At 43.4% G+C, this 143,812-nt stretch overlaps 1 protein-coding gene across 1 annotated transcript; it reads right to left on the reverse strand.

Moving 5' to 3' along the window:
* Positions 1-14,659: 14,659 nt before the first annotated feature.
* Positions 14,660-114,553, reverse strand: RDX (radixin). Its single transcript, XM_038413896.2, has 14 exons — positions 114,260-114,553; positions 96,577-96,652; positions 71,944-72,027; positions 65,089-65,184; positions 50,236-50,510; positions 44,063-44,146; positions 43,460-43,606; positions 40,676-40,772; positions 39,368-39,531; positions 27,550-27,680; positions 20,789-20,949; positions 18,781-18,873; positions 18,118-18,369; positions 14,660-17,058 (listed from the first exon to the last, which is right to left on the reverse strand). The coding sequence occupies exons 2-14, from the start codon at positions 96,586-96,588 to the stop codon at positions 16,894-16,896; spliced, it is 1,761 nt and encodes a 586-aa protein (XP_038269824.1). The 5' UTR covers positions 96,589-96,652; positions 114,260-114,553; the 3' UTR covers positions 14,660-16,893.
* Between the last annotated feature and the right edge of the window lie 29,259 nt (positions 114,554-143,812).

Consider the following 143,812-nt stretch of genomic DNA (forward strand, 5'->3'; position numbering starts at 1 on the left):
GTATAGGGCTCCTCTTCCCTTTTTCGAGATGAGAAGTACAGACAGTAGAGTCCCCTGCCAACTAAGAAGTTGAGCAGCGGTTCTATTGCGCCCTTCGCAAGGAAGGCATTCACCTCATGTTGTAGGAGGTTGTGATGGGAGAGTCCCCCAATAAGCATCCAGGGGGTGGGGTCCCCAGTTTGGAGGGAAGGTGAGAAATTGACAGAGTAACCATGCTGTTTGATCTCCAGGACCCAACGGTCCATGGTGATCTTGCCCTAGTTGTGGGCAAATGGGGCAAGATGGTCCTCAAAGGTGACAGGGTGGCCAGGGATGACGACGTGTTCGGAGGCTTGCAGCTTTTGACTTGCACATCAAAACTGGGCCTTGGGTTACTGCCAGGCCAAGGAGGAAGAGGTGGCTGTGGCAGGGGCCAAAAGGGGCCCACTGAGACTGATAACGCTTCTGTGGTGGTTCCTGGTATTGGTGATAGGCGACCTGATATGGTGCATATGACCAGGGATGGAAGGATTGCTGCTGTTTCCAATGGGGCACCGGGGTGTATATTCCAAGAGACTGAAGCATCACCCTCAAGTCCTTAAGGGAGTGAAGGGACTGGTTCGTCTTCACTGAGAAGAACTTGTCCTCGACAGAGGGGAGGTCCCGGATAGGGTGTGGACCTCCCGCGGTAAGCTGAAGGACTGCAGCCACGAACACCTGGCACATGATGACACGTTGTGGCAAGGGAGCCAGAAGTCATGTCTGCAGCATCAACAGCAGCTTGGAGGCTCAACTTGGCCACCAGGTGGCCTTCCTCCACAAGGGCTTGGAAACATAGCCGTTTGTCCTGTGGCAGTTTGCCCAGTAACTCTGCTAGCTTGGCACAGTTGTTGAAGTCATACTTTGCCAGCAGAACCTGGTAGTTGGCAATCTGAAACTGCAGCGCTGCAGAGGAATAGACCTTATGGCCCAGGAGGTCTAGGCGTTTGGCCACCCGATCCAGAGGGGTAGAGCTGTGTGGGTGTTGTCGCACCCGCAGGGTTGCCAGGATCACCACCAAGAAAGTGAGGGGAGGAGGGAGCAGGTGGGAGAAGAGAAAATCTACCCTCTTTGAGGGGAACAATATCGGCATTCTGCCCTTTTGGGCATGGGGGCACAGGAGGCCAGCGTGTGGCAAACTGCTTGCACAGGCTGCAGAATAGCATTGTTAATGGGTAGCGTAATGTGAGATGGCCCAAGGGGCTAGAGGATATTCAACAACTGGTGGTGTTGGTCCTGTTCCGCCTCCAGGGGTACGACCAAGTCAATACCAACCCTCTGCAGCAGCACCTGGTATTGCTTCTGATTATCCGGAGGCAAGAGGGCAGGCGGGACTCAGGTGTCATCCAGAGAAGAGGCAGCAGCCATAGGGACTGGTGGAATCATCAGTACCAGCTCTGCTTCAGGGTCGGAGCTCGACAATTCTGGTGCAGGGGCCAGGACAGAAGGGTGTAAGGCCTGAGAAGGCAGGTATGACCGGAGGTAAAGGTCCCAGGTCAGCCAGTGCAGCCAGGGGCTCAGGGCCCTGGGGATATGGTGGGCCTGAAGGGTACCGGTACCAAGGTGGTGGTGCGGGGCTATTCCCTGATGAGTCCAATGTCCATGCAGGGGAGCCAGAGATTTGCCTGGAAATGATAGAGAAGAATGATTCCGTCTCTGAGAAGGCATCAAAGTCTGAGGTCCAGTAGCAAGAGAGCCATTGGCGCGGGTGGTCTGCAACTGAGAGCCAGGAAAAACGGTGCACCAGGAGAAGCAGTGTGTCCACTGGAATGGGGGGTTCTGGTAATGCGACCATGGAGAAGGCGGGTAGGGTAGGTCTCGGTGTGCTGAAGGAAGGAGGAGTCAACGCGTGCAGGGGAAGTCTCTCGGACAGCTGGGGGAACACGGTGGTGTCTGTTTGCCGAGTGTGGAGGCGCTGGCTGCACTGATGGCGCATGCCCTGAGGCAGTCCCAAAGGGAGGCTGGTGTGTTGGGCGATGGTATCGTCACATCTCTCTTCCTCTTAGGGTTACCCTCAGAGTAGGGTTACCCTCAGAGTAGGGAAGCTTAGGCAGCCGCGCAGCAGGTCCGCACATGATGTCTCGCCTGACCTGGTGTGGCTTAGGAACGGAACGTTGCACTTGGCAGCAGTTGCTACTGTCCTCATGAAAATGTTTGCGGCTCCCATGTTTGGGCTTGTCCTGCACTGGGGGTACCACCAGATCTGGGGCATTGGATGTGCTAGGCGGGGTACTCACCGCCTGTGAAGGGTGATGGTCCTGGGTTGGACTGTACATGCAGCCAGAAAGCCCACTCCATGAGAAATTTACAGAGGTGGAGCAGACAAGACTTGCAGGTCTGCGGTGGGAAGGATCTACAAATCTCGCAGTGAGATATGCTTCCCCAAGGGAGTAAAGGCAACATTGGTGCTTGTTGCTCACTGATAATGAGCGAGGGCACAACACACAGGTTTTGAACCCCGGATTGTGTGGCATAGTTCCCTGGAGAGCTTGGGGGGGCGGGCCCCGAGCGGGGTGAGCGGAGACTAACTACAAGAAAACAAGAACAATGAACTATGTAGAATGGACGAGAACGCTCTTGCAGCCAAGCTACAAGCATGGAGGAATGAGGGTTCTGACACATACCACGTGACGGTAAGAGGGAACTGTGTCGTCCTGCACAGGCTCATACAACCTCACCTGGAACACAAGGCAACAAATGATGCATGTGCAGGTCAGCAGACACGGCTACAGAAATCTTCTGGCTCTAGTGCTTGGCGTGCGGTTAAGAGAAGATTCCTCACAGTTGTAGGTTCACTGTACAGGTTTCAAAATGAACCAGAATAAGATAGCTAGAAGGACTCTTTTCCCCACACTAGACACCATGTTTTAAAATAGAGAATGGCCTGGAGGGGCTACTTGATGATTCCTCAAAGTTATCTGCACTGATTCAAGATTGGACCTCCTTTCTCTCTCTGGTCTGTATTGACACTTCATAGTCCTACCCAAGTGAGGGAAATTGTGCAGTTCTCAAAAGGTGCAGTTTTCTCTCTGATCCTGCCTTGCTCCAGCTCTCAGGGCCATCTCTAGACATTGTGGTACCCTATGCAGCCCTCCCGCGGCGGGGGGGCGGAGGAGGTGGCTGGCCCCAGGCCTCTGCAGGGGCAGGGGGGCTGCGCCCAAGGATTATGGGGTGCAGAAGGCTTGGGGAAGGGGTTGGGAAGGGGCGTTCCTACCCCGGGCCCCGCCTCCTCCCCTGGGCATGCTGCATTTCCCCCCCCGTCCATTGCTTCCTGCGGCTCCCCTGCAACCCCCCACCCTAGCTCATCTCTGCTCCACCTGCTCCCCTGAACACGCCACTGCTCCGCTTCTCCCCCCTCCCTCTCAGGCGAGGGAGAGGCAGCGCGTTCAGGGGAGCAGGCGGAGCGGAGGGGAGCGAGGGGGGGAGCACAGGAAGTAATGGGGTGAGGGGGTAGAGGAACGGCTCTCGCCCCAGCTCGCCTCCGCTCAACCACCGCCACCTCCCCGGAGCGCGCCGCCACTCGGCTTCTCGTCCCTCCCTGGCTTGCCGCGCCAAACAGCTGTTTGGTGCGCTGCAAGCCTGGGAGGGAGGGAAGGAGCGGGGAGAAGGAGGGGGGGCGGCGGCGGCACACTCAGGGGAGCAGGTGGAGAGAAGGGGAGCTGGGGTGGCGGGGGCACATTTCTAGGGGCGGCATGGCCAGTGGAATGCTGCCCCTTAAAATGTGCTGCCCCAAGTACCTGCTTATTTTGCTGGTGCCTAGAGCCGGCCCTGGTCAGGGGACAGGGGGTGGTTGGATGGGGCGGAGGTTTGAGCGGGGGGGGCAGTCAGGACACAGGGAACAGGGGGCAGTTGGATAGGGCAGAGGTTCTGGAGGGGGCAGGGGATGGGGAATGGGGGGATTAGAGGGGGTGGGGTCCTGGGGGCAGTTAGGGACGGGGGTCTTGGGAGGGGGTGGTCAGGGACGAGGAGCAGGGGGTGTTGATGGGTTGCGGGTTCTGAGGGGGACTGTTAGGGGGCAGGAAGGGGGAGGGGGCGGGGGGCCAGGCTGTTTGGGGAGGTACAGACTTCTCTACCTGGCCCCCCCATACAGTTTCGCACCCTGATGTGGCCCTCGGGACAAAAAGTTTGCCCACCCCTGTAGTAGGGGAAAGTCAGCTTCAACCTGGACTCATCTAAAACTTTTTCTGGAATCACTGTCATCATGTTGTTGGAGATCAATTATTAATTACAAATGTCATTTAAATGCATCTTTTTAAAAAACTAAGTTTAGCACCTAGGGTGCAGTTTAAACAGATCATTTTTCCCTGGATGTTTTGCACTAAGCTTCACAACTTGCATTGCTGGACAGAATCTTTTCACTAGTTTTGCCTCTGATGGATCCATAAGTCCCTTGGAACAGTCAATACTACTGACATGTTGTCACCAGGCCTTGGTGGGTCACAGCTGAGGATGACATATCCTGAATATGCTGAGACTGCTGAGAAATAGGACAGACTCACCCCAAACCGGTGGTTATTCTATCAAAAGATTATACCAAAACAGTAACAAAACTGAACTTCTCTCTCACCACACTGGTTAACAAGAAGTCAAAATGCAGTCTCCTTAGGCATTCCAGCCCTTGGCTCACCATGCAGACACTAGACTTCATGATGAATGGTTACTGAAAAATAATTTAATCAAATATAGGGTCTTTCTAATCCCAAGGGATAAGACAGCTATGTTCCGTAACTGGTGTTCTTTGAGATGTGTTGCTCATGTCAATTCCATTGTAGGTGAGCGTGCTCACCACATGCACCGATGCCGGAAGTTTTTCCCTGAGTGCTATCTGTAGGGGACTGGCTCTGGCACTCTCCAAAGTGGTGCACGTATGCACCAGTATGAGGGGCGCCGCCGGCTCCTCCCTCCCTCAGTTTCTTCTTGCTGGAAACTCCGACAGTGGGGAAGGAGGGCTGGTCATGGAATGGGCATGAGCACCACATCTTCAAGAACAGTTACATAAGATAATTGTCTTTTCTTCTTCGAGTGCTTGCTTATGTCTATTCCATTGTAGGTGACTTCCAAGCAGTACCGGAGGCAGGTAGGAGTTCACGGATGTATTGATTGCAACACAGCTCTTCCGAACCCAGCGTCATCTCTGGCCTGCTGAGTCATGGCAGAATGAGACATGAACGTGTGCACCGAGGACCACGTTGCAGCCCTGCATATGTCCTGAACAGGGACTTGTGCCAGGAAAGCAGCAGAAGACGCCTGCGCCCTTGACAAATGAGCCTTCACTATCGGAGGAGACAGAGTGTGCACTATCTTGTAACAAGTACGGATGCAGGCAGTGATCCAGGTTGAAATCCTCTGTGAGGACCACTGGCGAGGCCCTTCCTCCTGTCAGCTATCGCAACAAAGAGCTGAGTCAACCTGCGGAAGGGCTTGGTGTGCTTTAAGTAGCAAGCCAGTGCATGTCTGACATCTAGCATATGCAAACACCTCTCCTTGCTGGTTGCATGAGGCTTTGGATAGAACACCGGAAGGAAAATTCCTGGTTGATATGGAAGTGCAATACCACCTTTGACAGAAAGGTCAGGTGGGGCTGCAGCTGCACTTTGTCCTTATAGAACACGGTGTATGGGGGTTCCGAAGTAAGAGCTCTAATCTCAGAGACTCATCACGCTGAGGTAATAGCTACAAGGAATGCAACCCTCCACAACAGGTTGGGGTTGGAATAGATGACCTCCTGGCTAATACTAACACTAATATCAACACTAATCCTCTATGATTCTATGATAGGTGGGAAAGGGAACAAGAAGCCAAGGGCTCAAAGGGCAGACCTGTGAGCCTGGAGAGGATTAGGTTGAGGTCCCACTGGGAGACCGGGTCCCAGACTGGCAGAAAGAGTCTTTCAAGAGCCTTTCAGGAACTTAATCGTCATGTCACGTGAGACTACTGATCTACCCCGGATGCGAGGATGGAAGGCTGACATAGCCGCCCGGTGAATCTTGACCAAAGAGAAGGTGAGACCCTGGTGTTTTAAGTGAAGCGGTAATCCAGAATGGATTGCAGAGACGACTGGGTTGGGGAGATACTCCGCTCCACAGCCCAGCAGGAGAAATGCTTTCACTTTGCCAGTTAAGTTGCTCAGGTGGAGGACTTCCCGCTCTCCAAGAAAACCTGCTGCACCTGACTATAGCAGGCTTGTTCCTCTGGATTCAACCATGCAGCATCCAAGATGTGAGATGGAGTGAGGTGAAGTTCAGGTGCAGCAGACGACCATGATCCCGTAAGAGCAGGTCTGGACAGCTGGGAAATGCCCATGAGTCTACCACGGCCAGGTCCATGAGCACGCCGAACCAATGCTGGCAAGGCCATGTTGGGGCAATCATAATGATCTGTGCCTTGTTCCTCTTGATTTTTAAGAAGACTTTGCCGATGAATGGGATCAATGGGAAGGCATACATCAGATCTCCTGACCAAGGCAGGACAAAGGCATCAGCAAATGAGCCTCTGTTGAGTCTTGCAGGGAGCAGAACTGATGACACTTTCTGTTCTGTCTGGTGGTGAACAGGTCCACTTGGGAAGTTCCCCACTTCTGGAAGAGCGTCCTGACCATCTCCGAGTGAAGGGACCACTTGTGGTGAGTGAATAAGGACCTGCTGAGGCAATCTTCTAGTGTGTTCTGGATGCCAAGGAGGTGTGAGGCTTCCAGGTGGATCGCATGTCGGATGCAGCAGTCCCACAAGTGAAGGGCTTCCTGGCACAGAGCTGAAGAATGAGCTCCCCCCAACCTGTTGACATAGAATATGGAGGCCGTGGTGTCTGTCAACACCTGCACTACCCAACTGGATAGGTGGGGAAGGAACACCGCGCAAGGTAGATGGATGGCTCTGAGCTCCCTGACATTTATATGACGCGTGAGCTCCTCTCTCAATCATATCCCTTGTGTTCGCAGTGTACTGAGAAGTGCTCCCCATCCAAGGTTGGACGTATCCAATATCAGGGAGATTACGGGTCACAGGCTCACAAATGGCACTCCTTCCAACACCAACCTCTGGTTGGTCCACCATTGTAGGGAAGTAAGTACCCGTGGCGGGATCATGAGGAACTTGTCCAGGTGATGTCTGGCCAGGGAGTAGACTGATGCCAGCCACATCTGGAGGGGATGTAGTTTTAGTCTCACGTGCCGAACAACGTATGTGCTTGCGGCCAGGGGCCCCAATAGCCTGAGGTATACCCAGGCAGTAGGGAGCGGGTGGTAGTGACGCTGACAATCAGATCTGACATTGCCCTGAACCTGAGCTCTGGCAGGAAGGTTCTAGCTCGGGTAGAGTCGAGGACCGCCCTGATAAACTTGATCCTTTGAACAGGAACCAATGTTGATTTTTGTTAGTTTATCAACAGGCCCAGAGCTTGACAGTTTGCACTGTCACGATGCTGCACTGGACCTGTACTCTGGAGCAGCCCTTTGTGAGCCAGTCATTGAGGTATGGGTCAATCTGGATTTGCCAACATCTAAGATAGGCTGCCACTATTGACATGCACTTTGTAAATACCCTTGGTGCCATTGCTGTTTAGCTGGTACCGGGGATGGGGATCAGTGACAGTTGGAGGATGATGCCAGTGGCACACTCCACATGGAGGTTGAGGCGCTTGGAACAGTCTGATCTCGTCACCTCCAAGGCCGGTGTGAGGGCCAACTCCACAAGGAACGCTCAAAGACAAATGTCCTGTTCCTTTTTGGTCTGCGGCCTGAAGCTCTTGCAAATGTGACACTTGTCACTCACGTGGGTTTTCCCTAAACACTTCAGGCAGCTTTTATGGGGTTCACTGACTGACACAGGTTTTTTGCAGCAGTCACAAGGCTTGAAGCCCCAGGACCGGGGCATACCCCGCCCCTAGGCTGAGTCCTGTATGGGACTAACTAATTACTTCTAACTTAACACTAAGGGAACTATTAACTATACAACTTTTAACAACTAAATACAATGAATTTGCTACTAGGCACAGTTGAGATAGGAAAGCTTGCTGAGTCAAGATGTTCCAGCACCATCACTGGTGATAAAAAGGAACTGAGGGTGGAGCCGGCAGTGCCCTTTACACTGGTGCATACGTGCACCAGAGGGAACCAAAGCTCATCCCCTCGGATACCACGGAGGGAAAAACTTCCAGCAATTGCACACACCTACAATGGAATAGACATGAGCAAGCATTTGAACAACCACCTACACTTAGCCAGGTCCATATATAACTCTCATCTTACCCAACAATCACGCTGATGCCAATCCTTTAGTAACTAAAAACTAAAGGTTTAATAATAAAAGGAGACAGGAAGAGAGTTATAAATGGTTAATAGATCATATACATACAAGTGATTGCAAAGTCCTTATATCACATTTGAAGCAGTGATGGAATAAACTGCTAGCTTGCAAAAGCTTCTCTGGAATTACACAAACAGGTTGGGGGTCATCAGTTCTTGTTTAGAGCTTCCTTGTAAGAAATCCAGCCTAGAGAAATGAAGCAGGAAATGAAAACAAAATGGAGATATCTCATGTGCCTTTTTATATCCTCCTCCATGTGCATAGAATTTTACTGTTCCAAACAAAGCTCACAGCCCCAGTGTCTGGAAAACTCCTGGCCCAAGATGGAGTCCAGGGTCACATGACCATATCACATGTCCTTACATAGTTTACTGAACCACAGGGGGTGGCCAGTGGCCCCTTGGGAGTCTGAGGCATCCATAGGAAGAGCTATCTGGGTGGAATGAATTTCTTCTATAGCCCATTGTGAGAGCTAAGTGTCCTTGATGGGCCATCGATACATAGCTGCCTGTCCTTAATGTAAATACCAACTGGTGGGTGTTACCCAGGAATACAGCATATGTGTAGGATGCCAGCACATAGCCAATATTCTTAACTTCAGATACAAAGATATACATACATATAAACAAGATAATCACACTTAGCAAATCAGAACTTTTCCATTCTCTTCCCATGCCACTATGGTATAACTCGTGCCTCACCATCAAGGCCAACTCCATGCTTAAAATAATTTTGATAGAAAAAGGATTAACAAAAATTAAAGATATAATACAAAATGATAGAATCGCCTGCTTCAGTTACACATGTAACAAATATCCACTATCTCACAGTTTCCTTTCTTTTAGCAGCTTCGTTCAAGGATTCATGCAAGGATAAGGGACAATTGGTCTGTTTCAACTCCTTCATCTCAATATGGAAAGAAAGGCACTTTAAAAATGATTTATAAGTGGCTTAATGCTGTGCATTATCCTCTCAATCTCAGTGAAAAATGAGGGGAAAAAAAAAAGCCTTACTATAACAACAGAAACCTGGGAGGATATCTGGCTTAATGTGAATGATACTTTAAGTTCTTTATCCTTGCAATTCTTCCAGAACAAGATATTAAAAAGGTACTACTGGATTCCAGAATGTTTAAGGGTAGACTGACAACAGAGTTAATGGCGGAAATGCAAACAGCCACATGCCAACTTTTCACATATCTTTTATGTCTGTCCAAAAAACCCAAAACCAAAAACCAAACCAAAACACCCCCCACCAACCATATGCTCTGGAACACCGTATTCTGTGCTCTCTCAAACACTAAGTGTTGCTAACTTTCCCTCTGAAGCTTGTGTATTTTAAGAGTGCTGGATTAGTTGGTATTACCAGTTAACATTAAGAAATAGATTGCAGTAACTATTTCAGTGGCTATAAGATTTATTTTGAGAAAATGGATATCTGCATTTCCTCCCTCATACACAAAGAGCTCTCTGTACTAAATATTGCATTTTGTCCAGAATTCACAAATAATTAATATTGAATTTTGTAAAATCATGACTAGTATGGAAAAAGTGCAGAAGTGTTGTTTACCCTTTCACACAATACAAAAACCAGGGGTCACCGGATGAAATTAATGGTCAACAGGTTTAATACAAACAAGAGGAAGTACTTTTTCACACAATGCACACTAACATGTTGAACTTATTGCCATGGGATGTTGTGAGGGCCATAAGAATATTTGGATTAAAAAAAGAACTGCGTAAGTTCGTAGAGGATAGGTCCATCAATGGCTATTATTCAAGTAAGCAAGGGACACAAGCCCATGCTGAGGGCAACTCTAAACCTCTGACTACCAGAAGATGGGAGTGGAAAAGAGGGGTGGATCACTCCATAATTGCCCTGTTGCACTGCCCCTGAAGCGCTGTTATGGGCAAGATGGACCATGGTCTGACCCAATATGGCCGCTCTTCTGTTCTTAACAAGAAGGAAGAAATGAAACAATGGAAGGAAGCATAAAGGTCAAGAACACAGGAAGTAGCAGACTTGGTCTCAGATCTCGCAAAGAGTTCTGCATCCATGCATTGCTGTACCTGCTTGAGTCACATCTATGTCAATGGTGCTGCATGTAGGTGCAAGGGTCTGCCTGGCTAGAGCTCATGAAGGATTAGGACCCTGGGTAGCTCAGAGCACAGTCTGAAATAGAATAGGCTGGAATAGTTTGAGAAGTTATGAAAAACACCCTGAGCTACAGCACATCAGGAGCTCAATAATAAAGAAGAGAGGACCATGTATTTGGATGCACTTTATGGAGGGAATACTAAAATGTTAGTTGAATTTTACCGTTATTTGCAACAGAGAAGGAACACTTTCATAAATGAAAACAAATTTGTTCATTATATCCAAAATGCATTAAGAAGCATCCTAGTATCTGTTGAAAAGTGGGCTGTAGGCTTTCATAGAGCCTAGCGTCTGAAAGGTCAGATCCCAATGAGAGCTGAGGTATAACTGGAAAAGCATGTTTAAAAGAAAAGGCAAAATGGTTATCCTACCTGTAAATTTCAAGTCTTCACATCTGAGCCACCCATTCAGAAAACAGGGATTGTTCCATACTCTTTGCTGACTCTCACACACAATGACCAGTCTGTGCTAGGAGTTTTTGCACTAACCAGGTCTCCTCTGTTGATGTACATTTCCATCTCCACTTGTTTCTTCTCTAGTATCTAAACACTATTCCTATGCACAAAAATACTCAGACACATGTTATTTAATAAAGCTAATATAAACTCCACAAGGGATTCTCTGGATTAGTGGATAAAATTCCCTGTTAACTATTCCCGTTTTTCCTAATTTCTGTCTATCTTTAGAATGTGAGCAACTTGGGTATAAACTATATCTTCCTATCTGGAAAGTGCCTAGCACATTGTAGGTGCTACATAAACAAATAAGCCTAATTATTGGATCGGACTCTCATTGCCAATAAACTACACATTTGTTTCTTCACTACTACCTACATAACACCTGTGCTTGGGCTTTAATACTAAAAAAGAAAGGGGAGCGAAGAAGCTGAAAAGAAGTCCTAAACATAGTTCTTTTGAATTACTCCACCTATAGGGTGACCAGATGTCCCGATTTTATAGGGACAGTCCCGATTTTTGGGTAGTCTTCTTATATAGGCTCCTATTATCTCTCATCCTCTGTCCCGATTTTTCTCATTTGTTGTCTGGTCACCCTATCCACCCATGATGTATTCCTTAAACATAGCCAGATCAAGAGGCAAATCAGTCAATAGAGATCACCAATTATCTGACAAATTTCTTCAGCTGAGCCACAATTCCTCTCACAAAGAAGTCCAGCCTAAATATATCATTGGAAAAATAAAACTGGGCAAATTGTTTTGTTGGTTCCTCTGGAAATTCAAATTAACAGTGGAAATTAAACTATGAACTGTAAATCAGTGTTTTATTATTCATTATTAATCATGATTCATGTTATAAGCTGATCCACAACTAGTGTCAGGAAGAAATATTTCTCTCCCCTTCCCTATAGTTTATATGCATTATGGGGGTTTTACTTCCCTGAGGCATCAGTTATAGAATATCAGAGTTGGAAGGGACCTCAGGAGGTCATCTAGTCCAATCCCCTGCTCAAAGCAGGACCAATCCCCAACTAAATCATCCCAGCCAGGGCTTTGTCAAGCCTGATCTTAAAAACTTCTAAGGAAGGAGATTCCACTACCTCCCTAGGTAACGCATTCCAGTGTTTCACCACCCTCCTAATGAAAAAGTTTTTCCTAATATCCAACCTAAACCTCCCCCACTGCAACTTGAGACCATTACTCCTTGTTCTGTCATCTGCTACCACTGAGAACAGTCTAGATCCATCCTCTTTGGAACTCCCTTTCAGGTAGTTCAAGCAGCTATCAAATCCCCCCTCGTTCTTCTCTTCCGCAGACTAAACAATCCCAGTTCCCTCAGCCTCTCCTCATAAGTCATGTGTTCCAGTCTCCTAGTTATTGGTTACTGTTGAATATAAGATACTCGCCTTAGATACCATGATTAGAGATGCCACAAAAGCACTTAGACTATAGGTCTCATTCATCATGAAAAGTCCCATGTTTCTAAAAGATGTTTGTAAAGATATTCAACTATATGGATTGGGCTATTTCCATTTACTTCAAGGATCCTTTGATCAGGCCTCTTGTAAGGAAGCTTTAATTTTTCTATCACATTTTAAAGAGATACTGTCCCAAGGATAGATTACTTCTTTATGAAGGCTAGAAACAGCTTTAGGGGCTAAGGCTCAGTTTTGTCTTTTGGTGAAGTCCTCCATAAATTAAATATGAACAAAACTGCTTTAGCATTTAGAAGAGACTAGGAATTTAGCTTCTCCAAATTTGAATAGATGTGGAAAAATGTTCCTAGTGTTTTTCCTTTAGAAAACAGGTTTTGCTGATGATTTTGTTGATTTTAAGTCCAATACTTTAAATATGATTTTTAAAAAATACAGGAGTTTCTCCTTAGAAGCTTTCAATTACTTTGAGACAAAACATTCAGAATCAGGAAACAGTTTTCTTTCTTTCTTTCATGGATGGGTTTGAGCAAATTTTAAATGACTCTGGAGACCATACTTTGAGAACAAGGAGAAACCAGCTTTTAAGCTGCTGTTTCAAGGTATTATCCCTATTCAGAAAAGCACCTAAGCACTTTCCTGAAACGGGAACTTACTTCAGCACAATGCTTAAGTAATTTTGCGAACTGGGGCCTAAACATGCAGAGACATGAGCTATAGAATTATATGGTCTTGGATTTCTGCCGTAATTCCATTTTGGATAAAATGAACAAAAATACATGAATGTGTATCTGGAGAACCTGTCAACAAAAGAAAATTTATGTTTTGGAAATATAACTATGAAGGGGAGAATACTTCTGAATAAGCTGCATTTCCCTCTCCACCCAACTGGGAATCTATTAAGTCCCTATTAAGTAAATTAACTCAGTGCACTGCACAGGTGCCGACTCTGTGGGTGCTCCAGGGGTTGGAGCACCACAGGAAAAAAAAAAAGATTGTTAGAGAGCACCCACCAGCAGCCCTCCTCTCAGCACCTCCCCCTGCCCACAGTGCCTTCTGCCGGCCCCGCTGATCAGCGCCTCCCAACCGCCGCGGATCAGCTGTTCCGCAGCATTCAGGAGGCACTGGGGGGAGAGGGGAGGAGTGAGGGCAAGGCACTCGCGGGAGGGAGCAGAGCAGCAGTGGGAAGAGGCAGGGCAGGGGACTGGAGGGGCCTTGCGGGAATAGATGGAGTGGAGGCGGGGACTGGGGCGGACCTGGAGGGGAGCATTCCCCGGCACATTAGAAAGTCGGTGCATATAATGAACAGAGAGTATGGGAATGTTTCTAGCCTCCTTTTCGCTCCTCCCCATGAAAGAAAAATATCTTCAAAGCATTTGCCTCCCAATTCAACCAAAATATTCTCTGAAGTTGGCATACTATGCGGGAGCACTCTAACAATGGGGCATTTGGAATCCAACATTTCATCAGAAAGGGCTCTAGTTAGGGGAAAGGACAAAATCAATCTACATGTATGGTAGAAAAACAAAAGCATATATGGTGTATTATATGTCCTTTCGTTTATTTTAACAGCTTTGACGTATCTAACAGAATGGAGGGCTCTATGTTCGAACCCATGCAAGGCCAAAGAGAAATGTGAGACTGAACTGTATGTCAACTGAGAGGAAGCCCGATTTATGTGCAAATTCTTTAGCAGATTACTTTGTCTAGCCATTTTTGTGAAAGAAGCCAAAAGCAGTGCATGTGCTCCACATTAGTGAAGAGGATGGTAGAAAAGGCAAGCTTGCTTATAAATAAAAAGCATCTTTAGGCATCTCTGTATTTGAAAGAACTATCCAGATAATATATGCCATGTTAATAAATAAATAACATTAAGAATAATAAAAATGTTAAAGACAAGCCAGTGACCAATTAAACTAAACTTTACTTTGCCTGAGGCTAAATACAGTTCAGGCAGTGATTGAAAGTTCTTACATTACCCTGCAGCTCTTATGTGGCCAAATTTGATCTTCTTGTCTCAAAAGATACAATTTACTCTAATGATTCATATCCTCTTTTGAATCAGCAATCACCAGTTTTTCCTCCCAGTTGTAGGCAGTAATTTCTGAAGCAGACTACTATTCTTTGGGGTTTTAATTTAAAACCATTTTTATTTTACTTTGACCACAATGTGAAATTTTAAGACTGATGATGATCCAGAAGTTATTCACTGCTATGAAAAAAAGCTATTGCAATGAGTTTAACAGATTTGCCAGGATAAAGTACCTTAAATAACAACAGTGGACCTCAAAGAAATTAACTGTATCTCTTTATTGTTAACCAATTCATGTTATCCAAAATAGTAGATGTAACTGTAGCTTAATTGTACAACACAAAACATGATGCTAAGGGGAAAACATGTTGAAATTTACTTCACCAAGTACTCATTAAATGCATTCGTAATAGCTCTGCATCATCAATAAGTGTTCCCAACTATTGGTAATAACCACTCTGGTTCATTGTGAAAATCTACATTTCAAATTGTTATTCCTGGTTATTTAGAAAAATTCACACAGCTTTATAAATGGATTAGATCCATTTTAATTCTAATCTATATATTGTAGATTTATGAACAGCAAATTTAACTGGTATTTTTCAACATTGATAAACTGATGTAGTAATGTTAGTGCACACATTTCAGGAAAAAAACATAAAAACCCACTATTAGCGCAGTATTTCACCTGCTACGGCAAATGGTTCTAACACTCTGGAAATTCAAATGCTCATGCAGGAAGCCTGAGATACACAAACTGTTCTTTCAATGCACTGCAAGTAGAAACACTAAACTTCCACCAACCCGTGTTTTGAAGTATGGGCACAACATTTGCACACCAGTCTTTTCAAAGTTAACCAGCTATTTTTAGCCCCACAACCCAAAATATATTAAATCAACTTTATACCCTTTTCCATGATATCATCCCAAAGTGTGTCTTTAACTCAGCAAAATCAAAAAAGCTCAGTTGAACTGTTCATAAATAACTTGAACCTATTGTGTCTGAAAAAATGTTTAATAAAATGGCATATTTTAATAGATAAGTGTAAATTTATGAGGGCATAATACCAAATGGAAGATTGCTGAACCATCCTCAGAGAAAGCAGGGCTTTTTCCAGCTAGACACTAACCAGGGTACTATAAAGTGAAGAATAATTGCAGTTGATGTTAGTTGTAAAATAGTTTCTTAATTCATAAATTCCTTAAAGGAAAGACTCACTTTCTATGAACTATTTGACCCTCTAAAATTAAAAAAGTTCTCTTGTTTAAATCTCCTTTTCCAGACTTTGAGACAATTGAGCAACAATGATCAGACATCAGATACAATAACAATTACACACTGGCATCATTGAGAAATGAAGCTACAAGCCTCTTTTTTTCCAATTATGGGTATTTTCATTTGGTACAGAGAAACCCATAAACACAAACACATTCCACACCCCTCCTGTAGGATAGTATACCAGTGACAGGTTACAGTTTTAATGTATATCATATCATTTTATAATTTAACTCAACAAAAAGGCAGTTAAGCAGTATTTAGCACTATAAATCCTTCTAGAAGTAAAACAAAATCTTAAAAGTAAAGATTCCTATCTTTCTATAGTATCATCATAAGATGAAAGTCAATTTGCACACTCAAGTTTACATGGTGTTTAAAGGACCAGTCATCATGTATATAGTAGTGAGGTAGGATACTGTCCCCTCCCTGGGACTGATGTTTTCATATGCTCCCTTGCCAGAAAGGTCCAGGTTTTTCTTATTGCAATTAAAATAATAATAAAAAAACAGGATACAAGATTCTTGTATTTTGTTTTTCTTTTCTTTGCTATATTAGAATATTTCTACACATCTAAAGTGAAAAAGCAATACTTATTTAGGCCAATCGCAGACAACTGCTGCCTACAGGTAGTGTTCCATTTTAAAATCTCTGCTGGAACCTACTACCTGCCATCTAGACCTTTGTGAACAGGTAGGCAAAGAAAACCATCAATGATGACAGGACATGAAACACCCAGAGAATTCAGCTCTGTGAAAAAATGATAAAGTCAGCAATATCAAACTCCTAAGGAGATGTGGCTACATGGGAAAATGTAATTTCATACTGCATGACACTGAAATAGTATCCATTAGTTTTAGGTTCAGATCTAATCTCCTTTGTGTTTTGGTAATACATACACACTTGACAGTCATGATAATAGTAAGTGCCAGTCTTCAAGAGAACAAGCTGCACAAACTATGAAAATGGAAAATAAAATGTAAGACAATGGAAACCTTCTGCCCCCACCATTCCTCTCTCCTTCCCCAAAAAAGCCAAAGATGACAGACTGCCTTATTGTTGAATGGGTTCCCCTAAATTTGTCTTTTTACCACCACAGTCAAACTGGTATAAGTGCTTTGGCAAAGTGGGGTACAATCTTCAAATCTGCAAAAGCCTGCTTTTTTCTCTGTTGGTGGTTCAGCTTTACGAAGAACATATATGCAAAATAACAGCTCTCACATTGCCTCAAATTCATCAATACGCTGCTTTGTATTCCCTTGTCGGATCTGTCGAAGAGTCTTGTACTTGTCACGACCTGCTTTAACATTCTCAGCATGGAGGACATCATTTTGTGTTTTCTTGGTTTCATCTCTGGCTTGGGCCAACTCAGAACTTAGTGTCTGTGAGAATAAAATATTTGAGTTTCAGCATTTTCACTCCTCGGCACCAAGATTTAAGATTTCCTGACAACATATGATCTACAGTCTTGGACAGGGATTTGCTAAATGCCAACTATAGGAATGCTTCCTGCTATGCTCAAGAAAGAAGTGAAAATACCTGACTGTGCTGAAGCTGTTAGATACATCATGCAGACTGAGAGGATAACAAACCTGGAGGCAAAGGGTCTTCACATTCTAGTGTCCAGGAGGAAAATTCTAATAAGAGCAAGGGAACATAGTCTGGTAGGAGAAGATAGGGCTTGACTTTACTCTAGTTTCTACTTAACTGAAAGGTTGCAGCTATTTACTTCTCTGCTTGAGTACCATGACCAGCACAGCAGGAGGATATTTACACAATTCAGAAAATACTGTTTGTTGGTAAAATACTGACACTGAGAAAAAATAGGAGCTCACGTTCGTTTTAGTATCTTCATAGAAAAATGGTACCTTTATGTTGTATTAGTAAATTGTCCAATGACAGATTACTTTTTAAAAAAAGGACAGAAAAAAATGAAACATTATCTTCTAGAGTCTAACTGTTTGAATGGAGATAAAATTCTCTCCTAACAGGTTTATGTTTTTACTTTGCTTTTTACATTTCTAGATACTGTGAGTTGCTGCTGAGAAACGCAAATAATACTCACTGAACAAAACACCAGTTAGTATGGTACAACAATTTTTGGTTCAGAAATTAAAGGATTAAGTTTTAAAGATTATAGTGTACTACAGGGGAATTTACATTTTTAATATTTGATTGTAAATATTTGTAGTAGTGCAGCATCACATTTATATGTACACTTTTTAAACTACACACAGAGTATGTTATTCTACTCCAAGTCTTATTTTACTCAGTTTTGTTCAGTTTAGTTACAAATCTAGTAAGTGATAAAATATGCGAAGGAAACTACACATTACAGTTTCACTTAAATGTGCTGCTTAAATATACAAGATTTTCAGCAATTAAGGAATAAAAAACTAAAGGCTTAATTATACCATTAATGCAACCACAACCTTCATTACCTGGAGCTGTTTCTTAACACGTTCATTTTTCTGTGTCTCTGTTACCCGTTCTTCCTCACTTCTGTGGTTCATGACACCATCAGAAGACAGTTCTGCACTAGCTTCAGCATTGTTCTCATCATGTTCATCATGCTCATTCTCTGTTGGAGGAATAACTGGTGGTGGAGGAGGTGGTGGTGGTGGTGGAGGAGCAGACATTACTGTCTTCAGTTCTTCTTTGGTCTTTTCCAAATCCTCTTGGGCTGCAAAAGCCTAAATAATAATACTAGTACTTAGCATTTATATAGTTTCACCTTCAAAGTGATCTAAAAATAATCCAAGAATTAAAAAGAAAATAGTTTAAATGTCTACATATATGGTAACCACTCCTTCTGTACACTAGCAGAGTCATTTATAGACTGAAACCTGCGAGGATATAAGCCAGAGTGGAAAGGAGTTCTGATGAGAGTATTTTTCTCCACATTGATTTATCACTCAGTATTCTGAAATTAAATAGTTATTTTGTATGGTTTGAAGAAATTGGAGGACTAGGTCTTTTGGGGTGGGATTTTCAAAGGAGCCAAAGGCAGACATGTACTCAACCTCACTAAATTTCAATGGGAATTGTGCACCAAACTCCCTCCTTCGAAAATCCCAACTTAATACACAATAAGAGGCTATTACTTTGTGCTGCCATTCTGAGGCTTCCTCTTCCTTCTTCTTCTTGGCCTCCTCTAGAAGTGCAATCTTGGCAGTGAATTCAGCAAGTTCTGCTGCCTAAAAACAAGAGAATTAAACAAGTAGAAAGGTTAATTTGCTACCCCATTTTTGGCTTTGCAGTAGAAGGGGCAAAGCCTTTGCTATGCTTTGGGCTAGAAGAATTAACTAACCAGGAGCTCAATCACTAAAAGTATTATTTTAAAAGGTACAAAAAATATAAATGAGCTAGGAGAAATTCTATGCTGCACCTCACAGGAAGCATTGCCTAGTGAGGAGGGCTTTAAGTCACCTTCCTACATCCCAGATTCTGAGCTGGCTGGGGGCTGATACAGCTCCAGGAGTGAATTAGAACAGCCCCAGAAGCTCTTAACATTTACAGCAGCCTTACCTGGGCTACCTACATGCTGGCACCACAGCCCAAAATCTCAGGGCTTGTCTTCACTACTGGGGTAAGATGACCTAAATTACGCTACTCCAGCTACATGAATAACAAAAACTGAAGTCGATGTAGCTTAGATCGATTTACCGCAGTGTTTTCACTGTGTTGCATCGATGGGAGACACTCGCCCGTTGATTTACCTTAATCCTCTCAGGGAGTTCAGTCCCGGGGTTGACCGGAGCGCTCTCTGCCATTGATTTAGCGGGTCTTCACTAGACCAACTAAATTGACCCCCTGCTGCATCGATTGCAGCAGCGCTGATCTCATAGAAGATTAGGGTTGGAAGGGACCTCAGGAGGTCATCTAGTCGAACGCCCTGCTCAAAGCAGGACCAACCCCAGCTAAATCAAATCTAAATCTCCCGATAGTGAAGACCAGCCCTCAGTGCTATGGTAACTCTCCTTCTCATTCTCAGCCCTGTCTATTACAGATGGGGACTGCAGGGGGTCAGGGTAGGGCTACTCCTACACTGGAGGAATTCTCCCTGGATAACTATGGTGCCTTTATAATATAGTGTGTACAGGCCAGGGCCTGGAATCAACCTACTACATTTTCCTACTTTCTATCCTAAGTGATGGAAAAGGGAAAAAACTTACATAGTTGTAGTCAAAAATAATATTTTCTTAAGCTTAAATTTTTTCCATTTATCAGAAAGATCAGCCTCTCAATGGGATGAAAATGACTGGCTATCTTACAGTGAAAGAAACTAAGGGAAGCCATTCTGGTTCTCAACCAGATGACCCTGAAATATTAGGCGGGGTGTGTTACAGAGTGGCTATATAGGATGTATCTGTGAGGGAAGCAAACTATGGCTTCCCTGTGTCCGCCTCCAAATCTTATTTTCTGCTGTGGGTAGCAATACAGTGGGAGATAGCCATATTCTGGCAACTTCTCAACAATGATCTCTATGATAGCAGAGTATGCTGATGTATGCCACCTATACAGGTAATTTTAGTTATTATGAAACAATACTTCTACATTCTGGGTGGGATTTTCAAAAGCGCTCAGCATTGGTCAACTTTCCTCTCAAAGTAGTCAGCAGGAATTTTATGATTGATTTCACTGGAAGCAGAATTAGGTAACACTGAATTTTCCTGAAAGCTCACCCTGAAATTTTAATGTACAATCTCTTTAAATAATACAAGTATATTAGTGTAATATGGTCCCATAGTGAGCAATCGAGCACAGCATGTTACCAGACACTAAAGGACTGCAATGGCTCCTGGAGTTGACTGTGGGAAAACCTACAAAGAATGTCACTACATGCTATGAGTAACATTTCAGTATAAATTCCATGTACTTGTTGGCATTTTAAATTTATTATTAATAATGAACAGGTCAAACTATTGTTATTGCCACTTATGTAAAAGGTATCAATCTGCTTATCAAAGCTGGAATCTAATGGTCAAGGTACCTATGTTCCATCATGGAAGAGTATCTGTTTCTTTCAACAAAAAAGTAATTAATGTCAAACCCCAAAAGGCTGTATTTTCAACTTATTGAAATAACTGTAGCTTGATTTCAACTGCTTACTAGCTGCTCCTGATTCTTCATCTGATCAGCAGCCTGTTTGGCTAGAGCAGCTTTAGCCTCTTCTGCAGCTCGACGGTCTTTTTCCAGGCGCTCTGCTTCCTCTTTTGCTCGCTTTCGTTCTTGATCCAGTTCTAGAGCTTTTCTTGTCTGTTCTTCCAGCTCTGTCCAAAGGAAGGTTCACAAAATACACTGTTCGTTGGTTTTTGTACTGACAAATATAAATGTATCAAATTTTATATTCTCTATTAAGTCATTAAATTATCCAAACTGTAAGTTATTTAAAAAGTTGGCCAAGATTTTAGGGTGACTAAAGTTAGGCTCCTAAAGTCCATATTTAAGCACCTAAATAAGTGGTCTGATTAAAGCCAATGGGAGTTGCTGAGCATTCAGCACTTTTGACATTCAGAACACATTTTTAAGGTGCCTAAAGTTAGGCTCCTATTTTTTTTAAATCTTGGCCATTATCTTTAACTGTTCTTCATATAGGACTTGATTTTCAGAAGCCCTGGCAGTTTACAACACAATTTGCAGAGAATAAGAGGTGGGGTGGCTCAGCACCTCTGAAAATGCTTTATCTCCTTATTAACAAAATAAGGCTTAAAGATACTTTCATCTCTTTGGAAAGGAAAGGCGTATATGTTAAATATTTTGCCATGGCATTTCACATACCCATTTTAATACAAAAGATAAGCGAAACGCCATTATATCCCACTAAAATGGGTAGCAACCATTCCTCACCCACAACAGAGGAATCTGCTGGCCATTTTAAGTAAGCATCTCTACTGCTAGAAGATAAGAGCGCTAAGGTTCAGAGAGCTAGTCCCTGGAAAACAGTATTTTAACAGAATTTATGCCACAAAGTGCGTATTCAGGTAATTATACTCTTTCATTACCATGGTATGAGTGTCTGGGTTTAATCTGGGTATCTGCAATTAGTTTTGCCTTTTCCTTTAGGTTACATTTGCGAATTTCTCTTTTTTCTATTACGTTGAACTTTCAAGAAAAGTAATACAATCTTACATTTTAAGTATGACTAAATGAAGTCAAATTGTATAGTCTCTCTAAATGTGACTAGTGTCAGCTTTTCTAACAATGTAAAAAGATATTTTATGAACCTTAGATCCAAAAAACTTTGATATTGCTTCTCTGCAAGAAATTAAATTTACTATCCAGAGAAGCCAAATACCTTCTATTTCAAAAGGGTGTGGATAGGAAAATTTTAATAAAAAAAGCTATATTGTTTTAAAAGTCATTTAACTGCCAGTTTATCAAAATATTGTAAGCGGGAGGGCAGAATTGTGATAGACATGAAATACAAAGGAATTGATAACTGAATCTGCCAATCCCTTTAATTCAGCAGAATATTTTAAACGCTCATCTACGAAAGAACATCATGTCATGCCATGTTTTGTAGTAAAAGTTAAAAATGTTTTATACTTTATCCATTTTTGGATAAGTCAGTCCCCATTTGCCTTCAGCTCCCTCAGGATAGACAGGCAGTTATGAAACCAACAAACCATTATTTTGTGTGGAGGGCAGTGAACATACTGAGAGAAATCTCAAGAAATCTTGGATCTCCAATATTGAAAAGGGCAGGAATTTACACAAACAGAAAGTGTGCCTAATCTTTTTACTTAAAGGGAACTGAAAATGCATGTGTAAATATTAGCTCATTGTACTGAGGGAATAATTCCAAATGTGGCAATGCTCTCTCAGGAGGGCGTGTGTCCACTTTTCTAAAGTTATTATTAAATTGATAGGTTTCAGAGTAGCAGCCGTGTTAGTCTGTATTCGCAAAAAGAAAAGGAGTACCGGTGGCACCTTAGAGACTAACAAATTTATTAGAGCATAAGCTTTCGTGAGCTACAGCTCACGAAAGCTTATGCTCTAATAAATTTGTTAGTCTCTAAGGTGCCACCGGTACTCCTTTTCTTTTTATTAAATTGATAGAGATCTCAATGCCCACTTTAATATTAGACAATAGAACAGATTCTTAGATTGTGAGAAAAACGACAAGAAGCAAAACTTTAAGGTACACATTTTAAAATTCCATAACATTTATTGGACACCTTCTTGTCTTAGCTGGCAAGGTGCAATACTGACAATTATTGGAAGTGCGGTGGAGCTGGCGGTAATGTCTTTTGTGGTTTGGTTTACCAAAAATGTTATAAATGTATAATGTTATAAAATGTTGTAATTCTTGACGTCTGATTTGTGCCCATTCATAGAACCACTAACCCAGGAACCTATCCTTGCAACAAAGCCCGTTGCCAACTCTGTCCACATATCTATTCAGGGGATACCATCATAGGGCCTAATCACATCAGCCACACTATCAGAGGCTCGTTCACCTGCGCATCTACCAATGTGATATATGCCATCATGTGCCAGCAATGCCCCTCTGCCATGTACATTGGCCAAACTGGACAGTCTCTACGTAAAAGAATGAATGGACACAAATCAGACGTCAAGAATTATAACATTCAAAAACCAGTTGGAGAACACTTCAATCTCTCTGGTCACTCGATCACAGACCTAAGAGTGGCTATACTTCAACAAAAAAGCTTCAAAAACAGACTCCAACGAGAGACTGCTGAATTGGAATTAATTTGCAAACTGGATACAATTAACTTAGGCTTGAATAGAGACTGGGAATGGATGAGTCATTACACAAAGTAAAACTATTTCCCCATGGTATTTCTCCCTCCCACCCCACCCCCCACTGTTCCTCTGATATTCTTGTTAACTGCTGGAATTAGCCTAACTTGCTTGTCACCATGAAAGGTTTTCCTCCTTTTCCCCCCCCTGCTGCTGGTGATGGCTTATCTTAAGTGATCACTCTCCTTACAGTGTGTATGATAAAACCATTGTTTCATGTTCTCTGTGTGTGTGTATATAAATCTCTCCTCTGCTTTTTCCACCAAATGCATCTGATGAAGTGAGCTGTAGCTCACGAAAGCTTATGCTCTAATAAATTTGTTAGTCTCTAAGGTGCCACGGGTACTCCTTTTCTTTTTGCGAATACAGACTAACACGGCTGCTACTCTGAAACCTGTATTGTTTCAGAAGGCTGTTGGAACTTGTAATGACTTGCTGGCAGTGGGGAAGTTTGAAGTGAGGACATACTTTTTTTATTTGTATAGTTTCTCTTTCACTTTTCTTTTGCTAACTGCTTAATCAGTTTCTCCTTTCTATTTTATTTCCTTTATGGTAGATTTCTATAGATAAATATTTAGTACTATTTTTATTATTTGACCTACCTAAATGAAATTTTTAGTTCCAAATAATTTAAGGATTATGAAGAATCAATGCTTTAAAAGAAAACTGGGAATAACAGCCACTGGGAATAATATTAGAATAGAAGCAAGACGCAGTTTGGCGCAATGGTTCCAGGGTAAAAATTTATTTCTAGCAGATTATATAATTTTTAAAAATCTACTACAGTACAAAGCTAAGTGCTTTTATACTATTTAATTCCAATTAAAATTATGTTTTAATTTTACAGTGTTTCAACAGTCCTTTTCAGTCACATAACTCACCTCTAAAACTTAATGTTCCTATGCCCTAATACACACTCTTGTGTGCACTCCTTGTAGTAAAATCATTCAGTAAACGATCACAAAATTAGAAGGTGGGCCAGCAGCACTGCCTATTATTAAGGTGCTTGATGCTTCCCATTACAAGATCCTGTTGTTAAAGTTATACGCAACTGACAAATTTTAACTGTTTCAGCAAAACTTTCCATGCCTAGTATCTGCCTTAAGGCTGAAGTCTTTGGAGAGTTAGAGCCAAAATGGTTCAGCCATTTCTGAGAATGATGTTAGTGAACTTCTGTAAGAGACATTCTAGAGTCCCCATGACTTGGAGAGGGGATTTGAAGTTTGCCACGGGGCTAGCTGTTTCATCAGGGATGTGTTTTTTTGCCATCCTGATGAAGTTTCACCCAAATTTGGCCAACGTTATCAGTAGACAATTATTACAGCTTCACAACTAAATTCTCCAAAGATTCCAACCACACCGTTCATGTTCCAGTCTAGGGATGCAAGGGCAAAGCAGACTCTCCCTGCAACTGCTGCTTTTGGCTGCTTTGGGCCAATTTGGAACTGAAAGCAGGGAGACTGTATTCCCTGAACTCACAATGCTCCCTTAGCTGGGCTCAGGCACCATGATGGAGGAGGCTGTGCAAACTGAATCCAGAAGGGACAAGGATCAGAGCTGGTATAGGAAAGAAGAGAGAAAATGAGACTGGGACTTTGGAGATTGGGTGGGGAGAGACTTGGACTGGCTAGGCTAAAAGACTGGCAGCCAGAGTGAGGGAGCTGGGACTAGTTGGGCAAAAGAGTTGGAACTGGGGGCAAGGAGGAAGGGGGTGCAGAGGACACTAGGGGCCAGATCTGCCAAGGAGACAGAATATAGGGGGAGAACTGGGACTAGGTGGGCACAGAGACACGGAGCTGAGGACGAGGAGGCTGAGATTGTTGAGAAAACTCAGACAGCGAGACTGGGGACTAGCACAGGGAGAAATAAACCAAAGAGGGATGACTGGAAGCAGGAAAGAGGGGAAGATTACACACAGATCAGATTGAGAGAGACTGGGAGTGGCAAGCCCAGTGGGGTAGACTAGAACTGACTGGGCAAAGAGACTGGGATAAGGAAGAGGGGTGCGGAATAGACAGAACTGGGACAAGGACAGGTTGTAAGGGACAAGGTGGAAGAGGCAGGCTTTGAGGGAACTGGGGCAGAAGAATCTGTGACACTGGAGCACAGTCTCCTCCAGAACCTAGAATGAAACCCAAGATTTCTGAATCTCACCATTCCTCTGCTGTCAGCAATACCTATGAAACCCACTGGCAGTGTTTCTCATCCATCTTGAACACTGGTTATGTAGAGGATGATAGCCTATTACTATCAGTTACCGCTTTAGCTCAAGTGGCTGAGCTCTGTGTGGTGGTTCTAAAGGTTCTAACCCTGCAGATCAACCAGCTGGGTGTACATGATACATTTGTTTTTTCAATTTGCTTTTTTAAAAACCTAGGTATAATTACACACAAAATCCTACATTAAAGGAACATTAAGGTTGTAAATTTGAGCACTCAAAAATGAAGAAATGCCAGAATTAAGGTTGTCTGTGTAATTGTAATTCAGATCCCTGGTATGTAATGCACTATGATACAGTCTTTAATTATATGATCACAGGATCTTGTCTTATTCAGTGCAGAGGATGGATGGGTAAATCAGGGTAATGTAATGAAGGAGACTGTTGTCTAGGCCTCAGATGGTGCAGAATCTGAAAGTTATGTAGTGAATCAGGTAGGGGATTGCAGGAAGAGAAAAGATGGTGTCATAGTTAAGGTAGTTGAATGCTATCCTGGAAAACTGGATTCTATCTTTGCTTCTGCCACAGAGTCCCAGTGTGGTACTGGACAAGTCACTTAAACTAAACATGTCACATGTGATGGTAATTGTGTTCCTCATTTTCTGGGTGCCCCAACTGAGATGTGAGGGGTATGATTTGCAAAAGTACTGAGTACTCTCAGCTGAAACGGAAATCAATATTTGCTGCGCTTTCAGCATATAAAGGTAATGGTAAGTACTCTGAAAAATCAGGTCCTAGGCGTCTGAAATTGGACACCCCAATTTAGTACGTACATTTGACCTTAACTTTCTCTCTGCCTCAGTTTCCCACCTGTAAAATTGAGATAATACCATCCCTTAACAGGTCTTGTGGAGATTAATGTTTGTGAAGTGCACACATACAATAGTGGTGAGCATCACAGAAAAGCCTATGAAAAAATTAATAAATCTGTCTTCAGAGCAGGGTTTGAATCATGTGCAGAAAATAAGGCTAAGGGCCACACACTTTTATCCATGAGAATAAAACAAAATATTGAAAAATGGCTCATTCAGTGAGATAAGGCTTCATCCAGGCTGGTAGGGTTTATTCTTCTCAGACTTGAGACTAGGTCAGGATAAAACCTTAAAGATGCTGGCCTAGGAAAGACTGAGTGGGCTGAGCAGCTTGTAAACTGCAGCCCAGAGAAGACAGTGACAGAGACACTAAGAAAGAGACACAAACTGCAGCAAGTAGGCTGCCTCTCCCAGCTTAGAGATGGAGTAGCTGGGTAGAATAGAGCTTATTAAAGTTTTCAAGGAAAGGTTATAGTGTTTAGGAAAGGGGAAACTTGTGTACAGAACTTTGTTTTTTCCCTTTGCTCTGCATGTTAGGTACCTTTGTGTGCATAAATAATGCTTTGTTTCATTACGCTATTTTTGAGTCACTTTAATCAGCTGCTGTCATAGGCTCTCAGAGAAAAAGAGCTAATGTGGTTAGTATACAGGGGACTGCAGCCCAGAGATCCAGACTAAAAGTGGTAGGACTGCATGGCTGCACCTAGATGGGGTGAAAGTAGCGAAACCTATCTGCAAAGGGGTGTCCTTGAGAGGAATTAAAAGGATTCTGAAGTGCATGACACAAAGCTTCTACAAATTTGTAGCTAAGAACACAGAGAATTATACATCATTTTAAATGAAATTATACATTGTTTTAAACAATTCAGTGGTAGACAATTAAAGTAGCATATAATTCAACTTCTAAAAAAATGCTGCAGTGTTTGAACTACAAGTGTCAGTGAATGTTAAAATCAAAATGTCATATTAAGTTTTGTAATTTTTATAAACAATCCTAAATTGTGGAACTAAAACTATTCATCACTTCTGCAAGGATTGAAATAAAAGGGATTACATGATGAATGAGAGTTTACCTTTTTGGGCCTTCATTGTCTGTTCTTCAATTTGTCTTAAGCGCTCCATTAATTCTTCTTTTTCACGTTCTATTCTTTCCTTTTCCTTTTCTGCTATTTCCCTTTTTTTCTTCTCATTTTCTAATTGTGCTCTAAAAACAAAAATGAAATATATTACACAGTTGTGCATGAGTGCAAAAGGACTAAATTCTGCTTTCATTTACACCAGTTAAACTCAATTGAAGTCAAGGAATTTATTCTCAGTTCACGAAGATGTGTAAGCAAGAGCAGAATTTAGTACTAAGTGTTTCAGATTCAGTTTATCCTACAAACAAGTGTCAATAACTCAGTTATACCATTATTGCAATCTGGAATGTAGAAAGACTCTTAACACAACAGAGCTACAGAACCTGGGTCAAGGCTTGACCAAGTTACATCCAAGGGTTTAGTTCTGATATGGCCAAGGTTACGGTTTAATCTTTGCTGAAAATCACAACTGTGATTTTTAAAAGGTCAGAGAAAAGCCACGTTGTAACTGGGTTGAACTTGTATTGTCAAGGGCCCTTAGAGAGACAAGTTTTAAAGAATTAAGCAAAAGAGAACAAAGATATTTAGCAACAGAAATAGCTTTGAGAAATTATTGAGCTTTTCACAAAGACAATGTTTGCATTTTGAAAAGAGAAGCTTACTCTCCCTGTGCAAAAAGAAAAGGAGTACTTGTGGCACCTTAGAGACTAACAAATTTATTAGAGCATAATATATTTCGTGAGCTACAGCTCACTTCATCGGATGCAGTAACTGTGGTTCTTCAAGATGTGCGCCTCTCTGGGAGTGCCACCCTAAGTGCGCTTGTGCCCATGCACCTCAGATTGGAGATTTTAGGTAGCAGTGTCTGTTTGGCCCACGCGCGCATCCCCCACAGCCTCATGCCCTGCACCCTCATGCCACGTACCGATGCTATATAGAGCTGTGCACGCAAACCACCCTCAGTTCCTTCTCTACCGCAGAAGTCACTGAAAAGAACTCTGAAGCAGATGGGAGGAGGGTGGGTAATGGAGCACCACCAGGGACATACATCTCGAAGAACCACAGTTACAGCATAAGGTGAGTAGCCTTCTCTTCTTCAGGTAGTGTCCCTATGGGTGCTCAACTCTAGAGGACTATCAAGCAATATCCTCTACAAAGGGGTAGGGTTCACAGTTGAGTCTAGGATTGGAGAGAGAACAGTAGGGCCAAATACGGCATCAGAAACTGAGGAATGAGTGATTACATAGTGTTCAACAAATGTATGAATAGCTCTCCATGTCACGGCTCTACATATTTCTGCAATGGGAATGTTCTTGTTCAATGAGTTCATACCCTAGAGGAAGGTTGAAAATCATGAGATTGATAGCAGTAGGTAATGCAGACAGATATCCATCTACAGAGCCTTTGCTTGGAAATTGGAAATCCCCTACTTCTGTCTGCAATGGAGAGAAATAATCTGGGAGATTTCCTAAAGGCTTAGCTCTGTCTAAGTAAAAGGTTAATGTCCTCCTGACATTGAGCATAGTACTGTCACATCTCCTTTATCCTGGTGTGGCTTAGAGAAGAAAACTGGAAAGTGGATAGGTTGATTTATACGGAAGACTGAAGATAACATTGGCAGAAACTTGGGATGAGGTTGCAGTGTGACCTTATTTTTAAAGAAGGCTGTGAAGGGAGGGCATAGCATCAGAGCCCTATCTCACTCACTCTTTGATTAGAAGAAATGGCTACTAGAAATTCAGTTTTCAGAGACAGGTGTAGAAAGGAGCAGGTGGCCATAGGTTCAAAGGGAGGCCTTGTAAGACATGAGAGTATCAAGTTGAGGTCCCATGCCGGTGTAGGCCACCTGATTTGAGGAAATAGGTTGTCCAGTCCCTTGAGAAACCTCCTTGTTAGAGGATGAGCAAAGAAAAAAAAAAACCCTGGAAGGCTGTAACAGCTTACTGCTCAGGGAATTCTGCACCATTGTGTGTGCACAGAATTTATGTCCCCCACAGATTTCTTTGCTTCCCCACAGAAAAAAAAAAACCTTTCTGACAGGGAAGCAAAGGGAAGCTGCAAGAGCAGTCACACACTACTCCCTAACAGTGCAGGTACATCATTTCAGGCACCTGGAGCAGCCGGTGGAGAGGTAAATCACTGTGGGGCTGGGGACACCCCAGCCAGTGGCTCCTACCCTGAGCTGGGATCAGCTGATAGTCCTGGCTGGGCTGGAAGCAGGAAAGGATGGTACTTTCTCTTCCCCTGCAAGGAGTGGCTGGGGTTGTGTCAGATCCACTCCCAGAGACTTCCCCCAGCTGCAGGAAGCTCAGCATCCTCCCCTGCTTGCTACCCTCATCGTTCCTCAGCTGTGAGGGGAGGGGTCGCTGTACAGGGAGCTGCTCCCCCAGCCACTCAACCCCCGTGCATCGGGACCTCCCATACGTAGACACCCCTGCCAAGCTTGGTACATACAGAAGCCCCCTAGCCCTCCATACCCAAACCCCACCGCACTGAACTTCAAACCTTGCATCTGGAGCCCCCCTGCTTCTAGACCCCCACCCCTGCATCCCCACTGAGATCCCTGCACTCAAACCCCCACTGTGATGCCCCACCCTCTGCAATACCCTGAGCCTGGACATCCAGACCCCCATACCACTGACCCCCAAATAGCTGCATCGAGGCCGCCACCCCACTAAGTCCCACTCCCCCAGCACCCTGCCCCCACCACACTCCTCTGCTGAGTCCCAATCAGATTCACCTGGAAGCCCCATTGCCCCTGCACCTGCACCTGGAATTACCTCCCGCATGAGCCTCTGTGCATCCAGATCCACCCATACCTAGACCCCCGCACTGAGCTGCCTGCACCCAGATTGTCCCACACAGAATCCTCCCACCCCACATCTGGATCCCCCCACACTGAGCCCCTCCACACTTGGATCCTACCTGGTTGAGCCAGCCTGCCCCACACCTGGTGCACCTGGCACAGAGGGGCAGGGCCCCAGGGTGTTTCTGGGGCAGGCCCAGGCCTTGTGCTGTGTCAAGGTTGGGTGCAGCCTCACCGCTGAGTCCGTGTTCCAGCATGGGGGATTGGGGGGCTGCAAGACGATCTCCCACCTTCGTGCAGCCAATGGCCTGTGCTCCCCACTGCTATGCTAGAGCCTCTGCATTTATTTATTGACAAATAAAACTTGCAGAATTTTAAAATAGTGTGTGCAGAATTTTAAATTTTTTGGTACAGAATGCCCTCAGGAGTAACAGCTGCCAAATGCACTTTTACAGAGCTTAAAGATAAACCTGTAATTTTTAGCTTTAAAATGTAATCTAGTTCAAATGATGAAGGAGAGTATGTAGATGAAAGACGTTTTAGGTCACACCAGTGTTTGAATCTCATCCACTTTTTGGTGTATGTGTAATAAGTAGATTGTTTCCTGCTATGAAACAACACTTTCTTCATGGCTCAGAATGAGTTGTTTCTAACCATACAAATCATCTAATTAGCCATACCTTCAGCTGGAGAACTCGGAGGTTGGGTGAATGATTTGACTATCCAAGAGCGGAGATAGGGGATGGTCTGGAAAACAACTGAGAAACAGCAAGCTGAATGAGGTAAGGAAACCATGTTTGTCACAGCCATGTTGAAACTATGAGAATAAACCTTGGCTTTCTTTATCTTGAACAGCACTTTGGATATCAGTGGAACTGGGGAAAATGCATACAGAATGCCTGGACTTCAACGACGTGACCCAGATCACTTCTTGAGCAGAACTGGGACCACTTCTTGGCAAATGAATGTCCCACACATTCTGTGGAATGCCACAACGCTGAAATATGTGGTGGAGTATAGTGGGATCTATCTCCCATTTGTGATCTTGTAAGAAATGTCTGCTGAGGGCATCCACTGTGGTGTTTTGAATGCCCAAAAGGTAAGCTGCTAAGATGCTGATCTGGTTTTGTATGCACCAATTCCAAAGTCCCACTGCTTTGGGGCAGAGGGAAGGTGATCTCACTCCCTCTTGGCAGTTTATATAAAACATGCATAACATGTTGTCCATCGGGATCTTTATGTATTTGCCCCTAATCAGTGGGAGGAAATGGATACAGGCATTTCTGACTGCTCTGAATTCCAACAAGTTGAAGTGGAGTGTGGACTCGGGAGACTGCCATCTGCCTTGAACAGTGTTAGTGTCTAGATGAGCTTCCCATCCCAGTAAAGATGCCTCTCCTTACTGATGTTGGAGATGGCTGAGTGAAGAGGACCTTTGTGAAAACATTGTGAGGGTTCTTCCACCAGTCAAGGCCTTTTTTGACTACCGAAGGCATGGAGAGTAGTTTGCTTGGTGAGTAAACAGTTCTGAGCTACCCCTGGATCCAGCACATGTGAAGTCTCCCATGATTTATTACAAAGGTGCCAGCCGCCATATGTCCCAATAGCTGAAGACAATATCTGGCCAATGTTTGAGGGTTGACTTGAACTGTAGTGACTAAATTGGCTAGGGCTATGAACCTGTAAGAAGGGAGAAAGGCTTTGGCTGTTACTGCATTGAGGTAAGCTCCTATGAACTCCAGTCGTTGTACTAAGGTTAAGGTGAACTTCTGGATGTTTAATTGTAGTCCCAGTCTGAGAAATAGGTCTACAGCCCTCTGAGTGGCCATCGAAGCTTCATTGAAGGACTGCCCTTTGAGCAAGCAATCACTGAAATATGGGAAAACCAGAGTTCCTTGTTTGCGAAGATGAGCCATTACCAGAGAAAGAACTTTTGAGAACACTCTGGTCACAGACTAGAGACCAAACGGGAGCACCATGTATTGAAAATGCTCTTGACCCAGAGTGATGCATAGCAACCTTCTGTGAGAGTGCTGGAAGGCTGAGGACCAGTCCCCTTCGTCCAATGATTGAATTATTGCTGCAAGAGTTACCATGTTGAACCTCTGAATCTTTACAAATCTGTTGAGTAATCTTAGCTCTAGAATAGGTCTCCAACTGCCATTCTTTTTTGGAACTAGGAACTACCTGGAGTACAATTTCCTCCCTCTGTGTTGTGTGGGAAAATGGAGTTACCTTTTTCATAACTATTGCTCTTTGAGATGTGTTGCTCATGTCCATTCCATTGTAGGTGTGTGTACTTGCCACATTCACTGATGCTGGAAGTTTTTCCTTGAGTGCTATCTGTAGGGAAGTAGCACGCACATGCACCAGTATAAAGGGTGCCACCAGTTCACCCCACTCTCAGTTCCTTCTTGCCAGAAACTACGACAATGGGGAAGGAGGGAGGGTCATGGAACGGACATGAGCAACACATCTCGAAGAACAGTTACGAAAAGGTAATTATCTTTTCTTCGAGTGCTTGCTCATGTCCATTCCATTGTAGGTGACTCCCAAGTAGTACCACCGAAGGGAGGGAAGAGCTAATGGACATGTCGATTGCAACACAGCTCTATCAAAGACATCATCATCTCTGGCCTGCTGAGTGATGGCATAATGAGTCGTGAATATGCGTACTGAAGACCATGTCACGGCCCTGCATATATCTTCGATAGGGACATGTGCCAGGAAGGCACCCGAAGATGCCTGCGCCCTTGTCAAATGGGCCTTCGCTACAGGTGGAGTCACAGCCTGCGCAAACTCGTAACAAGTACAGATGCAGGTGGTGATCCAATTTGAAATTCTCTGAGAGGACACTGAAAAGCCCTTCATCCTGTCAGCTGTTGGGATAAAGAGCTGGGCTGATCTGCGGAAGAGCTTGGTGCACACCAGGTAGAATACCAAGGCGCGCCTGACATCTAGAATGTGCAGCCGCCTCTCCCCACTGGTCGTGTGAGGCTTTGGACAGAATACTGAGAGGAAGATTTTTTGGGTTGACATGGAAGTGTGACACCACCTTAGGCAGGAAGGCCGGGTGAGGCTACAGCTGGACCTTGTCTTCGTAGAATACCGTGTATGCGGGCTCTGAAGTGAGGGCTTTAATCTCGGAGACTCGTCTCGTCGAGGTAATCACTACCAGGAATGCAATCTTCAATGACAAGTGGGAAAGGGAACAAGAAACCATGGGCTCAAAGGGCAGACCCGTGAGCCTGGAGAGGACTAGGTTGAGGTCCCATTGGGGAACCAGATCCCAGATCAGAGGAAAGAGCCTTTCAAGGGGGAACAGGAGGTTGGAAAATAACAGGGGAGCAGGATCCAGGACACAGGCTGGAAGGTCGCCCTCAAGCACACCCTCAAAATGCCTGCTTACCACCCGGCTGATTACAGGTGGAGCTTGAGTGAGCAGAATATGCCAGCTGATGGCTTTGCCAGCGCTTATAGCCCTTGTCCTTCTTGCAGAAGGGCTCCAGCTGAGGTTGGTTCCCAAACCTTTGGGTCTGTTGCGGCTTAAATTGCTTCTTTGCCAGCTCTGGCGTGTACAGGCCTAGGGTGTGCAAGGTAGCCCTCGATTCTTTCAGGCCATACAATTTACTGTCTGTCTGTTCGGAAAACAATGGCAGGCCATCGAACGGGAGGTCCTGGATGGATTGTTGAACCTCCGTCGAAAGGCCTGATGACTGCACCCAGGACACCTGCCTCATGAAATGGCCGAGGCCGTGGTCCGGGCCACAGAGACTGCTGCTTCTCCATGCCACTTGGAGGGCTGCCCTGGCCACTGCCCTATCCTCATTGAGGATAGTCAGGAATTTCTTCCTAGGCTTCTCTGACAGCAAGTCCATGAACTTGGCACTAGACTGCCAAATATTAAAATTGTAACTGCCAAGCAAGGCCTGATGGTTGGTTACTTTCAGCTGGAGGCTCTATGTAGAATAAATGTTTCTACCAAAGAGATCGAGCCTCTTTGCCTCCTTGTTCTTAGGCATCGATCTCGGTTGGCCCTGTCTATTGTGCTCATTGGCTGCCAACACAACCAGTGAGCTTGGGGCAGGGTGGGTATAAAGATATTCATACCCCTTAGCGGGGACGTATTATTTTTGTTCTGCCTTCTTGGAGATGGGGAGCAGTGAGGAGAGTGGCTGCCACAGGGCCTTAGTAATTTTTACCACTCCCTCGTGCACTGGCAATGCCACCCTGGACAGGAAATCCGAGGGCTCCGCCAGCTCCTCAGCTTCCAGACCCAGGTTTGAGGCGACCCTCTTCAAGAGCACCTGGTGAGCCTTGGCATTGTCCTGGGGAACCGGGTGAGAGGGCCCCACTATCACCTCATGAGGTGAAGATAAGGAGGCAGGTACAGATGGGTCTGCCAACTCCACCACTTCTACCAGGGGAGCCTCAGCCAAGGCTGGCTGGCCCTGGGAAGCCCACTCTCATTCCATGTCCAAGTCAGGGGGCGGGTGGGAGACTGTCGCCGATCATCTGTCAGATGCCCGTGAGGCCGACCTATGCCCCTGTGACAGTTGGGGAAATCTGCAGGGGTTCCAGAATTGCCAGGGGGCAGGCCACAGACTCTGGGGCCATGCTGCCACTGGTGGCCCAGCAGGGAATGTCGATGCCCCCGACAGATGGCCCTGGCCTGCAGGCAGGATCTCCTCCTTGCTGTTGGAGCCCAAGGAGGGGGATACTTGTCTGGGGGACCAGGATGATGACAAGGCAGCCTGTCTACCCCTATCCCGTTGGCTCTGGCCCTGGACCTCAGTGATTGCTTTCCGTGCCACAATCCCAGTGACTGGTGGCAGCGTTCGGTGGATCATGGACGGTACCCTTACAATAGATGCCTTACACTTAGCGAGTGACACTGCTCCATTGAGCAGTAGCGAGTAGACTGATTGTCCGAGACCATAGACGCGCCCGCGGTGAACCATACTGGTATTCTGGCGATGGTGACCGGCGTGTCAACCCTCCGGAGCGGTGCATGAGATGGGAGAGCAGCTTGGGCGTTTGTGGCACTAGGGCTCTGTGGACCAGTGCCACACCTCTGCAGGTCTGCACCAACCCACTGGCAATCGATGCCTCAAGCCTGAGGAATGCTGCCTGGAGTCCGGGGATCAACGCTGGGAACTCTGGCAAGCAAGCCAACCCCTTGGGTGGGGACTGGTGGCGATGTTCAGGCATGTGCTGAGGGGGCACCCCTGTGGCAGGGAACAGTGGCCACATTGATGGGGCCGTTGAAAGGGTCCCAACACAGGTTTACCCCTTGAACAGGGCACCTCACTGGCTGCTGTGGGTGGCATTGGCAGGGACAGAATGTCCTTAGTGGCCTGAAAGGCCTCAGATATGGATGGCACTGCCAAGTGCCTCTGCTGCTCCCCGAGATGGCAGGCGGGTCTTGGAGTGTGCTCAACCACTCAGTGGGAGTTGGGGCCTGACTCCATCTGGAGGGGAAGAGTTGCCCCACATGGGTCTTTGCTCTCCTCTGGCTCTCTCCTTCCCTTTACGGGACATAGGATAATGTCCCCTCCCGGCCTTCCTTTGCTTTTTAGCTGGTAACAGGGATAGGGATCGGCACCAGTCTGAGACTGATGTCGGCAGCTTGCTCTGCACCGAGGCCACGGTGCTAGGAGCAGAGTCCAATCTGGTTGGCTCTGAGGCTGGTGCAAGAGTCAACTCCATAAGGAGTGCTCGGAGACAAATGTCCTGCTCCTTTTTGGTTCACGGTCTGAAGCTCTTGCAAATAAGACACTTGTCGCTAATGTGGGTTTCCCCTAAGCACTTCAGACAGCTTCTATGGGGATCACTGACTGGCATGGGTTTCTTGCAACAGTCACAAGATTTGAAGTCCGGGGATTGGGGCATGCCCCATCCCTAGGCTAACTCCCGTTTGGGACTAACAAACTATCACTAAGTCCACACTAATGGAACTATAAAACTAATAAATTTTTAACTATATACAAAAAGTTCACAACTAGACACAGTTGAGAGGAGTAAGCTTGCCGAAGTAAGGAGACATTCCAGCACCGTCACTGGTAGTAAGTGGTGCCCCTTATACTGGTGCATACGTGCACCACTCCAGAGGGCACCAGAGCTGATCCCCTACGGATACCACCGAGGGAAAAACTTCCAGCACCAGTGCATGTGACGAGCACACACATCTACAATAGAATGGTCATGAGCAAGAAAAATAACTGGTTCTAGAGCACCCAGATTCAGAAGAGAGTCGATTTCCTGTCACAAAGGGTGCTCATAAGAGGGGCCCTGAACAGGGACAGCAAGGGGAATGGGTTGCGGGGAGGGAAGGAAGGTGGATGGAGTATTTTGTTGAAATAATCTCCAAAACTCACTAGTCCGTAGCAATATGTTCCCAGTTCTGACAGAAATGAGAAAGGCAGTCACCAAAGTGAGGGAGACTTGCAGATTGTTGTTGCAGGTAAGAATGGGGATGGTAACTCAGCACCTCGACCAATCGATGCAAAACCATGCTCTGAAGGGTTCCTAACCTCTGTTTGCCAGAAGCAGGGAATGGGTGGTGGGGGATGGATCACTTGATGATTACCTGTTCTGTTCATTCCCTCTGAAGCACCTGGCATTGGCCACTGTCAGAAGATAGGACACTGGGCTATATGGACCATTGGTCTGACCCAGTATGGCCATTCTTATGTTTTAATCAGTCAAATCTGGTGTTTCAAAATTATGGGTTGTGAGGTCAATGCCCGAGAAGTAGTTGGTCTCTTCTTCTGGAACCGCTGTCCCTTACATTGAGGTTCGTAATGATTCTGGGAGGAATCAGATCTCTGTGCCATTTGGGACCTACTGAACTTTCTTTTTTGTGCAGGGGTGTAAATTCCCAGAGAGTGCAAGGTGGTTCTAGAGTGTAGTCAGCCCTCTGTGATGATCACCTGAAATTGCTCCTTCTGGTCTGCTGGAAGATGCTCAATAAAGACATTTAACTTTGAATGGTTAGTATGGCTGTATTTCACCATGATGGCTTGATAATGGGCAATCCTAAATTGTAAGGTAGCCGATGTGTATGACTTACAGCCAAATAAATCAAGATGTTTTAAATCTTTATCATATCAATTTAGCATGGTGCTATCAACCATGTTCATTCACAGCATCAACCACAAGAGAGTTGGGGGATGGGTGCGAAAAATAAAAATTCAGAGTCCTTGGAGGGAACGTAATTTTTTGTCTACCCTCTTATGGGGGGATGGTACTGTGGTTGGAATATGCCAAATTATTTTTGCAGGGTCTAACAAGGCCTCACTAACAGGTAGTGAAATGCCAGCAGATGATGAAGTGTGCAGAGTATCAAGTAATTTATGTGCAATTCCTTAACCTCCACCGGTGGAATTTGCAAGGGGTCCACTATCCTTTTAATGAGGACCTGGAACAGTTTAAAATCATCAGCCAAGGACAATGGAGAAGGCATTTCAGCTTCATCTGAGGAGGAGAAAGGGCAATCTGTCCAATCTTGCTTCCTGCCCCTCAAAGATCTCCACTTGTGGATCAGGAACCTTAGAAAGAGAGGCTGGTGGGAACTGTCTGCTCTTCTCCTGGTAAGAAAAACTAGGGGCCCTGGAGAATTGCTGTATGGGTTCAAGGGTCCCAGTATGGCTACTGAGGTGGTACATAAGGCATGGGTGCAAGCACCCAAGTGTGTCCATACCAGCATGGTGGAGCGCATCTCTCACAAGGATAGTCCGACACCTTAGAGATCTCGGGATAGAAAGTTCCTTGATAATGGAAGGGAAAGCCTCAGACAGAAATGTGAGAAAATGATGAAAAGTCCCCTCCTCCTCCTCCTCACTGGGTAGAGATAGGCATAGACTCCGTCGGTACTGGCCAAATCTCTGGGAATGAGAAGTGGTTGGTACCAAGAATGGGTCGGTGCCAAATAGGGGAGATTCAGGTGTTTGTTACTGCCAAGTCCCAAGAAAATCAAAACTCTTGCAGTACTGAACAGTGTACAGTATCAATGAGGCAAGTTGGGCGGGGTAACTGTGGCAGAAGGCACAGACAGTACCAAAGATCTCATGCTCTCCAACGAATGACCAGTAGGTGGCGGTCTTTTGTGGAGCTGAAGTGCTGGATACTGAGGTCCTAGTAGACTCTGTCTGTACCAATTTAGGTCATCTACTCTCTGCCACACCTATCACCTGATGGTACTGATCTTCCCGAGCTGGAATCCTTACAGTCCTTATGCTTGCTGGTGGTCACAGTACCTGAGGAACCTGCAGCCTTGTCAGAAATCATAGAATATCAGGGTTGGAAGGGACCTCAGGAGGTCTAGTCCAACCCCCTGCTCAATCAGTAGGTGCCAAAGTGAGTGTCTGAATCTGATACCATCTCTTTGAGGTAGATTCTCTATCCAGAAGACCACTTTCTAGAGTCTTTTTGAGAGGATTCCAGAGATTTCCTCTTCAATGCTCTAGAGGCATGCTGTGCCGAGGAGGTTAAGTGATAGACCTGTTCAAAGACCGTTGTATGGTAGGGTGGCCCCTGGCTGGATCGAACCCTCCACCATAAGGAGACATAGTATAAGTTCCTGGTTCTTTCTGGCCCTCAACTTCAATTTCAGACAGAAACTATACTTTTGGGGAACATGCGACTCCCCAAGGCAACGGACACACTGGGAGCATCTGTCACTGACTTGGACAGCCGCTCGGCACAAAACGGAACTTTTAAAACCAGGAGAATCAGGCATACCCTCAGCATACTGTAAAATCTCCTATCTGAGGCGCAAGCGCACATAGAACAGAGCACCCATAGAAACACTACTTGACGAAGACAAAGTTTTCTAGTAAAGCCAGATGACCCATACCAATCCATGATCTAATTTACATATTCAAAAGTGGACAGGTAGAATTTTACCTTCTGGGACCCCAGGTACTTTGTGATTCCATGGCCTGTTCTCGCAAAACGCTTTAGATGTATTTTATTCTGGTTCACAGAAGACTGTTAATGTCATACCTTTCCAACTGTTTCTGATGTTTCTCCTCTCTAGCTTGGGCCTTCATCTGTTGCACTTCAATTGTATCAGGCTTTCTCCTTCTCATGTACAGTTCATGATTTCCCATACACAATGCCAAAATCCGTTTATTAATTCTCAGACGAGGTGCATAAAAAACAAAATCCTAGCAACAAAATATTTTAAAGTTTAATTTAAGTGCAGCTCTTACAGTCTAAAAATCTAGAATTTAAGCTAAAATCAATGCATTATATGTTTGGATTTGTAAGATTAAATATAATTTTACAGCAATCTTGACATTTTATCTCTTGCCAGTCCAATGGCAGAAATCTATAGCAGTGTTCCCCAAATGATGGGTCCTGATCCCCACAATGAGTTGAAGGAAGATTGTAAAATGGGCCATAAGCCTGGCATGGAAAGGAGGCCCAGGGAAAGAGGGGGAAGTGAGCCTACACCACACTCACCCTACAGTGGAAGCTCTTGTCCTACATGGCTTGGCCAAGCTCCTCACTCGGGGCATTGTAACCTGGTCTATAGGGTCACAGCGCCACTCAGTTTGGTCCAGTCACCCCTCCACTGTGAAGTGAATGCGGGTTTCGGCCTACTTTCCAACTCAAACCCCATGGGATTCCCCTCTGCACTGAACTGGGATTAGAGTTGTGGTGCCCCTTCAGAGGGACAAGAAGAAGGATGCTGGCCTATGATTTTGGAACCCCAAATTTGGACCCTAGGTGAATCTCACACACACAAAAAAGATTAAAAAAGCAGTTCATGGGTCACCTTAGTAAAAAGTTTGGGAACCACTGATATACAGACTACCAGCTGAAAGAACTATCAATGTTATGAAAACTGTGGGAGAATATTCACTGTTCACTTTAATATTTTGGCTAATTCATGAAGTTTAATTTTGTGCCCAACCTATACTTCAGAAGGAAGATGCTGCAGTGGTGGACAGCAGCAAAAAGTTGTAAGAAAACTGGGAAAAAGCAGAAATGTAACTTTAAGGGATATTGTACACCAGCTGTCCAACCTGAACTAATAAATGTATTAGTGGAAAAATATCCATAAATCGTCCAAAAACATCCAAAATGTGGATAAGACAAGAACAAGATAAAAATAGCATATTCTCTCTATACTTTAAAATGAACATTTCCTTTTGATTATGAGTTATTCCACAACTGAGAAGTCTAAGTAATTGAGAGGGGCTCTTGGTGCTATTTACACAGCAGAAAAGAGCTACTACTTATGCAAAAGTGTCAGAGCATGTTTAAAATCCTCATAAAAGAAAATATCCCACAGACTTTACTTACAGGGGCCTTTTTGTCAATCGGCTTTATGACAAACTTTTTGTCATTAAATGAGATGTTTCTGATTTCACTCCAAGGGAAACCAATCTTGGGTGTCAACCTTCAAAAAACAAAACCAAACCAAAAAACTATTTTTAAATCAAAGGCACAAAAATATGCATTTCCACCAAATATTTAAATCCATCTTTATTAACTTTGTATTGTTTTTTTAATCACATTTTATATGTTATGGTTACATTACCAAACAGTTAATGAAGGAATGATAAAGAGTTAACAGATGTTTTAATTAATGTTTAATTGTTACAGATAGTTATACTGTGTACAGAATCAAAAGTTTCCTTATAACTAACTATAGCACCTTCTACTGATATGCTCATATCCTTTAATCTTTAAACACATACTATTCATGTTATAAGACTGGTACAAAAATCAATAATTTATTGCCCTTTTATAAACAATTAGAAGTATACCTGTTATAAAATGAGTGACTGTTTTAGCAAAAGAAACACTCAAAAGTCTGTCACTATAACAAAGACAGAAGTTAAATCATCTTCCTTAAGTAATTTTGCATTTTGATTAAAGTTAGTTGTGCAATTTGAGTTGCTACACTGATTCCCATAATTCAACTTAAACTTCATCCACTGCATTGTTTTCAGTTAAACATTCCAATATAATTTTTACCAGAAATAGTTGAAACATGTTGTGCATTGCATTACATTACATTAATCATGAATATTTTTCTCAATTGGACTAGAAGTCTTTTCCATTTACATTACAGTATCACAATTACAAACAATAGCAGCAGTTAGCAACTGAAGATGTATTTCAGATCAGAAAAAGGTATTTCTTTCTATTTCATCGCCCTAAATGAATATTTCCTCCAACTCTTAGAAGCTACAATGCCACCTAATGGCAATTTAGGTTTGCCAGGGATACTCTCAGGGATTACATTTATTAGTTTGAAGGCAGGTATTTTGAATATAGATGGTATTGGCTATGTGATGTTAAGCTCACAATGTTTAATTTAGAAAATTCATGACGACTTTGTTTGCTAGTATTGTGATTCTTAAGAGTTCCTTTATTATATATTCTTTCTATATCTGAAATGATGGGGAAAGAGAACAAAGGAGGAATGGGTGGACAGAAAGCTTTTCTGACCTCCCAAACAGAACAAGATGTTTCAATCTATTAACAAAAAGAAAAGGAGTACTTGTGGCACCTTAGAGACTAACAAATTTATTAGAGCATAAGCTTTCGTGAGCTACAGCTGTAAGCTGTAAGCTGTAAGCAAGGACTGGTCTGTCTCCCAAGATCTGAGAGAGCGATGGCTCGTCTCCAATGCATCATCAAGGATCTACAACCTATCCTGAAGGACGAGCCATCGCTCTCTCAGATCTTGGGAGACAGACCAGTCCTTGCTTACAGACAGCCCCCCAATCTGAAGCAAATACTCACCAGCAACCACACACCACACAACAGAACCACTAACCCAGGAACCTATCCTTGCAACAAAGCCCGTTGTCAACTCTGTCCATATATCTATTCAGGGGATACCATCATAGGGCCTAATCACATCAGCCACACTATCAGAGGCTCGTTCACCTGCGCATCTACCAATGTGATATATGCCATCATGTGCCAGCAATGCCCCTCTGCCATGTACATTGGCCAAACTGGACAGTCTCTACGTAAAAGAATGAATGGACACAAATCAGACGTCAAGAATTATAACATTCAAAAACCAGTTGGAGAACACTTCAATCTCTCTGGTCACTCGATCACAGACCTAAGAGTGGCTATACTTCAACAAAAAAGCTTCAAAAACAGACTCCAACGATGAATTGGAATTAATTTGCAAACTGGATACAATTAACTTAGGCTTGAATAGAGACTGGGAATGGATGAGTCATTACACAAAGTAAAACTATTTCCCCATGGTATTTCTCCCTCCCACCCCACCCCCCACTGTTCCTCTGATATTCTTGTTAACTGCTGGAATTAGCCTACCTGCTTGTCACCATGAAAGGTTTTCCTCCTTCCCCCCCCTGCTGTTGGTGATGGCTTATCTTAAGTGATCACTCTCCTTACAGTGTGTATGATAAACCCATTGTTTCATGTTCTCTGTGTGTGTGTATATAAATCTCTCCTCTGTTTTTTCCACCAAATGCATCCGATGAAGTGAGCTGTAGCTCACGAAAGCTTATGCTCTAATAAATTTGTTAGTCTCTAAGGTGCCACAAGTACTCCTTTTCTTTTTGCGAATACAGACTAACACGGCTGCTACTCTGAAACCTGTGAATCTATTAACAGTTTTCTTTGAAGAATAAAAAAATTACACTTTATACCAGTGCAGTTTTGTTCTACAAGCTCTGCTTCTAATTGTAACTATTACAAATAAAATGCTTCCTATTTTAAAAGAGTACTTCCACTTTTGCCATACTAACAAGATATTGTCCTTGTTGTTACTCTCACTGAAGAGAGTGGGAAGCACAGAGAGCATCCATACCAAAAAAAAAAAAAAAACACGTTGTAAGCCACTCAATCTTCAAAATGTGGAAATCCAAACTGAAACCCACAAAGTGGGAGTAAATGCCCCTTTAATTTGAGAGGAATTCAAAAAACCTCCACTAGTGAACTTTTCTTCCACTTTCTCTCTCGTTATTTAATCTGTAACATATTTGGGACAAAACTGTCTCTTATTACATGTATGTACAGTGCCTAACACAATGGGGTCCTAATTTCTGTTGGGACACTATTATTATAATACACATAATAAAAACAACTTACTTGTCATCATGCTCATAAATATTCAGACCCAAAGCATCAACACCTAGCCACAATTCAGTACCCTTTTTATTCTTTATTTCAAAGTAGTTGACGCCATACATTTCCAGATCTTGTGCAATCTTGAGGTATTCCATCATAGAATCTTCCCTGATGAGAGAAGATAGCGTAACTAAGACAAACAAAAATGAATTATGTATATGAGTGGAGAAACTAAAGAATGCCTAAATTTGACATTTCAAGTTAATAATTTTATTTAATTCCTCTTGAGGAATTCACCTGGAATTCTATCCGGGTACTTATACAGCTGTTATCACCATAGTATCGAGTTCCTCACAATAATTAAATTTTATCCTCAAACACCACTGTGAGCTAGGGAAGTATTACATCCATTTTACAGATGGGGAATGGAGGCACAGGATAGATAACTAACTTGCCCAACATCACACCCCCAAGTCTAGTGCCCTATCAACTAGGCCATTCTTCCTGTCTGACCTGAATGGGGGGGAGGGGGGAAGGAGGGAGTGTTAAACAAAACCAAAATAATTTGAAATACCCCCCCATCCCCAAAACTTAAGCTACATGGGACAATTTCTGAATAATTACCTTAACATCCCTCTGTGTTCTTCATGCCAGTTCTGTATTCTTTCTTCCCACTGTTCTTTTGTCAATTTGTGCTGTTCTAGAACACTGTCAATAAAAGAGGCTGCTATGAAATGAAACTGACAAATGATCTGATCCATAAAATACACGAATAGTTATAAGCTCTATACCTGAACTTAATACATAATAATATTTATGCCAAATAAAAAAGTTGAACAGATTCAGGGTAAAATATTTAACTGGCATTTTCATTAATACACACTTTATAAAATTTGATTTTCAAAGTACTCCAAGATGTCTAAAAGCGTGAAATAAATCATTTGAGGAGAAAAAACCACCCCTGTTTCAGTTTTAACAATTGTTTAAACTTTCACTGTGACACAAGCATATCCATGCATAATTTTAATTCATAGCTTCAGCAATTTAAATTTGTGGGATACAGATACCATGTTTGAATATGAACTAGACAAAATACAGAACAGAAAACTTTCCAACTCTTATAGCACGAATTAAAGAACTCCTATACACCCACAAATACACCCAAACTTTCCAGTTTATTCCTAGAACTAGACCACCAGTTCTGCTGTTAGCTGGAAGAGAATGTGGGAGTACTTGCAAAAGAAACAAGACTAGGTTTCAGGACAAACTAATAATGTCACAAGCAGCTTTTAAACTTAAGGGTTGTTCATGTTAGCTACAGTCATGGACCTGTGTTTCAACCTCTTAGAACGTATAAGCATAGTACAGCAACGTGGCCTGGCACAGCAACAGCAGAAACCAAGTGCACGATATAAGGAACTGTTGTTTATTTATGTTAGTTAGTTACTAAGATTAAAAGTGTTTGTATGTCTTCTGAAAGTTAAACCACAGAAAGTTTTATCTCACTTTTAGTCCACATAGCTAACTTTTTTTTAACATTCCTGTAGAAACTGTTTTAAAAGGTGACTGGTCAGAAGAGAGAGTGCAGAAGTGATCTTACTGAAGAAATCAGCTCAATTGAGTTCCAGCTCTTCCTTGTTATTGACAAAAGTAACATTTACTACTTTTTTTCCTCTTTCTAGCACCATTCAACGATGAGTAAGTGAACTAGATTCTGTTTTGCCTCATACACCAATAATTCAATTCATACAATACAATTCAAGTACTGACCGTTGCTGGTGACAATACAGATGTTAGAATAAAACAGAACTTGACCGTCATACCCAGGGCAGAGTTTCCAGTGCTGGCTGTTAAAAAGTACATCTGAACTAAAGACAAACAGGATGTCTGAATTTTAAATTAAGCATATTTCAGCTGGAGCTCACCTACAGACAAAATGGACCAAACAATCCAATTATCACAGTTACTTTTCAAAAAAAAGACCATACTTTGGAGTCTGAGTAGTAAGCTTGTCCAAGCTTTAATCTTGTATAAAATAGACTTCAACATACTTAAACTTGCTTTTCTTTTTGAGAAAGGCTTTCAATATTAGAATATTTAAAACTGTTAGATAAGTATGTGGCTGGGACTCAGGTACTACTGCAATACATACACTCCAGGCTTCTACTGTGCAAGGCACCACACACACACACACACACACGCAGGCACGCACACCTGCACAAAAAAGATTATCTCTGCCGCAAAGAGCTTTCAATTTAAGTAACAGATCTTACTATAGTGAGCACCAGTCATGGCCATTCTTATTAAGGCTGCAAGACACTTTCTGTTAAGTTTCTGAGTAGCAGCCGTGTTAGTCTGTATTCGCAAAAAGAAAAGGAGTACTTGTGGCACCTTAGAGACTAACAAATTTATTAGAGCATAAGCTTTCGTGAGCTACAGCTCACTTCATCGGATGTTAAGTTTCTGGTTTTCACGGGCTGACATCAACACTAGAATTTCATGTTTAGTTCACAAGTTTTCCATCACCGTGATCTCTTCCCCAAAATAAATTTATTTGTAAAAATTAAAGCAAAATCTAGCCAGCTGATTTTGAATTATGGGAAACTGAAAGCAACTTTAGCTACTTAAAAATGATCCTTTTACTTCTTTGAGTTGGGAGGGGAACTGATTTGGAAAATAGTTTGGAGCATTTGAAAACTGAATTCTGAGCAGGTGCAATATATTTTTATTAAGTCAAGAGATGAACAATTGGATGCATTGTACACAACTATATAAAATGTACACTTTTCAAATCTACTTAAGATGGCAGCAGTCTGATATTTCAACTAACTATCTCTCAACCTACAACTCTCCAACAACCTTCGTATCCCTACCCTTTCAAAATGTGAGGCACACAGAGGTGATAGGTTTGTTTTTTGTTTTTTTGCCCTTTTAAATTATCTGAAGCCATAAATGGCTTACATATCTTAAGAGTCTAAAAAGTACAGGGAGATGAGCAGTCCCTTGTCATTGTCCTTAAGTCTGGCCCTGAACTTAACACAAAAACTAGAGAAACACATTATAGTACATACATACAGAGAAGCAGCATGAAATGCCTTGACTGTGCCAATCTGGCCAAAAATATCCTGGGTAATCATTGAAATCTTATAATTGAGCAGTCCTAGTAGCTCCATATTTTCTAGGTTGAAACTACTATTTATAAAAAGAGTGGAAAGCCTAAAATTAGACAGACATGCTTGGTTTTATTTCACAGGCCCATTTTGCACTGCCCTCTCATACCATACTTCTCTTGCTTGCTCTACCAGAGTTTAAAGTTTCCACAAATTTTAATCGTAGAATTCATGTAAATATCATTTGAAACTGGTTGCTCAAGAGAACAAAGCAGGCAGAGTAGAGGGATATTGAGAAATATATGTACTTGTGATAATGTCACACAAACATGTACCTGAAAATAAATCCTGGGTTGTTTGTTGATTAGCCAACTGTACTCAGATTTTTATTCACCTTACAGCTTGTAACACTATCCTGTCCTCCAATTTGGTGGCATGAACAGGAACATTACCTCCAAGTACACACTTGTTTACTGCATTGTTTTAAGTAGCAGTATAAGAATCTGCCTGTGCTATCCACACAAAGAGCACTAGCATAACTATATATTATGGTTATGGGCATTAGTATTCTAATACTTTTTGATTGCTAATATGTACAGGAAAACACAATGCTATAATCATGCTCAGAAACCATATTATAATCTCAATCTTAACAGGCCATAAGTTTTTAGGTAGGATGCCAGGAGAAGCTCTCTTTTTTTAGATTGTTAAACTTTGTCTAGCCTCGTGTTTTTATTAGAAAGCGTTTAGTTTTCTTTGGAAAAATATGTTTTTATAAAAATGTTAAGTAACTTAACGTAACTTACAAAAAAGGGGAAGAAGTACCAGAAAAAATCCAAAATTTCAAGAGATGAAAATAAATGTGAAATAAGGAATAGAGTCGGGCAAATAATTGATTCTTCAGTTCACTGGTAGTTCTGAAAAATGAGAACAAGTATTCTGTTCAGTTCAAACCATCAAACACACACTGGAAAATTTTGATGAATCAAAAACATCTGTTCTGGGGAGAATGAAACATTGTCATTCTGAATAACTACGAGTTGCTATGAATTACTCCTGAGGGCATTCTGTGCCAAAAAATTAAAAATTTTGCACAGAATTATTTTAAAATTCTGCAAATTTTATTTGTCAAATAAATGTGGAGGCTCCACCATGGCACTGGGGAGCACAGGCCACACAGAGGTAGGAGATCACTATGCAGCTCTCCTCCAGGACACAGACTCAGTGGTGAGGCTGCCTGCCCACACCAGATGTACCAAGTGTGGGCAGGCAGGCTCAGCAAGCTAGGATCCAAGTGTGGAGAGGCTTAGAGTGGGGGGGATCCAAGTGTGGGTTGAAAGGGTTCTGTGTGGGGTAATCTGGGTGCGGGTGGCTCAGTGGGGGATCCAGGTGTGGGGGGAGATCTGGATGCACAGGGACTTGTTGGGAGGTTCTGGGTGCAACAGTAATGGGACTCTGTAGGGGAGTCCAGGTGAAGGTGGTTGGGGCTCAGTGGGGGGCAGGGTCCAGATACTGGGGCAGTGGGTGACTTGTTAGGGTGGTCCAGGTGCAGGGGGCGCAGAGCTTATTGGGAGGGGGTTCTGAATGCAGGGGGGTGAGGCTCAGCAGGACGGTCTTGGTATGAGGGGGTCAGGCGGATGGGGGAGCAGCTCCCTGTACAGGGATCCCTCTCCCTGCAGCTGAGGAGCGATGGGTGCAGGAAGCGGGGAAGAGTTTGCAGAGCATCCTGCAGCTGGGGGAGAAATCTGGGGGTGGGTCTGACCCAGCCCCGGATGCTATGCAGAGGAAGAGGAAGTCCCGTCCTCACCAGCCCAGCCCAGCTCAAGGGTAGGAGCCACCAGCCGGGTCTTCCCTAGTCCCATCCCCTGCCCCACAGTGATCTGCCTCTGCCAGCTGCCCTGGGCACCTGAAACATACTTCACAAGAGTGGTCATGTGACCCTCCCCAGGCTTCCCTTTGCTTTCCTGTCAGATAGTATTTTTCTGTGGGGAAGCAAAGAAATCTGTGGGAGACACAAATTCTGCGCATGCGCAGCGTCCGCAGAATTCCTCCAGGAGCATATGAACAACAATACAGTCACTGGGCTAGGGAAAGAGTCAGAATATCTGTAAGCTGATGGTTAAGGCACTCACCAAGGATGTGAGAGAAAAGTTCACATCGCTGCTTCAAGAACTACTTAATTATTTTTAGAAAGTGAAGAGGCTTCAACAGGAGAGGCAGAGAGACCAACGCTAGCATATTCCATAGCTCAGTGGCTAGAGCACACTCCTACAATGTAGATACCCAAGTTCATATCCCTTCTCCACATCAGGCAGAGGGGGGTGTTACCCGGGGTTCTTTCAACCCAAAGTTCTTGGTAACTTTTGCTCTGTGTGAAGTGGTGTCAGGAAATAAATCAGGGAAGACACAGCCATCCGACCGATAGATGGCTGGCACAAACAGGACAACACAAGAGTGCTTTCTCTTAAAGCTAAACTTTACTTAGTCTCACTTACACACATCCGCAACAGGTTAGTAAAACAGCCCCAAGCCTCGATAATTACCGAAGCCGAGTGTGGTTCTCGAGCAGGTGGCGAACACAAGATGCATCCAGAGGGAGAGTTCAATCCTGAAGAGTCATACTAACCCAAACTTTTCCCCCTTATTTATACATTAGTAATAGAATGACATATCCCTTAAAGAAAACTTGTTAAGCAAGCAGTTCCAATGGACAAGCAAGAGGCTCCTTCTGATTATTGATTAACCAGGTGTGGGATTTTCCAGAGTTTGCAACCATGAGGCCCCAATAGACATTCCTGGGGCACATCCTGCTCTTCTAAAATGCATGTATCAGCAACTTCAACACAATTCTTATCAGGAAGGACATGGGGTCAAGCTGCCCTTTCTGTGGCACTCAAAACCCCCTCCCCTTTTGCCTTGGTCAAGCTGAGTTTGCTACATGGCCACTTTACGGCCTGCTGACTTGGCTGCTTTTAGCAATAAACCATAGTGGTTTCAGGCACTTTACTGGTTTGCTGAAATCTCCCCATACAGTTGGAGCTGAACACAGGTCTCCTACATCCCAGGTGAGTGCCCTAACAATTGGGCTAATAGTTATAAGGAGGGCAACACCACCATTTTCTGAAAGGCGTCTAGTGCCTCCTCAACATTTTTTGGCACATTCATGTCAAATTCACTACCAAAACTAAATATTTTGGCAAATAAACTATTCAAAATATTTTGCCCAGCTCTATTAAGAAATCCCCATTGATTTGCAAATTGGATGTTTCCAATATTTATTCACAGAAGGCATTGATTCCAGAGAAGAGGTAGGAAAATGAATTATATATACCACTTTAATATTAACTCATTCGAACACAGAGGAAGTTGCTTGACTAAATATTGCAGTTACCTTAAGACATAGCTAAAGAGTTACAAAAAATTCAGTTCTCACAAGAACTGTACAGTTCTGATGCCTACTCTTCACTACTCAAAGCCGAAATGATCTCCTCCTTTACTCCTAAATTTTACCAATAAAACAAACACTCACTTCAGAGAACTACCACCACCATATAGCCTAACATTAAAGAGAAGATGAATTATAATATTGAAGAAACTGATACTTGGATTTTAAAAGCTAAGAAAATGTTTCATTAGCAAGTTTACAATTCTGCAGCATCCAAAAAGCAGCTGCAGTTTCCCACTTACCGCTGAGGGAGAAGTCTGTCATTGGCCAAGTAGCCTAGTTTATGGATCTCCTTATTGTAATCTCCATACTTGGCTTGGACAGCATAGGAAGCCAGTAGAACTGCAGTTTCTGGTGGACAATAGATTTCATCATTTAAAATGGCTTCTTTGACTTGCAGGAAGAACAGTCTCTGAGTTATTTCCTGAATTAACTCCTCAGATACATCCTCAGGAAAAAACTTAGCCCTGAACTTAAACTGCAGAGGATTTTCTTTCCTTACATCTTGCTGTGTTACCTGAAAATATAAATTAAAGACTTTAAAGAAGCTCTATATTTATTTCAGTATCAATTAATTAACTGGCAATAACACAGACTGATCCAACTCTTCCTGGCAAGCCAGTTATTAGCAATGACTAAGGCTCCATGTTTGTCCAGGAGGTCACAGATTCTGTGACCTTCCATGACCTCCGTGACTTCTGCAGCAACCCATGTGGCTGGCCCAGGAACCACCTGAGCAGCTCGGGCTCTCCTGCCCCCCAGCAACAGGCGTTTGGGGGTGGGAGGGCTCAGGGCTGGGAGTGCAGGGCGGTGCTTACTTGGGGGTGCTCCCCGGAAGGGCAACAGGAACTCCCCTCCCTCAGCTCCTAGCTCCACGTGCTGCCTCCACCCGCAGGCTCCATCCCCACAGCTCCCATTGGCCATGGTTCCCAGCCAACGGGAGCTGCAGAACCAGGGCTTGGGATGGAGCAGAGGCAGCACGTGGAGCTAGGAGCTGAAGGTCGCCGCTTCCAAGGGGCTGGTTAGGGAACCTGCACCAGTCCTGGCAACCCATCCTCCCAGCACCCACGTTTCCCACCTGAATACCCACAACACCCCCTGAGCCAACCCCCCCCCCAAGTTTGAGTCAGGGGTATATAGTAAAAGTCATGGACAGGTCATGGGCCACAAATTTTTATTTACTGCCTATGACCTGTCCATGACTTTTACTAAAAATACCCGTGACTAAACATAGCCGTAGCAATGACTTGTGAGTCACACAGCACTATGAATAATTTACATTTAATTAGGCAAACATGACAACTTTCAAAGGCTACTTAAGGCCTCATTAAATTTACTGGAGGCTTGTGGTAATTTTAGTTTCTCACCGTGATAATTTGAAAAAAATCATGTTAGCTCTAGTAGTGCATTCAATCTTGAGCTCTGGGTGATTGCATAGTGTTTAGAGCGTTTGGTAGTGGAGACAAACAGCCTTGGGGATTTTCTGAAAGGCTCAATTCTATTGAGGTAGAACGCTAGTGCAAGTCTAATGCCCTGGGTATGTAGTCCTACGTGTTCTCGTGAGGTCAGGGAAAGAATACAGGAAGGTGGATTGGTTAATTTATGTGGAAAGATGAAGATATTTTAGGTATAAATAAGATGTGGTCTTAGGGTGACCTTGTCCTTGAAAAAAAAAAAATGGTAGAAGGTGAGTAAGCCATGAGAGCCCCTAAGTCACTCACATGGCAGGCCGATGTAATGGCTACTAAAAATGCTACCTTCGTTGACAGATGTATCAGATAGCATGCCTCTAAGGGTTCGAATGGGTCCCCAGTGAGGCAGCATTATACCAGGTTCAAAGCCCATGGCAGCATGGGTGCGCATACTTCAGGGTAAATGTTCTGTATGCCCATAAGAAAGCATTTGGTAATCAGGTGCTCAAAAAATAACATCCCATCAATCTTGTGATGGAAGGCATTAATAGCCTTCCATCACAAGATGGACTTTGATCAAACTAGTGGATAGCCCCAAGTTTAACTCCAAGATGTAGTCCTATATCATGGGAAGAGTTGTGGAAACTGTCTTGCTTGGCTTGGCACCATATAGCAAACCTCTTCCATTTTTGAAGGTAAGTCTGGTGTGTGGTTGACCTCCTCCTGTTTGGAACAGGTTAAACAAGTATTACTAAACTGGTTAATTTTTCATGATGGAACCATGTAGGAGCCATGCCTTCAGGTGAAATATTTCCGGGTTCAGATGGTGGACCTGCCAATCGTTCTTTGATAGAAGGTCCAGCTGGAACGGGAGAGTGCGTGGTGCACGTAGTGCCATCCGCAGCAGGTAAGAGCACCAAGTCTGTCTGGGCCATGTTGGGGCCATCAGTATGACTTTGGCTTTGTCCACTCATATCTTGTTTACTACCCTCAATAATACGGTATTGGTGGGAACGCGTATAGAAGTGGCACCTCCCATTTGAGGAAGAAGGCATCCCCCAGTGACTGGGATCCCAAACTGTTCTCGAGCAGAACTGTAGGTATTTGTAGATCTGCAATGTTGCAAAGTCGTCGATAGATGGGGGTCCTCACTGTTGAAATAGGTTCAGCAGGACCACATCATTTAGTTCCCATTTGTGGCACCTTAGAGACTAACAAATTTGAGCATAAGCTTTCGTGAGCTACAGCTCACTTCATCAGATGCATTCGGTGGAAAACGCATCCGATGAAGTGAGCTGTAGCTCATGAAAGTTTATGCTCAAATAAATTTGTTAGTCTCTAAGGTGCCACAAGTACTCCTTTTCTTTTTGTGAATACAGACTAACACGGCTGTTACTCTGAAACCTAGTTCCCATTTGTGATTGTGAGAAAATTCCCTGCTTAATGTATCCACTCTAATGTTCTGACAGCCTGGCAGGTAGGAGGCTGAGAAATTGATATTGTGTCAGATACATCAATTCCACAGTGACATGCCTTCGATGCTTAGGGAGTGGGATCGGGCTGCTCCCTGTCAATTTATATAAAACATGCAAGCAATGTTGTCGGTCTTTACTTGTATAGTCTCGTTTCTTATCAACGGCAGGAAGTGGAGGCACGCATTGCGAACTGCGCGGTGTTCTAATAGATTTATGTGTAACTATGTTTTGGAGGGAGACCACCTATCTTGAATTGTATGGCGTTGCAGATGAACTCCCCGGCCTATCAAGGAGTGAGTATCATAGAGGGTGGATCCCGAGTAAAAGGGATCCCCATGCACAAGTTGTTGGGTTGTATCCACCAGTGTAAATAATCTTTGACTTTGGTTGGCATCGTAATAGGTCTGTTTAGGCCATATTTGTGTAGCATGTAGATGGTTCTGAGCCAGCCTTGAAGATCGCGCATGTGGAGACGCGCATGTCGTACCACAAATGTGGTTGCAGCCATGTGGTCTAAGAGTTGAAAGCAGGTGTGTGCTGATATGTGTGGACTGTTCATTACTGAAGAGATGAGGTTGGTCATAATAATAAACCTGTTGGTTGATAATGACGCTTTGGCTTCCAGGGAGTTGAGATGGGTCCTGACGAAGTCTAGCTGGTGAACAGGTTTTAAAGTCAATTTTTGTGTGTTTTATCAGTAACCCCAGATTCTGGAAAAGGGCAATCGCCCTGTAAGTAATTCGACAGCATCTGCAGGGTTGGGTACTTTTAGTAAACAGTCGTCCAGGTAGGGGGAATATTATTACCCCTTGCTTGCGCATGTGTGCCACTATTACTGCAAGAATTTTGAAGAAAACTTGAGGTGCTGTTGAAAGGCCGAAAGGTAGGACCTCATATTAATAATGGTCTGTTCCCAGGATAAACCTGATGAACCTCCTGTGAGTGGAGTTCCAGTGTTGGTATAATCGTTGCTAGTGTGACCATCCTGAACCGGTGGACCCTCATGAACTTGTTGAGGTTTGTGAGATCTAGCATGGGTCTCCATCCTCCGTTTTTCTTTTGGGTTAAGAAGTAATGGGAGAAGAAACCATTCCCCATGTGTAGTGGAGGAACTCGTTCCACAGCACCTAAATGTAGAAGATGGTTTACTTCTTGTCATACAAGGTGCTTGTGAGAAGGATCCCCAAAGAGGGACACGGAGAGGGTTTGGGTGGGAAGGATGGAAGTAAAGGGAATCGACTAGCCCATATGTATTTCTAGGGCCCAACTGTCAGTGGTGATGGAAGACCAGACCGAATAAAAGGGAGTCAGGTAGTACCTGAAATGGAAGATGGATGGTGTCATCAGCACTGTAGAGTGGGGAAGGTCATTCAGACTCTTGACCAAGCTCTCAAAATTGTTGCTTCAAGGAGGAAGACTGAGACGCTGATGGTGGTTGGCATCTCTGTGGCTCGGACTGCCACTGATGTTGGGTATATGAGACATACCGGTTGTGCTGGTAAGCTGGATATCTGGTTGTCTTCTCTTTGTGGCAGGCGTGTAAATCCCCCATGGAAAGAGGTTCACTCCTGAGTCCTTCATCATGTGGAGGACTGTGTCCATCTTGGTAGTGAAGAGTTTCTGTCTGTTGAACGAAAAGTTCTCCACCATGGACTGTATGCCATGACCGTGCACATGACCATGGTGGTAGCTGTGGATCTTCCTGCTGTGCTGACCACATTAAAGAGGTCTGTAAGGTAGTTCAGGCCATAAGCTGGCCTTCGGACACAAGAGCTCTAAAGTGATCCCTTTTGTCCTCTGGAATATTAATAAAGTGCATGAATTTTGAATAGTTGCAGTGATCACATTTTATGTGTTATGTATTATCACAGTAATGCTGCATAGCTGATGAACTGGAATTGTAGGGTTGATGAAGAACAGACCTTGTGGCCAAAAAGGTCTAGCCGTTTCCACTCTTTGTCGGTGGACGTCGACCTGTACTGTTGCTGTCTATCATGCTGGTTGACAGAATTGACGAGTAAATTTGGTGCAGGATAGGAAAAAAAAAAAAGGAGGTCTATAACTTTGGAGGGGACATAATACTTTTTGTCAGCCCTCTTGCAGATGGCGGTATGGTAGCTGGGGTCTGCCAAGTTGTTTTTGCTGGCTCCATTATAGCATCATTAAATGGGGGTGCTATTATGGAAATTGAGGAGGCTTATGTTGGGCCTCTGGGACCTCCTCAAGAACCATCTCTAATCCATCAGCCATACATTTAAAAAGTTTTTGAAATTGCTTAAAGGCGGCTGTGTAGACATTATGGTCTCGTCCAGGGAAGAGGAGCAATTGTTAGTAGGTGGCATGGTGTCTTGCTCTATGCTCTCCTCCCGCTGACAATTGCCTCGTTGAACTCTGCCCCCACAACCCTAGATGCCTGCAATGTCAATCTAATCCCCTTCCTATAGGAAATGGGGAGCCTGCTGTACTGCCTTCCATAGGTGGCCCAGGGATCCCAGTAAGGCCATTGTGTGAGGAATGGCATGGGTGAGGCCATCCAAAAGTGCCCATACCATGGCTGTATGTCATGCCTATAATGACACCTCAATCACAGAGGTCACGGGGTTGGGTCCAGTTCTACAGGTGAGGAGTGGTGTGAGGAAAAAAAAATCCTCTTCTTCCATGCTGGAAAATGGAGGGCCTATTGGACAGAGAGGTTGTTTCAGTACTGTGTGCACCACAGAGCTGTTGATGCCAAAAAACGGTGAGTCCGGCATCACCAATACTAATAGGTCTTTCTGATGAAGGAAGTGGCATGGTGCCATGGCTTCAGCACTGAAGATCTTGGTGCCAACAGTTTCGGTATCACAGTCAACTGTGCTGACGGTTTTGGTGGTAGAGTTGCTGGTACCAAATGGCATCATTGTCAATGCACTCATCAGTCCTGAGGAAGCTGGTGGAGCAGGCATAGCCTGTGTTGGAGGTCTTGGTACCATCTTCAGCGGTGTTGACGGTGATGCAGCGGAGGAGGTAAGCTTGCTTTTGCCTCGACTCTGCACAGGATCGCTGGGGATTGGCAAAGGCCACTGTGCAGGCAATGCTGGAGGATCCCAGTGCTTCATAGGTACTCAGCTGTGGTGCGGTCGGTATCAAGGAGAGAGAGACCGAGCTAGAGATCACTTCTTTTTGGTCGGATCTCTCTGAGAAGTCGCTGCTTGTTTGCTCGTTGATTTTTTAGAGAAATGAGCCTTCCTCTGAGACGAGGGTGAAGTCTCTGGAAATATTTTTCCAGAGGTAGACTGCTGGCTGAGGGCTGAAGCTGGGTGCAGAGACTTCTCCATTAAGATGAGCTTGAGGCACAGATCCCTATCTCTCCGAGCTTGAGCCAATAGGATGCTGCAGTGAGCGCATTTCTGACGGATGTGCAACTCACCCAAGCAGTGGACATGCTGCGAGTGTCCGACTGATACTGGCATGGCGTCTTGACATGACAGGCAGCACTTAAAGACTGGTATCCAGGCATAACTGAAAAGATGGTGGTTCACCCCCTGGGTGAACTTAGCTAGTCTAGGAAAAACAATTTTTTTTAAACTAGGAAGAAAAATGGGGAAAAAGGTAAGTACCTGAACTGCTAAGCTTAAAACCTATGCTAAGTAAACTATTTTAACGTGAAACGAGCTAACTTTGTGACACTGCTGGGAGCTCTATTTCAGGCAGAGCACAGTTGAAAAGGAACTGAGGGGGTCAGGTTGTGCACGCACTAGGTGAAGTGCCAACAGCGCCACGAGACAGGGACTGTGCATGCATGACCTGGACGGGCACTGCTGCTGAAATTCTCCAATCAAAGGCACAGGGATGCCCCAACACCTGAAGTGGAGCACTTATAGGGCCAGCACTCAAAGAAGAATTGTGGCACATTCACTCTTGAATCTACCCTTTTTTATGGCATAGAGAGTCAGGTTTTTTTAAAAACTTTTAGTCTACTGCTATAAATGTGCCAGAAATGCTTGTTCCTGATGTCCGAGGGTTTAATCTGATTCCAGCAATCACTTCATTTTGCTACAAGTCATTAACATACTATATATAATACAACCTTTCATTTCTACACAAATTTACTTTATAAACTCAATTAATAGATGCCTACTTAGCGTTTTGGCAGAAGCTATATTTCTGTGCAGAGTTTTCTGCTCCACTTGGCTCTACTTTGTGCAAACATCAGGACTCCCCAAAGGATTCAATACAGCACCATTATAATCAAAATCTGTACACTTAATGGCTGGAACCTCCTTCCCAGTATAATCTATCATGCCTTCTGGTCTGGGGGTCTCACTATCTAGCTCCATACATAGAACAAAGGTAAAACATTGATCCATCATCATAGTTCTTGTGGGAGAAAGTAGGTTTCCCTCCAGTCTATGGCTGCTTTGGTTAAATCTATAGATTTAACACTTCCACTTTCTGATGATGTTTCCTCCAGTGATACTCCCACTACCCACCCAAGTGCTCATCCATCCAAAGCCATTGGACTTCCTAAGGTTTTCCAAATTACCTGAATGTCACTTAACACCTGTCGTCGGCCAGTCACAGGTGGCACTGTCTACTGTCATGGTGGCAAGCATCAACGCAGCCTGACCTTCCTGGTCAAGCACTGTACTTCATTTGGGACGTACAGTGCCTGATATTTACACTACGGAAAAGAATGACCTGAACCTTCATAAATAAATAATCAAAATGATGGAACGGAACATGGAATGTGAGGAATATGCATGAAGGCAATCTCACCACTTTGGCCAAAGCACTGGAAAAATGTAAGATAGATATATGTGGAATCTCAGAGCTCTCATGGAATGGTAGGGGTAATTTCATGACTATGGATAGATACACAGTGTACTACACTCAGGATCTGAGAAAACGAGAGAATATGGAGTGGCACTTACTTATCCAAGGAGACAAAGTTTGTGCTTGGATACAACCCAATCAGCGACAGAATCATCACTATTTACCTTCAAGCGAAGGCAGTCAGTATGTTGACTATACAGGTTTAAGTTCCTATCACAGCTGCTGCTGAAGATTGCTGAATTCTATGAACAGCTGGAAGAGACACTTATTAATAGACCAAGCAAAGATATCACCCTTGTAATCGGGGACCTGAATGTGAAAGTTGAAAGTGTATGGTCTCAAAGAAGTAATAGGAAACACTGTTTTGGTGGTCTATAAAATGAGAGAGGAGGACATCTAGTTGAATTGTGCTGCTCTAATCACCTGGTCATTACAAACTCTATTTTCACCCAACATCCTAGAAGTTGATATACATGGAAGTCATCAGAGGGCATGACAAAGAACCAAACTGACTATATAATGATAACAGCAATGCTGGAGAGTGAGTAATGGACAAAGACTTTCCCAAGTGCAGAGTGAGGGTCAGATCATCAACATTAGACTCAAACATTACATTAACATTTAAGACATTCAGCAGCTCTGATACATCTGGACTTGTCTAAAATCAACTAAAATACATGACTTCTGTCCAGAATGGGTTTGAGGCATGTCACAGGTGAAAGAACAACCCAAATGAACTTTGGAATAAAATGAAAACTATAATGCTCAAAGCATCCACAGCACACATTCCGAAAAATCGATGTCAGACTACACCATAGTTAACTGAAAAGGCATTTGAGCTGGTGAAAAAATGATGCCAAGTGAAAGAGAATGGCTTGGAGACAGAAGAACATCGGCGAGAGCGTAAGGAACTAAGCAGACAGATCCAAAAGCAGACTAGATGAGACAAGAGCAAATACATAAGGGCAAAATGCATGGAACATGAAAGTTACAGAGTAACAATATAAAAAGATATAAGCAGACAGATCCAAAAGCAGACTAGATGAGACAAGAGCAAATACATAAGGGCAAAATGCATGGAACATGAAAGTTACAGAGTAACAATATAAAAGATATATTTACATTGGTCAAACTTATTAACAAAAAGTTTCCCTTACAATTGAACATAACAAATGAGCATGAAGGCAGAGTCCTCAGTGAAGATGATGTCAAATGCTAACGGAGATTACTGTGTCAATCTGTATGCCTCTTACAATACAGAGCAACAGAAAGGAGAGTACAGAGCTAGTGCCATCAATCTTACAAGAAGAAATGCTGTACACTATTATGAAAATGAAGGCTGGGAAAGAACCAGGGGTAGATAACATACCAGCAGAGCTGTTAAATCTGCAGTGATGTATGGATGACTAGAAATTGGTTGGATGTCTGGATGAAGGGAATCCTTTGGCCCTACCAAAGAAAGGTGACATAACAGTGTAGTAACAATCATTATCTCCCTGATATTGCATGCAAGCCAAACTCTGCTCTACATAATCCAGGATCGCATTAAATGAATAATAGGAGCAGAACTACAACCACAACAAGTTGGTTTCAGAGAAGGATGAGGCATGCATGATCAAATTGCAAACATCTGTCACGTCACTGAAAAATACAGGGAGTACAGTAACTCACTGATCTTGTGTTTCACTGACTACTCAAAAGCAACTGATTCCATCCAACATGACCATCTTTGGAGGATACTAGCAGACATGGGGATTCCAAAGCACCTTACTGAACTCATGACAAGTCTGTACCATCAACAATAGGCCATGCTGAAAGCAGCTGCAGGGAACAACTAGTTGTTTTCCACTGGGCCGTGTCAGGAATCAGAGGCTGCAGCAGAGCCAGTATCCAGGCAACCTAATGAGACCAACTAACCTGTAGGAGGCTGCATGAGTGGCTACACCACCTGATTGGTTTGAGGAGGCAGCAGACCAGCTCTTAAGCCCAGCAGCCGCAGTAGTTAGGTGGCTCCTCAAAGATTCATCGGTGGTTATGATAGCCCCTGTGCCCGCTTGTTCCCAGCCTTGCTCCCACCTTGGGCTCATCCCCAGTCTTCCCCCTGCCTTGCCTCACTTCAGGTAACTGAATTCTGATTCTCAGCTCCAATTCCTCACTTCTGACATCGGGAATCCCACTCCCAGTTCTGACCCCTTGGCTCCAGCTCCTGCTCTAACCGTGGGCTCCAATTTCTGGCTGCCAACTCCTGATCTAACCACTAGATGCGACTCCTGTTCTGATTATTAGGCCTGATTCCTGCTCCAACCACTAGGCATTACTGTCCACATCCTGGTCATGTGACAGGCTGGGTATGAGCCAAGAGAGTGTATTCCATCCCTAAGCCTCTTCAACACGTATGCAGAATTTATTCTGAGACAAGCCCTGAAGATTTTGATGAAGTGGATGGAGCTGGGATTTCCATTGATCAACACCTCTTAACTAACCTCAGATACACTGATGACAGGACGCTCTTCACCACAATTATCAATGCAATGCAACAAAAGTTGGGAGTCTGTAAAAATAGTTAGTGAGGAACATAGACTATCCCTGAATGAGGTGAAATGTAAATCCATCCACTTTGACATTATTAACAAGAAAAGAAAGCAAGTGGACATCACAATTAACAATCAAGTGACAAAGGCAATAGATTAATTCAGTTATCTGGGATCATACATATCCCACCAAAGAGGCTGTCCAAAGATTTTACAAAACGACTAAGAATGGTTTGCTCAGCCATCACTGCCCTTACAAAAGTTTGGAAATAACATGGCATCTCAAAATGTATGAAGGTTGATTGGTGAAAAGCTTAATTTTTTCCACAGTGACTTATGGATGTGAATCATTGAAAATTAAGGTGACTGACCAAAAAAACCCGGAAGCTTTTGAGATATGGTGCTGGCAAAGACTCTTGTGTATCTCCTGGATGGAAAAGATGATGAATGCTTATGTTAAAAGTATTATTGGAGAGAAGCAGAATTTACTCTCAGAAATCAACAGGCGCAAGCTTATGTACTTTGGTCACATCAGGCGTAGAGATGGAAATAACCCGAGAAAGTTATCATGGAAGAATGATAGTATGTCAGCATAGCAGGGGATGACCAGAGAGAAGATGGATAGATAGTATGCAGCAGATCACTGAGAGGTCAGCTGCTGAGTGCTTGAAGCTAGCAATGGATTGAGAAGGCATCAGAAAATTTTGCTTTCATCACCAATCTGACACAAATAAATTGATTTTACTTATTTTCATTGGTCCTATTTACATTTCAATACTAACCATTGCTGAGACAAACAGGTTAAAATTAATGTAAAGTAAAACTTGCCGATGTAGCAAATGGTAACAGAAATGTTCATAAAAAACACTGTCAAAGGCCCCAATCCTTCACGTGTAAGCACACGCTTAACTTTATGCATTGTGAGTAGTCCTACTGAGCTTGATGGGACTACTCTTACTGCATAAAAGTTAAATGTGCTTAACTGCTTGCAGAACACGAGACAAATCTGTACATTTTCCCCTTCTCATTCTCATCTCAATAAAATTCATCCCAAATTTTAAAAATATTTGGGTTTATGTTTTACAGTCTTTTTCTGAGGAATTTAAATAAGGAAATACCTAAATTATTGAGAACTATGGATCCAAAAGATGACTGCATTATGGATGCCTACGGCCAGTTGCTTATTATGTCCACGATTTCTGAGACAAGAACCATGATTGAGAGGTTTTTTTGTCCACAAAAGTTATGGAGTGTAATCTGTAGAATTTTTGCTATTGACTGAAATAGAGCCAGGATTTCACTCATGGTCTTTTTCATTCTGGCCTGCCTGCTCTCGAGCAAGACTTTCATTAATATCTATATTTGGCTCTGATTTGGTATTTTACTAGATGTTAACACTTTTAATGAAAAATGCACAAAATTAAAATAGTATGTCATGGTGAAAACTTGTATTTTAAGCTAAAATTATGATTTTTGCATTTTTATTTTATTATTGTTGTTATTATTTACACCTACATCCAATCAACCCCATCCACATTTAACTCAAATATATATGTAGTAATTTATAAATGAAATCTAGGGTATTTTATTGTAAATATTTTTAAAGACCAATTGTTACCCTACAAGTTCTTAGCTAAAGTTCAATAAACTGGAGGTTGCCCAAAAGTGTGTGCAAACTGGCTTAAAAGTAAAGAGTACCCAATGGTTAAGGAAATATGTTGCCCCACCTCTTTTTTTCCCCCCTAAAGAATCTGTATGGACACTGTTTTATAAAAGAAAAAAAGTTCTAGTTCTACTACTTGTGCAGTAAAATCTGCCTAATTAATCTATGACAAACAAATTTAAATTTCCAACATAATAATATTATGTCCATTCAAAGACATAGGCAATTTTCAAATATATTTTCATATTTTAGTGATGAACCAGAGCCAGCTGCGGTTGGGGAACACAGTGATCAAGGAGAGTAAATATATTAAATATTCAGGGTAAACAGGCCTAATCCCCTGAGATGGGATATTAGATGGATGGGATCTGAGTTACCCAGGAAAGAATTTTCTGTAGTATCTGGTTGATGAATCTTGCCCATATGCTCAGGGTTTAGCTGATCGCCATATTTGGGGTCAGGAAGGAATCTTCCTCCAGGGCAGATTGAAAGAGGCCCTGGAGGTTTTTCGCCTTCCTCTGTAGCATGGGGCACGGGTCACTTGAGGGAGGATTCTCTGCTCCTTGAAGTCTTTAAACCACGATTTGAGGACTTCAATAGCTCAGACAAAGGTGAGGTTTTTTGTAGGAGTGGGTGGGTGAGATTCTGTGGCCTGCGTTGTGCAGGAGGTCGGACTAGATGATCAGAATGGTCCCTTCTGACCTTAGTATCTATGAATCTATGAGTCACAACATTATTATTTATAGTATGATAGTGCCTAAATGACTCAATAGGTCTTGCTTTCTAAAGTGCTCTTAGAATCAAGGGAGATAGCAGGACCATATAAAGACAATTATTTCATCACTGTATCAGAAATGCATCCTTCAGCTGCAGTTCTCTTCTTCAACTTTTAAGACAAAGCAAAAGGCACTGAATACGTGCTTCTAATGAAGACAGACCTGAAAAGTATTCCATTCTTAAAATGTTATGTCCACTACAAACTGAAAGTTCAGAAAGAACCACTGTGACATGGGTTATCTAGAGTATTTACTTCTCATCAAGTGAGCTGACAAGAGAAAATTCTAGTAAATTGCCTATTCCAAAAGGTAAGTTGCCTCCCAAGACTATATTTTGCTTAGCTCCTACCTAGAGGCAAACATAGAACACTGCTGCCAAGTTATCCATTAAGTCCTAGATTCCTCAAGCATTGGGAGAAAGGTACCAGAACTAACCAAAAAGAATTGTAAGCTTTAAAACAATTATTTATATGAAACTGAGCTTCTGGGAGTTTGAAATCTCCTAGACAACCTTCCAGGTGAACAGATTCAGTTCATCATGCCTACCAGAATGTGGGGCAAAGGCTGAATAAATGGCAACCTCTGAGTACAGCTAGTTGGAAAAATTTTTCAATTTAACAATTTTGTGTTGGAAAATGCACACTTGTCAAACCCATGACTTTTCACAGGAACATGCCAGATTTGACTAAAGGTTTCTCAGGGAACATCTACATTGAAATAAAAGATCACGGCTGCCCTGAGTCAGCTAACTCAGAGTTGTAGGGCTCAGGCTGCAGGGCTAAAAATTGAAGAGTATACATTCAGTCTCAGGCTGGATCCCTGACTCTGAAACCCCACAAGGAGAATGGGTCTCAGAACCCAAGTCCTTAGCATGTGCACTATGAGACTGAGTCAATTGACCTGGGCTCTCAGACTTGGAGCCATGGGTGTTTCATTGCAGTATAGATATGCCCTCAAGGTTCAGGAGGGAATTACTGGACAAAACCATAAAGAGAAAGCCATCCCAGAATAGTCAGAGCAAGGACTTGAACCTGAATCTCCCACATAGCAGGTGAGTGCCCTAGTGGAGTCAATTTTGACTCAATGAATATTTATTTATACGACAGGAGATATGAAGAGAAAGTCACCCAGAATAGCCAATAGGCTAGTGGTTAGGACACTCACTGTAAGGATGTGGGCACTAGAACCCAGGTATGTAGAGCCTAGGACAGCTGACATTCCCACAGTGCCATGCAGAAACACAGCCAGGGAGCACTAGGGAGAGTAAGTGCCACAAGTAGTACTGCCTAAGGGAGCCAGAGTGATATTACCTTGTGGTCCTCTGATTGGCTAACCACCCTATTTAACCTTGAAGGATGCCCCAGGAAGCCGTTGAGGCAACACCACAGACTTCAGGCCTGCTGTGACTATAGAGCTTACCTCGTCTTCTGATCCCAGCCTGATTCTGACCCTGACTCCTTCCTCCTGACACTAGTCTGATCCTACCTCTGATCTCCAGGCTCCAACCCAGGCCTGACTTTGACCCTAACTCTTGTTTATTCAGCCTGATTCTAGCAACTCTTCCAACCCCTGCTCACCTACTACCACACGTCAGGGACTATCCAGCCCAGCCAGACCTCCTGCACCCCAGTCCCTTACAGCTGAATTTCCCACATCCCAAGTGAGTGTAAGTCTTTGGCCGACATCTAAGCACCAGGTTACTGGTTATTCTGGGGTGGATATCTGTCTTTCCCACTCCACCCCCAAAAAAGAAACTGGAAAGGTCTATTTAATTCTGATATGAACTAGGAAAATTTTTGAAATCTCAAAAGTTTTCATGAGATGAGCAAATCATTTCCCACCCAGCTCTATCTGAGGATTGCTCCTAAAAAAAACAGAATCACTGCACCGTGCAGGGCTGGCAGTTTCTCTAAAACATGAAATGAAAGACATTCTAGGCTAAAATTAAAATCAAAAGGTGTTTGCCTCTGTTTGAAATAGCACTTTTGATGGCACCCATTTTTGAAAATCCTGGCCTAACATAGGTAGCAATATAAATGGGAAATGCCATAGCCATATTCATACTGCATTGCTTTTTAAAACTTATTCCTAACTTTTCTTCCCCAAAAATAAATTCTGCTGCATGAAAGGGACAGAAGGATAAAGCTCGTTTTGTGATCAAAGATAATGAAATATGAGAGTTTTTCTAATATACAAATCACCACAGTAACTGAAGTACAGGAAAACAAATCATCTGAGTCAAATAAAATGCCGATACAATTGTGCAGTAAGATTCCACTGGTTTATAAAAAGTTGAGCTGAACTAACCTTTAAAGAAATCTGTCCATTAATTAGATTACAATTTGTAATATTATACAAATAGCAAGTCTGCATATAAACTATTTCAAATTGAAAGTTCATCCGAACAATCAAGGATATTTTACCTTTTTATTCAGCTTCAACCAAGTTGAATAGCCTTTGCTGTCCACATACTGCAGCCCAAAAAACCAGACTTCACGTAGACCAACTGTTTTCACCACCTAAAAGTAAATGAGTCATTAAATCAATAAAACCTGAAGGGAACCTGGATTTGGGTGTAATGGTTCAAACACAAGTTCAGACACAGATACAATATACAGCAAGGTTTTGTGAGCAACCAGTTTAGGCAAATAAAGCCATCAAAGATTTGCATACAAGACAGACAGAGCAAGAAGGAATAGCTTACTTTTAATTATAGTACTGTCTTCCTCCATACACAACCAGTCAGCATGAAGTGATATGTCTCTCACTCAAGTTAAGAACATGTAGGACAAATAACTGCTTTCTTTTAGTGTAAGACAATCCAAACAACAAGAGAAGAAGACAACGGGATTAGGATGGGGAGGAAAGATGACAACAGACATGATTATTGGTAAGTAATTCATTGTTTAATGTCTCCTCTTCCTGCATCCTATAACCAATGGATATGGCTAGCAGTACTAGTGTTGGAGGAGAGTGCTCAAAGTGATGTCAGTGGCATTGTCTTACTGGCCACTTCCCAGATCTCTGATTTGGCTGATGCCCTAGCCAAAAATGCAGTAAGTAAAATGTCTTAATTTTAACTAAACCAGAAGACTAATACCAGCTTTTTAGAAGTTACATAATGGAATCATCCATTTATCTAGAGACAAATACAACTGATTGCTTTCTGAAAATTTTAGATGTCAGAAGCTTTGCTTGGAGGGATAGGGTCCAGAGTGACCTAGACAAACTGGAGGATTAGGCTAAAAGACATCTGATGAGGTTCAACAAGGACAAGTGCAGAGTCCTGCACTTAGGACGGAAGAATCCCATGCATTGCTACAGGCTGGGGACCGACTGGCTAAGCAGCAGTTCTGCAGAAAAGGACCTGGAGATTACAGTGGATGAGAAGCTGAATATGAGTCAGCAGTGTGTCCTTGTTGCCAAGAAGGCTAATGGCATATTGGGCTGCATTCATAGGAGCATTACCAGCAGATCGAGGGAAGTGATTATTCCCCTCTGTTCGGCACTGGTGAGGCCACATCTGGAGTACTGCATCCAGTTTTGGGGCCCCCACTACAGAAGGATGTGAACAAATTGGAGAGAATCCACCGGAGGGCAACAAAAATGATTAGGGGGCTGGGGCATATGACTTATGAAGAGAGGCTGAGGGAACTGGGCTTGTTTAGTCTGCAGAAGAGGAGAGTGAGGGGGGATTTGATAGCAGCCTTCGACTACCTGAAGGGGGGTTCCCAAAGAGCTCAGCTATTCTCAGTGGTGGCAAATGACAGAACAAGGAACAATGGTCTCAAGTTGCAGTGGGGGAGGTCTAGGTTGGATATTAGGAAACACTATTTCACTAGGAGGGTGGTGAAGCACTGGAATGGATTACCGAGAGAGGTGGTGGAAAGTCCTTTTAAGGCCTGGCTTGACAAAGCCCTGGCTGAGATGATTTAGTTGGGGTTGGTCCTGTTTTGAGCAGGAGGTTGGATTAGATGACCTCCTGAGGTCTCTTCCAACCCTAATCGTTTATGATTCTATGATTAGCCTAAAGAATTAAGTTACCTTGATCCAAGTTCATCCTCAGACTGTAAGGATAACCCAGTAGGTTCATTAACCTGAATTGGGAAATAGTTTAGAACAAACTTACTATGGGACAACTTTTCAAATCAGTGCAACAGGAGAACCACAATCAACTTCCTATAAGCTAATTTAAAGCTGGCCTACATAGATGTAAGGACTTAAGGATAACAGTAATCTCCAGCATTCTTGATTAGGTGGTTTACTGAAATGCAGAGACAGTAAAGATTCAAGTTTTGGCAGTGGTAAAGTGAAACCTATTTCACCAAGATATGAGATATTATGCATTTTGCATTCAACTCACAACTCCCCGATCATATCTCATTACTGAAGATTCACAAATTTGAGATACATGCTAGTTGCAGATCCTTGCACACACTATTGGGCTGTCATATATTTATGCTGCTAGAAGTCTGAACTTTTCCCTCTCTAGGCAAAGAAAAGATCCAGTCTCACTTGTAGCTGTGACAAATCTCAGCCAGAGCTCTGAAGCTTGAAAAACCAACTGGTGATTTTGGACATTCTCCCCATAAAGTCTTCTGCTCTGTTCTATCTGGTTCCTCATGTACTAGGGAGAGGAGTAAAATGTTTAACACAACTCTCCTTCCTCAACATCTGGAGATATTTTTGACCCTATTGCCAAAGGATCAAATCAGTAAGTTCAAATAAAAAATACCCAAATGGGACTCTGGTAGCAGCCAATCTACTGCAGGAGCTTATGTTTTAAGGAAGTGTTCAGATCCATCTGAGGTAAACAGAATTAAATACATATACACAAAAAGCCCACATTCAAAGAATGTTGTTTAAGTTACAAAATAAAACACTCGACAATGAGATAATTCCATAATTAAGGATGCCTGTGCAACCTTACTTCTGCTCCCCTGTGCACATGCACTATGGTAAGTCTAATTATCACCATACCATTTTTTTCTATCTCACCCTGGTCAGCACACGGGATGGCCAGTGCTCAGGGAACAGAATCAGAGTTCTGTAGTAATCAAAGCTGGTGTCTGTTGGACCCTTGTCTCATTTGCTCTAGAAGCTGGGAGGTGTGTAAAGAATAAGGCAGGGTATGCAAGAAAAAAGAAGCATGGTTTTGTAAGGGTTGAATACCACAAGTGATAACTCAGTTCTGTCCCTTCCTCTGCTATAGATTTCCAATATGATGCTGAGCAAGTAACTTAAACTAAAGTTTTGGTAGATGGCCCCTATTTGTGTGTTCTTCACTTTCTGGGTGCCAAACCTGAACCCTTTTGTCCTGATTTTAAGAAGTGCTGATAAGCACTCACAACTGCAGCTGAAGTCAATGGAAATTATAGATACTCAGCACCTGTGCTAGTAAAGCACTGTGGTCTGGACAAATGAGTAGAGTTGGGATGCAGGAGGTTGAGTTCTAATCCTGGCTCTGCCACCGATTCAACGGTGTGGCCTCAGGCAAGTCGCTCAGTTTCCCCATCTGTAAAATGGGGTTAATAATACTTCTCTCGGTAGATTACCTATGCATGAGTAACCCTATTTTCCAGACCATACAGCCAAGAATAAAGGTTTGTCAGGCTTTTTCTGAAAGGAACTGTGGATGGATGGATGGGCTATAGGTCTGCCATGTTAGAGATCTGCACTTTAGTCCCAGCTAGTGTAATCTCTCAGTTGGTTATCAGACATGGTTAATAATAAGCTTTATGCATAATACAGACTTATTAACATCAGTCAGCAGAAGATGTAAGTCTAGAACTCATGCTGTCCTGATTTCCAGGTATCTGTACTCACCTCTACCCCAGGAGTTGCTGACCTGCTCCAGGAAGTCAGGGACTCCTGCTATATGTGATGCCCCCAATGGGATTAATGGATTGTTGGGGCTGTGCTGGGCCATGGATGCTGCCAGGGTAGCCCAGCCTTGCACTCTACACCTTGAGAGATCAGCTCCTACCCCAGATGATTGCTTCACGAGAGTGATGGGTAACTGGATCCATGCACTGAGTCAGGGGAAACCTGGCCCAGTTCTCACCCATTCCCTACCACCAGGACAGCTGCTCTGGCAGCAGCCAGACTAAGTCTCTGTTCCCAGGGGTTCCAACTGCAGTGCATGCCGTCACTGCTGTGGGGGCCTAGTCTGAGAATGTTCAGGGTTTTAGCCATCTGAATCCTTCCTGCTCCATCAGATGTCTCTAAGGGCACAAACAAGGCTCTGCCATCCCTCTCTATTCTGGGATACCCTTTACATGTCCTCTATTTTGTTAAGTACCATAAGTTTTCCCTCACTGAGTAGTATTCAACAGAGAGATTATTTCAGACCGCCCAGTATATGTGTTCTTCCAGCTGCCCAAAGATTTATACATTCTGTTAAAATTAAGCAACAACAACACATAACATAGCAAAGAAATGGTGATTTTCATCAGCTAGTAACTCAGATAAATCTCAATGGAATTTCATGGGATGAAGCCGGAGGCACTTCCCTGGCCCCATGGCTTTCCCTTGCCGAAGAACAAAGCCCTGCTGCAAAAATTGGATGCTAGACCTTCTCAAAAAGCAGAAAATATCACAAGAATCTTTTAATAATGGGAAGCATTTAGCAATCTAAGGCCTGGTCTACACTAGGGGATGGGTGCGTGGAACCTAAGTTACGCAACTTCAGCTACATGAATAACGAGGCTGAAGTCAACGTACTTAGATCTACTTATCGCACTGAGGACACCACGGTAAGTCGACAGCTGATGCTATCCTGTCAACTCTGCCTGCACCTCTCGCCCTGGTGGAGTATCGGAGTCGATGGGAGAGCGCTTGTAGGTCGATTTATCGCATCTAGACTAGATGCGATAAATCGACCATCGCTGATCCAGCGGGTAATGTAGACAAGCACTAACTACAGAGATCGATGCCAGATCCCCCTATAACATAGGGCTTTTACAATTATTACCGTGGTTTCAACTAATTTTTATTTCAGGTTGTAGGGACACTATTACATATTTTGACTTTTATAATGCATGTTTAACAAGTGTTTAAAAAAAGCTGCTCAGAGCTATGGATTCGTACTTCAACAAATCAATACACAATAAAGTTTCAGAACAAGAATTCTCTACTAGGCAACCAAATAAAATGGATTTCATTGGGTCTTCCCTGGGAAACCTAGTAGAGGACTTTTGAGATATCTGGCAAGGAGAATGGGGCTATAACTTAAGGAGATGAGGGTGAGTAAAACCCCAAATTTTTCCTGAATTGGGAATACACTATTTTGTCCAGGAGCTTCAGCGGTAAATTCTGAGAACTTGACAAAAATCAGTTTGTGGCTAACAAATATACTTCATGCTGTTTGGTGTCTCCTATGAAGTAAGAAGTGGGGGAAAGGCAGGTTAGTTAAGGCCCACAAAATTAGCCTTTCACCTCCACTCTGGCCTCCAAATGGATGAGACAAAAAATTTGTGGTGATGGAGAGATGCCTGTTAAAACAGAATCAAGTTGGTGGGATAAGGGAGGACTTCACTGAGCTTTGTGACAGCAGGGAGGAAGGAGAAAGCTATAGATGCTGAGTTCTTAGACTTCCCATTTACCAGCAGATAGGGAGAGCGAAGGGAAATGCCCTAGTCTGGAAACAAAGAGCAGCTTGGAGAAAGTATCATCCTAAAATGGGAAACAAAGCCTTCCACATTAAATCTTCCCACCATTGACTAAGAAAGGGGTTTGCTGACATCCGAACACCCTCAGGATCATCGGACAAGAGATAATGCTGTGACAAGGTAACTTGCTTTGAGCAATAACTACAAAGGACAAAATTTACTGCAGTGTACATCACATGGAGCTAACCATGATGACTAATCAAGCTACTGTTAGTTTAGAATGTGTCACTTCACTTTGTTGGCAGTAATATTCACAGAGAAATATTGCACCTTTTCTCTGAAAACTTCATATTTGCTTCACAGCGCAATTCAGCGATTGATTTAGGTCTATGAAGCCATGTGTGGGTTTTGGATCTGTCTGAATGATTTCTCCCCTCATGTACAGGCATGGCACATGAACCAAAGGAGTCAAGCTAACCATTTCTCAATTTAAACATCTACAGGCTAATTGTAAGAACTGCCGAGGCCGCCTGAAAGCCATGCAAGGAACTGAGGCAGCTCGATGGAGAGAATCTAGTAGGTATTGAGAGAATTTGCATCTGTATCTTTTATCCCTTGTTCAGAGATGCTACAGAATGCATGAAACTGATTATCTGGGCACAAGACTTTATGTAGCAGCAGATCACCTCCACCCAGTACCACATGTCAAGAGGTAGCAGAGGTTGGCAGAAGAGAAGTCGCAGCTGCCTTCGTGTACTGGAAGATGGCACAATTTTTACTTGTTGAGTTCTTGTTGGCAACTCACCCATACATCTTGGGGAGGAGGCCAGATGACTGTCCTGTCCCCAAAACTTTTCTACCCCGCAACACTTGTGAATTATTGAAGAGACTGTTTTAAATCACTTTTTAATTCCATTTTTTCTTTTTTCTAGAAGTCTTGTTTCCCTGATTCTCTGTTCATGAACTGGAAGAAAAAGAGAGCAAGAAGGTTGAAGTATGACTCCACAAATTCCAGTACAAGTAGGCAAAAACATAAATAAAAAAAAGACAATAGATTAGAAGGGAAAGGAAGGTGCTTGCTTATACACCTACCATAAATGACAGTCTTTAACCTACTTGCTGCTTTGTGAATGAAGACATACCACTTTTTGAGCTGTCTTGGTTGTTGGAGGAGTGAAAACAAAAGAAAGCATGCAATCATTTCTATTTAAAAGTGGCTAATGAGATTCCATTCCTCAAAAGAGTCATGTCATACTGCTGCTTCCTTACTTGGATAGAAAGGAAGGTAGTCTAGTTATTTTTCAATGTTACATTTTCTACCTTAGATTTATTATTAAAGAGTATTTAAAGTTATATAAACATACAATGAATACACTTAGTAATTCCTGTGTTCTTTGAGAATATCTATAAAACACAGTATTAATTTCAAGATGGTTTGACATATGTAATTCAACTGAAGCCTGGCTGCTTATCCATTCTTGGAAAGTTGTCCTTGTACTTCATGTTTTGCTTCTGAATTGAGGAGAGGTGGCTCAAGCGGATTATTAGTATGGCTTAGATCAATATAAGATATTAATTGGAAAGCATGAACAGAAATCTATAACAACACTATAATGTTTTGTAAGACTAACATTTTATCCATGATTATTACATATCATAAAGGGTTACCTGGTCAAAGAGCTGTTTGCCAGTTGTGTTGGGTTGGATGGCAAACTCCAACTCTGCATCCATTGTGGTAACTCTTACGTTGATCTATGGAGAAGAAAACAAAATTCTTAGACAGTATGTGTTGTACAATGCTTTCATATAACTAATGACAAGTTTATAAGAAAAAATGTTACTATAATGGAGTCATTTACCATATTGCAAATATCACTTTCATCTTACTTGTGCATAAGACATAGCAGATATACAAATGGCCAAAAGTGAATCTATAGTATAAAAAGATTTACATTCATTCAGTGTGAAACTATATATGGTGTAATATTTAAGTCAGCATTTGAAAATCAAAGGGTTTAACAAAGTTTAAAAATTACGCAACTGCACAGCTAAAGTAACTAGAAATAGAATATGGAGCCAGTCCGCTACTGGTCACCATTTCAGTTTGTTCGGGATGTTAGCAGTCAAATGCTAGCACCATTTGATGGATGTTTGGTGGCCTACATTAGGTGAGTTGGCAGTCTGTATTCAATACATCTTGTACTGATGCACCCGCAGTTGGGACCTTTAATGAGAGAGGCCAAGGACTGAATGGGTACAGAGACAGTACTGCCATCTCACTCCAAGAACTGGTCTTGCTCCTAGAATTAGCACAGCAGCATGCAGAAGCTGGCACCACCACTATTCATATTATACTTGTCTAGAGAATAAAGAGACTATCACCACTCTCATTTATTTATCTGACATTTTCTAGAAGCACTTACATGCACTATGAAAAGGAAATGAAAAAATCCTATATTTCTTCTAGTATCATTAAAAACTATATCTTAATGGAGTAGCAGTTCTGAATTACAGGTGTTAAATGATGCAACTTGTGAGAAATAAGACCCGTATGGGTTTGGAAAAATAGTGGATTTTAAAAGAAATAAAATTAAAACCTGAAAAAGCTTAAACAGTTTGAGAGATCAACTATATTTTGCTATAAATAGCAAATGAAGCAGAATTATTTCTGATTGTGTGTTTTACCATTCATAAGGCATAAAAGTTTCCCTCTCCCTCACAAAATTTACATTTTTTTTTATGAGCTCCTGGAATAGAAATCCTACCGCTCCACTAATTCCTATATAAACCCACTTCCATGACACATTACTCTAGTTTTGCCACTAGATGGAGTACTCTCAGAAGGAAATAAATCAAGTCCTGGTAACCTAATATATCATTGTTTAGCATCTGTACTGCAGTAATGCCCATAGGCCCCTACCAGGATAGGGGTTCTATTGTGCTAGGTGTTGTACGAAATCATACAAAGACAAATTTACCCCGAGTAAAATTTAAGACAATATATGAATGGTGAGGAAAGAGGAGCAGGTAAAACAATGAGTTAGCTGTCCCTCTTTGCCCTCTATCTCACCAGACGCCATCATTAATTCGCTAAATTTCTTATACATACTAAAGTATAGTTGGGTCTACAGGAAGAATCTGAAGGAGATAGTCGTCTTATGGAGCTCAGGAATGTAGTTCTATGCATGAAGTACAGTATGGAAGAACACACCTACACATTTGCTTTATAAACACTGACAGATGGGCAGCAGTCAAGGCATTGTTGGTAGACTGGGAGAGTCAGGGTGGTGGGTGAAATGCAGTAAGAGAAAGCTGGACAAGTAGTAAGGGGTAGGAGTTGTGAAGAGACATGAAGCTGAAGACAGTCGTTTGAGCTTGACTAAGGGAAAGTACAGGAACCAATAAAAGGATTCCAAGGGGGCTGACATGGTTACAGTAATGAATGAGGGAAAGTTATCTTAGCAGCTGCATTTTGATTTATTTGAAGGAGAGATGTGGGTGTCATGAAGGAGGTTACTATAATCAGGAGAGCAAATAATGGCCGGGATGAGAGTTTTGTTTGTCCACTTCTTTCTTTTCTGTACAGACAAATCTTAAATGATATGCACAAAGAAAATTTGGACACAGCCTGGATGTGTGAGGCAAGAGAGAGGGAGGAAGCACAGATGACCTCTAGGTTATAGGCTTGGGTGAAAAGTGAGGGAGAGTGCATAGCTCAGTGGTTTGATCATTGGCCTGCTAAACCCAGGGTTGTGAGCTCAATCCTTGAGGGGGCCATTTAGAGATTTGGGCAAAAATTGGGGATTGGACTAGATGACCTCCTGAGGTCCCATCCAACCCTGATATTCTATGATTGTATGGTGTTTTTTGTCAACAGTGATAGATCAGAGGGAGTGAAGAGTTTTTATTGTAAACTCAGAACCGGTGGAGTGGATTTTTGATTGGCTTAAAAAATTTCCTTCTTCTGAAGGGAGGTTAAAAGTAAAAGTGAACAAATCCTTTAAAAAAAAAAAAAAAGGCTGCTGAACGCTCAGCAGGACACATTCATCAATTTGAAGTTAAAATTTAAATCTTTCCTAAACTGCTTTATTTTTCAAATTAAATACTAAGAAATCTACCTAACAGTTTAAGTTAATAGACCTTTTATCAGTTGGACTCAGAAGGAATAAAGCTGGATCAGATTTTAGCAAATAACAAATACACTTTGATATTTAATATGAAACACCACCATTATTACCAAACAAAAAATGTCACAAAAACATCATCAAATGCAGTAGGTTATACTATTAAGTGATCAGTTTTCTAAAATGATTCTAGAAGCTCTCTAGAGTAATAGTACAGTGATAGATTACTATCTAATAGTAATAGTGATCTGTATACAGAAATCCTCTGTTGTGACAACCACCTGACACCAATCAAGAAGTCATTAATCAACAGCGTGCATCATCTACAAGATATAAACAATCAAAGGGACATTAAAATAAAAGGAAAATATACAAACTGAACATCTAACTTGCATCTTCTATTTGTACAAGAACAAGTTTTCTAATTCAGATAAAGTTTCTGATTGATAGAGGTCCAGATACGGGAGGTGTCTTGAAACAGTATCTGACACGTACAACTGGGAGAGATACAAACACACATATTAGCAGTACTAGGTCAATTAGGGTATATCTACACTGCAATTAGACACCTGTAGCAGCTGAGCTGGGCTCATGGGGCTTGGACTAAGGAGCTGTTTAACTGCGGATTAGATGTTTGGGCTTGGGCTGGTGCCCAGGCTCTAGAATCCTGCGAGATGGGAGGGTCATAGAACTCAGACTGCAGTCTGACCCCGAACATCTACACCACAATTCAACATCATCTTAGCCTGAGCCCTGTGAACCCAAGTCAGCTAACATGGGCCAATCACAGGTGTCTAACTGAAGTGTAGACATATCCTTAGACACATTACACTAACCAACATAGTCTTCAGGTATTTTGTTATAGCAACAGTCAAAGAAAAAGAATCAGCCAGCTACATTTAACATTTATGTGCTTGCCTCTGTTAACAGGAGATTCATGTTGAGTGGGAAGATATGTTCCCTTTCTTAAAATATTTTTTTTTTAATAAAAGAAGAGGACTAAGAAAAGGAGTTCATTGTTAAAATGTTTTCTATTTTAAGCCTGCTGGCAGCTGGGTTGCTTTGAATGCATTGCAAATAATTCTATTGCTTTTAAAAAAAAATCACAGCTTTTAAAGGTGTATACCTACAAAATGCAATTCTTTAGGCTTGTAGAATCATAGAATTGTAGGACTGGAAGGGACCTCGAGAGATCGTCTAGTCCAGTCCCCTGCACTCCTGGAAGGACTAAGTATTATCTAGACTATCCCTGACAGGTGTTTGTCTAACCTGCTCTTAAAAATATCCAATGATGGAGATTCCACAACCTCCCTAGGCAATTTATTCCAGTACTTAATTACCCTGACATTTAGGAAGTTTTTCTTAATGTCCAACCTAAACCATGCTTCCTAAAATTTAAGCCCATTGCTTCTTATCCTATTCTCCAAGGTTAAGAACAACAAGTTTTCTCCCTCCTCCCTGTAACAACTTTTTATGTACTTGAAAACTGTTATGTTCCCCCTCAGTCTTCTGTTCTCCAGAATAAACAAACCAAAATGTTTCAATCTTCCCCCATAGGTCTTGTTTTCTAGACCTGTACTCATTTTTGATGCTCTTCTCTGGACTTTCTCCAATTTCTCCACATCTTTCCCGAAATGTGGCACCCAGAACTGGACACCGTACTCCAGTTGAGGCCTAATCAGCATAGAGTAGAGTGTCTTGCTTACAATACCCCTGCTAATACATCCCAGAATGATGTTTGCTTTTTTTGCAACAGTGTTACAATGCTAACTCACATTTCACTTGTGATCCACTATGGCCCCGAGATCCCTTTCCGCAGTACTCCTTCCTAGGCAGTCATTTCCTATTTTGTATGTGTGCAGGGCGGGATTACCCAATAGGCAGACTAAGCATGTGCTTAGGGCACCAGCAAAGCAGGGGGCACCCAAAAAATTGAGATTTTTTTTTTGGAAAAAATTTGATATTTGATATTTCAAAAAAAGCATCAAAGTAGTCATCACGGGAAAAATCAGAACTTTGTTAGACTTCCTTACACTCCACTACACACTTTCCCCGTTTTTCTGTTCTCTTTTTATTACGTATCCACACCTAAACCAGGGCGGCATCCTACTAACGTAGATCAAAATAATGCGAGGACATCAGATCCTGTCATATATTGCAATAAATTTATGTTTTATTATTGATATAGTCTTCTGAGTTATACGTACTTGATTCGTTTTTTTTTTCTTTCTTATGACAACGCTGCCAACATGTCAGGGCGTTATCAAGGAATGCAGAAGAAGCTTTAGGAACAGAACAAATATGCCATATTCATAACATGTGCTGCACACTCTCAATCTTGTTGGCCGCAGTGCTGTTGATTGTTGTCTGGTAGCAGTAAATTTTTTCTCAACAGTCCAGTTACTTTATACATTTTTCTCTGCCTCAACACACCAATGGGCAGTTCTTAAAACATATTTGGGCAATGATCGTGTGTTGAAATTTCTTTCTAATACTCGCTGGCAGGCACATGCAGTGGCAACAAGTGCAATTCTGGAGTCCTACTCAAAGATTGTGGATGCATTAGAAAGTATAGCTGAAGACCAATCACAAAAGGAAGAAACTATACAAGAGGCAGAAAACATTGCAAACAAAATGCAAGAACTAGAGTTTGTATTCATGTTGATCATGTGGAATGAAATTTTACAACATTTTTACCTCAAAAGTCAAGCTCTCCAAGAAAAAGAACTGGATTTGAAAACATGGGCAGACCACTTACACACTTTGAAGAATGATTGAAGACATATCAAAAGATATCTTGCCTGATACTAACCACAAAGAAGCCCAGTCCTGCAAGCGAATCAGGAAAAAAACAAGCAAATGATAGCAGTGCAACAGAAACAGCACTGAATCCTAGACACAAATTTCGCGTATCTACTTACTACGCTATAATTGATACACTTGAAGCTCATATGAAGAGAGGTGAAGTGTACAAAGAAGTATCAAGTAGATTTTCTTTTCTAAACGAAAAGATTTTCTTTTCTAAATGATATGGACTTATCTGACTAACAATATTCACAAGGTTCCCAAAAGCTAGTTGACTCATACCTTGTTGACTTGAACATGAATCTCTGTGGAGAAGTACAGCTGTTCCACTGTTATATGCGCGCAAAGTTTAATGAAAAAGGAAAAATGTAATTCAGTCACATTGATCTTCGTGACACAATACTGAAGGACTAAATACAATGTGTACTTCCAAATGTAGAGATCGCACTATGTATTTTTCTAACATTGATGATTACTAACTGCTCTGCAAAATGCTCTTTCTCTCAGAAAGAGAAAAGAATAAAAAACCCTCAGAGAACACTCTCAAAGAAACTGCGGAACCACCTGATCAACGTCCTCTACAGCAAACAGGGAAAGATTAAGAATGAGCTCTCAAAACTGGATATTCTCATAAAGAACCAACCTTCCACACAAACTTCCTCATGGCTGGACTTTACAAAAACTAGACAAGCCATCTACAACACACACTTTGCTTCTTTACAAAAGAAAAAGAACACTAAACTCTCGAAACTACTACATGCCACAAGGGGCCACAACAGTGGTTTCCTTAACCCACCCAGCAATATTGTTAATCTGTCCAACTATACTCTTAGCCCAGCAGAAGAATCTGTCCTATCTTGGGGCCTCTCCTTTTGCCCCTCCACCCCTACAAACATGATACAGTTCTGTGGTGACCTAGAATCCTTTTTTCAACATCTCCGACTCAAGGAATATTTCCAACACACCTCTAACCAACATATTAATCCACAGGGACCTTCCTACCAACACTACAAAAAGAAGGATTCTGGGTGGACTCCTCCTGAAGGTCGAAATAACAGACTGGACTTCTACATAGAGTGCTTCTGTCGACGTGCACGGGCTAAAATTGTGGAAAAGCAGCATCACTTGCCCCATAACCTCAGCCGTGCAGAACACAATGTCATCCACAGCCTCAGAAACAACTCTGACATCATAATCAAAAAGGCTGACAAAGGAGGTGTTGTCGTCATCATGAATAGGTCGGAATATGAACAAGAGGCTACTAGGCAGCTCTCCAACACCACTTTCTACAAGCCTTTACCCTCTGATCCCACTGAGGGTTACCAAAAGAAACTACAGCATTTGCTCAAGAAACTCTCTGAAAAAGCACAAGAACAAATCCGCACAGACACACCCCTATTCTGTCTGCTACCCAAGATCCATAAACCTGGAAATCCTGGACACCCCATCATCTCAGGCATTGGCACCCTGACAGCAGGATTGTCTGGCTATGTAGACTCCCTCCTCAGGCCCTACGCTACCAGCACTCCCAGCTATCTTCGAGACACCACTGACTTCCTGAGGAAACTACAATCCATCGGTGATCTTCCTAAAAACACCATCCCAGCCACTATGGATGTAGAAGCCCTCTACACCAACATTCCACACAAAGATGGACTACAAGCCATCAGGAACAGTATCCCCGATAATGTCATGGCTAACCTGGTGGCTGAACTTTGTGACTTTGTCCTCACCCATAACTATTTCACATTTGGGGACAATGTATACCTTCAAATCAGTGGCACTGTGATGGGTACCCGCATGGCCGCACACTATGTCAACATTTTTATGGCTGACTTAGAACAACGCTTTCTCAGCTCTCGTCCCCTAATGCCCCTACTCTACTTGCGCTACATTGATGACATCTTCATCATCTGGACCCATGGAAAAGAAGCCCTTGAGGAAGTCCACCACGATTTCAACAATTTCCATCCCACTATCAACCTCAGCCTGGACCAGTCCACACAAGAGATCCACTTCCTGGACACTACGGTGCTAATAAGCGATGGTCACATAACCACCACCCTATACTGGAAAACTAGTGACCGCTATTCCTACCTACATGCCTCTAGCTTTCATCCAGATCACACTACACGATCCATTGTCTACAGCCAAGCTCTACAATATAACCGCATTTGCTCCAACCCCTCAGACAGAGACAAACACCTACAAGATCTCTATCATGCATTCTTACAACTACAATACCCACCTGCTGAAGTGAAGGAACAGATTGACAGAGCCAGAAGAGGACCCAGAAGTCACCTACTACAGGACAGGCCCAACAAAGAAAATAACAGAACACCACTAGCCATCACCTTCAGCCCCCAACTAACCCCTCTCCAACTCATCATCAAGGAACTACAACCTATCTTGAAGGATGACCCATCACTCTCACAGATCTTGGGAGACAAGCCAGTCCTTGCATACAGACAGCCCCCCAACCTGAAGCAAATACTCACCACCAACCACACAACAGAACCACTAACCCAGGAACCTATCCTTGCAACAAAGCCCATTGCCAACTCTGTCCACATATCTATTCAGGGGATACCATCATAGGGCCTACTCACAACAGCCACACTATCAGAGGCTCGTTCACCTGTGCATCTACCAATGTGATATATGCCATCATGTGCCAGCAATGCCCCTCTGCCATGTACTTTGGTCAAACTGGACAGTCTCTATGTAAAAGAATAAATGGACACAAATCAGACGTCAAGAATTATAATATTCAAAAACCAGTTGGAGAACACTTCAATCTCTCCGGTCACACAATTACAGACCTGAGAGTGGCTATCCTTCAACAAAAAAGCTTCAAAAACAGACTCCAATGAGAGACTGCTGAATTGGAATTAATTTGCAAACTGGATACAATTAACTTAGGCTTGAATAGAGACTGGGAGTGGATGGGTCATTACATAAAGTAAAACTATTTCCCCATGTTATTTCTCCCCCCACCCCACCCCCCACTGTTCCTCAGACGTTCTTGTTAACTGCTGGAAATGGCCCACCTTGATTATCACTACAAAAGGTTTTCCTCCTTCCCCCCCTCCTTCCTGCTGGTAATAGCTCATCTTAAGTGATCTCTCTCCTCACAGTATGTATGATAAAACCCATTGTCTCATGTTCTCTGTGTGTGTATCTAAATCTCCCCACTGTATTTTCCACTGAATGCATCCGATGAAGTGAGCTGTAGCTCATGAAAGCTTATGCTCAAATAAATTTGTTCGTCTCTAAGGTGCCACAAGTACTCCTTTTCTTTTTTGTGAATACAGATTAACACCAATACAGAATTAGTCTGAAATCAGAGAACACCAGTGCGTCAGGACAGACTTGATTGACTTTCCCTATTGTGTATGGAAGCGGACACGCTTTGTTGAATCAGCTTCGATGAATTTATCCAGAATTTTGCAATCAGAAAATCTAGAAAGAAGCTATTTTAATTTCAGCATACATGGAAGTTTTGTGTCATTTTGAAAAATAAAATTTTATTTTACTTTACTATATTATTGTTTTTATTTTGAATTACATATGGGGGGGCACCATAATCTTTTCAGTGCTTAGGGCCTATAAAAGTCTTAATCCAGCCCTGTATGTGTGCAACTGATTGTCCTTCCTAAATGGAGTACTTTGCATTTGTCCTTTTGAATTTCATCCTATTTACTTCAGACCATTTCTCCAATTTGTCCAGATCATTTTGAATTTTCATCCTATCCTCCGAAGCCCTTGCAACCCCTCCCAGCTTGGTATCGTCCACAAACTTTGTAAGTGTACTCTCTATGCCATTATCTAAATCACTGATGAAGATATTGAACAGACCTGACCCCTATGGGACCCCACTTGATATGCCCTTCCAGCTTGATTGTTAATCACTGATACTACTCTCCGGGAACTGTTTTCCAACCAGTTATGCACCCTCCTTATAGTAGCTTCATCTAGGCTGTATTTCTCTACTCTGTTTATGAGAAAATCATGCAAGACAATATCAAAAGCCTTACTAAAGTCAAGATATACCAAATCTACCGCTTCCCTCCTATCAACAAGACTTGTTACTCTGTCAAAGAAAGCTATTAGGTTGGTTTGACACAATTTGTTCTTGACATATCCATGCTGACTGTTACTTATCACCTTATTACCTTCTAGGTGTTTGCAAATTCATTGCTTCATTATTTGGTACTGAAGTTAAGCTGACTGGGTACTGAAGTTAAGCTGACTGGTCTGTAACTGCCTGGATTGTTCACACCCCTGAGAGATTATACTGATGTAAATTCCTAGTGTAGACCAGTCCTAAGAGAGAGAAAAGGGGGTATTTACCAATTCTGGGACTTGATGGAAGCTAAGGTGGAGAGGCAGCCAGGGAAGGAAATTAAGTTAAAAAAAATAAATCAGGGCTCTGACAAGGAGAGGTCCCTCAGCACTGCATCTTCTTTCTTACCCAGCACCTATCAGTTTTCTTTTCTATTTCTAAAAAATACTTTTTGTCAATGTATTGCAACAATGAATGGACAAATAGATTTAGAACACCAGATAAATGTTAGACAATAATTACCCATCAACAATGAAACTTCTATGCACACCGAAGTTTCTCACAGCATAAAATCTTGTGTATAACTTAAAATAGCAATAAAATTATTTGCAATACAATTATTTTCAAGGCTAAATGATAAGTGACAAAAGAACCATGACCTAACAGGCTTGGCTTACCTGTCTGCCCTAAATTGCGGTATTTCACTGCTCTGCTCATATAAACTAAGCACAAAATAACTTTTTTTCCCCTAAATGTAAATACAGTAATCTAGCATACATAATCAGGACTTACTTATAAGTACAGCTAGCTTGCAAAAGCCAAAAAATACAGGAAGTGTGGGGAATAGATAATGGACCTGCTAATATACAGTAAATGCTACTGGGCTCATCTCACTGTTAATTTTAATATAACTAGAGAAAACAGTAAACTTAGGGCTTTCTACACCTACAGCATTGCAGCAACACAGCTGTGCCATTTCAGCACTTAATGAAGACACTACTTAGGCCAAATAGGAGAACTTCTCCCTTTGGTGCAGATACTCCATCTTGCCAAGAGGCTGTAGCTATGTCAACAGGAGACATAGTGCTGCTTACTCTGGGGGTTAGATCAGTATAACTACATCGCTCAGTGGTGCAGATTTTCCCTTGAGTGACGTCGTAATAGCGACATACGTTCCATGCATAGACCAAACCCCACTGTGTACCACACCTAATTTTGAAACATGTTTTGGACCATTTTCTATTTGCCTTCTTTGAAAAAAAATATGAAAAAATGCACACTGAAGTTTCCCACAGCATAAAATCTTGTGTATAACTTAAAATAGCAATAAAATTATTTGCAATACAATTATTTTAATTATAATAATATTATTATTATATTATTTTATGAAAATCTTTTGAATAGCTTTACTTTGCATTTATTAGTATCTTTATTTAATAATGTCTTTCTTCATGCACTTGTTTATTTTGGAAGTCAGGTACATTAGTCTGAAAACAGGAATCATTATGTTCAACTGAAAAAGAAGATGGAGAGATTTTTGTGGGGAGGGAGGAGAGACTAGAAATGAGGGCACACAGGTGGGGGACAGTGTATTCTCATCTCTATTAACATTTAAAATTCCAAACATGTATACTTTAAAATTTATTTTAATGAAGGCTCCAAGGACTCAAAGTTTGGCATATAATACTACAAAGCAAAATTAAATACTGAAGATGCAATTATAACTGTATAAACCCGATAACAAATCATGATTAAGCTAGACATATTAAAAGTTATAGTTTCTTCCAGTCTTTCCATCATTCTAGGTCAAATGCCAACTGCCTATAAATTGTATTGTGCATATTAAATTATCTGAATTACAATAGTACCCAGGGGCAGTCTCTATACCAATATAACTAAAGACAACACATAAGTGGATGTAACAAAAGCTGACAGAATAAGGTAAGGAAAGCACGACACAGTAAACAGCAATAGCAACACTATGGTTATACAAAGTCACTGCACGCACATTTTAAAAAATAAGTCCTCTCTGGGTATGTCTACTCTGCATGTAAACCCATGCTCAGATTCAAGCCCCAAACCCCTTTCCATCTACACACAATTCTAACTCAGGCCCAGTCCCTGACTCACAGGCATGGAGTGTTTGAGAGCCCAAGTCTCACGGAGGCTCCAACCCAAACTCCATAATTTTGTAGTTTGGATGCAACTTGAGCCTGTGACACCAAGACTTAACGTAAGAACAGCCATACTGGGTCAGACAAAAGGTCCATCTTGTCCAGTATCCCGTCTTCTGACGGTGGCCAATGCCAGGTGTCCCAGAGGGAATGAACAGAACAGGTAATCATCAAGTGATTCATTCCCAGCTTCTGGCAAGCAGAGGCTAGGGACACCATCCCTGCCCATCCTGGCTAACTTTCTCCTCACCAGTCATGATTTTATAGACCTCTATCATATCCCCCCTCAGTCATCTCTTTTCCAAGATGAAAAGTCCCAGTCTTATTAATCTCTCCTCATATGGAAGCTGTTCCAGACCCCTCATGATTTTTGTTGACCTTTTCTGTACCATTTCCAATTCTAATATATCTTTTTTGTGATGGGGCACCACATCTGCACGCAGTATTCAAGATGTGAGTGTACCCTGGATTTATAGAGGCAATATGATATTTTCTGTCTTATTATTTAGCCCTTTCTTAATTATTCCTAACATTGTTAGCTGTTTTGATTGCCACTGCACATTGAGTGGATGTTTACAGAGAACTATCCACAATGACTCCAAGATCTCTTTCTTGAGTGGTAACAGCTAATTTAGATCCCATCATTTTATATGGATAGTTGGGATTATGTTTTCCAATGTGCATTTCTTTGCATTTATCAACGCTGAATCTGATCTGTCATTTTGTTGCGCAGTCACCCAGTGTTGTGAGCTCTGTTTGTAACTCTTTGAAGTCTACTTTGGACTTAACTATCTTGAATAGTTTTGTATCATCTGCAAATTTTGCCACCTCACTGTTTACCCCTTTTTCCAGATCATTTATGAATATGTTGAACAGCACTGGTCCCAGTACAGACCCCTGGGGAATACCACTGTCTCTCCATTCTGAAAACTGACCATTTATTCCTATCCTCTTTCCTATTTTTAACCAGTTACCGATCCATGAGAGGACCTTCCTCTTATCTCATGATAGCTTACTTTGCTTAAGAGCCTTTGGTGAGGGACCTTTTCAAAGGCTTTCTGAAAATCTAAGTACACTATATTCACTGGACCCCCCTTGTCCACATGCTTGTTGACCCCCTCAAAGAATTCTAGAAGGTTGGTGAGACATGATTTCCCTTTACAAAAACCAATGTTCACTCTTTCCCAACAAATTATGTTCACCTATGTGTCTGACAATTCTGTTCTTTCCTATAGTTTCAACCAATTTGCCCTGTACTGAAGTCAGACTTACTGGCCTGTAATTACCGGCATCACCTCTGGAGCCCCTTTTAAAAATTGGTGTCACATTAGCTATCCACCAGTCATTTGGTCAGAGAAGCTGATTTAAATGATAGTTTATAAACCATAGTTAGTAGTTCTGCAATTTCGCATTTGAGTTCCTTCAGAACTCTTGGGTGAATACCATCTGATCTTGGTGACTTATTACTGTTTAGTTTATCAATTTGTTCCAAAATCTCCTCTAATGGCACCTAAGTCTGCAACTGTTCCTCAGATTTGTCACCTAAAAGGAATGGCTCATGTTTGGGAATGTCCCTCACATCTTCAGCAATGAAGACCGATGCAAAGAATTCGTTTAGTTTCTCCAAATTCATTTAGTGGGTTCCGAGAATCCACCAACAATCCCATGGGACAAAGTCCTTTGTCCTTTCTATCCCAAGACCGGCCAATCACCTTTCAGGAAACTGAAGCAAACCCCCTGCTTCACGTATAGTTGCTCAGTGGTTAACCCTTCCATTTTGTTCTGACCACTGAATTGCAAGCAGAGTGAACCTTTTATTGTGTTTGTAATGGCCATTGACACGAAGAACTGCTTTCTCAAGCATGCTGCTAGCTGGCCATGGGAGCACAGGCAGATTTTGATTAGTCTCTGGTGCAAGGCGAGCAAACCATTTGATGTTAGCAAGAATTCCAGGAATGACCATGCATAGCAGCTAATAGCAAAGAAGCTAGCAGCACTGAGGATTCACTGGACCAGTGACCAGTGCTAAAAGCAGATTAAGTGGCTCAAAACCAACTACTGGCAAGCCAGGGATAACAACTGCACCTCTTGTAACTCATTATCATCCTGTCCCTTTTATGAGGGACCGGGTGCATTGCACTGAGCCACCAGCACTTCATGACAGCCTGATCAGCTGGGATGACGACCTTCTCATCTTTAATACAGTATAGGACTGGAGAGAAGTTGGCAAATGCTGGAGAAAGCTGGTGAAGTGACTCTTATATTAAAATCTGTCACTGTTCAAGCAACTGGATGACAAACTCAATTATCAAAGTACAGCCAGGAGGTTGTATGCAGTTCAGAAATGTACGGGGGGGGGGGGGGGGGAGGAGGAGGAAGGGCTGTGTAGAGGTTTCAGAGTTTTATCATCATGTGCATTTGAATGTAGTCCCTGGGCAGATGTGTTCAGAGCAGCCTATACTGAGTGTCGTATGGAGCCAGTCATCCATGTGAACCTAACACAGCTTTCTGTTGATTCCCCCATGAATTTTGACCCAATCCCGGGCATTGATAGCTGCAAACATAATAGTTCGAAATAAGTAGCTTGAAATAAAATTTCCCTTTACCATTCTGGAACCTCTGGGATTGTACAATGAAAGTACAATGTCTGAAAGTACAGAGAAAGCTTCTGTAGTAAGCTCCCCGTGCCTCTCAAGGAGCTCAGCAATTAAAAAAAAAAAACTGTAAGCTAACTTGCCATTGACTGTGCAGTATCTTCACTGTGATTAACTGAGCTGAGGCATTCCCTCTCAGAATATACTGAAGCTCAGTTTTACAAAGTATCATTTTTTGGCCTTGAGATTCCACAAGGCACTTTTGCCTGTGGATGGCACTGAACCTATTGTGAAGCACTGAAACAATAAGGTACTGTTTGATTTCTGCTTTTAGTCCCTTCAAGCTCTGCTGGTCCTTCAACCTTGGTAGAGTGGGTCCACTCCAGCAGGACCCTGGAATGCAGAACTGTCATGGACAGGTCCAAGCAGAAGTGTTTCCACGATAGTGGAAATTCTGGACAGGGCCAACAAGCAGGTGTAGTACCAGAGGAAGAAAAACTCAGGGCAAGTGGAAGGCAAGACACTGGCTGCAGAGCAAGAGGAAAGAGTTTCAGCATTTGAGGAGAGGCTTGCAGCACAGTTTCTGAAGCAGGAACATCAGCTCAGGGAGGAACCCAGGAGAAAGACCTGTTCAAGATGCTGATAATGCCTACAGCCCCCAGAGTACTACAGGCTCCTGCTGAACCTGTCCTGAGTCCCCTTCATGGTTCTATATCCTGCAGATCAATTCTATGGTTGGGCTGCCTGTGCAATTGGGACTTAGCAGCAGCTGGACATGGCAAATCTGTCCTATGCAGTCCTCCAACCCCATGCCGATCTCTCTTCCCCTGCAAGCTTCCACTCCTGTGCAGACAAAGCTCCAACTCGTGAACAACTCCAACCCCTGGAAGCAGCACCAAATAAGAAGGGACACAAACAGGCGGCCAGGAGACAGACAAACAGTAAGGGGGTTTATTGTATGAAACTGTTTGCACTGTTCATGCACTTTGTTAAGGGTTTTGGTGTTGGTTTATTACTATTGTTTTCATGTGCTAATGGCAACTGACCTACCTGGCAATGACTTAATAATGTACTTTTCTAATATATGTTCAAAAATAAGGTTTTTATTTTGCTAAGAAATTTTATTGCCATCACTGCATTACATTACATAATCTATGCTTCAAATAATTAAGGTAAACACATGATAAAAGACAACTGGGAAGTTATATGCAAACACTATTTCTCAATACATTTCTCTACATCCTCCCATAAATCCAGTCCCTGCCAGTTTAAAAGTGCTCATGTCATTCATAATTACAACGCATCGCAATCCACCCCTCCCCCAACATTTCATTGCATGATGTGATAGCACCTCATTTACTGTAAGGACTGTACAATCACACTCAAATGTACTATTCTCCCTATTTCATTGGCCCATGAAAATCCTTAATATAGGAGTACAGAGCATTCCTAACTTATATTGCCCAGATGCATCCTGTCCTAGCTGCGGCAGGTGCACTTTCTGTCTGAGTGTACAAGTTCAGCAATCCATTACTGTCATAGCTCTCCATTCAGGGGCAAATGGTTCACCTTTGGCTTCCCAGATTATGAAGAGCACAGCAAACCACAATAATGGCATTGATGACACAGGCATCCAAATGGGTCTGTAAACAGCACCACAGACTCGGACTTTAAGGTCAGAAAGAAGGGACCATTGTGATAATTGAGTTTGACTTTCTGTGCACATCACAGGCCACAGAACCTCATTGACTCACTCCTGTGATAGACCCATAACCTATGGCTGAGTTCAGAAGTCCTCAAATCATGATTTACAGACTTCAAGGCCATCCACCATTTACTCTAGTTTAAACCAGCTTAGTGATCTGTGCCCCATGCTGCAGAAGGAGGGAAAAACCCCAGGGTCTCTGCCACTCTGACCTGGGGGAAAAACTCCTTTCTGATCCCAAATATGATGCTTGGTTAGATCCTGAGCGTGTCGGCAAAACCCTTCAGTCAGACAGCTGTGAAAGAATTAACTGTAGTAGCTCAGAGACTTTCCCAGCTCTGGCTATTGTGGATATTTGCTACTACTAGTTGCAGATGGGCCATATGTCATTGTAGGCAATCTCCTCAACCCATCCCCTCCAGCAGGACATTCAATCACCATTATGCACCTGCTGAAAGCCTAATTGAACCTTCTTTTGCCAGGTCTTCTGAGATCAGTATGTGTGTCAGTAACCAAGGCAAAAGGGAGCATGCAGGGTCCCCCATTTTAAAAGTGTGAACAGTATCTCCATTTATAACAATATCATGTAGTGGGAAATGTGTCCCAGCCTGGTCATGAATGTAGACTCCCTATCCTCAGAAAACCTTGGCATCATGGACTTTTCCAGTGCAGCCCATGCTGGTGTCCATAAATCTGCCTGTGTGGTCCACAAGGGTCTACACAGTAAAGAAGTAGTACCCTTTGCAGTTTATGTACTCTTGGGCAAGAAGAGGGCAAACTATGAGCACGAATCCTATCAATGGCCCCAGTATAATTTGGAAACCCCATTCCTCAAAACCAGCAGTTACTTCGGGATATTGTTTATGCCCACCACTTTTGTGGAAATCACATGCCTGACTGCCTTAGAAACCTCCACAACCATTTTACCCTTGATTGACTTTCCAGAGCCAAACTAGTTTGCAACGGACCTGTAGATGTTTGAGGCAGACAGCTTACACACAGTTACAGCAACCTGATTCTGGCCATTTGGGATGCCCTGATGAATGTCATATAATGCTGGAGGGTTGGGGCATGCTGCTCACAAAACTCCAGAAATGTAGCTTTCTTCATGGGAAAGTTTGGGATTCACTGCTGGCCATCCCAGGTCCACTATGTGCTTGTGGCCCTGCACCAGAAGTGCTGGCCTAAGTAGGTGGCATCAGAGGCTACACAAAAAGAGTCATGAGCAGCATCAGTCAGCTCCATTTTTCTGTATCCTGTATCTCCCTCCTCCTCCAACAGGTGCCTTCGGTAGGTCAGAAACTGCTGCAGGAATGTCTGCTTCATCTCATGGCTGTTCTGCCCATTTGCTGGAGTAAAAGTGCAAGCAAAAGAAGCTCTTCAAATGGTGACTCCTCCCTGCTGCTTGCTCCAATTGCTGGGAGCGTGCACACCCAAAATACAGCTCAGCAGGATCTGCTGAGAACCTGGCAGACTGTGATAACCTCCTCTAACATGCAGGGTGGAAAGTCACATTTTCCCACACTGCACCACGAACCAGGGGTTAGAGCAACCACAGCTGTGGAAGGCACTAGGAAGCCTGACAAACTGCTTTGATTCAGTCTGCGTACTGCAGTGTGGATGCTGAAGCCTTGGGCTAAAGGCCCTGGGCCAGAAATTACAAACCTACGGTCAATATTCAGTGCGGAAGCTTAAGCACTGGGCTTGCAAACCAGCATTTGTGGACTCAAATCTCATTAAACCCATGGCTTATGCTGCAATGTACACATACCCTCTGTTGGCCACCTGTATATCCATTTATACTGTGAAAATAAATGCCACATATCTATCTGAATTGTAATTTAGCTATCCATAACAGGGTAGCTGGCCCATTAAATGAAACTGGTCTCAATTCTCCTTTTCCAGGTGCTCCCAGCTCAACCAATTAATCAGACAGGGCAGCACCTGGGGGTCTAGAAAAGGTCAGTCAGGAGTCAGAGCAAACAGAGTCAGTCAGAAGAAGGGCCCTAGGAGATAAGAACTACCAGAGACAAAGAGGTTCCTGCGAGAAGGCTGAAGGCAGGAGAGGAGAAAAAGGCATTTTACTGGCAAATGTCCCCCAAGCCAGAGAGTCTGGGCTAGAGGAGCAGCAGAGGGAGATGCCTGCTGGCTCTATGCTGGAGCACCAGAGCCCAGGAATAGAGAGGGCAAAAAGGAAGGAGCAACAGTGGAAGGGCTTATCCACTGACATCTCCTTGCTTGAGAGTTGGACCCCAAGGAACAGTGAGAAGGGCCAGGGGGTTTTTGAGGGATGCTTTCCTCGTAAGCATCATCCTGGCAGAGAGGCTATGGGAGTTCCCACCGGGAACAGCTGGGTTGCAACCCCAGGTGGAAGGACTTGGATGGCTGTCCTGGAAGATGAATGGAAGAGGACAGATAAGGAACCTTGCTGTGATGGAAGACACTGGGGTATGGTGACAGCAAGGAGTGTATGTTCGGAGGTGATACATTTGATGTGTTGGGACTTGGAGATTATTGCACAATATTTTGTAATAAATTGGACCCCAAGAGGGGTGATATTTAAGTAAGAGCCTAAAGTGGAGTCCTTTAGGTTACTCACGAGGGAAACCCAAGGTGAGGGGCCACTTGCAGGGCGGTCCTGAGATCACAAGGCCTACCACATAACAGGAAAGTAAATGTGAAAGGTTTTCCTATGAAAGTGATATAATTAAACCTTATATAGCCAAAAAAAGTGAATTTTCAGTATATTCAAGTGTCAAATTTAAATACTAATTATTAAAATCACTATAATCTTCCAAAATTTAAGATAAGAAAATAGTTGTTAGGATGTCAATATTGTTCTACAATCTGAAGTCTACTGCTTTTGGATGTATTCTATACCTGAAAAGATGTAAAAAAAAAAAAAAAAAGCTAAATTACACCCCCTTCCAGTGTAGATTTTTATTTTGTTGCATCTACACTATTTACCGTCATTAGGTGTCCTATGTAGTGTCATCCTCTCTTCTAGGGCTTTGCACATACTCCAAAGTCTAACCAAAAATAGCTAGTGGGGGAAAAAAATTGTAGAAGCCCTCTTACTCTTCGTAAATGCTACAATCAATTAAACCTAATCTTCTTAGGTGATGAAATGATTTACAGTTATGTAAGTATGTCTAATTTTAGTCTCTATGCTTCCAGTTTAGGTGAAGATCTGGGAAAATAGCATATAGTTAAAAATGATGTTGATTCAGTTTTTTGGGAACATCATGCTGGAAAAAAGATCAAACAAATATTCTACTCTTTCAGGCTGTTGAGGTAACTAAACCTTTCAATGGTCATACATCCATTGATAATAATTATCTTTTGTGATCAGAGTTAAAGGCCTGATGCAACTCCCATTGAAATCACTAGAAGATTACAATGGAAATTGGATCTGGAGCTAAATTCCATGATGCCCAATAGAGTTGAGAATGTAGAAGAGTACAGGCAATGCTGAATAAATAGTCTATGAGAAATAGCCTAAATGGATCCCAAATATAGCCTCAGTGGAAAAAGTATGTTAAATTAATTATCAATCCTAGATATTTCTAGAGTACCCATCACCTTAATATCTTTGAAAGTCCTAACTCCAATTTTTCATTCCAACTATTTGGCCTCATAATGTAAGTGATCAAACATTCCTACCTTTTAAATAATGGCTTTCTATTACCACTCAAAAGATCTCATTCACAGTCGCATGAACATGATCCCAGAAGGAGACTTAGTATTGAGACAGTCTTAAGAATTATCCAGCTAGGTTTTGTTATTAAATTCATCTGTGATACAAAACTCAACTGGATTCCGTGTCCAACATTCCAGCATTCAACTTGCTCTATTTTCCATCTAAACACAAACAGTGAAATTGAGATCCTCCCTCGATTTCACTGTGATCTGCAGCTGTGTTATTAGAGGTAGTAGTGAAATATAAAATACCTCTTTATAGCAGGCTAATACACTGAAGCCAAACACAGTTTGGCAGAGGTCTTTGCTACCAAGTCTTTCAAAAGTGAAACAATGTATATGACCTTCAGGATGATTCCAAGATGAAAAGGTAAAATTTATTCTACACTGTTATGAAGGTTCACCTAAAAAAAGGAAATCAATGAATGTGTTATATTACCCAGGCTCACCTCACACTTTACAAGAATTTGTTAGATCTGAATTCTAAACATTAGACCACTCTCATTCCAACCAAGATATTATAAAAAAAAAAGATGACAGCTCAAACAGTCATAGTAATATAGGTAAAAAAAAGAGAGCTATAGCATCGTATTATCAAAGTGCTCTCTCATTATCACATTAAGTGCCAACCCATGAGATCCTCTACAGCAGTGGTCTCAAACATGCGGCCCGCATGCTATTTCCTGTGGCCCACCACAGGCGCCGACTCCCCCCGCCCCCCTTGACCGCACCCCCCTCCCCTGCCTACCTCCCAGCACTTCCCATCACCAAACAGCTGTTTGGCAGCGCTTAGGACTTTCCAGGAGCGAGGGGGGAGGAGCGGGGACTCGGCCTGCTCAGGGGAGGCGGCGAAACTGGGGCAGGGATTTGGGGAAGGGGTTGGAATAGGGGCAGGGAGGGGGCGGAGTTGGAGCAGAGACTTTGGGGAAGGGGTTGGAATGGGGGTGGGGAAGGGGTGGGAAGAGGCAGGGCCTCATGGAAGGGGTGAAGTGGGAGCAGGGCTGGGGCAAGAGGAGGAGGCTTTTGTATCTTTGTATTAAAAGGGGTCAGTGATGCAGCCCTAGGGCCAATGTACTAGTCCTCATGTGGCCCTCATGGTGATTTGATTTTGAGATCCCTGCTCTACAGTAATTAAGGCACCAGTCACAGCTTAGAGTTAAGTCTAAAATACATTACAACTAAAAATCAACAAATACCACAGAACAGATAAAGTTAGAGTAGCCATTACATGAAAAAAAGGAGGTCCATACAAGGATTTAATACACAATGAACTTGGGGAAAAAAATAGTTTTTTGGTTGTTAGTTGGCTGTTTTTAAATTGAGAGATGAGATGAGGCAGATGCCCAGAGAGAAAGGCCACAGGGAAACACACAAATCACATTCTAACCCCAGGTACAACAGTAGGACTCCTAGAAGGAAGTAGATGTCACAGTGTACATTTTCATAAAGACAAGTCTTGAACATAACCACTATTTAGGCCAGTCAGGCCATTTTTGTTTTTGTTTTTTTTAAAAAAGGACCAACTAAAAAGAAGACCATCCACCACTTCAGAAGCAGCCAGTGAAAAGCCTGAGGGAAGGTAGTACAAGTCTCATAATGCTGCTCAATGCTGTGTTAAAGTGTGCTCCTGCAATATGCATTACTTATTAACAGTAGGTGCAGTTGATGGCATCTATAGAAGGTAATGCCAGTGGATTTCTCCAAAATACAATCATGTACAGTAACTCCTCACTTAAAGTCATCCCAGTTAATGTTGTTTCATTGTTACGTTGCTGATCAATTAGAGAACATGCTCGTTTAAAGCTGTGCAATGCTCCCTTATAGTGTTGTTTGGCAGCCGCCTGCTTTGTCCACTGCTTACAGGAAGAACAGCCCACTGGAGCTAGCTGGTGGGGGTTTGGAACCAGGGTGGACCTGCAGCCCCCCTAGGTTCCCTGTTCAGCAGCCACCCAGCAGGCCATCAACTGCTGGGCAGTTCACCTGTCCTTCCCCTCACGGCCATATGCTGATCCTGGGAACCTCCTGCTTGCTGTGCAAGGGAGTGGGGGAAGAGGGGTGCTAATATCAGGGTGTTCCCCGATCCCCGTTACTTTGCCCCATCTCTACAGAGTGGGGGGGGGGGAGGGAGGGAACACGACAGGGTTCACGAAGGAGGGAGCTTGCTGGCAGCAGCTGCTGTCTCAACTTGCTGATCTACTTAAAAAGGTAATGTATTTAGAGTGGTGTCAGCATACTTTAAGGGGTAAGGCGCATCTCTCTCTCACATACTCTGTGTGTGTCTGTCTCTCTCTGCCATGCTGTCTCCCCTCCCTCCATCCGTGCTGCCTTGAGGGCCGTGAGGCTACATTAACAACGCGTTAACCCTTGAGGGCTCAGCCGAGGGCTAGATCATCATCTAGCAGTAAGGCATTCCCTGGGAAATATCCCACCATCTTCCACCCTGACTTCATCACCTCAACCAAGCTTTCCAATCATCATTGCTCTTATATATAAAGAGCAATGATAATTGGGAAACAAAATAAATTGGGAAATAAAAATAAGATATAGTCTTTTGTCTGTCAAAAAAAATTTCATGGAATCTAACCCTCCTCTATTTACATTAATTCTTATGGGGAAACTAGATTCACTTAACATCGTTTCACCTAAAGTAGCATTTTTCAGGAACATAACTACAATGTTAAGCGAGGAGTTACTGTAACTCCCTTCCCTAATGTGTTTATTTCACTTGGTATTCCTCCATGGATTTCACATTCTCCCCAGAGGTCTGCTGGCAAAGGCCAAGACAGTAAATTGAGAAGTTTTGTATAAAAGTTCCCTTAAAACAATTGCACCCCTCCCTAACAAGAGTCCAGATTCTTCTCCGAGATCTGGTATTCAAATTTTCCTGGTCTCCAAGACAGTGCCAGCACTTCTAACTCCCTCCAGTCTCAGCTATGAGGGAAAAAAGCATCTTTTAGGCTACTTCCTTCCTTCTTCCCAGCAGCCCTGGGACTATATTGCCCAGGATTCTCTCTGGCTAGCCAAGGCAGAAGGGAGCCTTGTCCACCCAAACTTCAAGATTCTGGTCTCAGGCCTCAGACAGAGGTAGCAGCCTGGGTTCTCCTCCCAGTTGCTTTAGTTGTTCCATGGATCTGAGTTTGCATAAAAATCCCTGTAATGCAGTAGGATGGCCCCAGAGACTTCCCTCCTGAGTCTTAAAGGACCAGTAAAACCCCCACCACCCAGTTGGGAAGCTCTACTGAAAGCCCTATTTAGAGAATCAAGCCTCACTGGGTCACAAGTCCATGTGTTGTGGCATTTTCCTACATTTAACACACAGCTTCCAATGGAAAGGGTGTAGCTGTAAAAGAAAACTATCTCCTTATACTGACAAGTCTGAGCCAACAGCAAAATTTCTTATAGATCTACACAAGGGCTAGGTATACCAAAATTATTTATTCCAATGGCTGAGTACAAGGCAGAAATAGCATTCAAGCTCCCATTAAATACAGAGAATAAGCAAACAGGCCATTTCATGTCCATGAAACTTGGAGGATGAAGGGACAACTAGAAGCCACTTTATGGATGGTAGAGGAGAGTCTTACGGTCCTACTAAAGCTCTGGCAGAATGAAGAGAATATTACTAAGCCACTGAATCAAAGAATATTGGAAGCAGAAGTTTAAGGGTTAACCAGTTTGTGTCCCTCATCTCAGCAAGAACATGGATGAGACCTGGCCTCAATGCAAATGAAGCGCTAATCAGACTATGAAAAGTGTGTGCTTTGTCTTCCTCTCGCATTTACAGTCCCAAACCACAAATAAGATCCAAGTTATTCTCACCAAAGAGCCAAGCCAAAAGACATCCAGGCCAGTCCCATGGTGCAGTGGAGGCCATGGTATTCTAAATTGACACATAAGTTTCATTACATTGTTACTCATCACTCCTCCCCTTCCCCCCGACCATAGGAACGGTTATCAACTGCTCAGCTAAGCAAGCCTTTCCCTGCAAGCCCCCCCCCCCACAGGGTCAATCCAATACACATTAAGACAGTGGAAGTACTTCCACTGACTTAAACAGGCAATGAATCAGATGCATGAAGTGCATCTCTGCAGCCACTTTTCACTATTATGTTTCACCTGAAACATAGAAACTCCAGAAGCACAATTCCCCCTAACACAGTGCTGCAATATTAGTTCAGTATTGTCAGAGAGTAGGGTCTCCCAAAATTAAATGCTAATCACCACTTTTTGAAGTACCTAGTTTTTTTTTATCTTGGACACTTGTCCATATACAAGTATTAAATAGGCCCAACCTTGATTATTAGCTTATGAGATCTGACAAGATCACAGTCCAGGGAGCAGGTTTTAGAGTGATAGCTGTGTTAGTCTGTATCAGCAAAAAACAAGGAGGACTTGTGGCACCTTAGAGACTAACAAATTGATTTGGGCTAACAAATTTCATAGGCTAAAACCCACTTCATCGAATGCATGCGGTGGAAAATACAGTAGGGAGATACACACACACACACACAAAACATGAAAAAAATGGGTGTTGCCATCACACTATAATGAGAGTGATCAACTAAGGTGAGCTATTAGCAGGAGGAAAAAAAAACTTTTGTATGGATAATCAGGATGGCCCATTTCAAACAGTTGACAAGAAGAAGGTACAAGTAACAGCAGGGGAAAAAATTAGCCTGGAGAAATAGTTTTTACTTTGTGTAATGACCCATCCACTCCCAGTCTTTATTCAAGCCTAATTTAATGGTGTCCAGTTTGCATATTAATTCCAGTTCTGCAGTTTCTCGTTGGAGTTTTTGAAGTTTTTTTTGTTGAAGAATTGTGACTTTTAGGTCTGTAATTGAGTGACCAGGGAGGTTGAAGTGTTCTCAGACTGGTTTTTGAATGTTATAATTCTTGACATCTGATTTGTGTCCATTTATTCTTTTGCGTAGAGAAAGTCCGGTTTGGCCAATGTTCTCTGTATATACATCTTCCTACTGTATTTTCCACCACAAGCATCCGATGAAGTGGGTTTTAGCCCATGAAAGCTTATGCCCAACGTTGGTCACTAAGGTGCCACAAGTACTCCTAATCCAGGGAGCATTATGGCTATTATGTCAAATTCTAGAAGAGCAAGGAGGCATCTACTTACTGGTTTCGGCATTTCTCTCTCCTTCCTTGAATCTCTGGTTCAGTCAAAAATCTTCTGCAAATTATTTTGTCCTCTTCTGTTAAAGGCAAAGACAAATATAGTACAGTTGTTTTGCAATTAATTATAGTAGAGTTCATGTACATCATAGCAAATAGTACAAATTCCAACCGAGGTAAACAAATAAGTAGTCTACCTGACCAAAACACACTTCACTCCATGGTTGCATAAAAGCAATTCGGACATCTGGAAAAGCAACAATGTCCTTTTACCAGAACTAAAAGAGCAGAGTGCAAGCAAATTAGATTCATTTTATTAGTTTTCTGCAGCTGCACTTTAAATGAATAAAGAGACAATGGTGATCTAAAATGCTTTAGCACTCCTTTAACAACTTTGATATCACAGACTTTTTAATTCTAAGGATTCTAAAGATTAGCCACTATTTAAAAATTTCATTAAAGCTGAAGAGTGCTGCATAAGAGTTAAGTATACCTGGGCCACCAAAATTTGCACACTGAATTCCTATGCTATAATTTTATTTGTTCACCCTAATCAAGCTTTAACAGTACGCAAACATGGAGAGCCAAACAGGATCTTTAAAATTAAGATATCCTTTTAAAATCTAGTTAAGGAGGAGTAGCCTGTTAATTTTGTAACCAATCAGGTGCACTAAAATTCAGGGATTCCCTTTTTCCAAACAAAATGAAATGTACATAAGTTGAGGTAAAAAGTGAAATCATGCAGAGTGAGCAAAATCTGCTCTCTGAATTTTACTTCAAAGCATCAAAGTAATGAATAGTGCCACTTGCTTCAAAAAAAAAAAAAAAAAAAAAAAAAAAAAAAAAAAAAAACCCCACACAACTTTTCACTCTAGTATAGACATAACTGCAAAAACATTTACTTTTATTGTGTTCTAGAACTTAAATTTAATTCTTCTGTACTACAAGAAACTTGCCTGAATTATAGCATTATTATCTAGTCACCTTCTCCCCTTTGGATATAGCATCATTTGTAAAAGTTAGTTGTTGCTATGACCATTTTGTACAGGTTGCCAGGGAGTAAGGCATCATCCACCAAAACAACATTCATTTTCAATGCAGTCGTACTCTGAAAAGCGAGTAAGAATGTGCTCACCAGAACTGAATGTGGTGACTTGTCTGGGCAGCGGGGGGGGGGGGGGGGGGGGGGGGGAGGGGGGGAGGAGAAAAAGAAAAGAAAAGAGGATAAGGTTCCTTTAAAGGTCCCTAATGCATCTGGGATACAAGGGAGGCAGAAGTGAGATGGACTTACCTGAGTGGAGTGGAACAGGACATGGCTGGACCAGGGAGGGACACTGACCCACCATATGCACCAAAAGGAACTCTCTCTCAAACACTGATCAGCAGCTCTCCCTCCCACACATGGGAGCAGAGTAGAACCAGGTTTTATGATCTGCTATGGGTTTGCACTAGTCACCTTGGGGATCGGCGGAGGAGGAGGAGGCTGGGAAAGAATATTTCCCTCATTGCCAAACTGATTGAGGAGGGTTGGGGTTTTTGCCTTCTCTACAGCAAGTCATGGACCCAGTGAAGTAGGTAAGGAGGTTAGATTAAGATGTCGCAATTCAGTAGGTAGCAGGCTTGTCACATGTCCAGTGCAGATACTCATTACAGAAAAGATAGAGCTGATAAACAGGAATTGTAAGCTAATTTAGGGGGAGGCATCCCCTCAGGAATCCAGAAAGTGGCTTGGGGGGTCCTAACATCAGCTACATAGGGAAACAACCCCCTCTATTTCCAGTCCCCCTTAACTCTAGTATAGGGAGGTGCAGGATTCCAGCAACAGGATGGTTGGGAAGGAGGAGAAAAACTGAAAATGAAAGATTTTTTTTCCAGATTTCATAAAACCCCCAGAAAATTAACAATTTTTCTTACAAGTTTTAGTTTTCAAAGGAAAAAGACCCAATTTCTCATTTGAATAATTTTAGATAGTTCTGGTAATGATAAACAGAAAGTTATTTCATTTTAAGCTAAAAAAGGTTTCTAACGTGGTACTGCTGGAACCTGTCTTATTTAACATATTAATTTATAATATGGTAGAAGGCATCAATCGCACATTACTGAAATTCATAGGAGGAGAGTTCATAGACTTTAAGGCTACCAGGGACCATTATGATCATCTAATCCAGCGGTTCTCAACCTATTTACCACTGTGGGCCACATATGCAATTGTGTGTGTTATGTGGGCCACATCCACACAGTATATATACTACTTGTATGGCCCTGAGGATGTCATATGGGCCGCACGTGTGTTGATCAGGCTGCTGGTTGAGAACCACTGACTAGTCTGACCTCCTGAACATTGCAGACCATAGAACCTGACCTACACACTCCTGTAGCATGCCCATAACCTCTGGTTGAGCTACTGAAGTCCTCAAATCTTGATTTAAAGACTTTACGTTACAGAGAATCCACCGTTTATTCTACTTCAAACCAGAAAGTGACCTGTGCCCCATGCTCCAGAGGAAGACAAAAAACCCAGGATCTCTGCCAATCTGACCTGAAGGAAAATTACTTCCTCACCCCAAGCTGAATGAGTGGAGTTGCAAACACCATGAAGAAAATTTATGGAGGTTCTAGAAAGATCAGAAACAGAAGCAAGAAAATAAAAGGGCAGAAGACGGGGGCAAAAAATAATTGCTTGTGGATTGTATTCATTTCTCAGATTCACATGATCGAAGGGCATGGCTACATCTGTGAGTTAAAGCACATTAAAGCAGCCCCGTGAGCCCTAACTCACAACGTGTCCACACTGGCAAGGCACGTAGAGCACCCTGACTCCGCTGCTGGAGCGCTCCGGGTAATCCACCTCCGCGAGAGGCATAAAGTTTGGTGCACGCTGGTGGGAGTGCCGCAGCACCACTGTGGATGCCCTGGTCTGCTAATGCGCTCTAATCAGCCTCCAGAAGTGTCCCACAATGCCTGTTCTAGCCACTCTGATCATCACTTTGAACTCTACTGCCCTCCCCTCAGGCGACCAACTGTCAGACCCGCCCTTTAAATTCTCTGGAAATTTTGAAAATCCCTTCCTGTTTGCTCATCAAGGCATGGAGTGCTCTCAGCGGATCTTTCCAGGTGACAATGCCTCCACAGCGACAGGCGATCCCCAGCATTGAGCAATGGCGAGCTGCTGGACCTCATCAGTTTTTGGGGGAAGGAAGCTAGTCCCAGCTGCACTCCAGCCATAGGAATGATACCACCTTTGGGCAGATATGAAGGGACATGATGGAAAGGGGCCACGATCGGGACACACTGCAGTGCAGGGTTAAAGTGAAGGAGCTGTGGAATGCTTACCGCAAAGCCCTAGATGCAAACTGCCACTCCGGTGCTTTCCTGCAACCTGCCGTTTCTACAAAGAGCTGGAAGCAATACTGGGGGGCAACCCCACCTCCACTCCAAGGACCACCATGGACACTTCAGAGTCCAGTTCAACAAGGCAGGAGGAGGAGGAGGAGGAAAGCAGGAGTGAGGGTGCTGAGAAGGAGGAGGACACCCCGGAATCCCTAGATGCATGCAACCAGGAGCTGTTCTCAAGCCAGGAGGAAGGTAGCCAGTCGCAGTGGCCGGTGCTTGGGGAAGGACAAACACCAGAGGAGGTACCGGTAAGCGGCTTTTATTTTGGGAAGGAAGTTATTCGGTTCGGGCTCTTGGGGAGAGGAGGGTTAGGGCTGCATGCATGCCTAGACGCAGAATAGGGCGTTGATGTGCTCTCTCTCACATTGCGGTAATTGGCCTCAGCGATCTCTTCAAAGGTCTCATGCAGAAGCTGTGCAATGCGCTTGTGCAGGTTCCTTAGGAGAGCTACTGTACTCCTTGTCCCAGTCAGGCTAACATGTGCCGCGAGGGGCAGGGGAACCATTGCTGCACACAGGCAAGCTGCATATGGGCAGGGCGGAAGCCACATTATAGTAGAATCATAGAATATCAGGGTTGGAAGGGACCTCAGGAGGTCATCTAGTCCAACCCCCTGCTCAAAGCAGGACCAATCCCCAATTTTTGCCCCAGATCTCCAAATAGCCCCCTCAAGGATTGAGCTCACAACCCTGGGTATAGCAGGCCAATGATCAAACCACTGAGCTATCCCTCCCCCCAGAAAACCCTCCCTTGCTTCCCAGGTCTCCCTCAGCAGTGAGATATCTTTCAGGACAAACTCCTGTAGAAAACGTGGGGACAGTGTTCAATATAGGGGCCCCCTGCAGCTGTTGGCTCTCCCCAAGGCACAGAACCCGAGAGGACAGTACGACGGTGAAACAATCAGTTCCCCTCAACCCTGTGCTTACTCACCATTTTGGGGCTCCTCTGGGTTATGTGCGCTCGCTTTGGGACAGGCAAATTCTGCTATTGTTTAGACTGTGCTTGTTTTAAAGTATGGGCGAATCATTGCTCTGTCTGGTGTGAACAATGCTGCCTCTGTTAAGTGCTGCATTTTGCCTTTACAGCTGCAACCTTGAGATCTCAGCAGTCTGTGTTATCGCCGGCCGAAAGACTCCAAAGAATTAGGAAGAGGCCATGTAGAAGCAAAGACATGCTGCATGAAGTAATGCAGCAGTCCCTTCATGAAAATCAAAAAGTGCAGGAGTGGAGGGAGAGTGAAAGGAGGTTCCACCAGCAGAATGCAGAGCGCCGGCACCAAAGTGCAGAGTGGCCGATAAGCATTATGGAGCGCTAAGCATACTCGATCCAGGTGCTTGTAGCCATGCAGGCAGAGCACTACCACGCCCGCCCCCCCAGCCCTTGTCCCAAAACACTTTCCCTTGTGTCCCCATGTCACCTTCAACCCACTTTCCCCAACACCCAGGTTCTTATTGCCACCAGCTGCCTTCAACATCTATAGATTCACCACTACAACCCTTACCCACTGCACTCAACACCCATCACCATGCATTTTAGCCAGCCTGAAGTGCAGCAATCATTGCACAGCACTCCAGACAGGAAGGCTGAGTATGAGAACAGGACATACGCAAATCTTGAACCGTTCCCCATCCCACCCCCTTGCCCTGTTTCCCAAGCAGTTGTGTTTCTTTTCAATAAATTAATTTTTTTAATAAATCATTTTTTGGTTTTGAAAACAACCTTTATTATTGCATTAAGTAAAAGATACCTTAGCCCAGGAAAGCAACAGGCACTGCAAGACAGTGTAGCAAGCACAGATTCCTAACAACATTGGAACCACTGCACTTCACTCCCATGCAGGGCACCAAATATTACTGGTGGCTTTCAGCCTCATACTGGGGCTCCCTCAAGGCATCCCTAATCCTTGCAGCCTTGCGCTGGGCCCCTCTAATAGCCCTGCTCTCTGGCTGTTCAAATTCAGCCTCCAGGTGTTGAGCCTCCGAGTTCCATGCCTGACTGAATCATTCACTCTTCCCTTCACAAATGTTATAGAGGGTACAGCACGCAGATACAACTGCAGGGATGTTGTCATCGGCCAGGTCCAGCTTCCCATACAAACAGCACCAGTGGCCCTTTAAATGGCCAAAAGCACACTCCATAGTCATTCTGTACCAACTCAACCTGTTGTTGAACCACTCCTTGCTGCTGTTAAGGCTCCCTGTGTAGGGTTTCATGAGCGACAGCATTAAAGGGTAAGCAGGATCTCCAAGGATCACAATGGGCATTTCAACTTGCCCTACAGTGATCTTTTGGTCTGGGAAAAAAGTCCTGGCTTGCAGTTTCCTGAACAGGCCAGTGTTCTGAAAGATGCGTGTGTCATGCACCTTTCCAGGCCAGCCTGCGTTAATGTCAATCAAATGCCCATAGTGATCCACAAGCACCTGGAGAACCATAGAGAAATCCCCCTTCCAATTAACATACTCGGAGGCTACGTAGGCTGGTGCCAGATTTGGAATATGCGCCCCACCTATCACCCCTCCGCAGTTAGGGAAACCCATTTGTGCAAAGCCAGCCATGATGCCATGCACGTTACCCAGAGTCATGGTTCTTCTGAGCAGGATGTGATTAATGGCCTGGCAAACTTGCATCAACACGATTCCAGCAGTCGACTTTCCCTCTCCAAACTGGTTAGCGACCAATCGGTAGCTGTCTGGAGTTGCCAGCTTCCAGATTGCAATAACCACCCACTTCTCCACTGGCAGGGTAGCTCTCAATCTTGTGCCCTTGCACTGCAGGGTGAGGGCGAGCTCATCATACCTTCCCATGAAAGTGGCTTTTCTCATCCAAAAGTTCTGCAGCCACTCATCATCCAAGACTTGCACGATGATGTGATCCCACCACTTAGTGCTTGTTTCCTGAGCCCAAAAGCGGTGTTCCATGGTGTTGAGCATGTTTGTGAATGCCACAAGCAATCTTGTGTCATATGCATTACGGGAGTCAATATCATCAGACTCCTCACTGTCATTTTGTAGCTAAGGAGTAACTCTACTGCCAAACGTGACATGCTGGTGAGACCCATCAGCATATTCCTCAGCACTTCAGGATCCATTCCCACAGAACGAAAGGAAAGACAGAGAGCGCAGTACAAAAAATGTTGAAAGATGGCGCCAAATGTGGACCGAAGCACAGGGATTGCTGGGATGCGAAGCAACGCATCATAAGGCATTGGGACAGGACCCAGAATGCCCTGCACCCTTCCCACAAGCCACAGCGCCAGAATTGGAAGAGGTGCTCTGTGGGATAGCTGCCCATAATGCACCGCTCCCAATGCCACTGCACGTGCTGCAAATGTGGCCACACCAGTGCGCTTGCAGCTGACAACGTGGACAGACTGCAGCACTTTCCCTACTGCACTCTCCGAGGCCTGGTTTAACTCACAGTGCTCTACATCTGCAAGTGCCCTGCGCTAAGAGGTTGACAAAATTGAGGGAGTTCAGATAAGAGCAACAAAAGAATTAAGGGGCTGAGGACTGATCTACTAGTAAATAACTTTACTATTTATATTTAGCTAAAACAACAACTAAGTCCTTGATACAGAACAGCTGTTAAGCGCGCATGCTTTAACTCCCATTGATTTCAATGAGACTTTAAAATGTGCTTAAATGGTTTGCTGAATTGGGATCTAAAAGGAGAAGACACAGTAACACCAAGTAGAGAGATGAATTCAGTATGATACATGGTGAAAAAGAGAGAAAAAGAAAACTAAAAGTTAAGATTACTGATATTAGTTTAACCTGGTCTCCAAGGAAGACATGCATGATAATGCCTGCCAATGAAGGTTTGTTCCTTACACCATGTTTACTAGTCAGCTAATCCAATTTTTAAAGTCCCAAATTATGAGATTTCCATTACCTCCCTAAAAATACTATGCCACAGCAGAAACACATTTCACTATTGGCAAGTTTTTTCTTTCATACGCAGCCTAAATTTTTGCACTTGGTTTTTGTCTGTACATCTTTTTAGGCTCCTTTGTATCATACTAATAATCTAAAAGATTATTGCAAGTTTTGAACAGGAGACCTGTCAAGAGAATCTCTTGCACTGGAATTTGTCATCTCATCCAATCATAATTAAGGCTGCAAGTTTGTCATGAAAGTAAAGGATTCCGTGACTTTCCAGGACCTCCGTGACATCTGCAGTGGCTGGCCTGGGGGCCACCTGAGCAGCTCGGGCAGCCCTTGGGCCAGCTGCACCGGCCGCTGCTGTGGCAGTCTCAGGCCACCTCACCCCCCCGTCCCAGCAGCAGCAGGAATTTGGGTGTGGGAGAGGACTCTGGGCTGGGGCAGGAGGTTGGGGCATGGGAGGGGGTGAGGGCTCCAGGTGGCACTTACCTCAGGGGGCTCCCCAGAAGTGGCGACATGATCCTCAGCTCCTAGGCAGAGGCATGGCCAGGCAGCTTTGCGCACTGCCCACCCATAGGTGCTGCGAAGCCAGCACTTGGGGCAGGGGCAGCGGCAGCACATGGAGAAACCCTGGCTGTGCCTCCACCTAGGAGCCGAGGAACATGTCGCTGCTTCTGGGGAGCCGCGTGGAATGAGGTGGGGAGCCAGCAGCCCCTGAACCACCCTCCCCAATAGAAGCAGGGGTCCCAGGCCACATGCTGCTGCCTGGCGCTCTCTTGCCCCCCTCACCCCCATCAGCAGCTGTGGTGCCACCAGGCCACACACACTCACACTCCCCCATCCAGACCACCCGGGGTGCCCCGAGCCGTGTGCCCTGTCCCAGAGCACCCAAGATTTAGTCAGGAGTATATAGTATGAAGTCATGGACAGATCATAGGTCATGAATTTTTATTTACTGTCCATGACCTGTACTAAAAATACCCATGACTAAAAGGTAGTCTTAATCATAACTAAGCAGTACATAATTTAACAGGGTTCACAAAGTGATTATTTATCAATCATTTCTATCGCAGTAGGACAAGAGGCTTCAGTCAGGTCAGGGTCCCACTGTGCTAGCTGGAAACTGTAGGTTAATGACAGTCCCTGCCCCACAGAGCTTTTGAACCTCGTTAACTGTGCAGAGTACACAAGTGACAAAGGCAAACAGTGTTAAACTCTTTTATGCATTTCTTCTTTAAATAGTATACTGCAAACATCTAAAGTCACAAAATTAGTCGTTGCACTTTTTCTTTAAATTTGAATTGGATATCTTCAACAGAGATTGAAATCAACTTTGTCAACAATATGCTTAAGAGAACTTTGATGAAATATTTCTAAATTTTTTTTTATCTGCTTCAATATCTTCATAAAACTGTGGACAGCTGCAATGACTCTTTGTATTACATTGTAAATTTCTCTTTCAAATTTCATTAGAGATTGAGACCAGGTCTACAATACAAACTTTTGACAGCATAACTATGTTAATCAGGGGTCTGAAGAGACGTGATCTCTAACCACCATTAAGCCCCTAGTGTAGATGCAGTTATACCAGAAAACTGTGCTTTTGTCCATACAGCTTATTTCATTTGGAGGAGAGGGGCAGGCTGCAATAAGCTATACTGACAAAAGTATAGTTTTGCCAGTACAAATTAATCCACAACACTATCAGCGGATTGCCAGTATTGCTGTGATTGCATAGCTCTACCAGTAAAAATGATTCTAGTGTAGATCTTGCCTCAGGGTAACAAAAATTTCAAAAAGAAAAGGAGTACTTGTGGCACCTTAGAGACTAACAAATTTATTAGAGCATAAGCTTTTGTGAGCTACAGCTCACTTCATCAGATGCATTTGGATGCATTTTTTTTCCACCAAATACATCCAATGAAGTGAGCTGTAGCTCACGAAAGCTTATGCTCTAATAAATTTGTTAGTCTCTAAGGTGCCACAAGTACTCCTTTTCTTTTTGCGAATACAGACTAACACGGCTGCTACTCTGAAAAATTTCAAAAATTGCCTAAATGACTTAGGAGTTCATTTTCCAAAGTGAGTTAAGCACTTTTGAAGATATTACCCTAATGGTTCCTGTACTTTGCAAATCACAGTAATATTTTCCTGAAAATGTTTGGCTGACCATACCATATTTAAGTAATCTTTGTATTAATTCCTTCTCTTAAAACAAAGAAGCCAGATCTGGATTAATGTTTACACATTGAATGAGGGTCATACCTTTGTAAAGATTTTGAATCCAACACAAGCCATGAGAAAACCTACTGATTTATTACCACATTTTAATAGAATGCTATAATAAATTAAATGTGGTTCTGTAACTGTGTAATAACCACGATATTATAATGCTATGTAAAACTCAGAAACTATGGCAAAAGCCATGTACCTAGACATTCATTTTGATAAGGACTGATATCAGACCATTTCTTCCTTTAACATATTCATAAAATGTTTCAATTAACTGTTGCTAATTACCATCGTAATAATGGAAGAAAGAAGGCACATACACACACTACATGATGATGTAGTTAGCTAGTATTTTATTTTACATTTAAAAACAACAACAATATAACTTGGGATCAGATCATCACTTCTCATGGAAGTTATTCAGGGGTGAAAGTAAAATTTAAAAAACTTACCGGTACGGGGGCTGGCTCCCTTCCCTGCTCCCCCACCCTATGGAAGGGGCAGGGCTGGAGAGTTAGCGTCCCCCAGCCAATCCTTCCACGCTGCTTGGCCCGTGCCGCCCAGGGCTCCTGTGGTGATTTAAAGGGCCTGGGGCTCTGACCGCTGCTGTGGCAGCGGCAGCCTGGGCCCTTTTAAATCAGCGGCCCCAGGACAGCTGCTCCTTTTTCTCCCCTCCCCACCGTTGGCAGCCTTGCCGGGGGGGGGGGAAGGGGGGCAGCAACAATAAAGTGCTGCCCCTTTTGCACTCCCCTGTCGGTGGCCCTGCCGCTAAGGACCTGGCAGGGCCACCGACGGGGCGTGCAAAAGCGGCAGCGACATTAAAGCGCTGCTGCAGCAGCACTTTTAAGTAAGGCGGTAGGGACCGGTACTGGCGGCCACCTTTTACCGGTACACCATATCGGCCTGTACACCTTACTTTCACCCCTGATGTTATTACAGGAATGGACCAGAAGGAAAAGACCATAACGCTACATTTGCAGAGTTGCCGACATGTTACTCCTTCAGAAACTGGGTAGGGGACTTCATCTCTGAAATGCAATGAGCTCCCCAGGTTCAGTGAACATCTCAAAGGATCCACTGAGAACAAGAACAGCAAGGGACTTCAGAGCTTGCTCAGAGACATTCGGCCTTTTTGCCCATGTGTGTCTGCACAAGCTCCAGGAAGCACCAGGCTCCTTCTCCTGGAGCCTGGCAACACAGCCTTAAGAGAATCGTCCCCTTTCCCCCAATCACCCAAAGTGGAGGGGTTTTCCCCCCACTCAGGATACATGTTTCCGCACCAGATTCCCCATGGAATTGGCCAAGGGCTCTAAACACTGCTCTATCTCCAAGTTTCCCCATCCCCCATGTAGACACCCAAACTCCATGATCTCATAACGGAGTAGAATATTAAGAAATATTTATGCTTAAAATTGTGTTAGAGTGATCAAATAAGCAGTCGTTCAATAAACTACATCCTGTCCAATTACTGACACTAATTATTGTTACAATAAAGCAAATACCATGCAAATATTTGGACAAAGAAAATTTAGCATAAGTGCCATACAGCATATTAGATGGCAAAAAGGGATTTCTACTCTAAGTGTTTCCAAAAATATCACATTTAGTGTAAATAAACATTTCAGTTTTATCAAATAAAATATTTAGGCTTTGGAACAATTTATTAATTCCATGTACTTGCTTATAAGTTCTCTAAACATCCATGTCACATTGAATTGCAGAATCCTTGAGAAGGGTCAGAAAAGGCCAAATTTATTATCTATTTAGATTTCCTGTACTTTGCAAACTACTCATTACCAGGGGCCTCAAGTAACTTTATGGACTTGAACTTTCCCAAGATCCATGTGTTTCCGACCATATGCAAGGACTCACCAGATCTGGTCAAGGCTATTTATGGGCCTCTTCTTTCCTTAGGGCCAGTAACCCACCAGATCTGCAGAAACAGTTATCCTCTGGGGCACCATTCAGTTTGGATTAAGCCAGGCCCTCAGGCTCCCATCATCCTAGGTATGCCCTGGTTTACAACCCATGACCCCCACATTCGCTGGTATTGTCAACTATCCAGTGTCTCAGGCATCAAGAACCAGACCAGTATGCTCAGCAGTTCACATCAGCCACTGGAAGACCCCCGGCCCTCAGTGTCCTCACAGCTTCTCCTGCTGTGGCCAAGATCACCCACAAATACTGAGACTTTGCAGATGTTTTTGACATGGAGAGGTGCCCTCTCTGAACCCACATTTCAGGTTCTCCACTTGTACATGCAGGAGAATCTTCAGAAGGGTTTCATTTACCCATCCACATCCCCAACGTTTGCACCAATCTTTTTTGTCAAGAAGTAGGATGGCTCTCTGCAGCCGTGTATTGTCTATCTGACCTTGAACAAGGTGACCATATGAAACTGCTACCTGCTCCCTATTATCAATGAGCTCTTAGATTGGCTAGGCACAGTCTGTATTTTCACAAAGTTAAATCTGTGTGGGGCCTATAACCTGGTGTGTGTATATGAAGGAGATGAGTGGATGACTACTTTTCATACTTGACACTGCAACCATGAATATCTAGTCATGCTGATTGGCCTATGCAACGTTTCATAAAGTGTTGAAAGAGTGCTGAATGATGTATTTTGAGATATGCTGGACCACTTTGTCATTACAACCTTGATGTTATTCTGATTTTCTGCAAAGACCCAGCTTTTCATGACCAGCAAGTGTGTAGCGTTATTGAAAGACTACTCCTGAATCATCTATATGCCACGCTGGAGAAATGCAAGTTTGACCTTGAATTTCTAGGGTGAGATGATATATCCAAGGGACTGGCAATGGACCCCTGCACAGTGACGACCATCACAGATCAGGTGGCTCCGAAGGATGTCTGCGGAATCCAATGCTTCTTGGGTTTTGCTGATTTTTATAGATGATTTATCCCAGGATTCTCTGTGCTCACCAGTCCTCTCACATCAAAGCTGTGAAAGGGAGTTGGTTCTCATGGTCCTCAGAGGTACAAATTGCCTTTGATAATTTGACACAGAAATTTGTCACAAGTTGCCTTTGATAATTTGAAACAAATTTGCAGACACTGCAAACTTTGCACTAGGGACAGTTCTTGCCCAACCTACTGCTCCCGATGATTGAATTCATCAATGTGTTTTTTACTTATGAAAACTCACTCCTGCTGAGATGAATTATGACAACCTGAACAAAGAATTGCTGGATATCAAAGCAGCCTACGCAGAATGGCATAATCTTCTGGAAGGGGCTAGGCTCCACTCCAAGTTCTGACATCATAAAAACTTGTAATACCTAAAAACGGCCAGGAACCTGAATCAGCAGAAGACATGCTGATCCCTCTTCTTGTGCAATTCAAGTTTGGGGTCACCTACCAGTCAGGAACAAGGACAAGGAAAGCAGAAGCATAGTCCCAAAAGAATGAGTACTACAAACCTGGTGAGGAGACTATGTCCATGATTCTCAAGCCCTCAAACTTCATTTCTGGCATCACAGCCCACAACCTGTTATCCTCCATCCACTCTCAGTTATCTAGAGATCTCTTTGCCATCCAAACTCATCAAGCCTGAGGTCCCAAAGAGGACCAGACTGCTACAGGCTTCATGTTGCAGGACAGAAGTCTATACCATGAGGAATGCATGTGTGCTTCCAAAGGGGCCACCTGGCTTCACGTCCGACAACTCTGCCACAATGCTCCCCTAGCAAGCCACATCAGCCATTCTAAGACCCAAGACCTAGTTTCCAGGGACTTTTGGTGGCCTGCCATACGCACCTCTGTTGTGTCCTGCGCATATGCTTCCTAAACTATCATTAAGATGATTGGCTTTCCTTGATCTGTCATTCTGAGTTTTCTTAAAACAAATGCCACACATGCATCCACCAAGAAAACACCTTTCTTTACTAACTATGGGTTCCATCTTCATGCTCATCAATTGTTTGGAGGCAAACTCACAGCCCACATATAGCGGGTACACCAAGAACTCTGAGGCAGTTAGAAGGCACCAAAGCAACCTACATACAAGTATGCCCAGTGGTCCCACCAGCAAAAACCTGGCTTCAGGACAGGGAATAAGGTGTGGCTGTCCACCCAGAATCTGTGATCAACTCGCCCCCCCCCCATGAATCTGGACCATAAGTATCTAGTACCTTTCCAGATTACAAAACAGATTAACCAGGTTACATTCAAGTTACAGCAAACAGATTCCCTCAAGATTCACCCAGTCTTCCATGTCTCTCTTCTAAAACCATTAATCAAGAATCCCTTCCCACTCCATACTACTCCCCCTCCTTCACAGATAAATATTTGGGGCCAAGAAGGATATGTGATTCAGCAGATTCTAGTCAGGTCTGAGAGAAACTACAATATCTAAATGACTGGGATGGGTACAGCCTGAATCTCCTGTGCATCCTTCCCCATGCTTACCCTGAGAAACCAGGCCCCAACGTCTCTAGATGGCACTCTCAAGGGATGGGTACTGTCAGGAACTAGGGCCTGTAGCAGAACTAGTCTCCAGGCAGCCTCATCAGTACAGCTGGCCTGCAGCAGACTGCCTGATTGGCCACACCACCTGATTGGCTGTACGGGGCAGTAAGCCAGCTCTTAAGCCACCAGCAGTAGCAGTAATTCACTGTCTGCTCATGCACACCACTGTGCCTGTATCTGTGTTACCCTGTTCCTGCTTCCCCTGCCTTGCACCCAGTCTTGCTTCTGTCCTGACACTGCCTTGAATCCCTCTTCGTCTGCTCTCCTGCTCGCTCAAGTTTGAACATTGGCTTTGGCTTCTGATTACTGACTCTGGGCTTGGCCCTTGACTCTGGTATCCAGTTCCTGCCCTCCAGTTTGGCCCTTGGCTTTGACCTCTAACTACTGACCCTACTCCTTGGTTGCCAATGCCTGATCACACCACTTGGCCTGACACCCACTCTGACCACTAGGCTAGACTCTCCTCATCCCAATCAGCAGATGCCATCCCTAGACACAAACAAATAGTAAAAGATCATGTCATTAAAAATGTCTAGGCGTCAGACTGTATATCTGAAGAAACCTCATTTACTTCACTCCCAAAGAAATACTGTTTACTGTCAAGTTATCGGGTGGACTGTTACCTCTGACCCCTTCCTGGTCTCTCCGAGTGTAACTCTTCAGGTCTGTCTCATGCCTCTAGCTGTCACCTCTGTCTCAGGGGGGAAAAATCAAACAGTTCTCCCACTCTCAGACTGGGCCTTGGCTGCAGTGCTCTGTTTATCAGCCATGATTATCTCAGCAGGTCTAACTTATGTCCAGACCCAGCAATTCTCAGCTCCACATTGGTCATGCTTACACTACATATTTTCTATTTCATGTTTCTACAGCACCAATTGTACTATTTAAGGACTGATGGTAACATTTGGCATTTAGGTGCCCAAGTCCAAAATGTAGATCCCCAAAGCCCCTGCTCAACTACTGCTTTACCCTGTAAATACCTAAGTATCAACCGATAAAATCCTATAGACCCCTAAAAATCTGCCACTGGGCATACACACCACCACTGCAGTCCAGTCCAGGCAACCAGGCATCTAACTCACACCTAAACCCCAGCAGAATCCTCAAACTGCAATGCCCTGCCTATCTGATAGACATGCTCAGTGGCTTCCTAATAGCTTGTGCCCTGTACAAAATGCCAGAAGTGGAGGTGGTGCCCCCTTTGTACGTTTTAGCCTATGGTTAGAGTACTCACTCAGGATGTGGGAATCCCAGATTCAATTCCTCCCTCTGCCAGATGTGGAGCAAGAATTTAAACCCTTGTCTCCACCTTTCAGGAGATTTAGTCCAGAAGTTAGGGCTAAAGATATTCTGGGGCTGTTCCCTCTCAACCTCTCCTGTTTAAATTGTTCCACTTCTTGTAAACAAACACCTTCTGGAAAGAGTGAGAAAAACAACTATAAACCAGTGGTTTGGGGACTCACCTAAAACGTGAGAGTCCCAAGTTCAAGCCCATGCCAATGACTACCCAAGGTGAGTGCTCTTTCAGTCAGGCTAAAAATTTAAGGGGGGGGAGCACCTCCACCTTGTTTTTTGTAAGAAAGGTCTTAGGGCTTGTCTATACTTAAAATGCTATGCTACGTATGCTGTCGGTGTACGTAACCCACCTCCCCAAGAGATGGTAGCTAGGTAGGTTGACAGAAAAAGACTTTCCTCGACCTAGCACTGTCTACTGGCTAGCTTAGGGGGCTCCCTGATCAGCTTGCTCATTTTTGGGATCCCATTCTTAGACACCTCTCCCCAGGCATTGTATAGAAGAGCCTGTATACCTAATGTGGGGCTATGAATTCCATTAGGCAATAGGACACCTAAATGTTGGACATTACAAGACTGAGTCTAAGCCCCTTTGTGGATCCGCCCTTACGTAGCACTTTGAATACGTATACTGCATTCCTGTGACACAGGCAGGCAGGCAATACCTGCAACTGATCAATACAGAAAATGAGGCATAGCAAGGTGAACTGGACTTGCCTAAAGCTACACAGTATTACACCTCAGGACTTCCTCCCAACCCTGCACCTGTTGATTCACACTAATAAAATGCCTGTCAACAAACATGTACTGTAAATAGTAATATCTAATCCTCCATCAGTATGCTATAGTCTGACAAATGCAACTTCACACTTCGTTAAATAAAATTAGCGTAATCAGTTACATTAGCATTAAGACAAAGTGGTATTTTTAAATATCCAGGCTGATAAAACCAACAAGGGCAAGGGAATCACCTAGCTAAGAAATATATTTTCATGCTTTAAATTTCCTTGACTTAGCTAGTTTTTAATGGTAAGTTTGAAAACAAAGATTTGCATTATCTGTATCAGACATTTATCCAACTTAACATAATGTACAACGGCTCAGGGCTATTGTGACCATTATGTAGATCAGTATTTAGAGATTTTAAAATGTACATTTGTTATAAATAATAGCAACAGATGCTTCATTGCACTTGTTTATGAAGTAATTCCTTATTATTCTTCCATATCTGTACATTCATTGATCCAAGCTGAAGTTTTATAAGAACATCAAGAGTTAAAAAGCCTTAGGATATTGTAAATGAAAAGTGGACTCCCCCCAGCTGCTTTACGGACTAAGTCACTTTCAACTTTTATTTTCAAACTGAGGAGTGAGCTCTAGTTTCAAGCGGGAGCGATTTACAAATTCAAAGCTCCCCCCAACTCTCAAAAAGCCCTGGAGGCGGCGCGGGAACGTAGCTGAACCTGACGCGCCCGCAAACCTCAGCAGTCCTCGTCGGGCTGGTACCGCGGCCGCCTCCTGCTCCTGGGCTGCGGAGGGCAGACGGGCGGGTGGGTGTTTTGTTTCTGACATGAGGAAGGTGTTACAAAGCATCCTCCTCGGTGCAACAAGTAGCCGAGGGGCTTTACCGAGTTGCACTTTCGCTCAACCCCCTCCCCGCAACGTAGGGCTTCGCGCAAGTCGGGTTTATGCGCCGGCTCCGGGAACCGAGAACCAAGATTAGATGGTAGCGGACGAGACGGAGCTAGCAGAGGAAAAGCATCAACTCCCATCCCCTCCCGCAGCGGCTTCAGCCCCGCCGCAGCCCCCCAAGCCCCTTCTCCCCAGAACCGGCCGGCCCTTTCCCGCAGTCTCCGAAGGGAGCGGGCAGAGAGGAGGCTGGGGGGCGGACCACTCAGTGTAGAAGGGGGCCGAGAGGAGCCCAGGGTGAAGGGACAGCACCGGGAGAGGGGGGCGAGCAGCGTGGCGGTGGCAGGGAGGGACACAGCCCGGGGGGAGAGAGACCCAGCGCGGGAGGGACACAGGGCTCTAGAGAAGGAGTTACGCGGCGGGGGGGGGGGGGGGACAGCCTTGGGGGCGGGGCCGCGGGGGGGACACAGGCCGCCCGGAGGGGCCACGGGGGGGAGGACACAGATCCCCGGGGCCAGAGCAGCGGAGGGGGGGGGGGACACACACACAGGCCCGAGGGGGAACACGAGCCAGACAGCCCCGGGGAAGGGGGGAGGAAGGACCAGGCAGGCCGCCCCCGGTCATCTGATAACGGGCTCTGACAGCTACTCGCTCCCCAGACTCCGGGAAGCCGCGGCGACGGGGCCGGGCCGAATGCGGCCTGGTAAGCGGCGGGTCCGGCACGGCGCAGACACCAACCCCCTCCCCTGTTCTTCCCCGCGTCCCCCTCACCTGCGGCTCCGCTCCCCGGCGGGGGGCTCTGCCGGCGGACTCGGTCCCACCGGGTCTCCGATGCGCTCTCGGTGGTCCGCTGTGGGCAGGCCCCCGCGCAGGCCCCTCCGCGGCCGGGCAGCAGTCGCTGGGGTCCGCCCTGGGCTGTTCGCTGGTGGGTCAGGGCAGGAGACGCGCAAAGCGCCGCTGACAGCTACGCAATATGGCGGTGGCTGCCGCCGTTTAGATTTTCCTCCTCGTTGTTACGGGGCATGCGCGAAGAGGTGTGAGCATGCGCACTAGCCACGGCGAAGCCGCTGCCCGCCGCTCCCCGCCGCGGGGGGCTAAGAGCGCGCGACCGTGAGGAGCCTTGGTATAAAAGAGGGTTCGCGGGAGGGTTGGCGGCAAGAGGGACTAGGGGCTACGTAGGGGAGAGGAGCGGAGCACGAAGGGACCCTGCGCGCAAATACGGCAGAGGGGGTCTCGCTCCTGAGAAGTAGTGTTGGGGGGAAGGCAGGAGGTGTCGTGTCGTGTCGTGTCGTGTCGTGTCGTGCCGGGACCAGCCCCAGTATGACTCCTCATTCTTCTCCTCCCATCTATCCAGATGGTTCTTGGCACGTGTGGACGCTGCTTCCATAGGTGATATAAGGCTAATTTTTCATGTCTAATGCACATGTGTCTAGAGGTGGTGGGGGACTTGCCAGTGCCACACCCCTTGGTTTGAAGAGGTTTCTGTCATATACAGGGTTTACGGTTTGGTTGAATGGCCCTGAGCACCCCCACTATACAAATTTTTCCTGCAACTGTCATACATACACTGGCTGCATGGGTGGTTCCCAAGAGCTGTGTTTGGCCCTGGATATTAGAGAGACAAGGTGGGGGAGGTAATTTCTCTGATTGGACCAACTTCTCTTTGGTTAGAGAGACAAAGCTTTCAAGCTATTGGGCCCTGAAGAAGAACTTGGTGTAGTCTGAAAGCTTGTGTCTTTCACCAACAGATCAGTCCAGTAAAAGATCTTATCTTGCCCACCTTTCCTCTCTAATAGGTGCCCCTTCACAAACCTGCTTCATTAGTGAAATATTTTTAAGTGCTCCATTTGGCAGCACACTGTCATACTAAAGCTTATTACAATTCTCCCTTTATTTTTTGTATTACTCCTTAGGAGCCCATGCCTGTCCTGCACTGTGCAGACAGACCCCCCCACACCCCCAGTTTGAAAGGAATGGGGCTCTGCAGAGTTTCAGCTGGAGTTATTTGGGGAAGCTGATTCAGTTACATAGGCTGTTGCCTCTAAGGCTGGGACTTCAAGAAGAGGGTGGCATAGGCGCCGACTCCGTGGGTGCTCTGGGGCTGGAACACCCACGGAAAAAAATACTGGTTGGTCAGCACCCACTGGCGGGGTCAGATCTTTAAGCACTGTGGGTGGAATCTACAAAGAATCTTAGGTGTTGCAAAGCTGAGTGTTATAAGGCCTAACTTTTAGGTGCCTAGAAAATCACAGGAACAACACTGCAACCCACAAAACCCTAGGCTCCTATACAATGAATGGGAGAGATAAGTGACTAAGAAAGCGATCCACAAAATCTAGCTCACTATCAGGGAACCACTTATGCTAAGTATGCTCACCCATGGGAGATACCAAACAGGGGTTTGGTCCGAGCATCCGCTCTCTGAGATGGGGCAAAAGTCCAGGCTCTTGGGAGACACATACTTTGGCTTAGTGATCCATGAACAGGCACCTACTACCTGGAGACAGACATCTTATGCTAGTAACCATACCTGAAAAGAGTAATTACAATGAAAATATTATATAAATAAGGCAAGGTTACTATCCTGAGTAAGCATTGTGCAAGATGATGGAAGATTAGAAAGGAAAGTAAGATTTAAGGGCACGGGGGAAGAATAGAATGTTAACACCTCCTATACCAAGGGGCAATTGGCAGGCCAATAACTTCTGTTAGAAAACATATTACACAGACAGCACAGACAGATGAGAGAAGAATTATAAATAAGGCTATGATTTACTCAGTTATTTTTCGTAAAAGTCATGGACAGGTTACAGGCAATATACAAAAATCCATTGCCCGAGACCTGTCCGTGACTTATACTAAAAATAACAGAGAAAATCTTGAGGGAAAAGGAGAGGTACCTAGGGCCAGCAGCACCAGCTGCTGGGGTCTGCCCAAGCAGTGGCTGGTGTGGCTGTCCCTGTGCCCACCTGAGCAGCTAGCCCCCGGGGTCAGCTACACTGGCCATTGCAGAAATCATGGAGGTTGCATGATAGACACAGAGCCTTAATTATAAATAACTTACTTGGGATGGTGGGAGGGAAGGCAGTCATTTGACACAGATTTCTCCTGTTAAAAATTGCTTCCCTGGACCAAGGCAGAGAAAGTTACATATTTTGATAACTAAATAACGAGTGTGAGGATTCTGACACTACACTCCAGCCATCTCCTTACCTCCAAAGTGCACTAGCGTCAGCCAACACCCACAGGCCCAATAAGGACTTTAACCCCATGGTCTGGTTACTGTTGCCCACCATAAAAGGAGGTGGTTGCTCTAGGACATCATCTTGCCACATGTGAACACACACATGCTAAAGGGGCTAAAATGCTGCTTCACACATTCTGGGATTTTTGTGGTGTGGGGGAAGAAAAGAAATGCTCAGGCTCTGACTCCTTTTCTATCACTCATGAGGTGTGGAGGAGAGACTCAGACTATCCTCAAGTAGGGATGTGGATTGTTGAATATTATTCTTCATATAAAATTCCTCCTTCCATGGTGGGTGGAGGGAGTAGCAACAAAAAGAAAATTCTGGAGAAAAATGGGAATAAAAATACTGAGGGAGACCCAGCTGCTTCTCTGTTTTGCTGTTTTATTTTAGTTTTTTTTTTTATAGGAAAGGTGCTCTCTCCTAGAGCGACAGTATAGCCAGGGACACCAACCAGCAGATCTCAGTATGAAGGGATCCACTTGAGTTAACAACTCTGAGTCATGCAGCAGCTATTAATATTCCTTGACCTCTGGCTGTCTGATAAAGAAAGAAAGGTTGGAGGAAGAACAGAGAGGAATTTCTAATTAAAGCTGCTGCTTCAAAGAGTAGTAAGAAAAAAAATAAGCTTTCAAAAAAACCCAAACAAACAAAAAAGAAGCAGCAGCAGCAGCAAGCTGCTTCCTGACAATGAAATCATGTGGAATAATCTCCCTGAGGGAAATTATGGAAGCCGCATCATTTAAGTCATTTAAAGTTAGTCTGGACAAAACAGCTTTTATGTAAAGAATATTCCTGTATGCTGAGAGGGATATACATTAGATCAGTTTTCATAGTAGCAGCCGTGTTAGTCTGTATTCGCAAAAAGAAAAGGAGTACTTGTGGCACCTTAGAGACTAACAAATTTATTAGAGCATAAGCTTTCGTGAGCTACAGCTCACTTCATCGGATGCATTTATCATTTACATTAGATCAGTGACTCTCAACCATTCCAGACTACTTTTCCCCTTTCAGGAGTTTGATTTGTCTTGTGTACCCCCAAGTTACAACTCACTTTAAAACTACACGCTTACAAAATCAGACATAAAAATACAAGAATGTCACAGCACTCTATCACTGAAAAATTGCTTACTCTCTCATTTTTACCATATAATTATAAAACAAATCAGTTGAAATATAAATACATTTACATTTCAGTGTATAATTTATAGAGCAATATAAATAAATCATTGTCTATATGAAATTTTAGTTTGTACTGACTTCACTAGAGCCTGTTGTAAAACTAGCCAAATACCTAGATGAATTGATCTACCTCCTGGAAGACCACTGTGTATCCCCAGGTGTACATGGACCTCTGATTGAGAACCACTGTATTAGATCAGTGGTTCTCAACCTTTTCCTTTCTGAGGTCCCCCAAACATGCTATAAAAACTTCATGGCCCACCTGTGCCACAATACCTGGTTTTCTGCATATAAAAGCCAGGGTGGGTAGAAAGCAGGGCAATTGCCCAAGGTCCCATGCCACAGGGGGCACCGTGAAGCTAAGTTGCTCAGGCTTCTGCTTCAGCTCTAGGTGGCAGGGCTCAGGGCCCCACGCTTCATCCCTATCCAGTGGGACTTCAGCTTTCTACCCTGCACCCCAGCAAGTCCAACGCTGGTCCTGCTTGGTGGAGCCCCTGAAACCTGTTCGCAGCCCCCAAGGGACCATGGTTGAGAACCACTGTATTAGATAGTTCAATAGGTCTCTTCCATCCAGTTTATGTGAGAGAATAATGTTGTAGAGTCCAGGTGGTAAAGGGGTTGAGCCCATACAGTTCAATCTAAAATAGGCATTTTAGATTACATATTTTGTATAGATATTTCTCTGGCACTCAGTGTCATAGAATGTGAGCCCCTCACACTATAAAAAATACATTAAATTACCACTAGAAGGCTGAAGTCTCTTTCCTGCCACCTCCCCCCTCCCTTTTTTTGGAGCCAATTCATTACAGTGAAAGAATGAGGATGGTCAGTTTCTCCAGTATCTGATGTCATTACTGCACTAATATTTAGAGTAATGCTGGGCTTCTGCAGAACCACGGTCCAAAATCATTGGCCTTTCACGAATCTTCCTTATCTTTAGTCACCACAATACAAGATTTGCTCCCCACTCCCCCATCCATTGAAGTGTCCTTGCTGAGTACAGCAGGTATGATGGGTAGCATAAAGAGATGGAATCTTACCTAGCCAGACCCTAGCATATTCAGGGGTTTGGGGGCAAGAAGCTTGGACTGGACCAAAATTTGACTGTCACCCAATACAGACAACAGCACACAGGTGTAGTGTGTTCATTCTGGTTGGCTGTTTTAGAGATAGTCCACTGCATCAAATGCTGCTTCCAGGTAGCCCATTGAGCCATCCCCAAGTATTGAATTAGTTGCAGTTAGTCATTACAAGTATTAATAGAGAGTGGTGGTAGTAGGTTCCTCTAAAAACAGATACATTCGTTTATAATTTTTTTATTTTACATTATACTTTACATCCTGTCTGATTATATAACTTATGTTTATAGCTGTATTACTTCTCAATAAAAGATAAACAAGGTATATAAAGTAGTTTTATCTACCTTGTAAACATGATAGTGACTTCCCCCACCCTCCAGGGCTGTAAAATTGCATTCATATCTCTATCAAAACAGTTTACAGTCAATAATGCATTAGAAGTGTAGTCAGTTTGCATTCATCATAGAGGTAGAAGTGAAACGACTGAAGGGCTGTGGTTACTGCATGATATTTTTTTTTTTACAGAAAGCTTTCAGAGATATATGTCTAATTACACAATTCTTAAGAGGTAGGTTATAAAGATAACGTTACAACTACTAACAGAAGTTACTGTACTATAATTTAACGATAAGATAATAGGAAACACACTTGGTTTTTAACTGTGGAAAGACTGTATAAAATGGATTTGGAGGATTCTTGCCCAATCAGAGCTGCTAGTATAGACCCCCTGTGCCCATACAGAGACCCAGTGATTTCAAGGAGGTTCTGCTCAAGCATAACAGTTGGTTCATGCAGATTATTGCGGAATTGGGACCTAATATGGCTAAAACTAAATATATTCATCTGACATTTTACTGTATGATCTGAGGCTCAATGAGGGAAATTGGATAAGGCATTTTGGAGATGACTGTTTTTGTGAAGGGTTAAACTTTTTGTAGAGTTTCCTAGATTTGTCCTATTCAAAAATGGTTGTGTACAATTTCAAGTTTATTTTATCCTGTTATCCAAGATTTATGCCTTTGGCTAGTATGGGAATGTTTATTGTGTTAACAGTTTAGGCCTTGACCCTGCCACTCTGTGAATAAAGTCTCAGATATGCTTAAATATTTGCAAGATGGAGTCCTAGCTGTTCATCCTGGGAATATTTATCCACATGACTAAATTTATATACAGAGATCTATTAATGTGCTTAATATTTGCAGGAATCGACCCATAGTCGTGTAAAACTATTGCAATACCAGTGTTAGAATACCATTAGCAATGCCATGCTTTAAAACTAAAGTGTTTTATTCAAATGTTAAAAGAATCATAAAATGTTTAAATTAATAGGCCCTTGGCCTGGTTTATATTTTCTACAAGGAAAAAAAGATTACTTTTAAAAAAATTCCAGAAGACAACAGAAATACAGGGGTGGTGGTTGTCAGATGGCAGTTAAGAAGGTTCTCCTGTTCTAATAGTATCCACCATCACCAGATAGTTTAAAGAAAACTTTGTTTCAAAGCATTCTGTCTGGCAAGGAATCACTTACCAACAATTGTGAAATCTATACCACTATTGTTTTGTCTTTATTGTCCCCACTTCTCTATTATTTATCTGAATAGTCTCTGATTCTTTAATTGTTATGCAACAGGCAAAAACTAATTTTGCAAGATTTAAATCAACTAAGGTGGTGGGGTTGATGAAAAATACTGGTTTTTAGTACTTAAATTTAAAATGATCAGTTAAGGTATATATCAGCAGGATTAAAGTTTAACTATATAAACTGGGGTCCAAAAGGAAGTTCTTTGGAACCTAACTCCAGGACACAGCCCAAGATCAAAGCTGCCAGACATCAATGTCCTGCCAGCTATATCTTGCAGAAGCTGGAGTCCCCAGATGATCTAATCTTGACTGGCCACCAGTAAAAATTCATCTGCCTTATTGGGAGTTATTTGTATGCTTAGTGTTTGTATTCTGTTTTGGTAACTGTTAATAGATAAAGGTTAAGGATATTACTGTGTAAGGCCCTTTCACTGGTAAAAGACCTCACATATCTGCAGAAGATTACACTCTGAGCCCTAGGAATTGCGCAAGGGTGGGTACTTAAATTAACCAGGGTTATGCCCTATGCCCTAGAAACTGTGCAAGGGTGTTGCCTTTTGCCCAGAGCTCTAGAAACTGTGAAAGGGCAGAGTGCCTAAATTAACTGGGTTATGCCTTAAGCCCACAGAAGGGTAAAGGTAGGGTGCCCTAGAGCATGTGAGTAACAGATTTGGTGAAGAATGCAGGCAGCGTAAGGTTGTTTGGACTGAACTGATGGAGTCAACTCAGTAAATAACAACAGAATACCTGTATCTTCTGTCAGGAAGGATGGCTACCTAGCTGGCAGAATGACCACCCCAGAGCAACAAGAGGGATGGGGAACAAAGAAAAGGGACCAGGAGAGGTATGGGCTAGTTGAGGAGCCCACTCTCTTTGCTAAATTGGCCTGTGCCCATGGGAAGGGATGGTTCTGCGAGGAAAGCAGGATCAGGCTCAGACAAGCAGCATAAAGAGACTGAAAAAACATGCTGGGAGCCCAAGGGGCATAGTGAGAGGAGTAAGTATAGGCACCAGGGACACAGACCCTTGGGACGATACTTGGCATGGTGATATTTGGGCTGATCAGAGGTTAAAGTAAGCCGGTACGCCCTGGTATGGCGTACTGGTAAGAGCTGGTGCGCCGTACCGGGACCGGCTTTCCCAGACAGCAATTAAAAGCCCGGGGGTAGTGGCGGCGGGGCTCCGGAGGGGATTTAAAGAGCCCCGGAGCTCCAGCTGCCGCTACTGCTCCGGCCCTTTAAATCTCCACCAGACCCTGCTGCCAAAGCCCTGGGGTAGCGGCAGCGGGGCTCCGGAGGGGATTTAAAGGGCCGGGGCGGTAGCCGCTGCCAAAGCCCCAAGCCCTTTAAATCTCCACCTGAGTCCTGCTGCCAAAGCCCTGGGGTAGCGGCGGCAGGGCTCTGGCAGGGATTTAAAGGGCCCCAGAGCTCCAGCCCCCACTACCACCCTGGGACCCTTTAAATCCCCACCTGAGCCCTGCTGCCTGAGCCCTAGGGTAGTGGCGGTGGATCTCTGGCGGGGATTTAAAGAGCCCCGGAGCGCCAGCTGCCGCTACCACCCCAGGCCTTTAAATCCCCACCGGAGCCCTGTTGCCGAAGCCCTGGGGTAGCGGCTGCGGGGCTCTGGAGAGGATTTAAAGGGCCGGGGTGGTAGCGGTGGCTGGAGCTCCAGGGTCCTTTAAATCCCTGCCAGAGCACTGCCGCCACTACCCCAGAGCTCAGGCAGCAGGGCTCAGGCAGGTATTTAAAGGGCTCGGGGCTCCGGCAGCCGCTACCACAGCGGAGCCCCAGGCCCTTTAAAGCTCTTCCAGAAACCCAGGGTAGTGGTGGCAGCCGAGAGCCCCCAGGGCTTCTCAGTGATTTAAAGGACCCAGGGCTCTGCTGCGGTAGCGGCAGCTGGAGCCCTGGACCTTTTAAATCACCCCGGGGCTCCCAGCCACCTCTGCAGCTGGTAGCTCAGGGGTGATTTAAAGGGCCCCGGGCTCCCAGCCGCCACTACTGCAGCTGGAGCCCCGGGCCCTTTAAATCAAGATTTAAAGGGCTTGGGGATTTAAGGCCCTGCCTCTTCCGGTAAGGTCACGTCTCTTCTGGTTGAGGCCATGCCCCAGGCTGAGGACTCTGGTGGTAAATCCTCTTAACTTACTTTCACCCCGGGGCTGATGAAGGTTTCTTGTTGGGAGATAAGTAAGTGATTTAAGGAAAGAGAGTGAGAAGTTAACACCACAGACGTTGGAGGGGATTAAACAATTAAAAGTTGTGGAAATGTTAAATAGGGAAAGTGTTATAGGAAGATAATTTTTGGTTTCTTTGCAGCCATTCTGAAGGAAAATGGGCCCTTTCCCCCAAAGGAATGGTCTGTAAATAATCAATTCTTAATATCTGCTGCAGACAGGCAGAAAATCTGATTAAAATCATTTGAATCTGGACAGTTTAGTCAGCATCACTAAAAAGAACGTAAGGGGTTTCCATTGGAACTTAACTGCCTCCAAATGTATAAAAGGGAATGTAATTTGTGTACAGCTGTGTAAAAATAATTAAAGCACTGCAAGAGATGTTAAGGAAAAGAGAATTTGTTTGTGTAAATATATTGTGTAAATATGTAAGGTTTTAAGGACCTAAACCAACACTACTTGTTTGTAAAACCCTGTTTTGTAGGTTTCAGAGTAGCAGCCATGTTAGTCTGTATTCACAAAAAGAAAAGGAGTACTTGTGGCACCTTAGAGACAAACAAATTTATTTGAGCATAAGCTTTTGTGAGCTACAGCTCACTTAGATTAATTGGTTTTTATTTTTTTTTAAATAATGCCACTAAAAATCCATTTGAATCTCACAAAGTTGCAACACTACACTTTTGCCCGACACAAGTAGCTACTGTGGTTTGGCTTTGTTATTTAGCATTTAACCCTTTGGTACTTTTATGCTTTATAAAGTTAAATATCTTTTTAAATAAGAACCAGAGGATGTGGCTGTGACTGTGGTAGGGGTAGCCAGCACCAGGAGAATGGGGAGAGATTCTGGATTTTTTATTTTTATTTATTGGTAACAAAATAGCAGATAAGAGCTGCAGTAAAAGAATAAAAAATTTAAGACAGTGAGTGCCCCTCTGGAGCAACAGCAGGGATGAGGTGCAATGTTAGGAACACTGAGCCTTAAGGTGGCTCTGAATAATCAGAATGTCACTTTCATAACAGTACATGAAAAGTCTGTAAGCACTACATAAACAGTTACGCCTTATGTAAAAATTGATATGGTTAATATAATGTTTTGGAAGTAAAACTATGTAAGGAATGTGCATTTTCCCATGATATATGCAGTGTATATTGTAGAAGGGGTAAAAGAAATGTAAACAAAACTGTCACTTAATTAAAATCTTCAAGGGCTCCAAAAGGAGCCATGATAGGTTATGTTTTCTTTTTCAGATCGCTGTGTGCTTTAAAAACAAACAAAACAGATCAACAAAAAGAAAACAAGGTAAAACCTGTACTTCAAATTTTTAAATAAGCCCAGTGAACACTCTAGAAAAAGGCCAGCCCAACAGTATATCCGGTAAAAATAAATTTTGTCAAAGAAACAAAACAAGCCATGGTTAAAATTGTTCCATTCTTCACAACTGAAAGCATGGAACGGGGCTAGAAAATTGTTTATTTTATTTTTCAAAATCTCAAAGGAAAAACTAACAACCAGTGGAGTATGTGTTGGTGCAAATTACTTAGCTGATCAGGGAAGGTGAGAACTGCCCAGGTAGCCCAAAGGGACTGCAGATAATGGACACACTTGGCCAGCATGTAAATTCGAGTAAGCAAGAAGGCTCAAATTATGACCCTCCAGGAAAGGGAGGTAGGAAACAAGTCAGTCCTGATACTGAGAGATAGGTTAATCCTTAGAAAGCAAGTGTCCCTTACAAACTTACCCCTCCAAAAGCCCAAGGATATAACTAAAATTAAAAAGCCCATGCAAAGATTCCAAGAGGGTATTGAACACACTGGCCTCGGAAACAAATTGTCTAAATAAAAGGCGTGGTATAACAAGATACTTATAAATGCCCACTTGTAATAGATTTGATGCTAATGTTACTGTTAATAGTTAACATTTAATTTATCCCACTGTTTATGAGTAACCCTGTAACAATGTATAATATGTCTGATTTTTGGGAAAACCCTTTAAGCATGCTAGAAATGGTCATTGGAAACATACCTCATATTGAAAAGCCTTATGGTAATAATGTTTCTCAGCTATTGCCTGTAAATACATTTAAAACTTGGCACAGCATAGAAAAGATTACAAACCTGGTCTGATGTATAAAAAAGGGAAACTGAGATACACCACCTCATGAATTTCATGACTGAACAGTGGAATAATTCATCCTAAATCCTTAAAAGGTAGACACCATTAAAACCTGGCCTGCCTATAGAAGAAAATCACAGGAAAGTATGGGGATAATTTCTCTAATTTGCCTGCAATCAGCAAGGACATTTGTAAAAGGAAGAAGTATTTTAAGCAATAATCTGCCGCCCCATAATGGGGGTAGAAAAATCTTTTTTTTGTTTTTCAGAACTTCAGGAAAAGCTGAAGAACAGCCCAGAATATCATGGATCTACTGTCACAACAAAGATAATGTTTTGTGTTTCTGTGGTTTGTGTTGTTGCTAGCATTGTTGTGTATTGTATTTTAGAAAAGGGGAAACTGTGTTAGGCAGAAAAGGATTAATGGACACTTTAAAACTGTATTTACAGAAACAAATGTTGCAGAAGGGCAGAGTCAAGGAATGCCAGTCTGTTAAAAGGGAAACATCTACAGATGGTGAAGTCAAGTTTAAAGGCAAAATATGCATGGGACACGAGGTTTATCTGTTAGTGGGAATGAAAGGATAAACGTAAGAATTTTAAGCACAAAGTGAAATTACGGAAGGGAAAAAAAGGGTATGTGAAAACATTGGTTGTTGGGAGAAAAAAATCAGTAATAATTGGCGGGTCTTAATCAACCTCCAGCATGTAAGCCCAGCTGAATACACCTGGATGTTGTATAAAATTGGATGTAAGGAAAGGAAGGCCATTACAGTATCTTCCCTGACTACTATAAGGGGCAGTATAGTAAAGGCCCAGTAAAGATATAGCGGCTCTAACACTACCTCAATATGAGATACTGAACGTTATTGCATTTGCTTGGCAGTCAGGAGGGGTAGGTAGCTCCCAAGGAGTGAATTGAAATCTGCTTTCGGTGGAACTGGATTAGGCATTGGAATACTGGATGCTACTAACAGAGGTATTGGCAAACAAACTGTTATGTTACAGCTGAAATGCAAGAATTGGGAAGCCCATCAGTGCATCCTTGTCAAATTAGGAATGGGGCAACAATAATTTTTTAAAATACAACCAGTATGGCAACAGCCAGGTGAAAAAGATTTATTACTTTTTGCAGGGGCTATGGAAACAATACAAGAAAATGTGTCCTTAGCATTTGCCTGTACACAGGCCCAAGTTATAGGTCGGCAGTTGGTCATCCAAATGATGCTGGAAGCCATGCAAGGAAACTTGCCTTTGGACATAAAAAAGTTGTTGTGGAAAAATGTTACAGAAGGGGAGAGACAATTAATGGCATGGTGGAAATTGGTAAACTTTACACTAAATAAATCATACACCCCAGTCACACTATTGATATATATCCGGTGGTACCTGTGGGAATCCAGCTAACAAAAAATTGGTTATATTCTTGGGCTCCGAGCTGCTGTGGGCAGTGGGCCCCTCCTGCAGCTCCTGTCCAACACAGGCAGTGGGGCCCCCCAGAGCTCCCTGCCAACTTGGGCAGCGGGGCCACAGTTCCTGGCCACTTTGAGCAGCAGCCCCTGAGCTCACAGCCACCGCAGCTCCTGGCCACAGCGGTCCCCCGCAGCCTTCTGAGCCTCCGCAGGCACCAGGGTTCCTTCAAAGCTCCCAGCCTCCGCAGGGTACCCACAAGGAAGGTACACTGGAGCTCCGAACTGAGGAACCGTGGAGCTCCAAGCCCCACACACAGTGGGAGCACCCAGAGCTTGGAGCAACCCCCACAGGTGCCCAACTTCTGCAGGTGGTGTGGGATCCTGCAGCTGAACTCCTCATTTTGTCAGATATTTTTAGTAAAAGGCAAGGACAGGTCAAAGACTTCCATGAATTTTTCTTTATTACCCATGACTCTTAGTAAAAATATCCCTGACAAAATCTTAGCCTTACACATGTTGAGTAGTCCCTTATGCTAGAAGAGGTTCCATAGAGTCAGTGGACCATTTCTAGAGTCATGTACTACTCAGGATAAAAAGAAAAGGAGTACTTGTGGCACCTTAGAGACTAACAAATTTATTAGAGCATAAGCTTTCGTGAGCTACAGCTCACTTCATCGGATGCATCCGATGAAGTGAGCTGTAGCTCACGAAAGCTTATGCTCTAATAAATTTGTTAGTCTCTAAGGTGCCACAAGTACTCCTTTTCTTTTTGCGAATACAGACTAACACGGCTGCTACTCTGAAACCTGTCATTACTCAGGATAAGAGTGTTAAAATCTGGCTCTTTATAAAATCTGAACCTCAATACCCACCTCTTCTACGCTAATTAAAACCAATTTCAATATGAGACGTTAGCAAATTTTCATGATTCATCTATTATCCCCACTTACACCATATTATTTTAAGATTTGCTTTTGTAAATGTTGTACATTGGTATTAACTTTATAACATGCCGTACATATTAAGTTAAGACTGAAGCAACTGACTGGCTTCCTATAAACCAGCTGGGACATGTCTGCTCTTGTCTCAATATGTTGTGTCTCCTCACCCAAACATGCCTTCAGATATGTGAATCTGTCAGATGACACTTACTATGATTCCTGCTCACTTCACATTTTTATCTCATTCATGATTATAATTGTTATGACAAGTGCTAATTGTCCTAAAGTGATTACGTTTTTAAAAAAATGGATAGTAGGTCTGCTTATTTATAACCACAAAATGACGTTCAGATGCATAGTATTGAAATTAAAGTCACTGGCTTATAGACAAACAGCATCATTCTGAGAGTATTCAGATCAAATATGCCATACAGTTATCTAAAACAGAAGACCACTGTATGTTTAAGTTCATCCATTCATAGAGTTCTTTAAACATCCAAGCACTTAAAGTGAACAATAAATAATATAATGAAGCAGTGCTAAGGTAATAGTGAGATTAAGATTAATTTTAGCTATTAATTCAGGAAGTATACTCTTTGGAGGAGGCTACTTTCTTAGATGAAGAAAGGAATAATCATGTGAATGAGTTGCTAGTGTATCCTTTTCAAGCTCCAATACAAAATCCTTATAGGAAATGCACAGTGTGCCTGCCCAGGCACAGATGATAGTATTATAAATGGGACAAAAGCTTTGTGAGTAAGCAAAAGCATCTTTAAAAAGAAAACATCACTTCACTCCTTTACAGTGAGTCAGTCAAGATATGAGCATAGGACTGAAGTGCTTAAAGATCTTGACTCCTGTAAATATTCGGGGAGGCAGAATCAAGTATATAGAGCCCAAAAAACAAAGGGAAAGTGCTTTTAATATAAATAATTTCTGGTTTTCAGCCATATTGGGCAAGGCTTTGTCTGGATCTCTTTGTTCCTCTGAGAAAGTATGTGTCAGAACCCACAGGTTTCAGAGTAGCAGCCGTGTTAGTCTGTATTCGCAAAAAGAAAAGGAGTACTTGTGGCACCTTAGAGACTAACAAATTTATTAGAGCATAAGCTTTCGTGAGCTACAGCTCACTTCATCGGATGCATTTGGTGGAAAAAACAGAGGGGAGATTGATATACACATAGAGAGTACATGAAACAATGGGTTTATCATACACACTGTAAGGAGAGTGATCACTTAAGATAAGCCATCACCAGCAGCAGGGGAGGGGGGGAGGAGGAAAACCTTTCACGGTGACAAGCAAGGTAGGCTATTTCCAGCAGTTAACAAGAATATCTGAGGAACGGTGGGGTGGGGGGGGGGAGAAATACCATGGGGAAATAGTTTTACTTTGTGTAATGACTCATCCATTCCCAGTCTCTTTTCAAGCCTACATTAATTGTATCCAGTTTGCAAATTAATTCCAATTCAGCAGTCTCTCGTTGGAGTCTGTTTTTGAAGCTTTTTTGTTGAAGGATAGCCACTCTTAGGTCTGTAATCGAGTGACCAGAGAGATTGAAGTGTTCTCCAACTGGTTTTTGAATGTTATAATTCTTGACGTCTGATTTGTGTCCATTCATTCTTTTACGTAGAGACTGTCCAGTTTGGCCAATGTACATGGCAGAGGGGCATTGCTGGCACATGATGGCATATATCACATTGGTAGATGCGCAGGTGGAAGATGATGTCTGTCTGTATCTGTACGAGTTTATTCCCAAAATGAGAGAATCAGCCACCTTTGCCTTCCCCACTTTTCCTGAGTAGTCAAAAAATCCATGTGCATGCACTCACACCTCTACACCTTGTTTTAATTGAAAAGCCATTTTTAGTTCATAAAAATCCCCCCAGAAGTATTTGACAATTTCCCCCCACTAGTTTTAGTCCTGAGCTGCACCAAGCGCAGCATAGGATCTGCCCCACAAACACACAAAGCTGCTCTGAAGAATACAGCTGCAGTCTGCAGAACAAAAAAGATCGTAGCATGAACACTTGCTTTATATTAAGAAACAAATAAGTAAATTTAGGCTACCCAACTGTTCTGATGTAGTATGGCTTTTTACACCTGTGTAACTCCATTGATTTCAGTGGAGTTACTTCTGATTACTGCTGGGGGAATTCTGTGCCTCTGCACATGTGCAGAATTTATGTCTCCCGCAGATTTCTTTCTGCAGATGACTTTCTGACAGGGAAGCAAAGGGAAACTGCAAAGTACATCATTTCAGGCAGCCGGCAGAGAGATAAATCACAGTGCGGCTAGGAAAACTTCAGCCAGTGGCTCTACCCTGAGCCAGGATCAGCTACTAGTCCTGCCTGGGCTGGAGCCAGGAGATGACGGGACTTCTTCTTCCCCTGCAAGGAGTGACTGGGGCTGTGTTAGACCCACCTCCAGAAACCTCCCCCAGCTGCAGGAAGCTCAATATCCTCCCCTGCTTCCTGCCTCCATCACTCCTCAGCTGTGTGTGTAGGGGTCACTGTACGGGGAGCTGCTCCCCCCATCCACCCAACCCCCGTGCATCTGAACATCCCATACCCAGACACCCCTGCCAAGCCTCACCCCATACACCCAGAACCCCCCTAGCCCTCTGTGACATCATGAGTGTAATATCATATCTCATTGAAAGGTGACGGGGCCAGAAAGAGTTAATTAACTCACAGACTGACCTGACCTGTGGCCAAACTTTAAAGACTGGTTAGGAAAATATGTAATTGAATAGTGCATTGAAATGCAAGTCTGCATTGTTAGAGGTAGAAGGGTAGATGTTTGCTCAGGTCTTGTGATGTAAGCAAACAAGTCTTGTCTATTGCTATAGCTTTGATTCAAAGATCAAAAAAGGAATATTAACATTTAGGAAGACACTTGAGTGAAATAGTATTATTGCCTATGTCTCTTTGAAGGTTGTGATAACCTGTATCTGAACTGTTTAATGGATAAATTATCCTGTGCTAATTGCCATGATGTTTGGAAGAAGGAAAGTTAAGCCTATTGTCGTCTCAGGCCCAAAGGCTGCAGGAAATATATAAAAATCTTGGGACACGATCCTTCTTAATCTCAGATCTGCTTTGGGTTTCAAGAGGGGGAAACTTTAAGCCATAAGAATTGAGATCCCCAATCACTGTCTGGAGTCACCCTGAATATGGACATTGGACTATAACCTATGGACTATTTCTAAAAGGACTTTTGGCAACTACAAACTGAGCTCTGCTATGTATCTGAACCTCAAGAATTGAATTCAAGTCTGTATGGGTTTTGATCTTTTAACCAACACTCTCTCTTTTTTCTTTTTTAATAAAGTTTTGTTTAGTTAATAAGAATTGACAATAAGTGTATATTTTGGGTAAGATCTGAGTTATCAATTGACCTGGGTCTGGGGCTTGGTCCTTTGGGATCAGGAGAACCTTTTCTTTTATATGATGAAATAAGATTTTCAGAATTTATCATCATAAGTTTGACATGTGTGTCTGGATGGAGGCCTGAGGCTGGGTACTTTAAGGGAACTGCATTATTTGGACTTCTGAGTAATCAGTGAGGTACTATAGAAGCTGTTTTGTGCTGGCTTGGTAAATCTAAGTATTGGAATATCCACCAGCGTTTGGGGTTTGTCTGCCCTGTTCTGTTTGCAGTTCAGCCTGATTGAGCGACTTTAGCTGGCTCCCACAGGCAGCACCGTCACACCCTCCATACCCGAACCCCACCCCACTGAAATTCAAACCCTGCATCTGGAGCTCCCCTGCACCCAGACCCCCTGCCTCCAGACCCTGACCCCTGCACCCAGACCACCCCCTACTGAGCTCCCTGTACTCAACCCCCCAACCTGATGCCCCACCCCTGCATCACTCTGAGCCCCCACATCCAGACCCCAGTCCCACCAAGCCCACTCCCCCAGCACCCAGATCCCCCCACACTGAGGCCCTCCAGACCCCTCCGCTGAGCCCCAACCACCTTCACCTGGAAGCCCCTACAGAGTCCCATTGCCCCTGCACCTAGAACCTGCCCCCACAATGAGCCTCTGTGCATCCAGATCCCCCCACACCTAGAACCCCCACTGAGCCCCTCCACACTTGGATCCTGCCTGGTTGAGGCTGCCTGCCCCATACCTGGTGAACCTGTCCCAGAGGGGCATGGCCCCAGGGTGTGTCTGGGGCAGGCCCAGGCTTTGTGCTGGGGCAGGGTCGGGTGCAGCCTTACTGCTGAGTCCATGTCCGGGAGTTGTGAGGGCTGCAGGGTGATCTCCCACCTTCTTGCAGCCAATGGCCTGTGCTCCCCACTGCAATGCTGGAACCTCTGCATTTATTTATTGACACTTGCAGAATTTTAAAATATTGTTTGCAGAAATTTTAATTTTTTGGTGCAGAATTTTTAATTTTTTGGTGTAGAATACCCTCAGGAGTATCTGATGTATACTAGTGAAGATTAAAAACTTTAAAAGATTAAGTCATCAAGCCTGGGTGGTATTCCTCCAAGAGTTCTGAAGGAATTTATCAATGAAGTGGCTGAGTTGCTAACAAAAGTATGTGTTCTCACATTAAAATCAGCTATTATGCTAGTACTGAAGTGAATGCCCACATCCTTTTTGACTTCATGAGCATAGTAGAAGAGAGGTGTACCCAGAGATTTCTTTTAGAGAGGCTTGATTAATCCTACAAATTTGTCTTATGCTGTGTGATCTTTTACATATCTGTATGCATCCAGTTTCAGGACTGGAGCTTGAGAAAATAATTTAGCTTTACATAAGGCATGTGTTCACGTGTCAGTTGTCAATGTGTTGCAATTTTACATTATCAGAGTGGATCATTCTTGATCAAAGTTCAGTGGAAAAGAGAAAACAGCAGTGGGGGGAAATGGTAATACAGTTTGCTGTAAGACAGTAAAAAAAAAAAAAAAAAGCAGCCTTTCCCCCCTTCATGTTGTATAAAGAAGGCCTGAAAGCTCATCTTTTTACTTTTTTAAAAAAATCAGATTTTTTTAAAAGTTAAAAATTCAGATCTTTCCTATCCTGCAAGAGTGTAGATGGTTGAAGAACCAGTAGGATTAGGATATAAAATTACCAGAGTAGTGAAACCAGATTAACTTGACATGGGAAGTTTTTATTTAGACTGTTTAAAACTCTGGGATGTTAACAAAAAACCCTCCCTGTAAAGGTTCGATTATTTATATCAGAGGCCCTCAAAGATTTCTGCAGCAAGGGCATGGAAGGCCAGACTTGCCATTCCTGATAGTTCTGAGATGAAACTTTTCTGTTGTGTTTTAAGAGTCTGAAAAAAAATTTAAAGTAGTCCCTCTTTAAATCATAATAGAAGTACATCGAAGATACAGCCTTTCCTATCCATCCACACAGCTAGAACACTCATCATATTGTGTCTCAGTGACTGCAACATCTTTCTCTCTGGCCTTGACAAATGCAATCTTTCCCTGCTTGTACCCATTCAGAATGCTGCTGAAAAGATCATTCTCCCAACATGTTCCTTTGACCACATCACATCTCTCTTTGCATCTCTCCAGTGACTCCCCTTCTCTATCCTAATAAAAACATAAAATGCTTGTTTTCATTTTCATGGCCCTTCATGGCCTATCTCCAGCCCACCTGTGATCTCTCATTCACTATCAAGATATCTACTCCCACCTCCAGCCAGTGATTTCAGCCTTCATGCCACATTTCAGGAAATCTTGTTATTATAGAAAGCCACACCTTCTAATCAATTAATGCTTCAGCAGTTAGTTTATATAATAAACAGTTTCAAGTGTTATTATACAACTGACAGAGCTTGGACCCATTTTTCAGAAAACCTTGTTAGATATGCCAAAATACTGCAAACTTGGAAAAATTTATTTGAATTCAAACTTGCAACTCTACTTCATAATTAATTGCATCACAAAGTTCGAAGCTTTACCAGCTCTTAACATGCTCCTCAAAGAGCTCTTGCCATTCTTTATGGAAGGGCCCTATCAGAACTCTAGCTAGGGTTGTTTAAAGTTAACCATATTTGAGAGGATAGTTTTCATTCTCCCAACCAGAGATAACAGAAGAGTTAAAAGCCTACATTCAGGCTCAAGAAGCAGTTATAAATATATCAGAGACTGAAAGAAAGTCACAGTTAGATACTGATTTACAAAATAACCCATATAACTGGTAGTTGAGGTCCATATTGTGCCATCAGGTTGTGCCTTCTTATATCCTGTTTAGGGTGTTCTGCTGGAAAAATATAGATGGCACAATAGGCCATGAATAATAATTTTGTAATTTGTCTGTTTCTGTAGTGGTACAGAAAGTAGTAAGGAATATTAAATATAAATTAACTTAATATACACATCAAATGATCAAATTCCTTAGACACACATGCTAGGCCTTTAGATTGTAAGCTCTTTGGTCCAGATACTATCATTTCTCTATATGCAGCATCTAATGGAGTCTTTACCTGGTTGACTCTAGCAACTACTGCAATATGTGTTAATACTACACCTTTGCATAATACCCATCAGCTTTCACTCATTTTTGTTCTGACATCAAATAGGAAAACAACTTTCACAAAAATATTGCATACGCACACACACACGATAGGCTCTTTTAGGAATGCCTCAGCCAGTGCGTTTGTGTAAGGCATGCAACAACTCACTTGCATGCCTTAGGCAGTCCAAAATGGCATCCTCCATGCAGCATGACCATGCACGTTCTACAAAATAGCATCCTTCAGGGGGGACAGAAAGAAGCATCTCATGGGCCAGATCTGGCCCATGGGGCCACCAGTTGGACAACACACAACTGGTCGAGAACGCAATGCATGCCTTGTATACACAGATGGCATGCGACTGACTAAGGCCTAATACTCGTATCATATATGTTGGTATAATTATTGGCTCAGGTGCCATTATTCCAGATGTACATCTTTGCAAATAAGAGGAGAATAAAGTGTTTTAAGGTAGTAGGTTGTTTTTTCAGCAGTCGTGTAGTTATATTAGTGCTATTAATAGTGAAAAACTAGACACTGGCATTTTTTCACAATGTCTTATTAGTACTGTGGTAACCCCAGTTATGGATCAGAGCCATACAGTGCTAGACATGATACAAACACATAACAAAACAAAACAAAAAACAGAGGCTGTCCCAAACTTGGATTGTAGCCTCTTCCCAAAGTGGCTATAATCCAAGTCCTTTCACGTGCTCTATTCAGAGCAGGTTTAAAAGTAGTAAAAATCCTCACTTTCAGTCTGGGTTAGAGCTCCTGTCATTGATTGTGTGATGCAGCTGTACTGTTGAGAAGAACTGCCGGAAAGAAAATTCCTCATCTAGACAAGACCCCAGGAACTCACCCTAAACAAAGAGGACCAGCCTCTGTTCCTGGTGTTATGACGACCCAGGCAATTTGTCAGAGCCCCTAAAAAAGACTTTAATTTTGGTAACATTTTACTCCATATTTCTGTTAACAAGATCATCCGGGACCTGCAAACTTGGATCTAAACTTATCCAGCACAGTCACAAAACTACTAGCGAGCCAGAAGCCGTTTGTATAGCACCTAGCACAAGTTAATCTTGATGGGCCTCTAGGCACTAATGCAATACAAATACAATACTCTGAGAGTCCAATCCTGCATACCCTTAAACCACACAAGTAGTCCCATTAGTTTCAATCAGATTTACTCATTGACTAAATATTGCTGAAGTGAATTATGATTGTAGGACTGGCAGCCTAGTTCTTAGAGGTTTAGTTTGAATTCAAGATATTTAACCGGTATTCAAGCTATTTTTTAAATTCCTATATGTAGTTACACACTGAAACTTTGTATATACTGTATAGATGACTCAGAGAACCTGCTGGGCAAAGCAATTATAACAAATCTTAGTTTATTTTTCTTATTTTAGGTTCTCTTTGTGCAAATAAGATTAACGTAATACAATATTAAGAGTACACTTAATCTATGGTGAACAATATGTCATTAAAATAACATCTCTGATAAAATTTAAGCACTCAGAGTTCCACTGAGCCAATGGAAGATGTGGGAACAGAACCCAGGATTCCAAACCATTAGACCTACAAAGCCCTGCTTCCTACAAAGCAGAAAGTCTGACTTTAGGCCCATATCCCACAAACAATGATGCATGTGAGTAACTTTACTAATGAGTAGTCCCATCTTATGTTGTACCATCTAATTAAAACATAAAATCCTGAAAATTAAAGCAAGCTTTGTTTAAATATTTGCATCAACCACTGTATGCTAATATCTCACAATTAAAGTGATTGTCCAAGTCATCTGGTTTTTCACACAATGGAACTGGTCATGTGAGTAAAGTTGTTCACATGCTTAAGCGTTTGCAGCATCAAAGACTTTGGCCTTTTCTACACACAAGGGTTTGTACCAATTTAACTACATTGGACCAATTTATGAAAGGATGTGATGAAAAGATGATGGTGACCTTGTCACAAGCATAGTTTTATTGGCTTCAGAAGAAAGAGAAGATAATCTGGGTAGTGACGTGCCTACTATTTTATCCCTCACCAATATCTGTCCTTTATGATACGGGGCAGAAGATTAACCTCTACTTTAGTTCCCAAGAAGAGGCGTTCTTAATGCTTGATCCTCAGCTGATGTAAGTCAGCACAGCTCCATTGATTTCATGAGGATTGTGCTGAATTAGGAACTAGCACACACTGAAGTATTATGTACTGAGAACCTGAGGGCAATTTCTAGTAAGCAGACATTTTGGGGGGACAAGCAATGGCTAGGTACCTATAGAAAACACACAGCAAGATAATCCAGCATGCGGTCTCTAATTATGCATCACTTGCTATCACACCCTGAAGTTAGTTTTACTGTTGCCTTTAGACACGTAGGAAGAGAGACTGACAATATGTTCTTATGTTGGTTTGGAGTAGTGTTCGCTGTCCACATTTACTGCCCATAGCATTCCAATCTATCAAATACTGGTATTGTTAATCTGGAACATATGGGCATTATGTTTCTTCATCTGTCTTTATGATTTAGCAATTGGAGACAAGGGAAGAGATCTAGCAGCTGGTGAACTAGCCAGCTCTCTACAGACCACAGGCAAGTGCTCTACAGCAGCGGTTCTCAACCGGAGATCTGCAGCCCCCTGGGGTTCCGCAAGCCCTTTCAGGGAGGCTACGGAGCCCCGCAGCTGAAACCCGGTGCCCTGAGCCCCAGCGCCCCCCCACGCTGAAGCTGGAAGCCGCACTGGGAGCTGCCCCTGCCCATACGCAGCCCCTAGCTACCCCCTACCTGCACCCTGAGTGGTTTTCAAACTTTTTGAACTGAGTCCCCCCCTTTGAGTGATATTTTTTAGTTGCATCCCTCCACAGCCCAGACAGATTGGGTGGCCTCCTGAGTGAGTCAGGGGGTGAAAGTGGCGCTCCCTCCCTGGACTCTGCTGTGCGGAGCTGTCTTGAGCCTCACCAGGCCTTGCCCCCCAAATAGAAGTAAAACTATGCCTGTGCCCAAGGGTCCGTCCCGGTCCAGAGTCCCAAGTTCCTTCCCCACCTCCGCTGGGCCCTGGCATTTCTATAGCACGTTGAGGGGGCCTCAGCAAGAAAAAGGTTGAGAACCCCTGCTCTACAGGCCACAACACATCGCTGGTACCTCCCCATACTTGGGGAGGGGATGGGGGCACAAGCCAAAGGGGAGCACATGTGACCACCCCACATATCTCTCCTGCCCAGTGACCCCTCCCGCCCTGCACCCAGGGCTGCAGCGCTCTCCCCGCCCCATGTTACCTGCAGGGAGGGAGAGGGCTCTGTCCTTCTCTCCCTGCAGCTCCCCCCCAGCATGTTTGGCTGCTCTCCCTGGCAGCTGGATGGGGAGCAGGATGGAGCCACTTCTGCCTGAGAGAGCCTGGCTGGGAGGGAGAGCTCTCGGAGGCAGAAGTGGTGCCATCCCGCTTTCCCTTTCACCCCCGTCCTGGCTGTCAGCGGAGCGGCACAGCTTGCCAGAAGAGAGGCGCAGGGAGAGAAGGACAGAGCCCTTCTCTCTTCCCACCCCCAGCAGGCCAATCGGGGCTGGTCACTTGACTAAGGGGGGATATGACAGAGGTCTATAAAATCATGACTGGTGTGGAGAAAGTAAGGAAGTGTTATTTACTCCTTCTCATAACATAAGAACTGGGAGTCACCAAATTAAATTAATAGGCAGCAGGTTTAAAACAAACAAAAGAAAGTATTTCTTCACACAACGCACAGTCAACCTGTGGAACTCCTTGTCAGAGGATGTTGTGAAGGCCAAGACTACAACAGGGTTCAAAAAAGAACTAGATAAATTCATGGAAGATAGGTCCATAAATGGCTATTAGCCAGGATAGGAAGGGATGGTTTCCCTAGCCTCAGTTTGCCAGAAGCTGGGAATAGGCAACAGGGGATGGATCACTTGGTGATTACCCATTCTGTTCATTCTCTTTGGGGCACCTGGTATTGGCCACTGTTGGAAGACAGAATGCTGGGCTAGATGGACCTTTGGTCTGACTCAGTATGGCTGTTCTTACATACACAGACACCCTATGTAAAATCCTAGCCCCAGGAAGTCAATGGGAGTATTGCTGGATTTCACTGAAAGTCCCTGTACAGTAACTACACAAACCACTAAACAATACACTACACTCAAATATATAGGAATTTGATGTAAGTACTAGAAGTTTAGTTGTTTCTTTTATGTATACAGAGTGTAGAGATATGAGACCAAGTTTTCTGTTAGTAACGTGGCATGGCTCCATTGACTTCAATAGAGCTATACAAGTTTGAAATAGAATTTGGCTAGTTTTAAGACTAGAATACTGCATGATTTTGCTATGACTGCTTCTCTGTATGGAAGAACAAAGTCAGAAGAATAAAATAATAAAACAGATTGCTGCCTCAGCCGTTTTGGGATTGCAGTAATACTTCTGTGGCTTTCTAAATTCAAAATGGTGCCAAAATATTGGCAGAGAGCCCTAAAATGGTGCAAAGAATACCCAAGGTGTCACAGATATTTACAAATGCATTTCTCTAGCTCTACATGAGAAGTGTGACAAAGCAAATGCAATAAATTTACAGCATTGTTTTACCACTGTCTGGGGGATTGCCAAATAGTTGAGAAATATTAGAAGCAGCTGCTGTAACACTCCAGCAGGATGAGATGTGCTGCAGAGGTTGGGCCCACACAGTGTCAGCTTGGCATAGATCAATCAACATCACACGTAAATGCCAGAGAGAAATAAAAAGTGTGACAAAGTCAGACAGCTATAAGAGTTGTGGAAGTCAAGTATATCAGTCCTAGAATGATGCAGGCCCTTTTCCTATTAACTGAAAATAGGTTACCTTAGGTCAGCTAGCCGCAACTGTGTCCAATTAAGGGTTGCCTGTGACCTTTAAGCCCCCCTCACCTCCTGGCAACAGGGAGGAGAGATGAGACACAAGTGGCAATAGGGAAAAAAGGCTCCTCTTCTCCATATAGGGGAAGCTACTAAGCTCACTGACTGGGGAAGGACTGGCATCCAGAAGCTAGCATAACAAAGCAACACCCTAGAGAGGGGGCAGGGAGAAGAGTATTTCCTTTCTGTGTTATGAATTTGTTTCTTTTGTTTGGTTGAAGAGTACTGCTTGAGCCTACCCTGAGGCCCACCTTGTAAATATTGAAAAATAAATACAAGGGAGAAACAGAAAAAAAATTTCTGGAATGGGACTGATTGACTCCAGGCCCTCCCACTGCTAGAGGAAGAAATGCTGGTCCCAGTGAGGTAAAGGAAGTACAGTGCCAAAAGAACAAATTTGCTTCAAATGCCAAGATGCAGTTCTCAGTCTGAGTTTCCAATAGAGGGCTCAGACAGGCATGAGACAGACTGTCTTGTATTGCAAGGGGCATACCCCTCAGCTGTTCTTAATCTTGCCCTAAACAGAGGGGGTTTGGGTAAAGCCAAGAGCCAAATACAGTATTGCCAACTCCAAGCGTTCAAAAATCATGACTCAGGCCCCAGAAAGTCATGAGACTAGCTTTAAATAATCATTACATTTTAAAAACAGACTTTAAGTTCTCTTTACTTGGCTTCTGGTTTGAGCCTGTAGGGTTCACATTTTCAAGCTTCTTTACCCACAGCCATTAGAGCTGAAAGCTACTTTTATTTAAACGGTTAAAGTTCTCACATGATCCCAGACTCCACGAGCTGGAGCTTTAAGAAAACATACACCAGATGTTGCAAGAGTTGGCAGCACTGCAGGAACCACCATTTAATATGCTGATACAGTTTGCATGATCCCAAGATGGTAGAGGGAAGGAGCCAACCCCAAGTTACCTCCTTTTCCAATTATATCACTGATGGGACAGCCTAGCTGCCCTGTAAACTGCAGGACTGTACAGAGTCCCAAGTGTCTGTGTACTTAGTGCTGACCCTTCAGTTGGTTTTATACATTTTTATTAAAGAATCCACAATTAGGTAGTTATGGGTGTATTGTTTTGAATGGATCTTCAGACACGTGAGTGCTTCATAAATGACCTCTATTTCTGAAAATATGCATATATTGGGTTATGTAATGATAGCATTTTTGTTTCCAACACAGCATTTGTGACTTTATTCACTAATAAATAACCATAAAAGTGCTGGGTTTTTTTAATTCACAAGTAGTCATTTCTGACCAGCTATATTAATGGCAATGTGTTGGAATATCCCAGAGTGACATTTCCACTAGACGCAGGCTGTATTCCTTGAAGGAGATTTGCTTGCCAGTTCTCTCCACCCATAGTTCTCTTATGAAAAAATATACTATTTAACCATTATAGGTCTTTCATTTTCTATTGCTTGACATTTTTTACTCCATACACTACCTCGGAAATGTAAAATACTGTTTAGGGGTGTTATGAGCAAGGCATATCCCTTTCTTAACTACTAGGATGCTCCCTGGCGGAGATGCAAACCTCTTGCATGGTAGGAGTTGTCACTCATGCACAGCACCTTTTCTAAACATCTTCTGCACATATTTAATGAGCATCAGCTCAGTTAGACTAATACTGACTTGCTGCTTCCCAGATCACTATTTCTCAATAACCCAATCCGTGGACCAGCACCAGTCCCTGAGATCTCCCTGACACAATTTAGGAAGGCAACAAGCTGGTCTCAGATTTTAAAAGGTTGAGAAACACTGCCCTAGAGGACCATACAAGGAACTACTTTTCAGAGTTCAGTACAGACAGGCAGACGGAGCCTGATTATTTACTTTCCTATTAAGTGAATGGAATTAAAACTGGTGTAATGGTGCAGACAACCAGGTACACAGTAACAACAGTCTCCAACATCAAAGGACATTCACTTATTCTTTTTGTACTGTTTGTGTGTTTCAGTGGAGGGTTGTAAGGATTCATTTTTGTCAAGTACCGCCATCACAATGGTCCCTTCTGGCCTCAGAATCTATGAACTATATCTATGACAGATAATAAGGTTTAACCAGCAAGAGAGAAATAACACAGGAAGCATTGACAAGAGGAGTGAGCATTAGGCTGAAAGTCATGGGTTTGTAGTTCATGGCTGCCCTGCACTCTGTGCAGTCATAAACAGGCCTTTATTGTTATTTCCACTGGGACCTCTAGGTGCTACCATAATCAGGAGTTCAGACCACATTGTGCCATTATTACATACATTTCTAATAACAAAAAGATGATACCAGCCCCCCAGGAGTTTACAGGGTGTGGTAGAGGTAGGACCACTCCTGGCTTCCTGTTTTCCATTTTTGCCCTCCCCGGCTCTCACCAATTACATTGTGCCCCCACATAATAAAATACATGTAACCCTTCTGCCTGTCAGAGTTGGCAGCAACAAGGACCAGGTTCAGTATCTAGGGGTTCCGTTTCAATAACAATGCAAAACTGGCTCGAGCCCCTACCCAGTAACCTGGGACAATTACATACCACCCCCCTGGGCGCCTCGAAGAGGTAATATTTCCCCTCTCACAAGCACAGAGTCTGAGTGTAGCAAAAGTCTTTTAATAAAGGAGGGAAACATTGCGGCATTATGTTGGGGAAACACCACAAACATGATTCATAACACCAACCATGAGCAAAAGACCAACCCCAAGTAAGTTTGGCAGTGTCCTTTTCCCCTCAGGATCTTAAGTCCAGCAACCCAACATTCACCCCCTCTCCCCCCCTAGTTTCTGTCCTGGGTCAGTGCAGCCCCCGCAGAGTTCAGAAGTTCATCTGCAGAGTTTACCTCCCAGCCTGGGTGGAAATGGAAGATAGTATGGGGGGGGGCATCTTATATGCTCCGCTGCTTGACGGCCAAGTGCCATGCCTCTCCATGGGGTTCTGCTGCATCTTCACCACCAGCCACACCTCTTGATCAGCTGCCCTGCTATCTGCTCCACTCTGCTAGATGTCCTGCTGTCTGCTCATCAACTTGTCTTCAGGCCCCCCCCACTTAACACAGCTCTCAGCAACTTCAGCTCTCAGTGATTTTTAGCTGGTAGTAGGATGGACCCTCAGTGCTGGTACACCACTAGCCCAAAGTAGGTCTAATGCTTAGACATAGCTGTCACTGATTTCAGCTCTGCAGCAGGTAACAAGACTGCTAATGGAGCCAAAATTAGCTCTGTTATTACACCATGGGGAAAGGAGGGGTCAAAGTAGTGTTTCAGGCACTCAGAAGGGACTCACATACACATGAATATCCCCAGCCTCTCTCAATTCACTGGGTTTTGGAACCCATGTCCCTTGCCTAGCAAGTGCTACTTAGTTGAGAGTGAGCCCCTCCATCATAAAATGCCAAGTACAGTTATACTGTCCTTGACTCACATAAGCAGAATAACAACCCTTTATTACTCCTGCCCCAACAACAGAGAGACTGGGGATCCCACAGCAGCCAAAGTGACCATTTGGGCAAGCAGTCCATCATGTTAGGCAGGCTGGGTGTGCCCATGGAAAGGAGATCAGCCCCTGAAGTCCTTTTCCACAGCTAACCACCAGATGTCAGGGTAGAGCTCATTCGGACTCTGCTTACATCCACACAAGATGGACTTTCAGAGGGGGAAAAAAAAGTACTTACACTTACCCAAGTTTAAATTTAGAGCTCTCCTTAATGTCTAGGTAATTCAAATACTTTTTTAAATCACAGACTCAGGGTAAGCCAAAACTGGGAAGAAGTTTCTCTTGATTTGTACAAAGCATGGAGATCTTTGGAAGGAAAGGAAAATGAGGACCACCAACTTTGGAAGGGATAATAGGACACAGCCACCACTTCACTTACGCTTCTGAGTGCCAGGTGTTACGGGCACTGTGAAAGTTATGTTGACATAAACAATGACTGAAGAAGTCCAAATGAAGTTTGACAAAGAAACTTTAGCACCAGATTCAGACTCTATTGAAGGTTATTGTCCCTACTTGGTTTCAGAGTAGCAGCCGTGTTAGTCTGTATTCGCAAAAAGAAAAGGAGTACTTGTGGCACCTTAGAGACTAAATTTGTTAGTCTCTAAGGTGCCACATGTACTCCTTTTCTTTTTGTCCCTACTTGAACTGTATAAAAGGATTCTGCCTAAAAGAAATGTAACAAGGCTTGCCCCCACTCTCCATTACTCTAACTCCACATCTGAGAGCAGCAAAGGCACAGACCTGAATTCATAAGGCAGCCAGGGCCAAATGCTCGCCAAATCAATCTTCTGGAAAATCCAAATTCAGGGATTCCTGTTACCCGTTCCTCTTCACTTTTGTTTAAATAAGTTATTTTGAAATAAATATTGCACTCTTTCCTCATTCACTGTCCAACCTGCGTGCTGAAGGATGTAGGGAATCTGCAAATACAGTATTGTAGTGCATGATCATGTAACTAAAGACTGTGTACTAATGCATACGCACGAGGGGTCTGAGTTAAGATTGCATAGGCCATCTTAGCTTTGACTTTTTCTGACTTTTGAGTGCTTCATTGTGCACTTTCAACATTCTGTTATCATTGTTCATATGGCATATATTGTCATTCCTTTGCTGAGTCAGATATCGGGGGCGGGGATTTGCTGCTTCCCACCTGGGAAGAGAAAGAGTCTGAGAATATTCTTAGTGTAACTTGTTTTATTCACAAATATTTGCCAATCCTAAAATAGAAGTGGTCACAAATGGCATACAGGCAATCCCTTCTTCCAGGTATTCAATTCCGAAACCAAAGCCCATGGTGCAACTCTGCCTCAATAATTGACTCTAGCTGGAGATATTAAGGCAGATAGCAAGTTCCCTTGATGCTTGCCACAGATCTCCTATAGAAACTGCAAGAGATAAAGAGCACCACAGCATTTTCTTCCAAGACTAAAAGTTTCCTCACAAGCAAAAATAAAGAACATCTGCTGACCCTTGCCATACTAAGATTACATGATGGTGTGAAAAGTTTATCAGACTGGGTACAGGAGACTGGCTTCCTGAGGCTGGGGCTTGCCTGGTGCCCTTCCTGTAAAAGACGGGGAACAGAGCTGAGGTCAGTTTGCTAGGATCCAGCCCCACTAGGGAAAGGGCGATAATGATCCTTCTGACCCGTTAGATCCAGGGGGAGGCGAGGGCCCTGCTGCATACTAGAAATGGGGTGATGGGTGAACCGGTCACCCCTGGAAGAATGGAGAGTAAAG

This window comes from Dermochelys coriacea, chromosome 1, assembly GCF_009764565.3.
Source record: "Dermochelys coriacea isolate rDerCor1 chromosome 1, rDerCor1.pri.v4, whole genome shotgun sequence".
In the NCBI taxonomy this organism is placed as follows: Eukaryota; Metazoa; Chordata; order Testudines; family Dermochelyidae; genus Dermochelys; species Dermochelys coriacea.

Coding starts and splice junctions, on each gene's coding strand:
- RDX (XM_038413896.2), bottom strand. Junction 50,511..65,088: donor GGTTGAAGCTGAATAAAAAG/GTAAAATATCCT, acceptor TTATATTTTCAG/GTAACACAGCAAGATGTAAG. Junction 18,874..20,788: donor TGAAGAATCAGGAGCAGCTA/GTAAGCAGTTGA, acceptor TCTTGTTTTTAG/GCAGCAGAACTTGCTGAATT.